At 40.7% G+C, this 103,214-nt stretch overlaps 7 protein-coding genes across 11 annotated transcripts; 4 read left to right on the top strand and 3 right to left on the bottom strand.

The window, feature by feature from the left end:
* Positions 1-567: 567 nt before the first annotated feature.
* Positions 568-11,148, bottom strand: ctdspl2a (CTD (carboxy-terminal domain, RNA polymerase II, polypeptide A) small phosphatase like 2a). 3 transcript variants are annotated; one of them, XM_034085259.2, is made up of 14 exons: positions 10,858-11,148; positions 8,671-8,882; positions 7,848-7,983; positions 7,594-7,740; positions 7,292-7,504; positions 7,060-7,101; positions 6,198-6,291; positions 5,423-5,534; positions 5,254-5,340; positions 5,095-5,157; positions 4,920-4,999; positions 3,351-3,477; positions 3,160-3,255; positions 568-1,768 (listed from the first exon to the last, which is right to left on the bottom strand). In XM_034085259.2, exons 2-14 carry the CDS (start codon positions 8,857-8,859, stop codon positions 1,703-1,705), a joined length of 1,452 nt encoding a protein of 483 aa, XP_033941150.1. In that variant the 5' UTR covers positions 8,860-8,882; positions 10,858-11,148; the 3' UTR covers positions 568-1,702. The 3 variants fall into 3 exon arrangements, with proteins under 3 accessions (XP_033941150.1, XP_033941149.1, XP_033941151.1); XM_034085258.2 differs by having other exon boundaries at positions 7,292-7,519; positions 10,858-11,147; XM_034085260.2 differs by lacking the exon at positions 7,060-7,101 and having other exon boundaries at positions 7,292-7,519.
* Positions 11,149-11,881: 733 nt separating this feature from the next.
* Positions 11,882-16,816, bottom strand: sqor (sulfide quinone oxidoreductase). Of its 2 annotated transcripts, XM_071203388.1 has the most exons (11): positions 16,647-16,816; positions 15,636-15,840; positions 15,297-15,467; positions 15,109-15,162; positions 14,722-14,916; positions 14,424-14,633; positions 14,139-14,322; positions 13,130-13,197; positions 12,846-13,024; positions 12,686-12,755; positions 11,882-12,447 (listed from the first exon to the last, which is right to left on the bottom strand). In XM_071203388.1, exons 2-10 carry the CDS (start codon positions 15,831-15,833, stop codon positions 12,698-12,700), a joined length of 1,317 nt encoding a protein of 438 aa, XP_071059489.1. In that variant the 5' UTR covers positions 15,834-15,840; positions 16,647-16,816; the 3' UTR covers positions 11,882-12,447; positions 12,686-12,697. The 2 variants fall into 2 exon arrangements, with proteins under 2 accessions (XP_071059489.1, XP_033941466.1); XM_034085575.2 differs by having other exon boundaries at positions 11,882-12,755.
* A 2,099-nt stretch (positions 16,817-18,915) lies between these two features.
* Positions 18,916-30,937, top strand: atp8b4 (ATPase phospholipid transporting 8B4). The gene is made up of 28 exons (XM_034085807.2): positions 18,916-18,991; positions 19,837-19,895; positions 21,855-21,913; positions 22,009-22,122; positions 22,226-22,324; positions 22,416-22,477; positions 22,611-22,683; positions 22,847-22,917; positions 23,129-23,208; positions 23,366-23,524; positions 23,607-23,695; positions 24,043-24,239; positions 24,424-24,632; positions 25,030-25,073; positions 25,160-25,325; positions 25,426-25,614; positions 25,861-25,976; positions 26,108-26,272; positions 26,356-26,467; positions 26,558-26,663; positions 26,817-26,958; positions 27,333-27,516; positions 27,963-28,186; positions 28,374-28,457; positions 28,766-29,011; positions 29,090-29,228; positions 29,311-29,441; positions 29,938-30,937. The coding sequence occupies exons 2-28, from the start codon at positions 19,865-19,867 to the stop codon at positions 30,223-30,225; spliced, it is 3,579 nt and encodes a 1,192-aa protein (XP_033941698.2). The 5' UTR covers positions 18,916-18,991; positions 19,837-19,864; the 3' UTR covers positions 30,226-30,937.
* A 566-nt stretch (positions 30,938-31,503) lies between these two features.
* On the bottom strand, positions 31,504-38,495 carry galk2 (galactokinase 2). The gene is made up of 10 exons (XM_034085875.2): positions 38,238-38,495; positions 38,049-38,137; positions 37,653-37,776; positions 37,470-37,563; positions 37,220-37,366; positions 36,658-36,756; positions 36,321-36,473; positions 35,378-35,588; positions 34,556-34,757; positions 31,504-31,952 (listed from the first exon to the last, which is right to left on the bottom strand). Exons 1-10 carry the CDS (start codon positions 38,285-38,287, stop codon positions 31,745-31,747), a joined length of 1,377 nt encoding a protein of 458 aa, XP_033941766.1. The 5' UTR covers positions 38,288-38,495; the 3' UTR covers positions 31,504-31,744.
* A 718-nt stretch (positions 38,496-39,213) lies between these two features.
* cep152 (centrosomal protein 152) lies at positions 39,214-66,222 on the top strand. The gene is given in 28 exon segments (XM_034085682.2): positions 39,214-39,633; positions 40,329-40,442; positions 41,995-42,098; positions 42,305-42,350; positions 42,516-42,827; positions 43,129-43,276; positions 43,420-43,560; positions 44,109-44,248; positions 44,465-44,665; positions 44,752-44,899; positions 44,996-45,087; positions 45,208-45,371; positions 45,502-45,703; positions 50,568-50,672; positions 50,762-50,892; positions 50,988-51,116; positions 51,202-51,316; positions 51,548-51,733; positions 51,822-52,079; positions 57,164-57,295; positions 57,386-57,991; positions 58,431-58,506; positions 58,604-58,771; positions 58,857-58,941; positions 59,818-59,897; positions 60,133-60,289; positions 60,376-60,479; positions 64,254-66,222. Coding segments are annotated over 27 exon segments (4,875 nt in total). The 5' UTR covers positions 39,214-39,633; positions 40,329-40,352; the 3' UTR covers positions 65,009-66,222.
* Positions 66,223-77,819: 11,597 nt separating this feature from the next.
* On the top strand, positions 77,820-85,131 carry LOC117448057 (long-chain fatty acid transport protein 2-like). Its single transcript, XM_034085145.2, has 10 exons — positions 77,820-78,341; positions 79,025-79,234; positions 79,699-79,854; positions 81,914-82,038; positions 82,123-82,317; positions 82,411-82,501; positions 82,923-83,121; positions 83,211-83,308; positions 84,285-84,415; positions 84,515-85,131. Exons 1-10 carry the CDS (start codon positions 77,888-77,890, stop codon positions 84,689-84,691), a joined length of 1,836 nt encoding a protein of 611 aa, XP_033941036.1. The 5' UTR covers positions 77,820-77,887; the 3' UTR covers positions 84,692-85,131.
* Positions 85,132-92,380: 7,249 nt separating this feature from the next.
* LOC117448056 (long-chain fatty acid transport protein 2-like) lies at positions 92,381-102,394 on the top strand. Of its 2 annotated transcripts, XM_034085144.2 has the most exons (10): positions 92,381-92,878; positions 93,562-93,771; positions 98,086-98,241; positions 99,280-99,404; positions 99,489-99,683; positions 99,777-99,867; positions 100,291-100,489; positions 100,579-100,676; positions 101,662-101,792; positions 101,892-102,394. In XM_034085144.2, exons 1-10 carry the CDS (start codon positions 92,419-92,421, stop codon positions 102,066-102,068), a joined length of 1,842 nt encoding a protein of 613 aa, XP_033941035.1. In that variant the 5' UTR covers positions 92,381-92,418; the 3' UTR covers positions 102,069-102,394. The 2 variants fall into 2 exon arrangements, with proteins under 2 accessions (XP_033941035.1, XP_071059645.1); XM_071203544.1 differs by lacking the exon at positions 98,086-98,241.
* The last annotated feature ends 820 nt before the right edge of the window (positions 102,395-103,214 follow it).

The raw sequence follows: 103,214 nt of genomic DNA, 5'->3' as shown, positions 1-103,214 counted from the left end.
TGTTTTTTAGTGGATGAGTAATGGAGATATCACTCGTAATCATTTGACAGTGTGGGGAATACTTCCGGTTTTATTATGAAAACTTCGAGACCGGAAATACTGTTTTCACCCACGCTAACTTTACATGGAAGCTGCCCCATATACACGTTCTCCTGGCGAGACCTCAAATCATCTTCGTATATCTATCAAACTGTAGATCCTACACATCCACTGGACGTAGATTATAAAAGTACAATATACACTTCTCGCTAGAAATCTAATAAAAAAGCATTTTAATGGCCAAACTATTCCACAATTTAGGATTTTCCAGAGAGGGTTATTTGTGAACAAACGACCCTCCGGAGCGTTTGCAATCGACAGGAGCATGTTGTTTCTTACACGACCACTAGAGGGGCTACACTTTAAAACGTGTCTCTGGGTCGTATTTAGCTGCTGAACAATCGACCTATATGGTCGTTTTTTGTAGGAGGACAGGCTGAAACTACAATAACATACCATCTACCTGGGGCAAAAATCCACATTGCCAAATTAAAACATGCATTTTAATAATTACTAGGAGGCTCTCAGTCGTATAAAAATGTATTTATTTTCAAGGAAACCATTGAGTAACACTGAATACAACAGGAGTGATCATTCAATAGTGAATAAAACTTGTGACTCCCACATCGTAAAGATCCCACATACAAGACGTCTTGGAAAACAAGATTTCAAAGCAAACATGTTGGCAATTTGCTGGTGCTACAATTTTATCTCTCACCCACATAACAAATTGAGGTGATACACACCTGTATAGAAAAGTGACAAGATTTTTACATCAACTTACAAAGGGCTGGATGTCAAAGTGCAAGATGCCTGAACCCCCCCCCCCCCCAGCCCTCGTTAAAGAGGACGATCGAGGTGTCGAAATCAGAAATGGACTGTCAAATACAAATCTCCAAAATTATCATTCTGCCATTATGGCTTTGTATTTAGTTGAGACCCAAGTCTAGCTTACATTAAAATATTGTTTCAGAAACACTTTCCTCCCAAAGAGACTTTTTTTTTTTTTTTAAACTGCACCTTATTACAGACAACTGCTTGTAATGGACTAAAGTATCACAGGAATAATGCAGGCATACAACAGAAATGCAGCCGTTTATCAACAACTTCAAACAAAACACACTAACCTTTTGTTTGTTTATAAAAGCAACCGAATCGTAGAATACATACTAAAATCCGAAGTGAAAATAAAAGGACTTAAAAACCTTGAAGAAAAAAAAAATATGTACATATATTACAGGTAAATAGAGTGAATATTTTACAGGTTTGACTGGCCGTTCAAGGTGAGGCCGAAGCCACCAGGGTCCATAAAATCCAACACTGCGTGACATTCAGTTTAGTCAATCCAAAATGGTTCTTAAAAGACAAAATACCTTCCAGGAAGCCGCCTCCCAGAAAGGTGCACTAAAAACAAGCGAGCGAAAAGGGAAAGTCTGCCGCTGCAAGCAGTTTGTTCTGAATCTGGTCTGATTGTGTTTGTATAAAAACATCCAGGGCTTTTTTTGACTCAACAAATCTTTCAATTTTTTGCATGATTTAAAAATGTATAACAATGGCAATGTTTGCAAAGAGAAATCCATTTAATATATTCTTCTAGGAGTCTATTTTTTTGTTTGTTTCCAATGTTGATACCATGTTCAACTGAGAGACGAACATGAGGTCATCAGTCTGGAGGAAGGAGGTTGTGCAAACGAAACTGCTCTCGGATGTGCGGCCTGACATCTTCATTCTGTGATAAAGAGGGAAACGGATACAAAAAATATCGTATGAGTTTTATGGTTCTCAACGGGAGAGGCAGACAAATAAAACCAGATGTCACAGAGATGCTGGTTTGCAGAGGACCTATATTATGACATGAACTCCGCCTGTGGTCTGAATTAGGTGCCAATCTGTCAAGTCTTTCATTTGTCGCGTAGAAATTCTAACTACAAATTACCTGCCAACCAGAAGTCTTGGAATAATATTTGTATGGCACCAACTCAGATCTCCAGGGAAGATTATTGGTTTTCTCTGGGCCTTTTTTTCCTTCTCCCCTTTACGGGTCATAATAATGGACATTGCATGGCCTTTATACACTAAAGTCTTGACAGCATTTTGGGTGCCAAGTCAGATGTTTTATCTCACAACACGGCATGGATACCAGTTTGCACTTATTTAATTAAGCGGCTAATAAGTAAATAGAATTAAGTTCCTGCGTAAAATTATATATTAAATACTATCGTGGGAATAACCACAAGGGGCTGATTCTGTGGAATATGACATATAACATAACACACGACCAAGGGCAGGGGTAGACATTAAGGGTAACATTATCACTGGCCCCACCATTGTAACCACTGGCCCAAGAGCATTCGTCCAAAAGAATCGACTAATAATGAAGAAAATTAACACATTTGTTGCAATAGTAATTTATGTACAAACTACATTACTACTTGTACTACAACATTTGAATCATCAGTTCTTCCTCATTTTCCTCAATTGTTCATATTTGGTTTATTAAAATATAAAAATATATAAAATATTATATTGTGGTCATTGTTATCATTATTGGGAGTATTATTATTTGTATAATGTGCTTTCTGCCTTCCTGTCATTAGGAGTTAGACATGTAATGGCTATGTAATAGCCTAGCTTAGAACCTTCTTCTCCTAAACTTCTGGGACATTTCCCTATAGCCAATATACCTTTATATATGTTCTACTCTTCACTTGGCCGGTTACCGGTGGTATTAAAAACATTTTGGTGAATGGTTAGGTGGCCCTAAAGTCTGTAGTGAAGGAGCGCGCTCCCACACAGAAGGCTGCTCGCGCTGCGCGAGCCGCGCAGCAAAAACAGACGTTTGCTTTTCACCCAACAACGACAACCACAAAACGCTATGTTGTCGCATTAATAAACTAAACAATTTAACAAAATTGCTTTTCAAAATACCTATACCACAGGACCATTTTTTGGTTTTAAGCAATATTTGTAGTGGCCCGAGCGGGCAAGTAGAAAGTACGTTATGCTGGCCCGGGGTGTCTAAATAGTGCTGACGGGCCAGCGGGCCATTTATAATGTCGAGCCCTGAAGGGGTTAATAGTGTTTTTGTCAGCTTATGGTGATAAAGGGCTAGATACATACCAGCTCCACCAGCTTCTCCAGGAAAGGGACCAGCTTCAGAAGCTCGTTGTCATTTCTATCCACAAACCAGCTCTCTATAGGGATACCATTGGAAAGCTGCAAAAGACACAATATCTGAGCTGTAGCATCACTGAGTCAAAAGTCAACTTATATTTCAAAAGGATTAATCAAAGTAAATAAAGACTTGTTACCTGATAGGCGAAGGCTTGGGGTGAGTTGTCGATTATTATCGTCTTGGAAAGATCCCGTCCCAGAATGTTTAGGTCTTTAATGTAGTTTCCTTGAACACACACACAGTGCTCACGAAATAGCCTATGTCTAAAAACAACAAAAACAAATAAACACAATTCTCAGTTAATACATTTTCAACAAGTTCTTTAGATCAAACAAAAAGGAAGTGATAGCATGATCTCCTTGGTGTCGAATATTTAAAAAGTCTATTCTGGATAAAAGCATTGCGTATTAAATGTGGTGATTATCCTCACTTGTTTTTAAAAACAGTATCATCATTTTGCCCTGTTGCTTTAAAGTTAAGTGACTAGAATGTACACTTCTACTTACAAGACTTCATAGAAAGTATAAAGCAGCTAAAGGATTAGCGCCTTATTTGAACAGTGATTGTTTGCTTTCCGTTGCGTAACCAGTTCTTCTCATTTGTTCATCGGACAAAAGAAGAGGAAGCTACTGCAGCCAGGCATTTTATATTCATGGCTAAAAATGAATTCAAGTCAGAGGTGTGGAGGAGCACATCAGAAAACACGGACGTCAACAAACTATTGATGCTTGTTTAAAATGTTGCTAGCCGTCTACAACAAGCAAACTCGATCAACTTGAAAACCAGCAACAGCAATATGCAGACATCTATTAAAAAGAACACCAATGAGGAAGTACTAGTGAATTTCTTGGTGTTACGCAGCATTACTCATTGTTGAGACTGTTAAAAACATTTGAATAGATAGCGATTTTTTTAAGCTGAATGTATATCCCAGGGTTCATACACTTTTTCACCAATGATTTTCAATGACTTCTCCATGACCTTTACCTAATTTTCCATGACCAAAAAAATTACTCTCTCAGCGTACCACTGAAAATGGTTTATTTGAACATGGAAGAGGAAAATAAGGTCTGCATATGAAACATGTTTCATTTAATCGTTTATTTGAACCAGGACAGTGCACATTAATGAACATTTTAAACAAAAATAATGCTTTTAAATGTAAATGAGCCGGATTTTTAGCTTTGATCTAATTTCTATCCGTAGTCCCGTCACATACAACATTTATGAACATAACATTTATATACATGGCAAACAGTTGTGCCTATCTAAAACAAATCAAATAGTAGGCTTACTAGCTTCTACAGGCTGAAGCAACCTCGTCAGTTAAATGCCATTTTACGTTTCATTACTATACAGTATTTATTTTCATTATAGTATTACTATTTTGGCGATTTGATCAAATATAAATTATATTTGATGCAACTTTAGTTACATTTCCATGACTTTTGCAAAACTTTAGGAAAAATATTGTTTTCCATAACTTTTCCAGGGCCTGGAATTAGCATTTTGAATTTCCATGACTTTTCCAGGTTTTTAATGACCGTAAGAACCCCGATGTCCTTATTAATTTTCAAGGTCGAGTTAAGATAAAGCTAGTTTACTTTCCTGGGTGAAACTTGGATAACATTTCCTCTAGATTTAATTCAGTAAAAGCTAATAATTTATTTTAAAAGCTGCGTCAGAGTCTTGTGTCGTCACTGACCTGACCAACTGTTTCTTCGGATCCAAGATGTTGAGCAACTTGTCGGCGTACACCTTCTTTGAAGCCGTGAAGAGAATAATCTGAAATTGTAATGGACGGCATCAATAATTGAATAAAACGTACATTTAGAGCAGGTATATGAACTGTTATTTTGGAAATAAAAGATGCAACTGACCTCATACATTTGAGACATGCGCTCAAGAAACTCACGGAAGAAGGGCCTCAACCGAACATACACCTTTACATAAAAGGACAGAGCAGAATAAATGTTAACAATGCAACCGATACATGAGGTAAATCATTTGATTAAAGAATGACAGTTAACAGTTGTTACCTGGTATATTACATCTTGAAAGAGCACAGGGAATGTCAGCGCTGCGTCTTCGAGCTCATTCAAACTACAGTGGACCAGAGTCTCGTCCTGACAACAGAAACAAAGAAATAATCAGTACAAAAAACATTATTTCTGATTTGAATATACACCACAAGGTGAGTCTGTTTACCAGATCCAAGACGAGAGAGAACTCTGGAGTGCTGCGTGTTTTCAAAGGTAGCGCTGGTTTGCGTGTTAACTGCTCTTCTGTCAGCGGAGGCACGTGTTTGATGAAGAAGTACCTTAAAGCAAATAAAAAGACCCTCAGTAACAAAACAAACACAGGATGTGTCAACAAAGAACTACATTTAAAAGAAACGTTTTAAATATTGGGTTGGGCATTGTGACGAAAAAAAGGAAGTCATTTAGTTTAGTTTATTTATTTATAGTGTCGTGGACAGTCCCCACTGATGAACTGTCACAAAAACAGTAAATGGTGCAGCTTTAGCCGACATGGCTAATTTCCAGCTGTTGTCCCGGCCAGATGGTAATAGACACCCTTAAAATTACAATATTTTGGCAACACATTTGTCTTTTCACCACTTAAAGAAAATGTCTACTTTAACTTCAATACTACAGGGGTCTGCAATGATTTAAAGATGAGGTTTATGTGAATCAACTGTTAGAAATAAATCTTTGCTCAAATGAAGCACAGCATTGGTCTTCAACATGGCATCATGCATCAACACAGTGGTCAGACAAAGGATAAAAGCCTTGTTTCTGCTGCCATCTAGAGGTTTGAAATGATACATGCAGCAGGCAATGTCACCTTGGGAGTGAGACTGTACATCTGAACACAGAATGTTTTTTAAAAAGTTCAAAATGAAGCCACAAAATAAGTGTCAATTTAAATCTCCTTATTTGTAAAGGCTGTTGTAAAGAAAAATCAATGTCAATCAACTTACGGATCAAAAACTTCCCATTCCTCTTCGTATGAGGTTTCGGGAGGAGCTGCAGGTAACGTGTGAGGGTAAACACCGCCCGGCATACAGCCAGGAGCTGATGGAGACAGAGAGAGAGAGAGACAGACAGACAGAGAGACAGATAGACAGAGAGAGAGAGAGAGACAGACAGAGAGAGAGACCGAGAATTAGAGAGACAGAGAATGAGAGACAGATAGAGAGAGACAGACAGACAGAGAGAGAGACAGAGAATGAGAGAGACAGAGAGAGAGACAGAGAATGAGAGAGACAGACAGAGAGAGACAGACAGAGAGACAGAGAATGAGAGAGACAGACAGACAGAGAATGAGAGAGAGACAGACAGACAGAGAATGAGAGAGACAGAGAATGAGAGAGAGACAGACAGACAGAGAATGAGAGAGACAGAGAATGAGAGAGACAGAGAGAGAGGTGGGAAAGCTGTTAAATTAAATGTTCTAGAAAAGAGAAGAGCCAAAGTCATGATATCTCTCTTCCTCTATCTTCTGTAAGTCAATCACTCATTTAACATTTATAATCTTAAACCTAAAGCTGTAATTGAGGTTTACTGTTTATATGCTTACGCAAATCCTCATCCACTACAGTGCATGATATCAGAACTTAAAACAAAAGATAAAAGAAAATGTTTTTACTTTTTTACCCATAATGTTCAAGGGCTTAGGAAATGTTGTTTGTTAAAAGGCTGGCAAACAACTTAAGCATGTTATCAATCTTTTAACCATTACCACCCTTATCTAAATGTATGCAGTGAAACAAATGACACATTGTTGACAAAAGCTTTTGTGTTTTTTGTTTGTCAATGTGATTTTGAATGAAGTTTTCTTACTTCTGACATAGAACCTGAAAGTTCCAGTTTCAGATCGGTTTTCTATCGTCCAATCATAAAGCAGAGGTTACAACCATGTTAACAGTTTGTTAAAGACACAGACATTGAGAACTGACGCGACGCAGCTTTTCAAAGAGCAGGGACATCTTTGGAAATCTATGTGGCCAAAAGTAGATCCTACTGTAAAGCCACCTGTCTAGCCATTCACAAACGATGAGAATGAAGTCTTTACCTGTTAAAGGTGGCATGTCCGTTTCTGTTACTATTTCTCCTTGTTCTATGGTTGTATCAGAGTTAATCTGAAGCCTCTGCGGTAACACGGGTGCAGGGTGACAGGGAGTGATGCCCTCTGTGGACGTGAGGGTGCTGCTGGGCATCTCTTCTGCCGGCTCAATGTCCAGCTGCTTCATGATCTCCTCAGCCTCTATCGCTTGGCCAGGAGAGTCTGAACCAGGAGTGGCTGAACATGAAATGAGCGGTCATAGTTTGGTAACACAAGTCATTTTTTTTACAGTGATGTCTAAGGATTCTTACCAGTTTTAGTTGCTGGTGAGAAAAAGTTAAAGACTGGAGAGAAGATGGTTCCCAGCAGGGTGGTGCGGGGCGGGCTGTTCACCACCTCCACGGGGACCTCTAGTTTACCGTTAGATTTCAGGGGTTTACTATTGCAGGTCATTGTATCTAAAAAAGACAAAAAGAAAATATTACTGCTTTTTTGTTGTTAAACTTGGAAGAGCTATATGCTCCGTTAGGCTGTAGTCAAAGTGAGACATTTCTTTTGTCTTTACCTTTATTTGGACTTTTGCGGCAAACTCTGGGGACTGCTTTATTGGAAAGGCCTCTTGTCTGTGGTGTTGAAGTAATGAGATCGCTCTCAGAATTACATTCAATGCGACTCCTCTTTGCGGGGATATCCTGCTCCACCTAAGAGAAAAAACAGGGATTCAGAACAGTTATTAATCGCTCACATTATTTCAGCTTTTTCTCTCTTGCAAATAAGAAAAACTTCAAATTATTATAATAAGAGACTCAATTAGTGATTATTATAGTTATTTTCAGAATGTATAGAGTGCATTTTATTTCACTGTGCATCTTTTAACTTGTGCTGCTTCACCTTTTACATTAAATGGGACTACACTAAATTGAGACTGTGTTGACTGTAGAGTTTCAGAAATATAGCTAGATCCTATCTTATATGAATCTAGTGTCTTTGATCCTTTCTCAAACTCCTAATAGTATGAAGCTGCATGTCTGAAAGGGGCTAAAGGTAAAGCAAAGCAAATTGTGTAGATGCTTTGTTGAAAAAATGCTCATGACCTACCCTGTTAACAAAACGTACGTGGTTTTACAGATGGCAATTAACTGATCATTTATAATTATAATATGAACTACCAGAACAAGCTTACAAAAGCCAGAAGTACGAAAGAATGTTGGGTGTGTTTAGAATCTATATCAAGCATCTAAAAACACTCCTAGCTATTAAGTGTGAGTCACCAGTTAAAATTATCATCACAAAATGCAGCCAAGGCACTGCGCCTCCTGCGTAACAAAACTGTGAATTGCTTGTTACAGAATGAAAAAACAAAACTGTGAATCCAGACGAAAGCTCACCTTGACAGCATTTCCACGGATGAATTTCTTTATAGTGGAGAACAGGCCAGTTTCATTCTTCTGCATTTTGCCTTGACCTCTCACGGGGGATGGCTCCACTTCACGGTGTTTCCGTTTAGCCGGGGACGGGTGGGTTCGACGGCCTAAGGGTGGCTGCTGAGGAGCTTTACGCACTCTCAGCTTCATCATGCTCCACCGTCACATAGAAAAATCTGACAACAGAAAAAAGGGTTTAAATATTGCTTTAAAAATGAGGATAATAACTTTCTCTTAAATATCAAAATGTTTTTTTTCCAAATGATCATAAGAACGAAGTTGTTCAACGTAACAGTTTGTCAAACCACACGCAGCTTTACAAGAACTTTGATAACAAATTTGGTAAATAACATGCATCTGACCATACACTTGCGTTCAAGCCTTGATATCCTGCCCTATACATTACATTAAAATAATTGTCAGCATAATAAACATTGTTTATGTCTATGCTTGTAAAGACATGATGTGACTTTTGTATTCTTGCTAAACTATTGATTATTGAAAAGGTTGTGTATTTATTAAAAAAGAAAAACTACATACAATTTCATGTAATTTATATAACAAAATATTTGTGTACAATTTAAAAATGACATACAAGAAATACACATAGGTGTGCTAGATGATACCAAATTATTCAAACTGTTACATAATAATAACTAATATATTACATATGTTACATAATAATAACTAATATATCTTATCAGCTGAAGATACTGATAAGATGTCAGATAATGCTTCATTAGTGCTACAGCGGGGGAGTTTGCAGTGTTAAGACAGGAGTACAAATGACAAAACCTAATAAATAAATCAACGGCAAATATTATTTAGTAGATAGACTGAACTGTTGATTTCAGAGGTTTACTATAGTCATATTACAACATCGGATGTTGTGGTGTAGTCATGTAACGGGATTATAAACTAAATTGAGCAGAGGTTGAATTTAGCGACAAATGTCAGTGGAGTGGGCGGTGTAACGCTACCCGATAAACACTGAATCATAAACGGATGCGAGGCCTTCATTGTGTTCATATCGAGCTGGGGGTGGTACAAACGCATATTTAGTGGACAGTATCTCAGCTTTGTAACCTACTTGTTGCTTTATCAGATAGCATAACTGCATCCCTCACTGTCGTTATGTAACATCAGGCTCTGTTAACGCCAACAACGTCAGTTAGCGCTAACGTTAGCTAGCTGCTGGTTTTTAGCATTACATTCCGGTTTGATTAATAAACCAAAATGCCTTCTATGGTAGGACAAGCCAATGGTTTATTTAGCCACTACTGCCACTTGTTAGCTGAATATATCTGCATCAATCAGAATGTATTTTAAAAATATGCTGTCGGTGGGTATAGGGCTAGTTAACACGGTGAATGTATAAAGAAAACTGAATACAGAGGCGGGACCCCGTTCATTCCTATGAGAGTTGCTCAGTGGCGCATGAAGCTCAAAACAGAGCGACTGAAGATTCAGAAAGTACCCGGATCATCCGGGGCCTTTTAATTATAGAGCATGCGCAATTCAGTTTTCCTTAAGCCCCGCCTCATGTCAAATGAATGGAGAGAGAACATTACTCTGGATACGGGGTTCAACGCCTATTACAACTGTTATCCCCTAGTGATTTAAATACGGGCTATACACGTGTTCGTGCTGGTTAGTTTATTGAGCTTATTCAAATATATATACGCTGAATTAGACACCTGTCTTTCCCAATGTAAATCAATGGGGGAAAGTATTTTTGGGCAAAATGACATCACGGAAGCTGTAGTGCTACCGTTTGGCCATTCCTAATTCAGCTTCAACGGCCGGCGCACTTCCTGAGTGCTTGGCTAACACAAGCAGCTAAAGTTAGCTTTCAGGCTAACAAAACGCCAATGGCAGCAAAGCAAGGCCGTGGCATTATTCACGACAGTTCCCACAGCACGTCTCACACTTGTCGCCGTAAACATGTGTGTCGTTCACATACAAAATGCCCTTTAATTCATCGGTTAAATAAAGTCATTTATCACATAGCTAAGCTCTAGCTAACGCGTCCATAATTATTATTTTCAGCCTTTAGACTACGCCCCCTTCGCGGGCTAACGCTAGCCGCTAGCAGTCAGGCTATCAGGGACAAACCTTTTTGTTTACATGTTGACGTTGTTGTTTACTTACAGATGATCGAGGAAGCTCTTCAAAACTTGCCGCAGTGTTGGTAGTTATCGGCCGCGACCGTGGCGGGCCACCGGTAGAGGTCGGGCCGTGTTGTTGCTGCCAGCGGTGCCTGTCGCTCGGTATTCACAGACCAAACATGTCTGCGGACGCCATTTCCCGCCTCATCACAAACATAACGCTGGTGGTGCGCAGCGGAATGCGATACACACGTAACGGGGAACCAACGTGGCGGAGAGTCAACAGAAGAAAAATGGTTGTTGTGTGTGCAGCTGGACCGAGGCTCACTACCAAACTTTATCCCTGCCGGTGCTTCTGTGCGACTACAAGTAGATGTGAAGAATGCGTTACATTGAGATTAAAAACGCTTTTCAAGAGTGACGCGGGCTGCCATGGTTGAAATAGACACATGTGAATTACATACAAATACAGATCCACACTACAGTTAAAGGATCTTAATATCCTGTTAATATGCAATACACAGTTATAATACATTAGCAGGTATCTTCTTTTTACGATTTCAGTGTATTTTTAAGAGTAACCACATTCTCACGATCCTTTCAAATTGACTAATTTCAGCCATGACAATTGTAGGTTATTCTGTACATTATTCCATGTAGGGGCCACATAGGACCAGAGTTATGTTTGTTCTTTTACCTTAAGGAGTTCCAAAAGTTTTCATTATTAAAATACCTTTTTTTTCATCGATTGTTTCAACAACATCTAATTGATGAGTAAATTGGCAAAACTTGAAAATCACTTAAGTAGCCTACTTCTGCTACAACACCTATCAGAATAAACATGGTCTGCATGTACAGCACATTTAGCACAGTCTACCTTACATTTGAATATGACAGAGATGATTGTTTCTTTACCTATAAAGTCTATGGTCTTAAGTGATAATATTAATCAGGGACTCAAGAATAGTAGACACAACTATCACACTAAAACTACTGTAAATCAAATAAAACATCCAATATTTCATGCACATTATTTGGATGAAAAATAACAAAGACAGCAGGGTAGGAATTTTTCTAACGAAATATTTACGGTTTTATTTTTATTTTTTCTGTTATAGCAATTAAAATGGGTTTATAAGTATACACATTCATTTGAATGATTATAGATGAACAAATCCTAATACAATAATGAAGTTAGCACTGACTGTATAACCACCAACTGGATTACAAGTTATTTAGGCACTCATTTGATAATCATTTACAATATTCTTCTGACATGTGTAAGAAAAGCACTAGTCATTTTCATGGCCATTCCCCAAGAAAAAAAATCTTTCATGTTAGAAGCACAAAAAACGAATACAAATATAGAACCGCACACACTGGCAACAAACCTGAAGACTGTATGAAATGGAAAAATGGCTACACTACAAACACAATAACAGACTTTAACATTTTTTTTCCAGCACACTTTGTTCAACAATCCATGATGTGAGATTTGATTGCTGTCAACACAACAGTCCTTATAACTGGTCAACAATGATTGCCGCTGTAGAGTTGAGTATACCTCCAATATCTTGCCATTGTTGGTTGGATAATTGGGGTTATCAATGCAGCCATCCTTACATTCAATGTGCTGCCAAATGAACCAAAAAAAAACCCAATTAGCAGCTAAAAGCTACATAGATTCAGATACAATTCTTATTACTGGGAGTGACTTGCTGCATGTTCAAAAATATGCAAACATTTATTATGATTAGTCATGAGGTAGAGGCCACCACTGTATTAGCCCGCAAGTGTCCACCCTTTCAGATAATGGAGATAATGTGCTACTTCTTTCCCTAAAAGAAGTGGAAATGTAAGTATCAACTTGCAAATGGATGGTATCATTTCATCCCGAGATGAAGGAGTTTCCTGTATGGTGCTGGTCCACCCCACAGGCCCCTGACATAAGAGAAATAAATACAAATAATAACATTTGGTATGATTCATACTAACAACTATTACAATTTTGTTAATCAACGTTATACATACCGTAGTAGCCCGTGCCAGTAGAGGTGAGGCATCACATCAGCTTTCATGTGGTACATGATTCTGCTCTCTTTGGCTTGGTTCACAGGGAATGTTTCCAGTGGTTGTCCGTTGTAATCAAACTCTGCCAGAATCACTGTGTTGTAGCTTGTGACCAATGGACACGAGGTGTAGCCATCATACTGTAAACAAGGAGACCAATGTTTATGTATTTGCAGATTTTTACAACAGAAGTACTTCAGAGAAGTTAGACCATGTTTCAAAATCAAAAAGAAAGGAGGTTTTACCGTTCTGTCTGGCTTCTCATTTTTCAGTACTCGGCTGATGGTTCTGTTCAAAATAGCAGACTGTGCAGCTGCATATTTGAAAACAAGGGTAAGATTTTATTTGTATGTATTCTCTTATTAGGAATTGAAAAGACTAACAAGTTTTCCAAATTCATCCTACACATACATTCTGTACCATCCATCTATGCATGCTAATAATCCACTTGCATGTGGGGTTAATTATAGTGGCCCCAGAATAAGGACATGGAAACTTAACATCAGCCTGGCATAGCACAAATATCTGGGCCTCCCACATGTTCTCTTTGTTGAGCCTTCATGAAGTGTCAGGTGTGTTCAAAACTTGCCATGTAATTGTGAGTTGCAATGTAAATATCTTATGTGAATTGGACCAGGTAGAATAGCAAGTGATGCACAATTTATGGCGCAATCAGTTGCTGCAATCGTTTCTTTGTGAATTCACCCTGGAATGTAAACATGGTGGGCATGATTAGACTAATTCTTTACTGTAGTCACGTTGAAGTTGTACAGGAAGTGATAAGGAATGTTTTACAACCCCTATGTCATCATCAGTGATCTACAGTTGCCAAGAACTTCCCATCATTTAATCCAGTTACCAGACAGGAACTGGCATAAACACAGACAGTTTCAGCTGGCAAGGATCCGAGGGTTAAACTTTACTATGCATTTGTATCATGTGCAAAACATTTATTTGGAAAATGTAATCGGAAAAGTGAGCTAAAGCACAGAGGTGAACTGATAATGATACAATCCAGCAGATACTGAGAAGTGTCCCTTCACTACAAGCTTTTTAGGGTGTGGTTTATGTTTTTATAGTCGCCAGTAAATACAATGGGCAATTGTGCAATACACTAACGGAAAGTCCCTCTCAAATTACAAAAAACACAAGCAGTTAAAAAGGGATATGACTGCATGAATTGTAAGCCGATATTGAGTGAATTCTAGAGTTGCGTTAATGCAATGTTGAACTAATGACACAATAATCACTCACCGACAGCAGCTCCTGTTTTGGCCGTGGGAAGGTTTGTACAGTCTCCAATCCCAAACACATTTGGATATCTATTATGTTGAAGGTTGTCTTTGCTGATGTCCAACCAGCCAACTTCATCTGCCAGCTGACTGCCTTTAACCACCAGATTGGGTCCCATTGGTGGTGTGACATGAAGCATTTCATACTAATACAGAGAATCAGTTTTAAGGGTTATTCACTGTAGTTTCTTTTCCCACTAAAATGAAGAGGAAGGAAAAGCTTCTGTTGAGGTACAGTGATAGTTACCTGAAACACTTTGGTTTCGCCTGGTTTGTCAAGATTTTCAAACACAGCTTCTTGCTTATCTGCCCTCACTTCGATCAGGTTTTGCCTCATATTAATTTGTAGGTCACGCTGTTTCACAATTTCCCACAATGAGTCAGCATATTTCTTGATCCCAAAGAGCACAGGGAGCGATGTGTTGTATATGATGTTGGCCTTTGCTCTTTTACCCGTCTTGGAAAGAAACAAAAACATTTCTTCATTTAATTTGGAGAACCAAACATGATAGTTTCAAAATGTACAACATTACATTCTGAAATACCTTTCTGAGATAGGCATCTGTTAGATACATTATCTTCTGTGGGGCTCCTGCACATTTCACAGGAGTGTTTGGGAAAGTGAACACAGCGTTTCCCTCTTTGAAGTCCTGCAGAGCTTTCCAAGTTTTCCCCACAGTTTCGACTGAGTAGTTTGATCCAATCTTTGGGTGATCAAATCCTTCTGGCAGTCCTTTGATCTAAATATAAGAAGAGAATGCTGAAATTGTTTTTTTAGATGAAAAAAAAATACCTCAATGATTAATACATTATCAAAAAACTGGCTGAGATTTTTCTGTCAGTCAACAAATCAATTAGGCGACTAATTAATGTTAATCTAATTTATATAAAAGGGCATACATTTACTATAAATGAACAAAGGGATACTTCACCTTCTCAAAATGGAGTTGTAAGCCAAGCGCCACAATCAAATACTCATAAGAGATCTGAAATGGGAAATAAAGTCTATGTAAGGTTAGATGCACATCAATAATCTTTATTTTGCACAGTATTAAGCAATTATATTTTTATATTACACTATTTTATTATATATAAATAAAAGTTTCCTAAGTAAACATACTTCAGTCCCATCGTCTGTGAGGACGGTATTTTTGTCTGGGTTTATTTCCTGAACTTTAGATTTCACCCACTTCACACCAGACGGCATAACACTCGCAGTGGACCGACCTGATGAGGTCAACGTTTTTGCACCAGCACCAACCAGGGTCCATATAGGCTGATAGTAGTGCATCTGGAAAAAGAGAAAGGTTCTTAGACAACCAGCTTTAAAAGTCAATAAAATAGTGATATCATGAGTTTACACCTGAATTAATGAAATTAATGATCTGTAGAATTGTCTTTTAGTGATACACAAAGAGAGGTGAGGCTAATACAAATCCTATTACTACAGGATCCTTGCCTCACTGGGCTCCACAACAGCCACATTTCCAGCTCCAAACATCCTCTTCATTCGTGCACTCATTGAAATGCCTCCACTTCCTCCTCCGAGCACAAGCATTTTGTAATGCTGTTTAGCAGAAGCATGGCTGCTCGTGTGAAATTGGGAGAGAGGAATGCCTGTGGGGTGGCACTGCCTCAGACCACGCAGTGCAGCCATTCTGTCTCTGAAAGAACAACAAGTCATTTTAGTTGGTAACAATTCAGTTATGCTATCTGTAACTCAAACAAACCGTCTCTTTTCACAACCTGCACTTCACAGTTGGGTGGTTCATGTTTACATGTTGACAAATAGAAGGGTAGAAATCAATAATAATAACTTGAATTTATATAGCGCCTTTCATAACCTCAAGGTCGCTTTATAAAGAAACATACAAGGACAAGACATACAAACATAAACATAAACGATACTTGTTATAAGAGTAATTAGAAGTACTGTTAATAATCCAATTGAGGTTGGTTGGGGAGCACATTTTACATATCTTTAATATTGAATGTTCTGAGTCTTACATACCTACAGTAATGACAAAAATGTGATTAGATAAGACTGGAACTGAACCACTCATAGACATACTGTAGCTAATCTTAAAAGGGACCATCCCATCCATTAGCATAGCTGGACAAAACACACAAAGACACACAACAGAAAATCAGCAGCAGCAAACTACGCAGCACATCTTTAAGATGATTCGACACATTTTAGTGTAAAAGTTATACAGCATAAATTGAACACCTGGTTTCATTAGATATTCTGACTTTGGCATAATACGTACTTTCCAGTCTATGCCTTGGTTTACCAGAAGGCAGAATCCCTTATAAAAGTAGAAAAAGTAACTGGTATTGGTTGCATTAATTTGGGGTGTTGACATCCTCTTTAGTGAAGCCTAACCTGAGTTTAAGCGTTGCTGCATGCTGCGTAATCATTGGGTCAGTACTGTAACGTCGAAAAATACAACTCTTTCAAGAGACTTGCCTTTAACAGCACCACTGTTCACCGACCGTTTAGTCCTCTGTCTGACTGTCAATTCTGGACAAAATCCGGGAGAATTAAATCCTTAGACCTTTCTCAGCTCTGCAAATAAGGCAGGATTTACTCAACCTGTATGAAGCAAGCCAGAAGCAAGCTACCCGACGTGAACTCTTCTTCTTCTTCTTTAGTGTTTATTGGCGGTTGGCAAACCAACTTTTAGGTGCATTACCGCCACCAACTGGACTGGAGTGTGGACAAGAGACTATGCAGAAAACAATAAACAAAAGAAACAAAACAAAGAACCAAAACTCTAGATTATTTTAAATGTATCAATTTCTCTTAGAAACGTAATAATCTCACAATATATATTGCCTGATGTCATGGAATTTTGCTTTCTTGAGTGTCTGGAAAAGCACATTTCTCTGAGTACTATATTTCCTGCAAAGCAGTAAAACATGCTCAACAGTTGCTGGCTGGCTACAGTGTATACACTTTCCGGTTGGATGCTTTCCTATTATACTTAATGTATGATTGAGACCTGTATGACCTATTCTCATCCGAGAAATGACATTTTCCTCCCTTCTTTTAAACCCTACCTTCCTTCCATCCCCCACATACCTTTGAATTTTATAAAGATGTCTTCCTGTATCACTAAGATCCCAATGTTCTTGCCATGTTGTTTGTGCATATTTCTGTATGAATGTTTTAACCTCCGCTTTGCTGAGTGGAACTTCTGTGTCTATGTTCATAATTCTGAGTGTTTGTTTGGCCAGAATATCCACCTGTTCATTACCCTCCACATCAACATGAGCAGGAACCCAGATGAAACGAGTTGCTATGCCTTTGTTTTGCATTTTATATAAAATTAGAAATATTTCATTTATTATGTCCATTCTAAATGAAGATCTGCCTGATTGTATACTTGATAATGCTGAAAAGTTGTCAGATGCAATTACACTATTATGTATTTCTTTCTCCTCTATCCATTTCAATGACAACACCAATGCCAACAACTCTGTGGTGTATACTGACACATGGTCTGTTACCCTTTTCTTTATATGTGTATTACTCACTGGGATATAAACTGCTGCCCCTGCACGCCCTGTCTCTGGATCTTTGGAACCATCTGTAAATATGATTGTTGAGTCTGAGTGATATCTTGCAAAAATAATTCTGGACTATGAGCCATACTGGTAGTTCTTTCTTTTCCTTTAACTCCTCTCGTATATTGAGGTCTACACTTGACATTGGGAACAACCAGGGTGGAATGGACGAGATTGGAACTGTGGGGCAATACTGTATTTATTTGTGATATGTATGTGATTATTATTTCACAATTTTGCTGTAATTTACAAGCAATTATCACATATAATACCAGGACATTGAGAGAGTGAATTTCAACATTTATATGAACTTACATTTGAAATATGTCATTCTGTAATAATGAGTAGTACTCTTTGCACTTCAAGTATATTTGATCCTATTACTTTAAATAAACATTTTGAAAGCAGAGGATATTGAAAAACAAAATATTTGGTACAAGGTCTGAGTACTTCTCCACCTCTGAGCTTTACTGAAGAGTCGCTTAATCATACTAAAGGTATTACATAGAGGTTAGATGTATGTGTACATACTTTCTAATTACTACAAAGGCTTTTATACTTTAATGATGTATGTATTATTGTTATGGGACTGAACATGGAGCATAAGGGCACATAGACACAAACACATAGGTCACCTGTTAATTATATTAAGTTACACAGCAGCACAACCTACCTCATCCAAAACGATTACTAAGGTTAATAAACATGTATTAGGCAACAATGGTTTTGGACCTAAAATAAACTAGATTGAGAAGTTTTCAAACAAAACAATAACTTATCATCAATAATCAAATGAAAAATATACTAATGCATTAACATGTAGGCTACTTTAATGAGTCTTGTCGTTATTATGAGCTACAGTACAACATCAGAAAGAGTAAGGAGTGGCAACCCCCCTCCCCCCTGAAGCAGAGACTCCAGTCTCAGCTTCATCTCATCTCTCTCGGGTTGTGATCATCAGTTGGGTGATGTTCCTCTTTGTCCACATTTCTCTCTGAATATTGTGACTGCTTGTTGCTTGCCTGCAGCCATTTTCCCATCAATACACCTTCAGCTGTTTTTTTCTTCTTCGCAGATGAACAGGCTTTGTTTGGTATTTACACGACTGCATCCATGTCTGGTGATGGTTTATTCAGGAGGAGGATACAAAGTGTTTACTGCGGATACATCTGCTAAATGTGGAGCTTGAAATAAACGGATACATGGAGACACAACAAGAATGCGCCTGTGACAAACTTGTGCGAGGTAAGAAACCATGTTTTATTTCACACACTAACACATTATTTTGAAAAACAAGTAACTGTACACCTTGTTGCTTTGTGTTTCCTCACCTGGGAGCTTTGCTAAGGCAACAGAGTTCACTGGGGAGTCACCTGCTGCTGCCCACACTGATAGTTTAATTAAAGTGGCTTATCTGAACAGAAAAGAGACAAGGCTGCAGTCTGCTTTGTGTGTTGCCTTAGATCTTATACCAATGTACAATAAAAAAATCCATAACAAATTAGACATGCCAATTAAGTGAATGAATGCATTATCTACAAAACCACAACATAAAAAAAGAATTTTGAGTATTATAGGATACTATTATGTTGGATTATTGGATTATCATTTCTGATGCATTCAGGTGTAAGTAGTATCAGTTTTATAGGCAGTTATATTAGTGACTAGTAACTAAAGCTGTCAAAAAAAATGTAGTGAAGTTAGAAGCTTAAAGGTTAAAATAGGTTTAGTTTAAAGAATCAAAAGTACTCAATACGTAGAATGAATATGCCGTTGGATAATAACCTATGCGAAAATGTAATTATCGCTTTATATTGCATCTGGGAAAGGTTTTAATTAAATGTTTCCTCAATAATGTCTTAGCTAACATATGATAATACAGTTACTTGATTAGATCTTGTATTTAACAATCTAAATACACATTTACTAGTGACTAAAGCAGTCAAATGAATATAGTGGCCAAAACAACATCTGCCTGTAAAGTGTAGCGGAGTAAAAGTATACAGAAAATGAAAATACTCAGGTGAAGTACTTGAGTAAATGTATTTATTAGTTACATCCCATTTCTGATTTCTTCACATGTCTTGTAGGGAAACCCCTAGAAGGGCCCCGGAGAAAATGGCCTTTTGGAGGAGAAAAACTCACATAGGTAACTATTTTACAATTTAATTATTTGTTTTTGTGTAAAGTGTGGTTGTGGTAAAGAATTATGGTATTTGTGATATATTTCAAAAGCTACAGTCATATGTCTCCTCTGTCTTCTCTCAGGTGGGTTTACAGTCTCTCTACATCCTGTCCTGGTGTAGTACACTGGTTTAGGAAAAAGTTAACATGAGCTAGTCTCTCTCTCTGAGCATTGTTGCTTTCTGTGTGCAGGTATTTGTTATTTGAAGCATGCTGTTATCAGTATCTGCATCAGACACAGATTGAGGTGGCCTGTTATGACATGCAGAGACAGGCTCCGAAATGTCCATTTTTGAATAGAATTCAAGCTAATTTAAATATATATTTTCCATTTCTTTACAATCAATAAAAGGGATCATAAAGAATGGTTATTTTGTTGTCATCTTCTGGAAAAAAAACCATAATTTTCCCACAGTGATTTATCATCTAAAAGTGTTATGTATGGATGTTACAAGACTCAGAGGAAAAGGGTATGGCATTATAAATGGCTTTCATCATTCATTTAATTGTTAACTTCTACACTTCAATTCTTGCAGACAGATGTAAAAAGCTCCCTCAGAAATCAATTCTTTTTACAAAAATGCTTTATAAGAAAAAAAATATATAGCATTTACATTTTTATTTTTAAGCAGACCAAAGCTTTTCTTACTCAATAATTGTCTTTGTAACTGATAGCAAGACGAGGCCAGCCTGTTGTGTGAGAAGGTGTTTCCTGTTGCAGGTCTGTGCACGGGCATTATGCATAATTCAATTCTCAGACATGTCTCTGTGTTCAAAGTTTAAGGTACTGTGAAAAATGTTTTTGTCATGTTGAAGATTATTTACTGTTTTGTTTCTCAGTGAATATATTTTCAGTTTAGACGTTAAAAAGCATGACTAAGAATGATAATGTGCCTTGTTACATTACCTTGACGTGTGAGCCATGAGATGAATGTCAGAGCGTGTAATTACAGATAACATCTTGAATTCATGTAGAAAAAGGCTCAGACAGAGTCCACATGTGACAGACACTCCTAGTTGTATTATCGAATCCTTGAATCGGACTCACACAAAAAGGGGCTCAAGTTTCATAATCACATTCAGGTCTAATGTTGGATTCATGGGCATAAAAAAGGCAAACCCATCATAATAATTCTATAAGATAGCGTATGGCGTATGATACTGTAAAAATAAAAGGTTATGGCCAGAAGGATTTGTGAGTCTTAGTGACAGACAAATAAACTAGGAATAGCTTTATGTATCCATAGTGAAGCTGGACCAAACTCTGAGACAATTGCCATTAAAAGTTATGGGTAATTATGTCATGTTAACAACTGCCAATAAATTGTATCAAATATGTTTTAAATTGATTGGTAATGTCTAAAACATACTTATGCATTTAAACAAAGTTAAAGCAATTATCTTTTGTAAGGAACCTATCTGATATCTTGCATAGAATAAACTGAAATCATTGACGCCAGTATTATGTCTGTCCGGTAAATGTTGGAAAACAGCCAGGAGACGTAAACATAAAGACTGGAAATGGAGGGGGAACAGCTAGCCTAGTTCTGTCCAACAAAACAAGTGTAATTTAAGATTCATCACTAACAGTCAAAAAGTCCTCAAAGGCAATACAATAGGTAATAACAAGGCAGATGGCATGAACAATCGAAAAAATCAAAGGCCTACTGAAAAGGAAATTGGAAATGTGTTTGCAGCATAGACTGTAGGCCGATGTACAGTTGGTGGGTGTGGAGGTCAGGTGATACATAGGAATACATTGAGCACTCACAAAGGACAGAAAAGGCATGGCAGGAGCTGAAATGACAAGATGCCGTTTACAAGGACAACCTTAAAACTGATTGTATTGATGAATTCAAAATGTCTCTGCCACTTTTACAGTATGTAGATGTATTTGTACTGACCATGCGTTCTCTCTATGTAGAGGAGGAACGCCACGTGAAAGCCAACGCGCGGGACTACAATGAAAACTTCTCTTATGCTGTAAGTAGACCTTAACACTACATCAGGTTTGCTTTATTCACAAGTGTAGGATGCAGTTATTTAACACTGTTGTTTCTGAATATTTGGTTGTTCAGGACAATCACATAAAAACCTCAAAGTACAACGTGCTCACCTTCCTGCCCATCAACCTGTTCGAGCAGTTTCAGAGAGTGGCGAACGCTTACTTCCTTCTGCTGCTGATACTGCAGGTAGGAGAAACGGTGCTTGTGGGCATATAGTCACTTATTTAAATGTAGTTTTTGGAGTGGAGATCACAAGAAAATTAGTTAGCTAACGTGCTTTTCTTCTCAGTTAATTCCAGGGATTTCCTCTTTGTCGTGGTTCACAACCATCGTGCCTTTGGTGTTGGTGCTGGTGATCACGGCTGTGAAGGACGCCACTGATGACTTCGTTAGTGTAACTATTTAGCCTTTACAGTTCTTCTTAATTCTCTTCTTTATCACAATATGGTAAAATGATTCCCCCTTTTTCAAAATGTCAGTTCAGATATAAAAGCGACCAGCAAGTCAACAACCGCCAGTCTCAGGTGCTCATCAGTGGAAGGTACTTTATCCTCCTTTCTCTTTTAGATGCTTTGTGTAACTGCTGAAAAGCCAAATCTCATGCACAACTTATGATATAGTGTTTGTTTAAGCACAAGTATGTTTTTTCATTATGTTGTCTTTTTTTATACAAGTTTACAGAATGAGAAATGGATGAAAATTCGAGTGGGGGATATCATCAAACTAGAGAATAATCAGTTTGTTGCTGTAAGTACAATTATCGTGTAAATTGGGGGACTTTGTGCCACTGATTTAAATTGTTGCAGATGTTCAAAATTCAAAGAAGCGGCTGACTTCTCTGACAGATTCAGTGCTGCAGAGATTGATTTATTGTCTTTTCTCACTTTTATATTTTTGGTTTGACACCCAGGCAGACATCCTCCTCCTCAGCAGTAGTGAGCCATATGGACTGTGTTATATTGAGACTGCAGAGCTAGATGGGTAAGTGCTGCATCTGTTATGTATAGTAAAACTGAAGAAACCTAAACTGCATTTGAATTCTATGTGCGACAATGATTATGATTTTTGATGGTTGATTGTTTTTGCAGATTCTTGAGTGTACGTGACTTTTCTTAACATTAAAGGGGTTTACTGAAACCTTTCTACGTCACCGCACAACACACATTTTCTTTTTTCGTTTTTCACCAAACAGAGAGACCAATCTGAAAGTTCGCCAGGCTTTGACCAAAACCTCAGACTTCGGAGATATTTCAAAACTGATGGACTTTGATGGTGAGATCCCGCTTAACACATGAGTTTATTTTTTATATTTGCGTAAATAAAACAATTGTAGAAAATGCAGGCTTTCTGTATGTGGCCATGTTGACTTTGATGTGTGAATAAATGTCTATGAAATCTTTCCTGCATTAAAGACTGGTTTGTTCATCAGGAGAAGTCATCTGCGAGCCACCAAACAACAAGCTGGATAAATTCACAGGAACGTTACACTTGAGAGACAGTAAACACCCTCTGGACAATGAGAACCTGCTGCTGCGAGGCTGTGTACTCAGAAACACTGAGTGGTGCTTTGGGATGGTTATCTTTGCTGGTATGAATGATCTTTTTTATTGATTTGATGCTTTTAATCCTATGTTCTTTCAACACTGATATTTGTTGTATCCCTCCAACAGGTTTGCAAACCAAACTCATGCAGAATTGCGGAAGGACTACATTTAAAAGGACAAGTATTGATAAGCTGATGAACACTTTGGTTTTGTGGGTAAGTTGTTGCTTTAAAACACAAGCTTTAGGGTTAAGGTTAGTTCATAGCCCATTTCAGACACAAAGGCAATTCAGATGCCTTTACATAAGGATTAACACAAGTATCATTAATAAATAACAAAATCGACATTGTGAATACAAAAGATTCTGCAAAAAGTGCAGACAAATAATAATACAATATAGTTAAATGACCTCTGGAAAAGCAGCAGTAAAAATAAAGGTTTTAGCCGAATTAAAGGAACCAAGCATTGGAGCAGACCTCAGATGTTCAGGCAGTTTATTCCAGATCTGCGGGCATAAAAGCTTAAAGCATTAAAGAACATCAATTGATTATCTATATTTCAGATCTTTGCTTTCCTCATCTGTATGGGAGTTGTGTTGGCCATTGGAAACACTCTCTGGGAGAGCTGGACAGGCAGAAACTTTCAGGTGTTTTTGCCGTGGGATGACTTTCAGAGCAGTGCTGTTTTCTCTGGCTTCCTCACCTTCTGGTCCTACATCATCATCCTCAACACTGTCATGCCCATCTCACTGTATGTCAGGTAAGGGTAACCAACGCTTTTCCAAAATGCTATGCCATAAACCTTTCTTAGAAACATATTGTTGCTTTGAGGAGATGCATAACAATGATCTTTTCCCTCTTTTTTTCAAACTTTCACTCTGAATTCAATCTTTCAGTTTAGAGCAAAATATTACAATACAATGTTTGTTTGCACCTTCCTTCAGTGTGGAGGTACTGCGACTTGGTCATAGTTACTTTATCAACTGGGACCAGAGGATGTACCACAGTCAGACGAACACCGCGGCAGAAGCTCGCACCACCACCCTGAACGAGGAGCTCGGCCAGGTGGAGTACGTCTTCTCCGACAAGACGGGCACCCTCACCCAGAACATCATGGTGTTCAAAAAGTGCTCCATAAATGGACAGACATACGGTATTGAACACACAAATATGAGAAAACTAACATCTGCATCATGCCACTGGCAGACCAGAACAGACTGGTTGATATCCAGTTAAATGTTTTTACTATGTCCTACAAAAAAGTAATAAATGACTTTACCTTGCGCCATATAACCAAAAAACATTTAAATGTGTTTTATCAACTTTGGTTCACTGGTTTATTATTACTCTGAAATACCATTGAATTGTATAATTATTCCAGTAGGATATGGAAATCTGGTCAAATGTATTCTATTAAATATCAGAATATTTCATAATCAGCTTTTTCACTCTAAAGTAAAAGGTGTCAGTTTGGACTTTAAAACATCTCATTTATGTCAATGGCAAACTTGTTATATTTAATTTTAATATACCTTTTTTGTTTTTCTTAGGTGATGTATATGATGAATTTAAGCAGAAGGGGGAAATTACAGAAGTAAGTGAGGCTAAACAAGCACACATTATTAACTCTGTACCAACTCTTGTATTGTTTTTACGATGTGGCGCTCCCTGTGCCCTCAGAAAACAGACTGTGTGGACTTTTCCTTCAACCCTCTCCATGACAGAGGGTTTAAGTTTTATGATGGCCGGCTGGTTGAAGCCATTAAGCTGGAGGATCCGGCAGAGCAGGATTTCTTCAGACTGCTGGCTTTGTGCCACACTGTCATGCCAGAGGAGAAGAATGAAGGTGAACTGGGCACACAATCCAGAAGTGAAGCATCAACAATTATAACATAAAAAACTCAAAATGTGTAATTGGTTCTGGTTTGTTTTCTGTAAACATGAAGGACATTTGGTGTACCAGGCCCAGTCCCCTGATGAAGGAGCCCTGGTCACTGCGGCGCGAAACTTTGGGTTTGTCTTCCGGACCCGGACCCCCGAGACCATCACACTGTGTGAGCTGGGAAGAGCTGTCACCTACCAGCTGCTGGCCATACTGGACTTCAACAACGTGCGCAAGAGAATGAGTGTCATTGGTTAGGTCTACTCTCTTTAGCCGACAAGTAGTCATCATGACAGTATGTGCACACAAAATCATTTAGAAAACAAGTGTACTGACTCATTTTTTAACATTTTTCAATATACCTGAAATAATTAGTCATAACTCTTCTTAAATAGCATAAAGTTATAGGCTCTATGTGTTTGCATTATGTTCAATGTATTTGAATGCAAATAGGATTTGCTCAGAAAAGTCATGCTGTCTTCTTTTTCTCGTATTACAGTGAGAAACCCACAGGGCCAGATTACACTCTACTCCAAAGGAGCTGACACTATCATCTTTGATCTTCTGGATCCCTCAAATGAAGATCTCATGTACACCACCTCAGAACATCTCAATGTAAGGGTTTCACAATTGGAACAAATGAATGACTTAATTTAAGAAATTGTGCACTTAAGTTCATCTGTAATTAAAGTACTGAAATCATCTGTGCGCTTTACAACTGTGTTTCTTTTTCGATCATGTTCAAGGGATTTGCTGGAGAAGGACTTCGCACACTGGCTCTGGCTTACAAAGATCTTGATGAAGATTATTTTGAAATCTGGATGAAGAAGTTCATTTCCGCCAGCACTGTGATTGAGAACCGCGAAGATCAGCTGGCTGTTCTCTACGAGGAAATTGAGCAGGGCTTGAAGGTACAATTGTTCTCCTTTTGTTAAACCCTTAAAATGATCACACTCATTAAGCCTCTGCTCCTCTGCCTCTGGCATGGCTGAAGCTTCTAGGAGCCACAGCTATCGAGGACAAACTTCAGGACGGAGTCCCAGAAACCATCGCCTCTCTAGCTCTGGCTGACATCAAGATCTGGGTCCTCACAGGAGATAAACTAGGTAGCATAATTCAACTGAAGTACCTTTTTGGACAAAAAAGCTGATACGGTAAATATTTAAAGAGATGTATATTGTATAAAAACATTTCAGAGACGGCGATGAACATCGGCTACTCCTGCCACATGCTGCGAGACGACATGAATGAGGTGTTTGTCATCTCAGGCCACACACTGCTGGAGGTGCAGCAGCAACTCAGGTGAGTTATGTGTGGGAAATATTGTTAATGTAGTACCTAAAAGTAATATTTTATCCAATGGACTATGATAATGCTGTTATTCAGTAGAGCCTTCATAAAGCTTTATTTAAACATTCTGTAAATGTTTGTTAACTTGCTTTCCTCTCTCCTCAGGAGTGCCAAAGAGCAGATTCTTGGCCTGAGTCGAGTTAGCAGTGCAGGAGATGTTGAGAAGGCAGACATGTTTGCAGATGGCTCTGTGTATGAAGATACCATCATTGCAGAGTACGCCTTAGTCATCAATGGACACAGTTTGGTAATATACCAACATTTCTTTAAATATATGGTATTTTCCTTTGTTCTAATGATAACCTCGGCTTGATTTTATTCTGGGGCCGACGCCTGCACGTTTGTTAAATGATTGTTGTGTTGCTGAGTTTGTCTTTGCTGATGCTGCTGCTGACGGAGCTGAGTCTGTAATGATCTACTGCGCTCCTGAGGGCCCTCGGCTCTATTCAAGGTTTTCATTAACATCCATTTCCTCAGAGGAGCTGCTCCCTCGCTGCGCCCAGAGCACGGTGCAACAACAGCTTGATGGAAATGTTTCATTGAGCTGTTTCTTCCTCTGCAGGGGTCACGCTAGCCTGGTAATGATAGCTCTAATAGGTGTGATGTATGTTCTCTCTGCAGGCTCACGCCATGGAGCCACAGCTGGAGCATGTCTTGCTGGACTTGGCCTGTTTGTGTAAAACTGTCATCTGCTGCCGGGTCACTCCCATGCAGAAAGCCCAGGTGGTGGAGCTGGTGAAGAGGCACAAGAGGGCCGTCACCCTGGCTATTGGAGATGGAGCCAACGATGTCAGCATGATCAAGAGTGAATCTCACTCAGGGACCCAAAGCTAAATATAGGAACATTTTTTACCGCATCATAACATTCAAGTAGCTAGATTTCGCTTTTTTCATGTCAGTCGTGTATCTGTCTACTAATTGTAACATGACATTTTGGGCACTGATAACGATGTCATAGTATCGTGGGAAGAAGCTTTATGTTTGATTCGTTAAAGAAACAGTTTGTGCCTCTGTTATATTTCAAAGCTAACATTTCCAAGGATGGATTAAACTCATATTAGCATTGACATTATGTAACTTTAACAAGGTGTATATGTGTTTGTACACTCTCAACATGTTATTGCTCCTGTTTTTAATGTTTATAGTATCTAGGAAGCCCTGGCCAGTCTTTTGGTGTATGACAATTGAACAAATAAATAGCTTGCCTTTAGTTTCAAAGGTCAGCGATACATTCTGCTGTTTCTTCCTCAGCTGCTCACATTGGTGTTGGCATCAGCGGTCAGGAGGGAATGCAGGCGGTTCTGGCTTCAGATTACTCCTTCGCTCAGTTTCGGTACCTGCGGTGCCTCCTGCTGGTTCACGGGCGCTGGTCCTACTTCCGCATGTGTAATTTCCTGTGGTACTTCTTCTACAAGAACTTTGCCTTCACACTGGTACACTTCTGGTACGGCTTCTTCTGTGGTTTCTCAGCTCAGGTAAGAATACTGACACTGATGAGCTAATTGTGGACATCATCATTTTTTTGTTACTCTGAAATGGGACTATTGATTTTGGCCACACACACCTGACCTGATCTTTCAAAGGGGCTTTGATTTAAAGGCACAAACCTTTCCACATTTGTTTTTAAATAATGTATAGTATATTGCTATCCTCTTTCCACAGACTGTGTATGACCAGTGGTTCATTACCCTCTTCAATATAGTCTACACATCTTTACCAGTCCTGGCGATGGGACTTTTTGATCAGGTAATAATTATATTGGCAATATTAAATTGCCTTATTATTTTTAAAATAAGCTAAACAAGTCAAAATATTATTACTTCAACCTCTTTTAATGTGTATTGATTGGTATCCAAATATCTAACACCACATGAAGTACTAAACTTAATATAACTTTGGCTAGAACCCCTAACTTGATAACAAATGTACATTTATGCCACTGGACTTAAAATCTACCAAAGAAAACTAGCATTGAGCCATCAATACTAACTGTATACCATATCCCTACCATTCTCTATTATAATACCACATAACTCTGGTGATATTTCCTACAGGATGTCAGTGACCAGAACAGCCTTCACTACCCGAGCCTCTACAAACCAGGCCAGCAAAACCTCTTCTTCAACAAACGCCAGTTCTTCCTGTGCACGCTGCAGGGGGTTAGCACATCATCCCTGCTCTTCTTCATTCCCTACGCTGCCTTCTCTGTCATGGTGAAAGAGGACGGCTCCTACATTTCTGACCAACATGTGTTTGCTGTTACCATAGCAACATCCTTGGTCATTGTCGTGACTGTTCAGGTAAGAGCATAAACAGACAAAATCAGTGTTGATGAGATAATTAAACGCCCTGTTTATGGTGCATGTATCTGTTCCTAGATTGGACTCGACACACACTACTGGACAGTCGTCAATCACTTCTTTGTATGGGGGAGCCTGATAGTCTACTTTTCCATATTGTTTGCCATGCAAAGTGATGGCATGTTTGGCATCTTTACAAGTAGTTTCCCATTCGTAGGTAAGTTTGGCTCATTTGGATAAATGTGAAGAATGAATACTGATGCACTGAAATTCACTTTAAGATAAATGTGTGTCCTCAGGCACAGCTCGAAACTGTCTATCAGAGAAGAGTGTGTGGTTGGTCATTCTGCTCACCTCTGTGGTGTGTGTGGTGCCCGGCATGGCAGTCAGCTTCCTGAGAGTAGAGCTCTTCCCAACTCTAACAGATAAGGTACAGTAACTTTGATGTTAACAACGTTTTTTTAAACTTCACAACATTTCATGTTGAATATATTTAGTACTCCTATACTTTGACAGCTTAAGTTACTAGTTGCAGATAAAGAGTTTACAAGAAGAAATTATCTGCTAAGATAGTACAATTTATAAAAAATTGAACCAGATGTTCCCAGCCTTTTTAACTCTAATTGAGTTGGGGATCCTTGTCTAATTAAGATATCTGTGAATTGTTAGCTACTTAAACATTGATATATCAGTATACACAGTCGACAAATGTCATATATCTGCCAGTCACATTGAACACTTTATGCAGAACTATACTTTTACTTTGAATACTTGTGCAATTTGCTATTAATACTTTTAAATAGAAAATATTATACATTTAAATATCTAAATATATACTATATAGATATTGCATATTTTCATTGTGGTATTACTACTTTTATTTAAGTAAAGGATCAAAGTACCTCCTCCACCTTGTATTTGGACAGGTTCGTCATGTCCAACAGTTCAGAAGGAGGCAGGGCCCTCAGGAGCAGAGCCTGAGGAGAGTTCGCAGGACGAGCTCCCACCGCTCTGCGTATGCCTTCTCCCACCAGCAGGGCTACGGAGAGCTCATTACCTCAGGAAAAAACATGAAGATGAGCACAGCGTCTTCTACTGGCTCGCCTGGAAGGACACCACAAAGCTCCACCTGGATAGAAAACATGTTGAAGAGAAAGAACGCAGTCTCGTGCGTTTCTGACGAAAGCACAGGAGCACCAGCAAAAACAGACTGAAAACTGAACATTAGCTCTGACCTACAGATACTGGTTACACTTCAGGTCACCAAATGCATGGTTCACACAGACTAAGCACAACGTATGAGTGTCCTTCATTTGGGTGAATCTATGCTCAAATCTTCACATGCCTACCTCATTTTTTTTTACTTTAGTGTGAATGTGGATTATATTAAATATTAAAGGCCAGTCAAATAAGATTATCTAGGGGAACAATTTTGCCCCCCAAAAAACCATCTGATTAAAAACTGATAATGGACAACTTTAAAACCTTTATTATGCAAGGAATTTGGTTAATGGGCAAACTCAGATGATATATTTTAAGACATTATGTATGAGTTGCCAAAAAGAAGGACATCCTTGTTCTGCCTTAACTGAGTGGTTGGTGGATTTATTCAATTTTATTTGAATGATTTAATTTTCTGATTGTCACAAACAGAATACATGGAACACGAGTTAAGAAATCCAAAATCACGAGTACTAAAAGTGTAGAAGACTCTTATGTAAGTCAATGCACTGAAAAACTCCCCTCAAACAGACTCCATCATGCTAAAATGTGTTTCTTAAATACTGACATAAAACTGCTGAAGGTGATGATATGAAATTATTTATTGATTTTAATGCATTTTACTGACTACGCATCTTCCAATATATGTGTGCGTTCTCCCCATGCCTCGCCTTGAATCCTTCCTATTAAAGATAATCAATCTTTTTTATTTGATATTCAACAATTATTTGGCCTGCTTTCGTTCCAACAAATGTGTTAAAAACTCATATTTTGTCTTAAAACATTTATCCTTCACTTTGAACATTGTTCAGTTGCTGCACAACATTTAAATGATCAAACTCCAAACTTTTTCAATTTGGTTCTCAACATAAGATGAGATGAATACAGTGGAGATTAGCTTGAAAAACTATTTTATCTATAAAAAATGTTTAGTGGACATATATGACCAGAAAGTAAAAGAGGAATCGGCCTGGACGCGGTACAATGTGATAAAATCATAGACAGATGTTAATGCAGATGCTGCAGTTACAGTCAGTGCAGTACAGTGCGCCTACCTGACCACTGAGCCTCTAACATCACTGCTACAATTAAGTGATATTGATATGTGATCAAATCAGAACTCTTCTACCCTTATTATTTTCCAGTGGCTCTCACACCTTTAACAAAATACAATCTGAGAGTTAGTAGTTACTTATTGTATTGTGTTGTTATATATAAAATGTAAACAGAAAATTGAAATTATGAATGGATTTCATACAGCAGCACAAATGTAACTTCATTATTATTTTATTTGTCATCTCTTCTTCTCTAAGCTGAACAATGATACATTACATTGTAAAAAATCAATTACAAAAATCTGATTCCCTTTGAAACAAATTATTCACCATTGTTGTCACTTTAAACAAGAGTAAAGTTTACATATTGGATTATTTCATTAAAGTTAAGAGCGATCTGAATAAGGTAAACAAAAGATGTGATTGAAGGATTGCTGTAAATACTGGAGGATGTATTTTACTCCTCAATGAAAATGGCAGCCCCCCCGCCCGGCTTTGACACAAACAAACTCTGTTTTTCCATCCCTGCCCTGCGTGGATAGGGGTGGTAGTAAGCCTCGCTCACTGCTTTTAAGAAAGACTCCACCTTCTCATCGGGAACCATTGAGACAGCACAGCCGCCCCAACCTGCTCCTGTCAGCCGGGAGCCCACTGACCCCGACTTCCTGCGAAGGGAAACAAGAAGAAGCTTTTTAGTCAGTTTATCAATAAAGACAATATTTCTGAACCCACTGCCTACAGTACACAGGGCTACATTTACAGCTGACCAACCAGCACGAAATATACAAACAAAGAGAAGAAGTCCGTTTACGTTGCTTTGAGCTAAATGCTAACACCAACATGTTCAGATGCTATTGTAGGCAGGTATTATATTGACCATGGTCACCAATTTACCATGATTTATGTATGTTTGATGAACATACTTCATCATGTTCTGTTACTATATAATGGTTTAGTATTTTGTTGATTTGGTGCATCAAAACAGTAAAAGTTAAGTTGGTATGAAAAGTATTGAAGTGGAAGCAAACCTGCAGAACACCAGGGGCCTATACTACGAACCTGGTTCAACCTAACCTGGATATGTTTGAGTTAGCCGGTTGGCTTAATCCAAAACACACGCGCTCTCGCTAAACTGTACTACGACGCTGGTTATCAAGTGGATCGCTCAAGCCAGCCGTGTCCTATCTAGTTAGGTGCGCGTTCACATGAAAGGGGTGGTATCTGGAGAATTCGACCAATCACAAACATGGAGAAGCGCACTGACAGCGCAGCGTCATACTTCCTGAATGAAAAGTGAACTTTAATACTAGTCAAAAATGAAGAACTTAAACTTTAAACATCCATGACTTAAACACTTTATCCAGGATAAAAGCCACATAGCTGCACCTGCAAGGTGAATACAGCTGGCAAAAGAAAAAGTGTTTGAATGCGTACATTAACAGGTTTATGATATCACTGCCCCGTCTAAAACACGATCTGACTTCAATTACATTTGTCTCGAGTGTTTCGTCAACTTATGTGTTGCTTAAAATAATACTTCTGCATACAGTATGTGACACTGTGAGTGTTGCACGGCCAGATACGGCTAAGCTGACTCAGATAAGGAGAGATATGATACATTATGAAGTGATATGCCGCGGACTGTACTTAATGTACTCTGATCCGGTTACTTATGTTGTGGCCGATATTTAAGTAAGCTTTCTTAACGCTAATGTTATACTAGTCAGATTGCTCTGAAGATGGGAGGTGATATTCTATTAATGTTCACGTTCACACAGTCGGTGATTTTTGCCGGCCGTCTTTCCTGCGACGGCAGCTTTTCTGTATTTCCTTTCTCCTGTAATTTGACTTGATCGCTTTAAACTCCGCACACTGAGCTCTGATTGGTCAGCAGGCAGTGCTTTCACTGAGTTGAGCTCTTAGCCTGCAACCTAACCTGGGGCCTATACTACGAAGCTGGTTCAACCTAACCTGGATATGTTTGAGTTAGCCGGTTGGCTTAATCCAAAACACACGCGCTCTCGCTAAACTGTACTACAACGCTGGTTATCAAGTGGATCGCTCAAGCCAGCCGTGTCCTATCTAGTTAGGTGCGCGTTCACATGAAAGAGGTGGTATTTGGAGCATTCGACCAATCACAAACATGGAGAAGCGTACTGACAGCGCAGCGTCATACTTCCTGAATGAAAAGTGAACTTTAATACTAGTCAAAAATGAAGAAGTTAAACTTTAAACATCCATGACTTAAACACTTTATCCAGGATAAAAGCCACAGAGCTGCACCTGCAAGGTGAATACAGCTGGAAAAAGAAAAAGTGTTTGAATGCGTACATGAACAGGTTTATGATATCACTGCCCCGTCTAAAACACAATCTGACTTCAATTACATTTGTCTCGAGTGTTTCGTCAACTTATGTGTTGCTTAAAATAATACTTCTGCATACAGTATGTGACACAGTGAGTGTTGCATGGCCAGATACGGCTCAGCTGACTCAGATAAGGAGATATATGATACATTATGAAGTGATATGCCGCGGACTGTACTTAATGTACTCTGATCCGGTTACTTATGTTGTGGCCGATATTTAAGTAAGCTTTCTTAACGCTAATGTTATACTAGTCAGATTGCTCTGAAGATGGAGGTGATATTCTATTCATGTTCACGTTCACACAGTCGGTGATTTTTGCCGGCCGTCTTTCCTGCGACGGCAGTTTTTCTGTATTTCCTTTCTCCTGTAATATGACTTGATCGCTTTAAACTCCGCACACTGAGCTCTGATTGGTCAGCAGGCGGTGCTTTCACTGAGTTGAGCTCTTAGCCTGCAACCTAACCTGGTCCCGACCAGGTTAGCTGCTTAGCATATATTACCATGGAGATCTAGCTTGCTAAAAAGAGAACCAGCTTCGGATGACCGGAAAGCCGGAGTTTTCCCTGAATTTAGCCGGCTAAGCGAAAATCCTGCTTCGCAGTATACCCCCCTGGTCCCGACCAGGTTAGCTGCTTAGCATATATTACCATGGAGATCTAGCCTGCTAAAAAGAGAACCAGCTTCGGATGACCGGAAAGCCGGAGTTTTCCCTGAATTTAGCCGGCTAAGCGAAAATCCTGCTTCGCAGTATACCCCCCTGGACCCTGACACTGAAACAGCTAAAAATGAAAATTCAGCCACACAACTTGTCAAATCCCTAAAACTGCAATGGTCAATATTTAATTTGATCCCATACTATCTGTCCTGAGAGTTAGTCTGTATTAGTAGGCTGTACTCACAGACAGATGCCCACCAGTTGATCCAGTTCAGGGCAACTGCACTCATACAGGTCTCTGCAGCTCGCATGGCTCTGGTTCATCAGATCTCCCAGTCGCTGGACGGATTCAGCAGGTTCAGAGTCACACACACTCTTAAACTGCAGCACGCGCGCAGCTTCACCGTACACATGCCGGGCTCGCTGGTGCAGCTTGAAGTGTGTCTCTGAGAGAGAGGAGAAAAGGTTGTCAGGTCATTCATCTGGTTGGTGTTATTGGAGTTTCTGAACACAAGCTTTAATATCAGTAAAATGTAATGATGCTTTTAGAGTAATTTGTTTGTCTTTTGAGGATATTTAGGCACAAGAATGTTAATAACTTAATAGAATAAAACCTCAGAATTGGTGGCTACTTATCAGCAGATAGTTGAAAATGAGTGTGAATTAATCGTATGTACCGTGACACATGGATATAGTACCGTGACGGTCTCATACCGTTACACCCCTACTTGAAAATAACTTTAATTCTAGATGCCATTTAGTGTTACATCACAAAACTGTATTAATATTTTAAATCGTTATATCCTAGATCAACGTTAAAATTATTATTGCTACAAATACAAAAACATTTGAATAATTGAAAATGTAACCAGAACCTAAACCGCTTTTTAACATTTCCGTCTAGTAGTCCGAAAAAACGATGTCTTTAGATTACAAAAGTCCCTATTTCACCAGCATTTGATGAATATTAAGCAAGATCACCTTTTAATTAGTAAGTCATTATCTAACCTGTCAATCCACTCATTAAACTACAAACATGACTCATATATGTGTTTGTGTTTCTCACCCTGCTGAGTGTTGGCGCTCAGCAGCTCTGTGGAGAACTGCTTGTGGGTGATGCCCAGCGCCTTGCAGATCTCCTCACGGCTGTACGGCTCAGGATGCAGCGCCTCGTCCACCAGAGCCAGCATCTCCTGCAGGGAGGCCTTCAGCTCCGTCTGAACCTGCACCAGCTTCAGCATCCTGCCCGAGTCCAGACCTCGAGCCTGGGCCAGCATCTGAGTTCACAGATCACACACCACACACAGAAAGACATTAAAATGTGGAACTTTTTACCCGTCTCTCCACTTGAAATTGATAATCACACACATTTGCTACAGAATTGAATTAATAAGAATTGTTAGGAAACAACAAACTCTCTCACAGTTATCGTATTGAAAATATGATTAAATGTTTTCAGGCAAGTGTGACACAACACAGATGCAGGTTATTTACTTAATTAAAATCAACTGCTTCAACAAAGGGGGCATAATGAAAACAAGTCTATCAGAAAATGTGATTTTCATTCATGCCAGATGATGCTAAAGTTAAAAGGATCATCCATCTCCTAATATTTCTGTGTTCTTATGGTTGCTTTGAATTGAGATTTGCACTAAACCTTATTGCTTAAAAAAGAAACCCCATTTGGAGATATTGCATCACGTTTATGGACGAAATATTTATGTTGACAGGTTTCTTTATAAACATTAAATCAATCAATATTTGTTTTCTTTAAAGTTCAGATTCACCATGCAGCATTGTCCAATCACATTGCTGGTTCTAAACCTGTTTAAAGACTCTTATCATAGGATGTATATTCACAATAAAGTATAAAGAAAGGTACAAGCAAATTGTGATTTAACAGCAAGCACGTCTAAAGACAGAGGCATGGTCATAAACTTGATTTCTATAAAAATCACCCTTTGCCCATGAAGGATCAGGTTGAGAACCACTGGACAGCATCACTGTACCTTCGTGGCGATTCGACACTCCACCACTCGAATGTTGAAGTGAGCAGAAGCAGCTTTGTTCATCTCCACGCAGCAGTTAGAGATCACAAATACGGCTCCATCTGGGAGCTTTACGTCCGTGGCTCGCAGAGGCTGAAACTCTATCAGCTTGGCCTGACAAAGATTTAAAACATTTTTTGTAACAAACCATAATTCATGTCACTACTTATAAAGGACAATAAAACAGACATTTATTCTTGCATTTTTCAATTAACTTCTATTATTGTATTAAAAGTTTTGATAAAGAAATTATCCTGATAATTTTTTTCCCAAATGTACTGAAAGTAAAGCGACGTACAGTTCCTCTCTCTGCCAGGAATGAGATGGACTGGTCCATGCCGCCTCCCTCTGTGCCAATGTAGCGTTCACTTTTGGCACATATCTCAGCCAGTGCCACCTGGAAATAAAAAATGATATGAATAAAACTTTTGAAATTGACAATATACCCTCTCATATTGACTAAGGGCATTAAAGACAAGCACATAATAGGTTTATTTTGAAGTTAGGAATGACAATTCCTTGTTTCATAAAATCTTGTAGTGGTCATTGACTCAGACCTGAATTTCAATAGCCACATTTTGACCATTACAGATATACAGTATGAGTATGACATATTAAAATATTCTTACACTGCACTGTAAGTTTTATTCTTGCTTCTTATAAATGTCTTGTTTTTGTATTACTTGAATGTCTTTTTGTGGTGTGTTTCTTTGGTACTTTGTCTCAATGCTTTTGTTGTTCAATTGCTTTCTAGTTTTTAACCGCCCCTTTGTTGAAATGTGCTATAAATAAACTAAAAATGAACATACAGTATATATATAGCTCTTTGAATTTAAATGTTTTTTTCCCCATGCATTTACCTTGGAGAGGGACTTTTGATTTGCCTCCATTGTTACGAGCCCAGCACAACAAACTAAGGCACTGGAACTGGAGAGGCCGGAGCTCGGAGGAATAGTTCCTTCTACGACACACGACATCCCCGCTAAATTAGCAATCCCAAAATTCTCCTGTAAAAAACCAAACAGGTAGATTAATTCCATTAATTTGTGGAAAGCAACACTTTACCACAGTATACTTAATTTTCCTGGATGAGGAATAATTGTATTTTACCTTTATACCTTTTACTCCACAGAGAAAGTAGTAATACCACTTTGGATTATCTCTGTCAATGGCAATGTCCTCTGAACACGACAGAGTGAAATCCCTGCAAGCAGATGATGGATGCTGTAAAGGTATTATAAACTCCTTAACTTCACAGGCTCAGTCAATGTAAATGTGAATGATCAAGCTTACGTGTACAGAGGATTTGCGTTGGCCAGTGTGATTTTCCCTGAGTTGTTTAAAGAGACAGCCGCGAGAATACTGGGTTCAATGGCCATGGGAAGAACAGAATAGCCACAGTAATCAATATGCTCTCCTGTGAAATATGAGATATATGAACAAAGATAGTGTCATTAGCAGAAGCTATTCATGTAGTAATTCATACAAACATTTTAACACTGCATCTTAGTCAATTGTAAACATTGTTTTAGGAAAAAATAGTTTATTTTCATTTTGTGTAATTAACTTACTTAACTGGCAAAAACAGCAACATGAGATAAGTGTGACTGTCTTAAAAGGGACAGTTCTTACCTATAAGGCACACCTACAGTATAGTCAACTAAAGCATACTTTATACAATAACATTACCTATTAGATTGACCCTTCCAGGAGCACATGCATAGAAAAGAGGAGGTTCTCCATACTTTGTCTCAAAAGTATTCTTCAAGTTTTGCAGCCTGTGTAAAGAAATACACATAAAGAAATGAAGAGTAGTATCACATGTGTTATCTGAATCCCCTGTCTTACTGAAAATTAGCACATCTTTCTGTTACTTACCTTTCATTGGCAGCAATCACTGTCTTTAACTTCGGTGGGTCTGCAGCCATTTCTAACTTCTTTTTAAAATAACTATGAACGTACCTCTTGTAGTCAGACAGGATCTGTTTGCAGAGCCTGCCGCGATCAGCTGACTGTCACAAGAGGATCCCGGATGTCGAAACTGAACTGCAGTCAGTTCTTAAAATTGAGTTCAGCTCAGTTAATAGAAGGCAAGTTCCTGTTTGTAACAGAGGAGCTGATCGAGAAGCAGTTTATGCTGCAGCTGCAAAAACACGGAAGTGTCGGGAGGAGAGGAGACGTTTTTTTTTTAAAATCTTTATTTAAAAACATTGAAATTTACAAACATTCAGACATGTACTCAACATAATTAATTCATTTTAATACATGGAAGTGATAATGGTGATTACGAATATATAATACATCTACAGTAAATAAACTTGCACCGTCCTTATAGGTTGGCAAAAAAAAACACAAAATAATTTCAATAACTCACTGTTTTACAAAAAGATGGGAATACAATGTTAAAAAAAACGATATTGTTTCCATGAAAAGAGTTCTATACAACAGCACATCCTTTCACTTAGAAGAAAACCAAAGCAATATATCTTTGATTAACATTATGGATTATGTGCATTGTAATTCTAAATGTAGAATGTAATCATAGATCCCATTTTCAGCGTTATTATCATTCACATAGTAACAGCTGTTATACAATATATTTAATATGAGTTTCCAGCTTTGTTATTAAGGATCAAGGTGACTACACTTCCCATAAGCCTAGACGCGCTGTTGCCATGGAGTCCCGGATAGCGTCTCAATTCCGAAGCAGTTCGAAGCGGCAACAATAATGATTATGAAATAGTTTATATCCTGCAAGTCATTCTACCGACAATGAAAATTAAACTAGTATGCGTATGTCGGTGTTATAATCGTTATAATGCATGTATAGTCTTGGAGTTCTGCCTTTAAGACCCAGTGGTTTGGCGCTGCTAGTGCGCGGGAGTTTTCAAAGTGGGCGAGTCTCTAAAAGAGGACGTCCGACCGGCTAACCGGAGTTAGCCAACAGCTAGTTTAAAGTAACCCCAACAAGATAGTGCTCAGACAGATTCACCACAAAACGGATGATTAACTTTTTTATTGACATACGATTACACGTATTTACTCAAACGTGTTCTGCGTAAGTTTTCCAAAGCATGGTCAGTTCGGTTTTAGGTGTTTATCGGGCTCGTTGTTTTCTAAGGCAAGCTAATATGAACGCAAGTTAGTTAGCTAAAGTTAGCGTCGCTGCTTTGTATGTAAACAGTAATGTGGCTAGTGGTTAGCTAAAAACGTCCCTGAAATAAGAGGATAAGCGACTCATCAAAGGAAACTGCTGTCCCATTTATACCAACAGGTAAGTGGATGCGATGTGTTAATAACTTACGTTCACTTTACATGATAGCCTATTTAGCCATCCTTTATCGGTAACACTAACCTTTACTAATATTCTCCCTGGCTGTTAGTGGTTTCCCTCTTTTAGTTTTCTTTACCTCTTTTCCAGTGATGTAAAGTAACTAAGTAGATTTACTCAAGTACTGCACTTAAGTATAATTTTGAGGGCCTTGTACTTTACTTGAGTATTTCAATGTTTTGATACTACAATTCAGAGGTAAAGAGTGTACTTTTACTCCAATACATTTATTCAATAGCTTTAGTTGCTTTGCAGATTTGGATCTACGATGTGAAATATAATCAATACTTAAATAAGACTTGAGTTACACCTGGATTAACATTCGCAAGCTACCCTGTAGCATACAAAGTCATTAAAACTAGCTGCACCGTTACTAGCTTTGATAACACTTTAATGCATCAATAATTATAATCAAAACATGGAATAGTGTATATATTATTCTGAAAGGCCAATCTGCAAAATTAGTACTTCTACTTTTGGAACTTTAAGTATAATTTGATGCTAATGATTTTGTACTTTTACGTGAGTAACATTTTAATTGCAGGACTTTTACTTGTAACAGAGTATTCACTCTGGTACTTCTACGTTTACTCAAGCACAAGTTCTGAGTACTTCTTCCACCTCTGCTCTTCTCCCAGGGAACCCTCTGCAGGCTTTGCATCATGTCTATTGATTTTGACAGTGCTGCCCTGCAAATCCAGCATGATGAGGAAGAAGAGTATGACCAGGAGGACTATGCAAGAGAGCAAGAGGTAGGATTCAAAGCTACAGCGTTTTAAAGTTGTCTGGATAACGTTTGTTTTACAGTTGTGTATGTGCCAAGTTGTTGGATATGTTGGTGTCACTTGCCGCTGTGTTTTTGTTGCTGTTAACTTAGTGTGATTTCTTGAGCTCGTGCTGGTTAAGTCAAACAAGTATTTATCAAGCACATCAGACGACAGGAGATATCCAGGGCATGCTTGTATTATAAAATACAATCACATGTGGTATAGGCAGTGTGTAAGCATGACCTATCTCTGTGATATTATGTTCCTCTCCTTGTTGATATATTTAAAATATAGTTGTACTCCTTTGTTGAGCATTGCATTTGTCAGGTCATCCTTTGTTGTTCTTCTGAGTTCATGCACTTGAATAAGAATTTCACAAGCACCGCAGCTTCCCAGCTAGACAGGCATGTTGTCTTAGTACTCATGCCTACAATCTGTTGCACCATGAGCCTGAGCTATTATTGGCTCCTTCCAGGTGTGTCACACAGAAACTAGCTCAGCCCTGTGGATTCCCTGCTTTCTCTACTTTGTTTCTGTGCATGGCTTTATTTGTACTTGAGTTACTTAAGAAAGCCAAATGTCTTACTTGTGCGCTTCAGTAATCAGAAGAATGGGACTTTAAATAGATTTTTTTTTTTTGGGATAGCCTATTTCCTATACAGAACATGATCAAGTGGAAAATGTTTGCCACCAGTAATTGGAATGTTTCATGCTCCAGTTAACCTTGCTATATGTTTTGTCTAAACAATGGAGTCCTTTGGGAGCAAAATGCAGCAATACCGCAGCGAGCCAAACAACATGCCAGGCACGTTTTGGATATTTCACACAGAACGTCTTCTCTTCAGAACGATTAGGCTAGGAGGTTTTGCGGCTTGGCTCCTCAATCTTTGTTAAATTTCCAAGCGGGACAATATGGGTCCTTTGGTTGTGGACACAGTGGAGGATTTGAGGACTATTCAGCAGTTATTGTTAGAAGTAAGTTCAGCTGGCTCCGCTAACACATGGCCTGTTATAAAAAGCAAGCCTGGTCAGTTGGTGCTGACGCAGAGGTGGATCTAACCTGTTGTTTTTGTGTTATTAAGAGCTAAGATGTTTTACTAAAATTCGTTGTCTGTGTTTTGTATCTCAATTGTTGATTGTATGAACCAAGAGAATAATTAGCAAATGTAATAAACAGTTCAACTAACCATTACCTCTTTATAACTGATTTATCTAAAAGCACCACATTTAAACCAGATAATATTTGAGACTTTTCCTTGATAAATTCCATAAACAATACCTGATTTAAAAACAACACATGGAATAACTAAATGACTGTGAACTGTAAAAACTGCACACTGTGTTTTCAATGCCAACATTCAGCCTTATTCCAGTTAAGACAAACACATTTTTTGGTTGATGTTTTCTCTGGCACCTTCTGTCTCTCAGGCTGTCAGTGATTTATTTTCTGTGCTGATTTTTTTTCTATTTGCATTACTTTATAACTCAGTTGCTGAGCAACCTTGGTGACTGATTTCCATGTGCTATTTTTCTGCAGCTGCACAAATTGCTCACCGACCTGCCCGATGACATGCTAGAGGACAGCATTGACGACCCAGAGCTGGAGTACACTACCTGCACCAATAAAAACACTGGCAACAGGTAACACACACACACACGCACGCACGCACGCACGCACACACAAAACTGGAATGGACATTCTTTCAATTTTCCAATTAATCAAAGAAAAAATAATTAGCTAATAACTTAAGAATGAAAATATTAATTTGTTGCTGTGGTCCAAAACTATCAACATACTTAAGTTTGTTGAGTGTATAAATATGCTTTATTTGCCTTCATCCTCTCAGTCCACATTCCACTCGGACCCAACAAAGGCCAACTTCTCATGAACAGGTAATAATAATAATTTCAATTTATATAGCGTAGGTAGGTTGTTATTTCTGTTTCACCCATAGATATTTTATCTTGTGAAGCTGAAAACATGACTCTTAATAATAATAATAATAATAAGTTATGTTGTGAAGCTGAAAACCTCACTCTGTCACTGTCTCTCTGAAGAACTGTGAACCTGACTATGATCAACGCTCCCAGGACGAGTACACCTATCAGGATGGAGCTGTTCAGATCAATGGACATCACCCTCAAACTCAGCCTCAACCTCAAACCTGGAACCAGGACCATCAGTTCACCCAGGGGGATTATACGTACACCAGCATCGGCACCGAGAAATCTACCAATGATTTCTCTGCAGATGAGTATGAGTCCAAACCATATCCTCCAGGCACTGATAACCCTGTGGTGTTTAATGGAGAGGCGGGACGCAGGGACGATCAACATTACGGAGTTCACAACGACATCAACCATTTTCCTGTGAGTATGTTTGTTTTATTTTGTTATTGCACCATTTTTTTAATATTATTTCATACATCTGGTTTTAAAATGTAATTAATTGTGTATGAAATATACATACACTTTCATTCTAATAATTTAAAATGAACATCTTAATACCCGTACGTCCAACAGTCGTTGACATGCTTTACAATTTCATTATGTGTTGGAAAAACAGAAAGTAGTATATCCTTGAATTGGTTTATTTTTGAGTTATCAAACGGGTAATACTTTTTATTTCAAACATACTGCATTCCTCTTTTTTGATATTCTGAATTTAAAGTCGGGGGCGTTGGACAGAGTGGATCATCACACGGCCAGCTACAATCCTCACCATCCTGCTCATCAGCCAAAGATGTTCAACACACAGGCCGTCCACCAAGAAGGTCAATTTGAACATCTGCAAAGAGAATTCCTCGACTCTGCCCAGCGTGAGTCTCACAGGCGTGTTTTAGTTGCTCTTACTTATGTACAACCTACTCTGACTTAAATGCCATTGCTGAAAAATCATTACTGTGTTTTAATTGAGGGTAAGAGAGTGATGTGTAAACATAAATGTTGTGCTGTGTTTCAGAAACTGCTGATAGGGAGCAGCTTGCCCAGGTGCAGATTTTGAACAAAGCTCAGCAGAGGCAAATTGAAGACTTGGAGCGAAAACTGGAGGATTCAAGGCGTAACATGAGATATATCGAGCATCAGTTTGCAATTGCCAAAGGTATGTTTCACACAATGGAGGATGCAAAATGTTTCACTTTACTACTGTACATTGCCCATGTAACGTCATGTCATTTTTAGTTATTTTGTGATACTTGCAGGATTTAAATATAATGTTGTTGAAAGTTATTATTATATTATATTATATATTATATTGTTCCAATTTCTTACATGTATTATTTTGGAAATTAAACAAATCACTTCAACTGTGAATAAATACTTATCACTCTATGCTGCCTGTAGGATAATGAGGGACTTTCACGTTTTTCTTTCCTATTTTTGACCATCGTGTTTGACACTTTCCATATTAGATTGTTTTTTAAATCCAAGTTTAAAAAAACAGTGGCTGGTTATCTACCAATATATGAACTTGATTAAGATTAAAAAAAGGTAAATACAATAGGATTTATTCTCACTTGCATATTATATCTGCCCTCTTGTGGCTGTTAGGAGGGTTGGCAGTATCCACAGACACAGTCTGTGTTTCGAGCTCTAGCTGGATGTGCTTCTTGTGGAAACATGATTTTTTTTTTTTTATATCATCAATAGATGAAAAGGATGGCCTAGCAGTAAGCCTGACGGAATCGGGTCAACTGGTTGAAGAGGCCAAGGAGAGAGAGGTTCAAATGCTGAATACATTTAGGGCAATGGAGCAGCAAGTAAAGGTCCTCACTGAGAGAGACCAGGAGGTACGTTCTGAGCACCACTGTTTTCCCCTTTTCATCGTCTTAAATGTTTAAAGCTAAATACAAAGCACCAGGTCATCTTCTATTAAGGATGAAAGAAAAAATAATCCAATTTGCTGCTAGTGTCGTTTTCTGAAACATGGAAACATTTGTATTATCTTCATTTTAACCCTATGACTGAAATGGATTTGGTATACAGTAGCTTAATTTTGTCTGCAGACAACGCGGAAGCAGAGAGTAGCAGAGGCTGCGTTGGACAGCATGAAGCAGCAGATGTTGGAGCTTTGTCGCTCTGACACTTTGTCCAAGACGCGGCAGCAGCACGACAGAGACCTCACCGTCATGAAGGAGCAGCACGAGGCAGCGCTGCTGACACTACAGCAGAAACTAGAGTCTACCGCTCAGGTTCTGAACAAACAGGTCTCTACTGCTGCTGTCACAGGAGATTTAGTCCAAGTGGCCTGCAGACATAGTCAACACCTGTTTTCTTGTGTTGTTGATTCCAGATTGATGTTGATCAGAGGTTACGGGAGCATGTGAAGCAGCTGGAGCGCCAGAGAGAAGAGGAGCAGCTGGAGAGAGCCAGAGTGGTCAACGCGCTGACTCAACGCCTGGAGGAGAGTCAGCAACAATGTGCCAAGCTGCTGCAGACAGGTGATAGAATCTGGACTGCATGTACTCAAAAGAGCATCTTCTGTTTTCTTATTTGCAAATCATTATTTCCTCTTTGTTGTGGTTCTATTTCTTTAGGCTCAGTGCAGGAGATGAGTCAGATACAAATCAAACTACAACAGGCTCAATCAACCAAAGCGCTGAGTGAAAACATGAACACAGTCCTCCAGGTTTGCCCTCACTCTTTTCTGCACCTGAATGGAACCACCATCAGAAAAAGGATTATTGAAATGATGCTGTGCTTGAACTAAGTTGATTACATTTTTTCTTATTTAATTTTTATCCTACAGGAGGATCTGGCGGAGTTAAAGGAGCAGATCATGATTTATGAATCTGCTGTGAAGCACGGTGTTATTGTGTTAGAGCAGAGCAGCGACTGGGACAACCAGCTGTCTGACTCCTGTGTAGATTTAGGACTAAAGAAAGCAAACAGGAAGAATGGCTTGCTTCACAGGTACACCATGATAATAAAGCCAAATCACTGACATCATTATAATGTCTTTGTCATTTTGTCTTTTCTCTAATGAGTGCTAGTATATACCACCTCTCCTATCAATCTAAATCTACCCATTTTGTTTGTTCAGCACCGCCCTGGCTCACCTGTCGGACTCCAAGCTGCCCAAAGATGAAGCTGTGCGGCTGCTGCGGGGGGAGATGCAGCGTTGCCTGGGGAGCCTGAAGGGGAAGCGGCAGAAGATCAGTCAGCTGCAGGAGGAGCTACACCTCTGTCAGGGCAGAGTGGGCGAGCTGCAGAACCAGCTAGAGGAAGCCAAACTCTGCTCTTCGGTGAGGCCTTCTTCTTGACCAGAGACTTTATGATGCATTGCTGAGAAAGGCCATTTAAAACTGTTAAGCCTGGTATACACCGATAGCCATTAGTTACATTTAGGTAGAAAGGGTAATTGTATTTCTTTCTGATTAAAACAGAAGTGAAAAATATAATATAATCACGATACTTAAGTGACAATAAGATACTTGCGATAACATACAGTATGTTGCAATTTACCATACTGACCTCATAAAAGAAAAATCAGCAACATTAAGGGGATGGAAAGATCTGTTTTTACTAGTGCTGTCAAAATTATCGCGTTAACGGCGGTAATTAATTTTTTGAATTAATTGCGTTAAAAATATTTAACGCATTTAGCGCATGTGCAGAATGGCCCGCCCCATACGTGCCACCAGTGGCAGCGCCAGGGTATGGCTGGGGTAGGCTACACCCATACCAAGAAATGGCTTAGCCCCACCATGAAAAATGATGTTAAAGTAAGCAAAATAAAGTCTGCCAACTCGCGCGGAGTAAATTGCACAGACAGCAGTTAGTAAGATTGATTTCAGTCGCCACGGTTTTGAAAACTTTTGTCACGTAGTGATCGTCTTCTCAATAGAACATCTTTGATAACGGCGTGGTGTTGTTGCAGGAAGTCCCTACGGAGAATACCTTTGCTGTAGTACAGGGGTGCACATAACTGGTACACAGATTATGTGCGTAATCTGAAATGCGTACCGTCACTTGTGTCACACAGCACATTTGCGTACCGAAGTACTTGTGAAGCTTTTCCAGAAGGCGGTTAGATCACCGGACGACAGAGTGTGCACCGACTCTGTGCACAAGGAGTGCACAGACAGGGAGCTGTTAACGTCGGTCTGTACAACGGACTTGTGCCAAAACTACCCCCCCCCCCTTCACTGGAGAACTGCGCTAAAACAGCTGATCACAACGTTCACACTCTGTGGTCACGAAGTACTCCACTAGCCACCGCCGCCCCCTCCCTCTGTCGAATTTCCTGAAGTACTCCCCCGTTGATAGAAATCAACACGTAATGAATTAAGACCCCACGGTTTGATGATTGATAGGTGTGGGTTGTCTTTCATTTTGACACGCAGAAAAATGTTATAATAAACATAGATACTGTATGTTAAATGGATATATCCACCTTCTTTCATTTATCTTTCCATTCCCACAACAATATACATAAAGAAATGGCATATTTTGGACATAGGTCGAATGGTGATTAATCATGATTAATTAATTTTTAAACTGTGATTAATCTGATTCAAATTTGTAATAGTTTGACAGCCCTAGTTTTTACCTAAAGGATTTTATTTGTATTTTCATTATTAATCATTATAAATATTGCCACACTATCAATTCTACTTGCAGCCATTAATTTAGACCTGGAAGCATAACGAGGGGTTACGTATTGTAACCCTAGTTGTATAAGCAAAGGCGGAGCCCTCTACTGGACTCTATGGGTACTACCTCTCAACCATACCATGCAAGCATTCACCTACTGAGATATCTATACAGGGTTCTTACGGTCATTAAAAACCTGGAAAAGTTATGGAAATTCAAAATGCTAATTCCAGACCCTGGAAAAGTTATGGAAAACAATATTTTCCCCAAAGTTTTGGAAAAGTCATGGAAATGTAACTAAATTTGCATCAAATATAATTTATATTTTAGCTAATTGCCGAAATAGTAATAAAAAAACTATAATGATAATAAATACTGTATCGTATAGTAATGAAACGTAAAATGGCATTTAACTGACAAGGTATTTTGCTGGTGAGATATTTGAGTTGCTTTAGCGTGTAGAAGCTAGTAAGCCAACTATTTGATTTGTTTTAGATAGGCACAACATGTTTCATATGCAGACCTTATTTTCCTGTTCCATGTTAAAATAAACCATCTTCAGTGGTACCGCTGAGAAAGAGTAATTTTTTTGGTCATGGAAAATTAGGTAACGGTCATCAATCAATCAATCAATCAATAGGATACGGCTGTAATAGGCCTAAGGCCTTTTAGTCACTCATAAATAAATGAGTAGATCACTGATTCTTTATTTACTATGGATGCTGGCAACAGTCACATAGTCCAAAGTGAAGGTGATGTTTGACCAGTAGTGGTCGAGGCGGGATTTGAGACAGTTAACCGTCTTGGATGTGACAACGCTTTCTGGCAGATCATTCCACAAGTCAACCACACGCAGGCTGAAAAAGTTGTGGCGGATAGCCAGTCTTGAGTACTGTTTCTTCAACTTGAGTCAGTGTCCACGAGTCCTGGTGTTATAATCCCGTTGTAGTGGGCATGATGTTTTGTAGATGTTGTGGAGATATTTGAAAACTTCGATCATATCTCATGGAAAAGTCATTGAAAATCATTGGTGAAAAAGTGTATGACTATGAACCCTGTCTATAAACGTAGCCGGCCCCCGGGCGGGCCTACCTGAATGCGCGCGCAAGCTCACCGTATAAAAGGCGGCCTCGCCTCCTGACTGCCATCCTACACCCTCTTCAGCGAGCGGCATAGGACAGACAGGGCCCCGAGTAGAGGGCTCCGCCTGTGCTTATATTACAAGGGTTACAATACGTAACCCTAGTCATATAAACGCGCTGTCGTCCAACAACATCGGCCCATCACACTGCCCCTGACCGGCTTTTGGTTAACAGCCACTGCACCGCAACTCCTTCTCCTCCGGTTGTGACCGTGGAGAAGACGGGGCCGCAGTTTACACGCTTACCTCTTGAAGAGTGTGCATGAAAAATAGTGAGAAAGGGGGTCCCTAAGGAGCATGGGAAAACACAAGTGCATTATGTCCAGGCGGGACATAATGCCAGTATGTCACCAGTCCTGTGTTGCCCCAGCAAGCACAGACAATGAGAAGGCGCCAGACATGTCCAAGAGATAAAACGTTATGAAGTGGCCTGGTGTGGACCAAGACGCCGCCGTGCATATGTCCTCCACACTCACGCCGTTGAATAAGGCTGTTGACACAGCCATACCCCGTGTAGAGTGTGCACGGACCCCCACAGGGAAGGCTCTCCCCGCCTGTCCGTAGGCATGTGAAATGCACTCGCAGGGCCATCCTGCCAGGCGTTTCTTGGACAGCGCTTTACCGGCCACATCCCCTGTAAGGCAAAACGCAAATACTTTCTGTGCTCTGGAGCAATTTCGACATGAAACTAAGCGTCCCTCAGGTCGATGGATGTGAACCAATCGCCCGGCTGCACTAGGTCCAATAACTGTTTCACAGTTAACATGTGGAATTTTTTGCAGGCAATGTGCTGATTCAGGCTGCGGAGATCTAGAATGGGTCTGAATTCTCCTGTCTTCTTGGGAACCAGGAAGTGCGTGGAATAAAGACCCTTTTCTCTCCCGAGGGTGCACAACAGATACCGCCTGTTTTTGCACCAGGGCCTGAATCTCTGCCGAGAGGAAACCTATCCCCTCCTGGGAAGATAGTTTTGCCTCTCTTATGCCATTGAATGGAGGAGGGACAGCGCGGTGAGTCCCAACCACATGTGACGTGACGCCACTGTGGCCAGGGACATCACACGTCCAGCTGCGGCGGCCACACCGTGGATCAGATTGTTCATCTGACCAATGCAGCGGTCCAAATAATTGCTCCTGTCCTGAGGCGGGAGGGCGGGGGTGTCCTGCTGAGGGGTGATTAGCGAGACACCCAACACACCGAGATTATTGGCCGCCGCCGCCATCTGCGTTCCGAGCCGGAATATTTTGTCCAAAATATTCCAGGATATCTTGGTCCCGAGGCAGCGGGGGCAGATGTTTTTTCCCCTTCGCCCATCCGGCTGCCTGTGGAAGCAAATGGGCCGCCAGGCTCTCATCAATGGGGGGCACGCCGGGACACTCAGCCTTCGTTTTGAGTGGCTGCCGCCACGTTGCCTCCACACATTGCCAGATATCTGTCAACGGGGGCGAAATGAAGGCCGGCTGTGCCGGACGCACCGGGCCGTAGAACACCTGACGAAGGCGGCTTACCGGCCTCGGTGGCAGTGGCGGGGGGAGCAGTACGCCTACATGCTCTGCCGCCATGGTCATCACCGCAGGGAAGTCCTGACGCGCCGACCTGTGTGGCGGCCCCTCCTAGAAGCTGGACTCTTCTGGACCAGACAACGGGTCGTCGTCGTCCTCGTCGTCTTCCTCCTCGACGAACTGGGCCGCCCGACCCGCCGGAATGGCGAACACGAATGGCACCTCTCCCGCGACATCCTATTCCTCCATTTCCACCACCTCGAGATCCTGGTCCTCCGGCGAGACATAATGTGCCTGAAAATGCTCCAGACGATGCCGGCGGCTGAGCCGTAGGAGCATGCGGCAGGCATTGCAGGCCGGAGACTGGGTCAGTCCGTCTGCGGTGTGGTCAGGCCCCAGACACTCAAAGCAGAGGCGGTGGGGATCAGCACCCACGATTAAGCCATGGCATGAAGGACAAGGAGTGGTGAGTCCATCTTGATTCAAATTCTTTCTTTATTTTCTCCGTTTACGTCTCAGTTGTTATCCTGCTCGCCGAAGAGAAAATGATGGCAGTCAGGAGGTGAGGCCGCCTTTTATACGGTGAGCTTGCGCTGGGGCCGGTACGTTTATAGATATCTCAGTAGGTGAATGCTTGCGTGGTATGGTTGAGGTAGTACCCATAGAGTCCAGTAGAGGGCAGAGCCTGTGCAAGATATAACATTATTTTCCTGTTCTAGTTGTTTCTGCATAAAAAGAAACCAATGACGTGAAAGTTACAGTTCAAACATTGTATGGTACAACCATTAGACAATGCAAAAATAAAAGTTATGAGATTATGTGGCTCCAATGCAAAAGAAGACTCACCAAAAACTGCATCTGTGTTCCCAGGTCAGAGAGAACAGTCAGATGAAACATCTAGACCTAACAGGAGAGTCTCAGAAAGAGTTTGTGAGACTACAAGAAGACAAACTACACCTGAAGCAACAAGTGGAGGTCAGTTGTTGTTTTTAAACATAATAATAATTGTATATATTTAGTTAATTATTTGACGGAAGTCTGACGGTGTTCTATCAAACCTCTAGGTGTTAGAAATTAAGAATACGGAGCTGAAACAGAGTGAGGAGAAGGTGAGGACGGCCAACTTGGAGCTTTGCACCAAGATGAGGGAAATGATCAAGGAGCTGGACCAGGAGAAGCAGGAGGCTGCTCAGAGGTCAGGCACAGAGGAACGGTATAAGATAATATGCAATGTTTTAATATGAATGATCATTAATATAAATGTATATGTTTCTATGTGTCTTCCTGCAGAGATGAGCGCGTTCATCAGCAGTACAGGGACGACGTGGTGGACCGGGTCAGAACCGAGCTCCTGCTGGAACATGACGCTCAGGTGGAGCAGCTGGCGGCTCAGCACCAGCAGCAGCTCCAACAGCTACAGTGAGTCCACTCACTCAACAGTGGTTATATAATGGTATCTGAAAACCCTTGAAACTGATTTACAGTACTGATCACTCGTTCACAGGACACAGCTGTCTGAGGCCAATGACAAGATGTTGGCCGTGCAAGAGTGTTACATATCTGTCTGCAAGGAGAAGAACATGCTGGAGAAAGAGGAGGCTTTGATCAGAGAAAATGAGGTATGTCAAATCCTAAAATGTGTTTATCAGAAGCAGTTGGTTCCTTCACTTAATTGGTTTGTTTTTGTGTTGATCAACATTGTATATGTCGAGTCAGCTGGTACACAAAATTGTTACTATTATTGCCAAATCGTTTAATGTATTGCTACTTGCAATTTGTTAAAGATGTCTGTTTCCAACACAGATGACCCCTGTACTGAGAGTCATTTTTGATTTGGTTCTCGTTCATAGCTCAAGATGCAAGAAACGAGTGGCCCAGCTGTGGAGAAGCTAAGGACCGAGCTTCAGGCTCAGCATGAGGCCTCAATAAAACAGCTCAAAGCTCTCTGGTCCAAAGAAAAGGAGACGAAGATCCAGGAGCAGGTGGACTCTCAAGTTGCCTTAGCCAAGGCTGCCTGGGAGGAGGAACTGCAAAAGGTAGGATTTCCTGTAATGACTGTTCAGCACTCAACTCCCTTTCAGTGAATTTGCATCAGAAATTGAAGTTTGTACTGCTACTGTGCAGATGGAGAAGGCCTGGGTGGAGAGGCCCGAGGAGGCTAGGAGAGAGGAACATAAGGAGACGGCTGAGGCTTCCTGTCAGGCAGAGACGGAGGCCAGCGGTGTGAGAGTCACTGCAGAGGAGCTGGACTCCAGGCTCAGTGCCCAGAGACAGCAGCTGCTCCTGGAGGCTGAGAGAGGCAATCGCAAAGCTGTGGAGGAAGCCAGGAAACAAGCCCAGAGAGAGCTGCACGAGAAACATCTGGACGACATGGCCAACCAGGTCAGTGAGCTCTTTAACTATCAGGGTTCGTACGGTCATTGAAAACCTGGAAAAGTCATGGAAATTGAAAATGCAAATTCCAGGCCCTGGAAAAGTTTTGGAAAAGTCATGGAAATGTAACTAAAGTTGCGTCAAATATAATTTACATTTAATCTAATCGCTGAAATAATCTGCAGTCGCGAGCTGTTATGTGCCATCATGACGCGCATGGTGTTATTTTTTAATATAAATGTGAGCAGTGTGCTCGAGTCTTCCTGCCTGTCGGCTGAACTCTGCTGCTCCGGGATGAGGGTCAGCTACATTATCTACGGTGCGTTCGTTAACTGTGCGGAGTCACGGCCCGTCTACACTACAGCGTCGACAGCGTTGAAAGCTCCAATCTGCCCATTCACTTTCAATGGGGTGACGTCACGTAGCCTCACTTTTTTGCCGAACTGAATTGTGGGTAGCAGAGCGGTCCGTCTCAGGCGTCTCCGGCGACAGAAGTTGAACAATGTTCAACTTCTGACGCCGGAGTAGCCAGCGCCAGCCAATCAAATCCCGTTTCCCAAAATCTGACAGCTGAAGCCGTAGCCAATCAAACCGCGTCTAAGCTGGGAGAGATATCCCGCCGTTCATTTCTATATTTCAAAAAAAGTCGGAGGAGAAACTAACTATCGCCGTAGCAAATCACCCGGTTTTGTATGACCAGACCCTCTTCACCTACCGGGATACAAACCGGAGGAACCAGGCATGAAGGGAGGTGGCAGAGACAGTGGGGGAAACTGGTAGGTTTTCGCCTGTTTGGGGAGTTTATATATATATATATATTGCTCCCATACAATCCCCGGGGTTTTTTGTTTTGTATGTCGGGGGCGGGAGATTCATGTGATTGGTTGTTGGCCGTGTTGCTTGAATAAAATCCCCAAGCTCCAGACACGCCCAGCTCCAAGCTATTTTTGAAGCTGTAGTGTGGACGCTCCGTCACTGTGGCACAGACTGCACCGCTGGTGAACAGCTGTTAGAACGGGCCGTTCAGGTGTTCAGAGCAGAGCGGCAGAGCGTGATGTGAACCGAAACGTTTTTCTGTCGCAATATAATTTAAGGAATCGTTGAGCTAGCTAGCTAGCTAGCATACATTGTCACTATCTGCTAACGTTGGCTTTAGCCTTCGTTTTCTAATAGTTTTTTTCATAGGCTATACACAGAGGTGGTATAAGTATAGATCTTGTACTTGATTAAAAGTAGAAGTACTCAGATCTTATACTTTAGTAAAAGTAGGCTACTCATATCTTGTACTTAATAAAAGTAGAAGTACTCAGATCTTGTACTTTAGTAAAAGTAGAAGTACTCAGATCTTGTACTTGAGTAAAAGTAGAAGTACTCAGATCTTGTACTTGATTAAAAGCAGATTAGAAGTACCAGAGTGTAGGAATACTCTGTTTCAGTAAAAGTCCTGCATTCAAAATGTTCCTCAAGTAAAAGTAGAAAAGTATTCTCATCAAAATATAGTGAAAGTAGCGACAGTAAAAGTAGTCATTGTGCAGATTGGTCCATTTCAGAATAATATATGATATGTTTTATAAAGATTGATCATGAAAGTGTTCTCAAAGGTGAAGGTGCAGCTAATTTGAATGACTTTGTATACTGCAGGGTAGCTTGTGGATTTACTCCAGGTGGAACTAAAGTCTGATTTAACACTTGGTTATATTTCACATCATTCATCCAGATCTGTGAAGTAACTAAAGGTATTAAATACATGTAGTGGAGGAGAAGTACACCATGTACCTCTGAACTGTAGTGGAGTCGAGGAGGCTCTCTGGAGGAGCTATAACCGAGGATACACTGATGGGTCCTCCACGGTCCTCCACGGCTCCTTCATGGATGCATTTCCGGCAACAGAGATGTTTCAAAGAGTCGTGACGCACGGCCGGACTTATCTCAGCCAATGACAGCTCTGCATACATCCCCTGGATATTATTTTATTAACTGCTTTCATCGCGACGCGATGTTTACAGTGAGAACAGCTGTGAGGTCCGTGCAGAAAGCAGAGCAGTGTGTATAATATATATCACTCAGTATAACAGGCCTACATTACTCTCTGTATTTGCTGTAGTTTAGTAGATATCTACAAACAAAGAGTCGATATTTTCTAAAACCATTTAGTGCTTCACAATAAAATACACAACGGCTGTAGCCTGTTTTAGGAGCTGTTTGTGCATGTGTGTGGTACAGTGTGTGCATAGATGCAGCGGACAGACAGGTCTCAGTTGGTTTGGTGTCCTCTGCATACTTTTAATACTTGTAAATACAACTTTTGGCCCGTAATTTATTTCCCTCATTGTAGCGACCAGAGGGGAGAGGGGGGGGATAGTCTCTGATAGTGTTACGTTATTATGAGTGCTCTGTTTGATTCTGAAATTGTATATATTTATATAAATATATACTGTTATGGAAATCTAGGACCCAAACACGGCTGGAGAGTACAAGTCAAGTGATCAAAACAAATAAATGGTGAATCGAGAAAAGCTGTCTTTTGGTTATTTATTTGAAGCTTCAAATACACGATACAATAATATAATTATGTCACAAGTCGGACAGAGTATAAGATAGTCTGCGCGAGAGTGCGTAGAACAATGAAGAAGCAGAGATTATATAAGAAAATGAGTGGGAACGTGAGAAATCTGGATTCACACAGTCAGATTGTTTATGAGACACCCAGTGGCCTTGCAGATAGCATAACGGTTCTTGTGTGACTCCCAGTCGGCTAAAACAGCTGTGGCCTTGCAGAGCCTGGGAATAATCCATAAGAGAATATAATAATAATAAAAGAAAGCACATCAGGAAATAAGAAGCATTTGGTTTAAGCATATGAAAGATATAATAAGGATGATATATATTAGAAAAATGTCCACTACAATACATATATATGTGTGTGTGCGTGTGCGTGTCCGCATCTGTAGCCTGTTATTGTCTCATTATACCGCACTGTAAATGAATCAAAGTAAATATATAAGTCGTCATGAACACATCTGTCCATCAGAGAGAGGGCTGCTGTGCCTTCTGTCATCATTAATGGACGTCTCTTTAAAATGACCGCTCAGAGGAGAGGAGTTCTCATTTCTCTATCCGCCTGCTGCTTCCGCTCCTCTCTCCTCGGTTCCCCTCCTCGGCTCCTCCGCTCGCATCTCCTGTGGGCGGGACTAAGTATCGAGGATAGGAGTCGAGGAGGGGAGTTCGAGAAATGAGAAAGGGCCCATGTACCTTCAGGTTATTTATTTGTACCCGTAGGTAGTTTCTGTTTGCAGACAAAAAGACAAGGGTTCCATCCTGACACTAAAAACAAATACAAACAACAGACACATCTCTAATAAAGGACTAGTAAAAGTACAAGTATACCCTGCTCAACCAAATCTCAAAATATTTAAAAACATTTTAAGAAGGAAAACACTAGTACAAACATGGACATTCAAAATTCACAATTAAATAAATTAATAAAAATAGTCATCTGTGTGACGCTCCATGATGTGTTAATTTGTGCAATAGCTGCTGGGATAACACTATTTTTATACCGCTTCGTTCTACTCCTTGGGACAAGTAACCTCCGGCCCGAAGGAAGAAGCTTGAATTCTGAGTGCAGAGGGTGGGAGTCATCGTCTAATATGGAGCTGGATAACCGCTGTAACTGCCTGAGGTACAAGGTCTCCAGGTTTAGCTGTGGCTCACCAATCAGTCTGCTGTACCACTTTATGATCTGACTCAGAGAGTTTCTGCTCTTTAATGTCAGGTTACCAAACCATGACATTAGTGAAAAAGACAGAATTGACTCGATAAAAGCACGATAAAACAATTAACTGTAGTGGAGTCGAAGTACACCATGTACCTCTGAACTGTAGTGAGTAGAAGTACACCATGTACCTCTGAACTGTAGTGGAGTCGAAGTACACCATGTACCTCTGAACTGTAGCGGAGTCGAAGTACACCATCTACCTCTCTGTACATGGTGTACTTCTACCCCGCCGCACGCTGTAGTGGAGTAGAAGTACAAAGTAGCAAAACATTGAAATACTTAATAAAGTACAAGTATCTCAAAACTGTACCTCCGTATAGTACTTGTTGAGTTTATGAACTTAGTTACACCAGTGGCTATACAGATAGAAAGACTAAGCCTTGCACAGAGGCATGAAAACAGTGCTGCCAGAATTATAAACTGACTGCTACACAATTAAAATAAATGCTTTTATATATTTCTATTAGATGTGACTCTTTGGCGTTTCTGTTATTAACTGCTGCTTTAGTTGTTCTGACTGCTAAAATCTTCTGTTATTCCTCATTTTATAGCCGATATTCCGTGGGGTCGGGGGCTCGGATCCTTGTCACCTTTTTCATACCTGATGAGTTTGCATCCCTGACTACAGTTGCTTTAGCCTGTAGAAGCTAGTAAGCCAACTATTTGATTTGTTTTAGATAGGCACAACATGTGTCATATGCAAACCTTATTTTCCTGCTCCATGTTAAAATAAACCATTTTCAGTGGTAATTTTTTTTTGGTCAGGGAAAATTAGGTAAAGGTCATTGAGAAGTCATTGGAAGTCATTGGTGAAAAAGTGTATGAACCCTGAACTATATGTGTGCTAGTCAGCCGCATAGCTTTACTGTACATTTAGAATGTGTGGGAACAATTAGAATCAATCCAATGCAGCAAGACTTGCTAGCTCTTGTTTACTCTTTGTTAGATTTCTAAACTATGTGATTTAGCTGATTCATCCCACTATTTATGAGGTTTATCATTTATTAAGATTTCCAGTACTGTATGTTGCATGTTTTTATTTGATTGCACTTAATTGTTTAAAATGAAATGTGTCCTTAGGGTGACTTACAAAATCTGCCCAGGGACTACAGATAAAAAATAGCCTCTTGGCTAATAACTCTGTCACATTTACAGAAATGTTGATTAATGTGCATTGTCCGTTAAATAAAATGATGATGATGAAATAAGCAAACTAAATAGTTATAAAATTAAATAAAACACAATGCTGTATTCCCCAAATGTTTTGAGATATCTTGCTTTCATCAGGGATTAACACTTAGTGGTGGTGTTTCAGGTTGAAGGTGCAGTAACCAGGGCCTACAATCGCTGGATTGAAGATTTGACGTCATTACCAGAATATCGAGCCGCTCTCCAAACAGAAAGGGAGAAATGGGAAGTACTGCAAGAGAAACGCACAGGACAACAGGTAGGAACCGTTTCTGTCTTTGAGGTAAAAACTGACAATGCTGTGAAATGGCTTTTCTTTTCTGATCATGTGTTATTCTTAATGGGCCAGGTTTCCCAGGCAGAGGAGAAGTGGAATAAGAAGCACAAGAACCAGCTGGAGGAGCAGAGACTGGAGGAGCTACAAGAGGAGTTGGCAGCGCTGCAGAGTCAGGTGGAGCAGGGGAGGAGAGAGCATGCGGCGCTGCTGAAGGCTGAGCTGGCTGCAGCCCGAGCAGCCTGGAGCCGAGACAAACAACAGGAGATCTCTGTGATCCTGGCCCGCAGTGAGCAGGCGTACCAGAGAAAGCTGGAGCAGGCTGTGCAGCAGGCCAGAGGGGAGGCGGCGCTGCACAGAGAGGAGCTGCTCCTGCAGGTGGAGGCCAACCTACAGCAGACTGTGAGGGCCCGGGAGGAGGAGTGGAAATGTCGGCATGCAGAGGAGGAGCAGGTCCAGAGGCAGCAGACAAGAGATGAATTAATGACAGAACTTCAGATGGCTCTGTCAGAGGTCCAGGCACAACTTCTCAGGGATCCCAAAACAAATCAGCCCCACACTGAAGACCCCAGGAGGAGCAGCGGGGACACATCAGAGCTCACAGTCACACACATCATCCAAACCGCCTGCAGAGACGTAGTCAACAGAGCAGTGTCTCAAGCCAAGAAGCAATGGACCAAAGTGAGGTTTTTTGAAAATATCTGTTATCTGAAGATAAAACATATGTTATCAGTTAATGATTTAGATTAAGATGACTTGCTCTGCTCAATGATCACTTTGCTGAGTCTGCAGAGGGCGAAGGTTGTTGGAACACAATGCAAGACAAAGAAATAAATGCAGAATTGCACTGAAATGAATGTTTTGGTAATTAGTATAGTGTTAGTAAAGTATTTGGGAGCTTGCAAATCACAAACATTACAATCAGCGTATTATTCCTTTATCAAATCATGCACAGCCCTGTTTAAATCCTCAGCAAGGCAAGTTCATTCATATAGCCCCTTTCATCAGAAGGCAATTCAAAGTGCAGTAAGTTATGATTTCTATGAATGTGCTATGTTTTTATTTTTGTTTCTCTGTGGTACAATGCTTATGAGTTGCACTTTCCTTTATTCCCCTACAGATAAGTGAGGAGAGACTGAGCCTTGTGTTAAAAGAAACACAGGAGCATCATGAGAGAGAAATAGACCAAATGCAGAGTATGTATTGGCCTCTGATCGTCCGTATGACATACAATATTCATTATTTGATCACTACAGTGCCCATCAGCAAGCTTATATTCTCCACTGTTTCCAGGCTCCGTGTCCCAGAGGAAGGAGCCGGCCCGCTGCAGGAAGGAGTGCGCTGAGACTTTAGCAAAGCTGCAGAAGAAGAACCAGGAGCTGCAGAGACACTTAGAGAAAGCCTGTCGTCAGCTGCAGCACAGCGTCCGGGAGCACAACTCTGCCATGCAGCATCTGAAAGGTATTAAAGGCATTTCATTTCTCTCTTTAAATGTCAAACTAATGGATATACTCAACTCAACATACAACATGTCTGTGTGTTGCAGATGAGCATGAAAGCAGCTTGAAAACCATGAAGGAGGAACATCTGCAGCAGCTGGAGGAGGTGAAGAGAGCCAAAGAATCCTGAGGGTTAGTGTTTTTATTGTTTCTTATCTTCAGTTCAAAGTGAAATGAAGCTAAATAAAATATTGTTGCTCCAGTTTATTGTTTTGTTCTGTTGTGATATGCCATGTTAGTTAAAAGTTAAACCAATGTATATCAAATGTTGTCCCTTATCTTAAGTGCTTTTGCTCATGCATTTTGCATTTGAGATTAAGATCTTCAAGGTTCAAGTTTCTTTATTGTCAAACTAACATAGCTACAGAGTAATTATGTCGTTGAAAATCTTAGGTCACAGGCTTCTCCAACACAATAATACAGATAAGCAGACAATATTAAAATATACTATATTAAAAGTAATACAAAAAGTAAAATAGTTTTAAAAAAGTGGAATAGTGCAATACGAGTCTATATACAAGTTATTGGAATGATATATTAGATAATGGATAAATAATTACTAAGTAGCAGATGAATGTTATGAAATTGTTTCAGCAGTTCAGTTGTTTAACAGTCTTATTGCCTGCGGGATGAAGCTATCTCTGAATCTGGTTGTTTTTGTCCGGATGCTGCGGTAACGCCTGCCAGACGGCAGCAGACTGAACTGTTTGTGGCTGGGGTGACGGGGGTCTTTTATAATCCATCTTAATGATGCCAAGCATAAACTGGACTTTGTACTCCAGTAATAGTCAAATCAAGTCCCTCCAGACATTTAACCCATCCCAAATAGTAATTAACCCTTAGACTGTTGAAAGTAAGGTCAAATTGCTAGAAAGCAGCAAAGTCTTTAGGGTTTCTTGTCTTTGTTCTTGGGGCAAAAATCTTAGAAATAGCTGAAAATACACCGAAGATCAGTTTGACATTTAATTTCAATAAAATCATGGAAGAATGTTTTTTTCTTGCTTGCAGGAGTTCTGATCACCAACAAAATACACAAGGCCTGGAAGAGATGAAGCAGCAATACGTGACGACTGTAGAAAAGATCAGAGGTTTGTAATGGATGTGTTTATTGTGTGCACATTTAAAATATTCTGTATTCAGGCGCACCAGATTTCAATATAAAACTGCCCTGGAGCGTTTAAGGAAGAAGACTCAACTAGAAACTATGATGTCCTGTACCATAATATTCATTTATGTCCTCACTTGTGAATCTGATCGAACCTCAGTAATTTTCATGTAAATGTACTAGTGAAAAGGACGGATCATAACTGTGTTTTACCGCAGGAGACATGCTGCGTTACCTCCAGGAGAGTCGAGAGCGAGCTGCAGAGATGATCCGCGTGGAGGTGCAGAGGGAGAGGCAGGATACCGCCAGGAAGATGCGGCGCTATTATCTGACCTGTCTGCAGGAGTTACTGGAGGACGGGGGAAAGAATACAGGGCAAGAGACCGTAATGTCCTAAACTTGTTTGCTTGCTTCCTCAGGACTCCTCTGGCTAATTGTATTGATCTTCCTGTCCTCTGCAGGGCTGAGAAGAAAATAATGAATGCTGCTAGCAAGCTGGCAGCCATGGCTAAAGTACTGGAGACGCCTGTCAGAATGAAATCTTCAAAGAACTACAGCTTACAAAGTGAGTCCTGTCGAGTAGAACTGCTTGATTCAAGGTGTCTCCTTACATTACATTGCATTTAGCTGACGCTTTTATCCAAAGCGACTTACAATAAGTGCGTTCGACCAACAAAATACAAACTTGAAGAAAACAGAATCATATAAGTACATCAGGCTTCATAGAGCAAAAACATTTCAAGTGCTACTCAACTGGCTTTAGATAAGCCAGCCCTTTATTAGTATATAAGTGCTTTGTTAATAGTTCTATCGCTCGAAGTGGAGTCGAAAGAGATGAGTTTTCAGTCTGCGCCGGAAGGTGTGTAAGCTATCTGCTTAAACCCACGTGTTTTTGCTGATGGGAACTTGGGTCTCCTTCGCAGCGATGGTGCAGCGAGCCGTTTGGTTGATGCGGAGTGCACGTGCTGGGGTGTACGGTTTAACCATGTCCTGGATGTAGGAAGGGCCAGATCCATTCGCAGCATGGTACGCAAGTACCATTGTCTTGAAGTGGATTCTAGCAGTTATCGGAAGCCAGTGGAGGGAGCAGAGCAGAGGAGAGGCGTGGTGTGGGAGAATTTAGGAAGGTTGAAGACCAGGCGAGCAGCTGCATTCTGCATGAGCTGCAGAGGTCGGATGGCACATGCAGGTAGACCAGCCAGGAGGGAGTTGCAGTAGTTTAGGCGTGAGATGACGAGAGCCTGGACCAGAACCTGCGTGGCTTTCTGGGTCAGCTGGGGACGCATCCTCCTGATGTTGTAAAGCGTGTATCTGCAGCAGCGGGTTGTAGCAGCGATGTTTGCAGTGAAGGACAGGTTGTTATCTAGGGTGACACCCAGATTCCTTGCAGTCTAAGTCGGGGAAACAACAGAGGTGCCAATGTTGGTTGTTAAGTCAAGAGTGGGACAATCTTTTCCCAGAAGGAAAAACAGTTCAGTCTTGTCAAGGTTGAGCTTGAGGTGATGATCAGACATCCACTGAGAGATGTCAGCTAGACAAGCAGAGATGTGTGCGACGACCTGGGTCTCTGAGCGGGGAAAGGACAGAATTAATTGGGTGTCGTCAGCGTAGCAGTGGTATGAAAAACCATGCGGGAGAAGAGGAGGGGACCAAGAACAGAGCCCTGAGGGACCCCGGTAGTTAATTGACAAGGGTCGGACTCGGACCCTCTCCAAGTAACCCTGTAGGTGCGGTCTTTGAGGTATGAGGTGATGAGGGAAAGTGCAGAGCCTGAAACTCCAAGTTCTTGGAGAGTGTGAAGGAGGATCTGATGATTCACCGTGTCGAATGCAGCAGACAGGTCCAAAAGGATGAGGAGAGGGAGGCTGCTTTAGCAGTGTGCAGTTACTCAGTGACAGCAAGGAGGGCAGTTTCTGTGGAGTGACCTGCCTTGAAACCAGACTGGTGCGGATCCAGAAGGTTGTTCTGATGGAGATAACAGGAGAGTTGTTTAAAGACAGCGCGTTCAAGTGTTTTAGACAGGAACGGGAGGAGAGAGACAGGCCTGTAGTTTATAACATCTGACGGGTTGAGAGTGGGTTTCTTTAGGAGAGGGTTTACTCTTGCCTCCTTGAGACTGTTTGGAAAGTGACCAGAAGTTAGAGAAGTGTTGATGAAATGGGTGAGAAACGGTAGAATATCAGGAGCGATAGTCTGAAGGAGGTTTGAAGGGATAGGGTCCAGAGCACAGGTGGTAGGGCGGGCAGAGGTAATGAGTAAGAACCTCACTTGGAGAGAGAGGGGAAAAGGAGGTCAGTGTGTGGGTGAAAGGAGGGTCTGGTGAGTCAGAAAAAGAAGAGCGAATATCATCAACCATTTTTCAAAGTGGTTAACAAAGTCGCTTGACAGAAGGGAGGAGGGGGAAGGGGCTTTGGGGGGTCCAGGAGGGAGGAGAAGATGGATAATAGTTTTTTGGAATAGGAAGATTGGATCTTATCTTGAAAGAAAGTGCTTTTTGCCTGAGAGATCGAAGCAGAGAAAGAGGAGAGGAGAGCCTGATAGGTTAGGAGGTCGTCACGGTGTTTGGATTTCCACCATTTCCGCTCTGCTGCCCAAAGGACGGTTCTATTAGCATGCAGTGCGTCATTTAGCCAGGGAGCAGGAGGAGACTGACGAGCCTGCCGAGATGTGAGAGGACAGTGAGAGTCCAGAGAGGAGTAGAGAGGAGAGTTTCTGTAGCAGAGTTTGGAGGCAGCAATTGGAACGAGTCAGAGGAAGGGAGGGCTGAGAGCACCGATGAGGCAAAGGTAGAGGGGGAGAGGGAGCGAAGGTTACGGCGGACAGGTGCAGGATGAGAAGAGATTAGTTTGTTATGTTTGGAAAGGGGTAGAGAGAATGAAATGAAGAAGTGATCGGATGTGTGGAGCGGGTTTACAGAGAGGTTAGAAGTAGCGCAGTTCCTTGAGAATATGAGATCAAGGACATTGCCAGCTTTATGAGTTGGTGGGGATGGAGACAGTGAGAAAGCAAAGGCGGTTAACAGAGATGTAGTTCGTCGATGGTCCCTGTCTGGAGGTTGAAGTCTCCGAGAAGTACAGCGGGAGGACCAGTTTCAGGGATGTGTGAGAGGAGATGATCTAATTCCTCCAAGAAGTCTCCCAAGGCGCCTGGTGGACAACAACAATGGTTAATTGTATAGGATGGGTCACTGTGACGGCATGGAATTCAAAGGTGGAAGGAGTGAAGTTATGTAGCTTGAAGAGGGAAAAGCTCCATTTGGGAGAGAGCAGAAGACCAGTGCCACCTCCTCTGCCAGTGGGTCTGGGTGTATGGGAGAAGGAATATGCTGTGGAGAGAGCTGCTGGGGTGGATGTGTTGGATGGAGTAATCCACGTCTCAGTGAGAGCAAGGAAATCCAGAGACTGCAGGGAAGCGTAGCCAGAGATGAAGTCAGCCTTAGGAACAGCTGACTGGCAGTTCCACAGGCCGCCTGAAACTAGATGTTGGATCTCAGTGGAGCATGTGGGATAGACGAGAGCAGGCCGGTTATATCGATTACGAGATACACGGGGCCAGTGATAATTGCGAGAAGACACATAAACAGGAATGGAGAAAATACACATGATTATAGCATGAGGGGCTAAACAACCAAATAAAATAAAACACCAGCGATACTTCGCTCAATCAAAGTAGGATTTGCCTCCTCTTTGCCTCCCTCGTGACTCCCGCAGGACTCTAATGTCTTTGCCAGTCTTACTCTCGCAGGACTCTAATGTCTTTGTCAGTCTTTGCCTGTCTGACGCTCCAGGAAAGTGCTACCTAAAATGGACACCTGATTGCTGAGTTCTCACAGCTGTGGGGCCACGTCCCTTTAATTAGTTAACTCTCTGCAGCTGGTGGCCCTCAAAAGGAAATCGAGACTGGCTTCCTCCTGACTTGTTATTGTCTTTTAAGTCAATTACATTAAACCCTAAGTTATAAAGTTATGAGTTTAACCCTTAATACAGTTACACCTACTCAATAAAGCTCTTAGTATTCTACAAATGTTTAAATCAAAGTTAACCCTAGCAGTCAGTTAGTTCAGTTTTAAGGTTTTCAGTCAAATTACTTGTCCCAAGTTTCTGCCTGACAGATACTGTAGCGGTTTTGAGATTTAAAATCACAATTTCAGTCAGATCAACTACAGAGCATTGATACAGAGTACACACACTGAAACAGAGAAGTCTAAAAACAGAATGTTACTCACACAATTCTAGAAGTCTCCAGTTGCTTTCCTGTCAAAATCGAGTTGCCCACTTTTAGGTTTTAAATTGTCAATGTGCTGGGAATATGTGGTTTGTATTGACTGGTTGTTTGACAGCTGTGTTCACAGGTATAAATGCAGGTTTCAGTAAGAACCCTTTGACTCTCACTGAGCTCCCTGACATCAGGCCAGAGGGGAGATCGCACAGGGAAAAGACTTCAGAGCAGAAACAAGTTGCCACAGCGAGGACGAAACCTTCGAGTCACAAAGACCTTCCTGCCACTGAGAAGGAGGCAGCGGCTGTAGATGCAAGACTGAAAACTGCTGGTAACGCACATCTCCGCACTTACAAACCTTCACATCAGACGAATTCATGCCAGGGGGATTTTGTCGATGCGTCTGTGAGGAGTAAAAACAGGGAGCTATGCCTGCAGGGAGTCAACCGCCTTGACTCAGAGCGACAGAGCCAACCGCTCCTCATCCAGGAGGTTCCTGTCAGAGACGAGAGGAGGACGGACTGGAGCATGAGCAGCAGTGACTCGGACGCAGGCTTCCAGGCCTCCATACTCTCTTACTCAGGGAGGAAAGTGGAGCAGGTGAAGCCTTTTTCTGTCTCTGCTGCGTCAGCCAGTCACCTGGGAGAGTTTGGAGGACTCACCCCGAACGTTTCTGACCTGACTGTCTATAACGAAATTGCCAAAAAGACACCTCACACCCAGACTTTGAGCGTTCAGCATGCAAAGCTCAGCTCACACCGGGAGCCCACGCCTGGCGAGGAGCAGAGGGGGGGCCATCCCCGTCCTCAGTTCTCTGAGCTGAGACAACGGCAGCAGGACAGCGGCTTCGACAGTCCGTTCTACCAGCAGAAATGACAAAGTGAGGGCAGGTATGAAGTGAAGTAGGCAGATAAACTTTGAACTAAGTTCTAACAATTTCAGTAAACTTACATTAACGTGCCTTTTTTTAATTAAGTGTTTAAAGTTTACTCGATGTAGAACCGTTGCCTTCATGGATGTTTGCAGTGTGTTTCTTTATGTTGCTTTAACATTGTTAACAGAATAGTTTGACATTTAGGAAATTGGCTTATTTGCTTTCTTGGCAAGAGACATTGATGGAGATTGATACTCTCAGACACTCAGTCTTGAGTTCGCAAAATATAAACCTGCAGCCAGTAACCTAAGTTTAGCGTACAAACTGGAAATGAGGTGGAAAATCAAATCCAATTGGGATTTCCAAAGTTCGCTAAAACAACCCACCACAACAGAATGTTTGTTTACAAAACAATGTAGAATATAATTGAGTAGAATAACAAATTGTAATGTTATGGGGGCTTATGTGATGATATAGTTCCAGTAATACTGTGAGTTAACCAAACAAGAAATAGTTAACAAATGAAATATAATTTTACACAAGAAATAAGGTTCAGAGAGACACAGGCTAGTTTTCTCCACATGTTTTCAGCTTTTGTGCTACGCTAAGCTAACTTTACAGACATGATAGTGGTTTCAATCTTAATTTGCCTCTCGACAAGAAAGCAAGTTAGTGTTCAAAAATGAACTTTTTCTTTAATGCAGAAATTGTTCCAGTGTCTCCAAAGAAACAACTTCTATGTCCTGGTCCAGATCATCTCAGAAAAGGCATAACACTCCTTTAAACAAAACAAAATATTTGTTTTGTGATTTGTTTATTAGATCTCTCATACGCCTGTTGAACCTTTCAGTGTAGCTTTAAAGCTGCAGGTGTTTGATCGCAATGTCAGTGAGGCACTCTGCAGTAGTTACTTAGAAGTGATCCTTTCATAAAGTATACGTGTATTTTTAGAAAAACATTATAGGTCAAACGCTGTCCACACTGTAATATTTAACTTGTGATACCTTGAAGACTGATACTGGCAGGTCACTGCACCCTGTACTGTAGACTGCCACAGAGAACTAGATTAAGTGTTCTGTTCTGCCCCTCCGTCGTTATGTCTGTTTTTATATTTTCATATATTTTATATAACATTAATGAGATATGCTGTGCGTAGATCATAAATGTTTTTTTTTTTTTTTAAATGTATTTAATTTGTTTTAATAAATATTATCATATGCTTGCAAATTAAGTGAGAATACATTATTTGTCGTGAGTGTGGAGCGCCTCTTCAGCAATAAGAGTTGCATTTGATATAAACCAATTATAATATAAACCAATAGATTCAAAAAACTGGACCTGTTAAACTGGAGTCCTCTAAGGCTCGGCTACAAAGATGTGTTTGTAGATACATTTATTATTGGTTTGGGCTTTTCATTTATATGTTAAGCAGAAAAACCTCAGATATAATCGATCTTATCCTTTCAGATTGTGTTTCGTATTGTTGTTGTGTGCAGGCATCACAGTGGCTTTGAGGAGGAAGTTCTCCGCATCTCAATTTTGGGACGACTGCAGGAGATATGATGTCACTGTCATACCCAATGTAGGGGTAATCATGCGTTACTTGTGCAACACACCAAATGTATCACAGAGCTAACATTGGTGATACTACAAACCTCACCAAAAACACAACTATTTCAGACCTCTTTTATCCCCGACACAAACCTAATGTTTTCAAATGGGTCAGGTTGACACACAGAACATACAGGTCAAAGTTGCAGCTCTGCCCAAACACTGTAATCATTACCTAGATCAAGCATGTTTTTCCATCTAGACAAGCATTCAAATAATCATTTGAAATGTTTGACAGCTTGTCATAGGCGGCGCGTGAGGCTCAGGTTTGGGAAGGCTAAATAACTTTTTGTTTACCTGACGCTGCCCGCCCCCGGCGTAAAGAGCGGAAAAAAAGAGATCAACTCAGTGAAAGCAACGCCTGCATGCTGACCAATCAGAGCTCAGTGTGCGGAGTTTAAATCTATGAAGTCATATTACAGGATAAAGAATATACAGTTTGCTGACCAATCAGAGCTCAGTATGCGGAGTTTAAATATGTCAAGCATCAAGTCATTTTACAGGATAAAGGAAATACAGTTTAAACTGCCGTTGCAGAGAAGACGCCGACGTGTCGCACTTATCATTCATATCACACTGATATCACATCATCAATCAGATCATCGATCATATAATATCACAATATTTCCTTCTCTGAGTCAGCTTCTCTGGCCGTATCTGGCCGTGCAACACTTACATTGTCACATACTGTATGCAGAAGTATTATTTTAAGCAACACATTAAAGGTGGGGTAGGTAAGTTTCAGAAACCGGCTCGAGATACACTTTTTGTTATATTCCATGGAATGCTCTTAACATCCCGATAGCAATGAATATCTTAAGTGCTTTGACAAAAAATCCATAAAAAAATGTCATCTGTAGAAGCCGTAATACTGTAAAAAGTACAACCTACCTGCCTGTCAGCCTTCCATCGGGGCACAAACTTATCTCGTGCCCTCATTGGTCATGTGCGCGTTCGTGTGTGTTGGAGGAGGGGCTCTATAAGGAAGTGGCAGATTTTCTCCGGTTGTGTATTTTCAAATTCTAGCGATCTCGAGCCGGTTTCTCAAACTTACCTACCCCACCTTTAAGTTGACGAAACACTCAACTCAAATGTAATTAAAGTCAGATCCACTCGTGTCTTAGATGGGGCAGTATCATACAACTGTAGTTTATTTATTTTTTAACCAGTTCTATGTGGTTTATATCCTGGATTATATGTTTAAGTCATCATGGATGTTTAAATTTCATATTTGTCTAATATTAGTTTACTTTTCATTAATGAAGTATGACGCTGCGCTGTCAGAGGAGACAGAGACACTGCGCTGTCAGTACACTTGTCCCTGTTTGTGATTGGTCAAATGTAGCTAACCCCGCCCCTTTCACGTGAACGCGCTCTCAGCTGGAGAGAGAAACCCTGGCGTGATTTACCGAGTTGATAACTAGCGTCGTAGGACCGTTTAGCGAGATCTCGTTTGTTACACAGGCCTTATTAAAGGTGGGGTAGGTTATTATATGGCTCTGGGGTAGGTCATTTAGGAGAAACCAGCTCGAGTGCGCTATAATTTGAAAATACACAACCGGAAGAAATCTGCTACTTCCTTACAGAGCCCCTCCTCCAACACACACGAACATGACCAATGAGGGCACAAGATACATTTGTGCACAGTTATTTTAGCCGGGGTTAAGGTATAGTGGATAGGAGAATTCAAAAGGGTTTAGGAGAAGAGACTGCGGTGCTTTAGAGAATCCGAATGCACTTTCACTATCCGACGTGTTTATGATGCGCCAGCGGACGTCATTTTGTGCGTCTGCTGCTGTGGGGAAACTATGGAAACCACAGTTTTCTATACAGCGGACTACAACATGGATGTTTAATAAGAACGAGGGACTACTGTAAACTAATCTAGAGACTGCACCGTGCTCTGATGCTGCGGTTTTGCTTTATGAACGTAGACAACAGAGAAACATATTCTTCATGACCAAAGTTGGAATTGAAATACAAAAGGAAAGTGAAACTTATGCTCGTCACCCTCTCCCTCCGGTCCACATTAATACTAATGATCCCAAAGATTGTATGAACTATGAAAAGATCTTAAAAATCAATACAAATGTATTTATTATAAACGTTAGTCCTTAACATCTATCACTGTGTATATCACCATTCAAACATCTTTTAAAAGTTGAACAAACCCCACACAGCTCAGTAAAGACTGTGAAATGTTGACACTGCTAGCTCCGTTAGCTCCATTGGCTCTGTGATGCTACAGCGGCTCAGCTCATGAGGAGAACACTACTTGAACTCGGCCGTGTTTGTTGTGTTGGTTCCTGGTGGACTATTCGTCATGAAAATATAGGATTTATCTGCGGTTAAAACAGACCGTCCATGAATGCAGTTTCTTCGGTAAGTCAACCCTGCGTACTTTATGTTATGTTACTGGTGTTTTTATTAAGCTAACGTTAATAAATGTTTAGAGTTGGGTTAGCATTTGAGCAATCGTAGCTCCATCTGTGCTAACAATGCTATGCGTAGCATCCAAGAGTGTAAAACATTAAGTGGGATGCTACTGTATACCTGTGCGAGGTTGCTAAAATAAGGTCATCCTTGTACGTTAGATAGTTAGTTTGCTAGTTAGGTTACTGTATGCATTATTAAGGTTCGTTTAAATTCGCTATGCTCTACTATAGCATAAAATAACTAGCTAACGTCAACGTATTGTTGAAGAGAGGCTTAGTGTATATTAATTCAACATCACAGTGAAATGTGTGTATCTTTAAAATATGAACGTCACATTTCAAGATGGCCCAGAAATAACGCTCCCTTAGATATTGTAATATGGTTTGTTGAAATGAAGCTTAGCGCAAGTTCAGACAGGAAGACCTATCACTCCGTATTGCACGTCATGGCAATACTCGCTCCCTTCACTAGATGACAGGGAGCGCCACTCCTTAGCCAACCTATCACTTCCCTCCATTCACAAGCCTAATTATCGCACCTGTTAATCCCTCTATATATGCTCTCCCCTTTTCTATCAGCTGTCTTTCAGGTGTCAACGCGCAACGGTAGTGCAAACAAACTTCCGCGTACGATAACTCTAACCTCAAAGATGTCCAATTTGGACGATTCCGAGGACGAACTCTTCCAGGAGGATCTCAATCCCAGCCCTGACGCTCCGCCCGATGCAGCTTCCCCCCTCCTCAAGCTAATCTAAGATCACAGGCACGTTTACACTACAGGTCCTGTCGTGTTACATGGTTATTTCAAGTCACGTTCCACGTGTTCTGACCGAAGGGTCTCCGGCTCGAGTGAGCCAGGACCTGACATCCACGCATTTTCATGTTCATGTTTGACCGGAAGGGTCCCAGGCTCGTGAGCCAGGATGTGACATCCACGCATTTTATTTTCACGTTTGACCGGAAGGGTCCCAGGCTTGTGAGCCAGGATGTGACATCCACGCATTTTTATTTCATGTTTGGCCGGAAGGGCTTTTACTTTTCATGTTTGACCGGAAGGGTCTCAGGCTTGTGAGCCAGGATGTGACATCCACCCATTTTTTTTTCATGTTTGGCCGGAAGGGCTTTTACTTTTCATGTTTGACCGGAAGGGTCTCAGGCTTGTCAGCCAGGATGTGACATCCACGCATTTTATTTCATGTTTGACCGGAAGGGTCTGAGGCTCGCGTGAGCCAGGACGAGTCCATCCATGCATTATCCCACTCTTATTCCTACGCTAGTCAATAACATGTTTTCTCTGTCCCCGTATAATTCTCTAATTATATCCATAAACCACCGCAGCTAGCTCGTAAGGTAAGAAACCCAGTACATCTCATTTCTATATATTTCATTCTGTTGGGGATTCATCGGATCGGTTCTCCCTTCCCGAATGATATTCCTGCACAACGGGGAACCCCGTACGTCCGGGATGCCCTGTACGTCCAGGAAGCCCTGTACGTCCAGGAAGGATGCCTGGGAGGCATCAGTACGTCTAAATCCCCACATGTATTAACCTCTCATTTCATCCATAGATTTCCACTGCATCCCACAAGGTAAGATTTCTTCACGTTCAGTACTTCATACTTCACTTCTTTTGGGGGTTCATCGGAAACGGTTATTTCCCTTCCCAAATGATATCCTACAAAACCTGGGCCTAATCGCCAAACACCATTTCGTTCTCTTGTTATAAACTGTCATCATTATGTTTCCTTTATATAATGTGACCGATAATAAACATGTATTCCATACATTACGTCTCTCCTGATTGAAATTAAGCTTAGCGCAAGTTCAGACAGGAAGACCTATCACTCCGTATTGCACGTCATGGCAATACTCGCTCCCTTCACTAGATGACAGGGAGCGCCACTCCTTAGCCAACCTATCACTTCCCTCCATTCACAAGCCTAATTATCGCACCTGTTAATCCCTCTATATATGCTCTCCCCTTTTCTATCAGCTGTCTTTCAGGTGTCAACGCGCAACCTTCCTCCACCCCTTCGCCTCCTGCTTCCAACTCAGGGCCAAGCTTAACCTCCTCCCTTCCAACCGGACCTAACCACTTATCACCATCATCAGTGTCTAGATCCGGGGGGGGTTAATCGGAAACGGTTCTTTCCCTTCCCGAATTATATCCTACAAAACCTGGGCCTAATCGCCAAACACCATTTCGTTCTCTTGTTATAAACTGTCATCATTATGTTTCATTTATATAATGTGACCGATAATAAACATGTATTCCATAATTACGTCTCTCCTAATTGAACTGGAGTTATTTATTGCAGCTAACTGCCTATCCGACTCAAACATTGTTGTTTTTAATATTATTACCAATGCCTCTTTTCATTTTATTATCATCACACTTGAGAAACAGCCTCATCGTGGCTGTAGAACGGAACATGTAACTTAATGCCTGCATTTAAGGACGATGAATAGCGTAATGCCTTAGTGACAAGGAAATTATTTGTTTAAATATTAGATATGACGTTATCTGTGACTTCAGTGAAAATTAAGCTTATCCATTGCATTGCATTTGTTAAATAGGTTTGTGTCTTACCCTTACGTGTGAGATACATATGAATATGGAATATGAAAACAAATTAATTTGACTGACTCATGAAAAACTCATCCAAAGTAACAGTAACATAAAAAGGACCTACACAATAATACTCAATCAAACTGATACAGTATAAGGACTGTGATATCCAGCAATTTCTTAAATATAACAATAAGATTATGACCTGTTTTTAAAAGAAGATAAAATGTTGTTTGCATGTAAAGAAGTCTGTAACCCACGCATGTAACTTTACATCTGTTTGTTCAAAGTCTCCTTAAGGTGATCCAGACAGGCTGGACCAGAGGAGGAGAGACAGATCTGGACTCCTAACAGCAGAGAACTTCAGCACGGATTCCAAGGTACACCTTTGTCATGCTTTACAAAGAATGCATAAAGTAATGACTCTAATATACTGATATACATGCCATTAAACATGACTGAATACTAGATACATTTAAATGTATTTAAGGCAAATATGATTGAACATAGTGAGAACTACGACCCTTTGTCGATACGATACGATATTACTTTATTGTCAGATCAAGTCTGAAATTTGACTTGCGTCACAGCAGCGCCATGTCCAACATCAACAGACAAATATGCATACACAAATACATGAAACACAAACATTTAACATAGCAGCACAATCAGTGAGAGAAAAACATGCTCAAAGAGCCTTCAGCGTGCATTTGGTCTGGGATTTAGCTTTGTATTTACTGAGAGGATTGACTGATGCACAAAGGAGTGCTTCAGTCTGACTTTATTGAATCGTGGGAACCTGTATCTCCGATTAGATGGTAGCAGTTCATATTCACTGTTCAGAGCATGGTTTGGGTCAGAGATGATGTTGTTGGACAGCCTCACTAGGTTGTTATGATAGGCTGAGTCATAGAGTCTCTGACAGGGTTGACCAACAATCTTTGAGCAGATCTCTAACAGGTGGAGCAGTTTTGATTTTAACGCTGCCGACAGACATTTGTACCAGGTAGTATTGCAGTACTGTAGAATGGACATGATCACAGATGTAAAGAACAACAGAAGAATTTCTCTGCTCGCCCCAAAAGACCTAAGACGGCGGAGAAAATAAATTCTTTGTTTTGTCCTTTTGCACAGATAATCAATGTGATCCTTCCATGACAGCAGATGGTCAATAATTACACCCAGGTATTTGTATGAAACTCCCTGCTTGATCTCATCTGTATAGATGACAATGGGGACTTTATGGGAGTCAGATGGTGAGCCAAAAATGATTTCCTCAGTTTTCTTGGTGTTGATCTCAAGAGCATTGCTATCAGTCCACTCGACCACCTGATTTACAGCCTGTTGGTGCAGCTCAGGGTCGTCTGTGTTACTGAGCAGAGATATTATTGCAGTATCATCAGAGTACTTAATGATGACTTGATTTGGTGTGTTGGTACGACAATCATCAGTGTAGAGAGTAAAGAGCACAGCGGAACTCACGCAGCCCTGGGGGGGGGGGGGGCACCTACATTGGTTATGATGGCAGATGACAGGGTTTTGTTAACATTCACAAGTTGCTCTCTACTGGTGAGGAAAGCAGCATACCAGTAAATCAGGTATGGATTTACTTCCATTTTGGCCATTTTTGACACCAAGATGTCTGCTTGTATTGTGTTGAATGCTGATGAGAAGTCTAGGAAGAGGGCTCTTGCATAAGTGTTACGTTTGTCTAAATGTTTAGTGATGATGTGAACCAAAGTGGCCACAGCATCTTCCGTACCGCACCCTTGTTTATAGGCAAATTGGTATGGATCAAGTTTGTCTTGTGTTGTACTGATAAGGAATCGGAGCAGAATTCTTTCTAGTGATTTCATAATCACTGATGTGAGGGCTATTGGTCTGTAGTCCTTATGTTCTTTTGGGCATGGAATTTTGGGCAGCGGTTTGATGTGGGAAGTTTTCCATGACAGAAGGATGGTGTGCGTGTCAATGGAAGCCTGAAAGATGAGTTGCCACACAGGAGCCAGCTCAGTAGCAAAGTTTTTCAGCAGAAAACCGCTGCACCCATCTGGCCCAGCCACTTTCTTGGTGTTAGTGCACTGAAATGTTTTTCTGACCTCTTCGACACTGATGGTAATTGTGTCAGAGGAAGTAGGTATTATGGTTTCGAGCATTTCAGTGCACTTTTCAGAATTATCCAGTGACTCGAAACGGGTAAAGAACGTGTTTAGTTCGTTAGCAAAACAAAATTCATTTTCTGTCACAATGGGTTTAGCTGAGGGTGACATTCCTGTCATGGTTTTCATGGTGTCCCATACTTTATTGGGGTTTTTGGCTTTAAAAGCATTTTCCAAAAACTCTCTGTGTGCCAGTTTTGATTCCCTCAATTTGACTTTCAGTTCTTGCTCTGTCTGTTTAAGTGCTCCATAGTCTTTGTTTTTGAAAGCTATTTTCCTGGTATTTATAACGGTTTTAATGGCCTTGGTCACATAAGATTTATTATTTGGATAGATTTGTATTTCTTTAGTGGGAACAACTAGTTCTACACAGAAGTTGATATAGTCATTGGTAACAGTAGTTATTTAATCTATTGAACCTTCCTGAAAAATGTCCCAATCTGTTAAATCAAAACAGGCTTTCAACTGTTCCCTACTTTCATTTGTCCATGTCCTTATTACTTTCTTTTCCGGTTTACTTCTCTTCAGTTTGGTCTTATACACTGGTATCATATTGACAACATTATGATCAGAGTTCAGTATTGGTGGTCTACATTTAGTCACATAGGCTCCTTTAACATTAACAAAACATTTGTCCAGGATATTGTCTTTTCTGGTGTGATCCTTAACATACTGTTCGAACCCAGGTAACAGTCTCCAGGCGACATTGGTTCATGTCCCCGAGCACTATTGCCGGTGCATCGGGGTGGCTGAGTTGCAGCTCATGGACACAGTCAGCGATGGAGCCTGCCGCCAGTGACGCTCTGCCGCTAGGAAGCACGTAAACAACAAACAGTAAAATACACCCGAATTCTCTAGGCAGATAGAAGGGTCTTAACGTCATACCGAGAATTTCTATGTTGGGATCACAGGTTTTACATTTTACTGAGTATGATCGGCACCACAGATCATTAATATACACACAAATACCGCCTCCTCTGGTTTTCCCCGAGTTCGCATCCCTGTCTGCTCGAACAAGGGTGAATCCAGGTACTTCAAAGAGAGATTCAGGCATCGTAGATTGTAGCCAACTTTCCGTGAAACATAGTAAAGAGGCCTCACGAAATTCATGACAGTACCTTGTGTATATCCTTAGTGTGTCCACTTTGTTGCTCAATGAGCGCAGATTTGTCAGAATGATGGATGGAAGTGGTGGTCGGCTGAATCTCCGCCGTAGGCGATTCTGAACGCCTCCCCTCCTTCCTCGTCTCTTTTTCCTGATGTTTCTAAGAAGCTCCCGCGGGATGTCATCCAGTAACGAAGAACACGGGTGGCTTGGTGTGTTCGTAGCAGGCCGATTGCATTGTAGCTCCAGCATAGCCTCGCGGCTGTAGCAGCGTATAGGCCGGGGCTCCTCGCCATACCTGTTCGTGTTGTGGCTCAGGTGTGTTTTAAAAAGTTGTATGGCCAGACAAGGTCCGCAGAAACTCTCTGCATGTTGACTGTAAAAAACATGTTAAAAGTGATTATTTCAGTGAGACAACCGAACAGAGCAAGCTTCTACAGTTGCACTAAGTTTTGATAACAGTTAAATATTATTTTAATAATACATTTATTTCAATGTTGATGAATTTAGAACGGTTTATTCATAATCTGATTATCTTTGTAGTACACTGTTGGATTTAAAAAACACATTCAAATAAAAAAAATCATTATATTTATAGCCCCTGAACAAACAAACACACCTCTTTCTTAAATAACACACTTGCTCTGCAATAATGTTTTTTGATATTTCTGTTAGGAAAGGACATGCCTGAGAGACAGGACTGCTTCACCATTTTCTCTTTCTCAGAGGGTCCAGAAGAACATCCAAGAGGGAAAGGAAAAGCTGATGTGATGAGATTTAAGAGCAGTACAGGACATTCACTAAGAGACACTTGTATTGTAACACAAAGACCTGCACACTGACTAGTTTTGTAGTCTAACAGGAACTTCATTTGTGTGTTGTTTGTTTGTGTTTTACGTTGCACCTCATAGACAGTGTGATTATTGTCAGGCCTATAAAGTTTGGCAAAAAAAAAAAGTTAGCTGATCAAATGCATTTGCCTCACTTTATGAGCTTCACATCACTTGTGCCTTGTACCGCAGAGTTTGCAACGTCACAAATAAATGGGGCCAATCTTCAGTCAGATGTGAATGTGTAATCTAACATTTTCAGTAAGAATAACGGACAAAAGGAGTGCAAATACAATTGATTGAAATGTGAACTAAAAGTTATCAAGCATGAACCATCATCTTTTTTTTTAAATAAATAAAAACGAAATATTATACATAAGTTACACTAAATGTTAATCTGTTAATTGACAGGCTAGGCCTGTGCAGGTGGTAACAGCTATGCCCAGCATGGGCTAGGTTCTGTAGGTGCAGCTGGTGCAGGTCCTCCTCCCTCAGGCCTGGTCCTCCTCGCAGGGAAAGACCCTCAGCCCTCTCTGGCCAAACCAACAGACAGGACGTTCATAAAGCTGAGGTCTCCCCCAAAGTCTCTAATCATCCATCCTGTGAATATGAGAGGGGAACAAATAGTGTAATAGATGCTTTGGACGATAAGAAATATAAAGTTAACTGTTGAGTTGCTCAGTTTTTTTAGATTGACAGGGTTTAATAATACAAACAAAAGGAGAGGCACCGTAAAATAAAGATTGGTCTTTCAATAAATTGTGTTGATTTTGTCTTTTGAATTGTTTGTCTAAAGTCAAGTAGCTAGAACTGGTACTTATAGTTTGAATGATAATGGTTATAATGTTTGGAGGAGGCATCACAGGTAAGAGCACCATTTGTTGTGTTCCATTACACAGATTGATGTGTGTATTTATTGATCTACTATTTCTTGAATCATTACTGTCAGTCTAAAACAAGAGATTTTGTTTTAGTAACATGTTTTTAAAACATTATCTCTTTTCCACTACACTATCTTGAATATTTTAGATTACATCACTACATTTATCTAACAGCTTTAACATTGTAAAGGTGTCACTTCCCCCCCCCCCCCCCCCCCCGCACACACACACAAAAGGGCACGGTAACGTTGTGATTCACTTCAATTAATGATAACTACGGAGCTTGCTAACAGCAAGGCACAAGGCTACTTCACTCATTTAGCTAGCTAATGTAAGTTTCCTTAAGGGTTATGAACCCCGCCCCCACGTATTTCTTCGCTCTCTGTTTCTCATTTATTTTAATGCTTTGAATGAATCATCTTTTAAGTGAACGACGGGAGCCGGTTCTCGCCCGCGAACGAGCCGTTTTTTGTTTTGTTTTTGCGGAGGGATCTAGATCGGCATGAAGGCACATTGTGCAATGTGGACATTATCCCGGAGATCTCTTTTTGTCCCCCTCTTCTCCCCGCTGCAGCCTAGCAGCTGATCTCAAAGCACGCTCCCCTCTCCTGCAGGGAGAAAAACTATATTTATATACTTTATATAGGTTGATACAGTAGCCCCTTTTTTTTAAAATACTTTTTATAGGTGTTGCCATCTGTTTTGTGTAGCATGGTTCTACAAGCAAGTCAATGCATTCATTGGGTGGTATCAGAGAGTTACACGGGTCTGTAAATGCAATGAAAACAATTGGCCACAGCAAATAATTTATATTAAACATGTAATTTTTACTTTTGAATACTTCAGTACAAAGGATGTATTGAATAATTTAAGTGATATATGTGTACACATATAAATCATTAGTCAAAACAGGGCTACATTTGATTTAATTAAAAGGTATAATATGTGGTAAACTGAAGAGCCCTTTGGGAGCCGAAAGAGCCGGCTCTTCTTGGTGAGCCAAATGATCCGGCTCACCAAGAAGAGCCGGAATTCCCATCACTAGAACGAATGACTTCTTCTGCGAGGATTTATAAAAGCAGCTGGAATCCCTTAAGTTGCATTACTGCCACCTACAGTATGTATTTCTGCTGAGTGTCATTCTATTGGATAAAAAAAGTTAGGAAACGCCCCTATAGGATCCGCCCCTATAGGATGCGCCTCCTTGCTGCGGTCTGCAGCCAGACCCATCTCTTACTGGTCTTACACTGGTCAGACTTCCACAGGCAGCTGGAGTTGATCACACATCACCATGCTTGTCTGGATAGTGTTTGCCGCGGTGGGTCTTCTCGCCTTATTTTTCCGCAATCCGCACTTTTTCCAGGATGTCCAATTCGTGCGTAAAAAGTTGAAAACGAGGAGCCGCATCCTGAAATACATGCAGACCAACTACTCAATACTGGATCGGTTCATAGACGCAGAGAAGGAGCATCTACACAAGCCGTTCATCCTGTTTGGAGATGAGACCTTTACCTATCGGGACGCGGAGGAGCTCAGTAACAAGGCGGCCCGGGTGTTCCTGCAGAGCGGCCTGCTGAACCAAGGAGACACGGTCGCGCTGTTCCTCGGAAATGAGCCGGTGTTTCTGTGGCTGGGTTTGGTGAAGATCGGATGTTCCGCTGCTTTCCTCAACTGCAACATCAGATCCAAGTCCCTGTTACACTGCTTCAAGTGCAGCGGAGCCAGGACTCTGGTCGCTGCGGAAGGTAATCAGGTTTACTTGAGATGGGCGTCTTGAAAACAAGTGCTGGATCTATGTGATGTGCCCTAACTTCAGTGTAGGTTTTTAGGGAGATCAGTCTTTCTTTTAATCAATTAATTGAGTAAACTAATTAAAATCATTGTTTTAATAATAAGAAATGTTTTCGGAGTAGAACTGTCACTGTTTTAAGTCAGTTTTTTATTTTTATTTTGTAAAGGCTCTGGGAGATGCAATTTGCTTTCGACTAGGCCTAATTCATTTCTTTAGAGTAAGAAGTAACTAAAAGTAAACTTGTGTCACGTGGAACTATCTTTTTTTTCAAGTAAATGTCCTTTTAGTGTCAGAAAGGAATGCACAGAGGATAGGCAAACTCATAATGTGGACATCATAACGTGAACCATACGTACATGACAATTTGCTGCAGGGGAAATGATCTAAATACAGCAGTGCCTTGTCACAATTTCCACTTCCACTAAATAATGGTTTCCCCCTTGAACTCTCAGATGGTTTTTTTCAGGAGGTAAAAGTATCCACATTTAAAAAAACAAGTAGATTAAATAAGATCAAAAATAATTGGTTTTTTTCGACTTTACTTCTGAACACTGGTGCATGTGCAGTTAACCACTGCCTCAGCTGCAGGGAAGCACACAGGTGCAGAGGAGATGCTCATTTTTATTTTCTTGTCAGAGTTACAGGATTCTGTGGACGAGGTCTTGCCCGCTCTGTTGGAGCAGCAGGTCACTGTGTTCATCCTGACTGACAGATGCCAGACTGCAGATGTGAAGAGCTTCAAAGATAAAATGAGCCAGGCCTCCTCTGAGCCGCTGTCCAAGGATTTAAGGTCACATTTAACCCTGCGGAGTCCAGCAGCCTACATTTACACATCCGGGACAACAGGTGAGTTTCCTCAGGTGCAGAAATCCCCTTTTGAATGAGCAATAACTGACCTGAGTTACCTGGACTTCTTGTTAAAAAAAGTCTCGAGGAATTAAAGTTGAATTCAGTAAGGACACTTTGTTTCTCTTGAATTTCTTTAAGGTGAATACAAAAAACATAAACAGAAGAAAGTCTTGATGAATTAAAGTCATTGAGGACAAGTGAAAATGCACATATTTCGGAAAGTAGAGAGCATATAAATGATGTTTTTCATATTGTTTTGCTGTTTTAATACACGTCCAACATTTACTTAAGTTCATCAAAACATCTTTGTCCCCAGTGGATATTTATCAAGTTGTTTTCAAGAATTTAAAGTAACATGAGTTGATACAAATGGTACAATGGTTATTCTGAGGGTGAAATAGGCCTATTTCTTAAAATGTTCAGTGTACAACACAACATGCCTCTGGCTTCTCTTTCAACAGGTTTCCCTAAAGCAGCTATGGTCTCTCATGCCAAACTGTGGCAAGTAGCCTGCTTCCTGTCTCTAGCAGGAATTAACTCTGATGATGTGATTTATATCAGCCTCCCACTTTATCACACCACCGGCTTCCTTGGATTTGCTTCAGCTATTGAGAGAGGTAAACACTTGGGTATATATCTAATGATCTGGTAAGGAAATGTTTTAACAGCATCAGTAGTCAGGGTTGGGTTGTAACGGAATACATGTAACGGCGTTACGTAATCAGAATACAAAAATCAAGTAACTGTATTCAGCTCGCGTTACATTTGAAAAACGAGTAATCTGATTACAGTTACTTTCGTAAACCTGAAGTGAATACATTTTGGATTACTTATTGGAATTATTGGTGGAAAGATTTCCTCACAACATTTAATATTCATTACTAAAGGTACAGCGGAATCATCACAGCGCACAAAACCTATTACCGCCGCAGATGGGCCAAAAAAGCGTTTGAAAAAAAATCGCGGGTCCGCTCGCTCTGAAACAATAACAACGAAACATGGAGGAACAAGCCTTAGCCTTTAGCCTTACTAATGACTAATTACTAGCGAAAGGCGGTGCGAGCTCGTCTTCTCAGAGGCTGAGTTAACCCTCCCGCTGCCTCCTGGCGCTGCAGAGATGTCATGAAGTGAAGCAGGTTTTCCTTCTATAAAACAGCTGCGGGCAGCAGATACTGTGAGAGTCACGGACATGAATACATAGATCAAGGCAGACTGGTGCACACACTCTCCTCTCCTGTTTTGCCGATCAGGTGCTTAAACAAATATAGCTCTACACCCCTGGCCGAAATGTCCTTAAAATGAAGTCCGAGTTCGACATTTTAATTCATGTCCTGCCAACACTGGCAGGACAGAAGGCGACACGCCCTTTCTAAGCCGTGTCCCTCCCTCACTCCTCACATCCCAAGCTGCATCCCCAACAAGTATTATGTTGTTAAATCGTTTCAGATGTGATGTTTCAGTTGTGCTCTTGATAAGCCATTAAAACAGTAAAAACACGTTCAGTTTCCTTTTGCTTTTTGTGTCTCCTGTTCACCAAAACATACCCATTTTAGATGGTAAAAGAAAGTAATCTAAAAGTAATCTGATTACGTTACTTTTTAAAGACACGTAACTGTAACTGTATTCGGATTACTTTCAGAGCCATGTAATCAGTAACTGATTACATTTACAAAGTAACCCTCCCAACCCTGTCAGTAGTTTTGTTAGGCAATATAGACGTGTTATATTGTATTGTTCTCACTAATTCAACAAATGAATACATAGTTGGTTATTTTCAATCAGGGATAGCTCAGATAATAAAATATAAAGATTAAAGCACAGAGGGGTCGAGGAGAAACCCAGTCAGACTGACCCAATGGCATCGAACCCTAGCAATGAACAAACAAGCGAGCAGTGTATATGTGGAAGAATCTGAAAGACTGATCTCGGTTTGAAGATCCACTAAGTGAGGAGGAAGTGTCTGTTGTAGCAGGAGCAGCACAAGGCTCCCCATACTGCCCTGAACTCCAAGTATGCCAACTATTCCTTCCAGCACAAAGTCCGAGAGGAGTCAGAAATAGCCAGCCGCAAACATGACTTCACCGTGGGACCAGTTTGACGGAGATGTGGATGATATTCAGGAGGCAGCAAGGGGAGGGGGAAGCCAATCAAAAGCTGAAAGCCATGATGGCAAAACAAGTGTTATTGCCAGCATAAAAAACAATGAGGAGGTGAGGATTGACAACATCATGATGAAGATGAAAGCACTGAAGTTCGAGGAGGCAGAAGAACAGGATGCGTATCAGCCTGGCTCAGCTGATTTGCATCCTTCCAAAGAAGATCCAAATCCTCCTGTGGGCATTTGAGACATTGTGAAAGGCTCACAACTTGCTGCCTCTTTTTTTTCAACCCCATCAAGTTCAACACGGAGTCTCTGGAACATAATAACTGGAAAACTGTCCACCTCGCAGCCGCATCCTTCCTTGAGTCTGACTCCATCTTTGTCCAGATGGATCAGCGTAACTCTCTCTCTTATCATAGTTTTAGTAAACATTGGAGTTTTGTGGCACAGAGGAACAAGTCCTATAAATCTTTGCTGCACAGACATGTGTTTGTGGGTCGATCATAGATTTGTTGAGAGGCCAAAATTACCAATCCTATCCTCTCAGCTGTTTTTTTGTCTGTTGCTGTGTGTAGGTATCACAGTGGCTTTGAGGAGTAAGTTCTCTGTGTCGCAGTTCTGGAACGACTGCAGGAAATATGACGTCACCGTCATACAGTACATAGGGGAAATCATGCGTTACTTGTGCAACACACCAAAGGTATCACAGAACTAACATTGATGATACTCTAGTGCTCACCAGATATAAAGATAACAGTTTGTTTTAATGTTTTTTCCCCGACAGAAACCTAATGATCGAAGCCACAAAGTGAGACTTGCAATAGGCAACGGGATCAGAGCCGATGTTTGGAGGGACTTCATCAGCAGGTTTGGAAACGTTAAAATCAGAGAGTTTTATGGAGCGACTGAAGGGAATTTTGGTCTGATCAATTACAGCGGCAAGATCGGGGCTGTGGGCCGAGACTCCTTCCTCCATAGGGTAAATACCCAGATTTCATTTCACATTATGAAGTTAAAGCTTTTAATCAATGAGCAATGTTTTGACTTTACTTTTCTTTCTTTTATCTTGCAGAGATACTTTCCACACGCTGTGATCAAATTCGACGTTGAAACAGAAACACCTCTGAGGGACTCCTCTGGTTTATGCATAGAGGCTGCCAAAGGTACATTATTACCGGGGCTGTGGGGAACAGAAGTAGAAGTCACATTTTAAAATATAAAGAAATGTAGACTCAATGTACAAATATTGTACCATTTGGGAGCCCCCCCCCCCCAAGAAAGAAATACAGGAATAAATAAAAATGTTTGACATATTTTATACCTGACGGAGTAAAGAATGATTTTTAGAAACAATCTTTATATTATTATTTTGGTGAACTTTTGGACATGCAACTGTTTTTAACTATTATAACGTTTTACTCAAGTTGTTACTTGTAAGCAGCTCTTTTATTGAGCAAAATACTTATGTATCAGGTCAACACACCAGTATGTGTGTCTATATATTACAAACACGTACATATGTGTATCTATTTCACCTTGTGCTATAGTGAGTACGGGGTCATGATTGTGATGAACTAACTGCAGGTGAGCCTGGACTCTTGGTTTCTGAAATATCCTTGATGGCTCCGTTCTCGGGGTATATGGGAGACATGCAGCAGTCTGAGAAGAAGAGGCTGCATGACGTCCTGAGGAAAGGAGACTTGTACTTCAACACTGGTGACCTGCTGCGCATTGAGGAGGATAACTTCATCTACTTTCAGGATCGAGTGGGAGACACTTTCAGGTGAGTGCATCTTGGAGTTTCAGCCACCTGATGTTTGACATTCAATGACCTTGAACACAGCGTTAATGTGTGTTTGTTTCTAATGCTAGATGGAAAGGGGAGAACGTGGCTACAACTGAGGTGGCTGACGTGATCACGATGGTTGACTGCATTAAAGAAGCCAACGTTTATGGAGTGGAAGTGCCAGGTAACCTCACTGTATTATCTTCTCTTTGTTCTTTCTGTCACAGCAGAAAAGTGATGAGCAGAAACAGTGAAGTTACCGACAGCCGCAATTTACCAACTGTTGTTTTTGTCATTAAATAATCTGCATCAACGGGTTTTGTTGAGTAATGGCCTGTCTAATTTAGAGAATGTCTTTGATCACACAAGTTTATAATTTAATACCTCAGTGTTGTATTTTATATTGCGCCAGGTCTGCCAGGTTTTTATTGGAGTGTACAGGTGTTTTTCAGTAAACAGTCAGTAACATTTTATTACCCCTTTTTGTATAGCAGGTATTCACACTTGCTTAAATAGGACCCTGGTTATGTAAAGCAGTCAGGGCAAAGTACAAATAGGTGAGCTGAAAAGCTTTCCAGAAAACATGGGGGAAGTCGTTATTTTAATTTTACCCTATGATTTGTTCTGCTCACTAACATGTTCGACAATTGCAGTTGGCATCAACTTGGACATTAGTTGAAAAACCTCCGATATAAAAAGTATTTAATAAATTGTGCAGTGGAAAAACCGACTTTCGGACATTTAAAACAAAAATGTACCTGTTCTTACCTATTAAAATATCTGTTTATGATCCATTATAGCATTACAACATGCATTATATTGTAACAGGCTTACAATCTAGAGCCCTTGCTTCACAATTGTAGTTTGTACTGTTTTCAACTAGATCGAGACATGTTCTGCCTATAAGTTAAATGCATGCTATTTTTCTGGTTTCCACAAGGGGCATGCATTGCTGCTCAATATAATATCAAGTGATATTTCAATTTTGTCATTTTATTTTTACACACACCTCCTGTGAAGGACATCAAAGCTATTTTTACTCCTTCACATGCAACCTGATAACATTCATTCCCTGCTCACAATTTGTAATTGTTTCGAAGCTCAAGCTGAAATGACCTCTGCAGAATATGTTTATTTCACTTCTGTTTAACTTATTCCAGGTCATGAGGGGAGAGCAGGAATGGCTGCCATTAACTTAACTGAAGGACTCAGATTTGACTCGGCAGCTGTTTTCAAACATGTTGAAAACTTCCTGCCGGCCTACGCAAGGCCACGATTCCTGAGGATTCAGGTACTTCAACTCCAGTATTTTCTATACTTTACTAAATTGCTTTGGTTTACACATTTTATTCTTTCCTTCCCTTAATAACTCATTGTTCTGTGATTACAGAGCTCCTTTGATGTTACAGGCACATTTAAGAATTTGAAGATGAAGCTGGTGGCGGAGGGTTTCAACCCAAATCAAATCACCGACACGCTCTACTTTCTGGATGAAAAAGACAAGAGTTATGTCCCACTTACCGTGGACAAATTTAACTTGATCACCTCAGGCCAGATCAAAATGTAAAGTCTTCACCTGATGCATTGTCACATATCAGCCACCTCTGATGTCCAGTGGAGTCTTGCGATTTTATCATATTGGTTCAAATGTGTACTTCTACTTTTTCAGTAATTTCATGTTTATTACTATTTGACTTAAATCCTCCTGTAAAAAGGAGCTGAGATGAAATGTTAGTTTTTTTTTTTTTGTGTGAAACAGAGCTGATTCAAACGGTGACGTCTCGCTGTGGACCATTCTGGTCAATTGAGGCCATTGTATGTGTAGGAGCTGGACACTCAGCATGTAAACAACACATTTCTTCTTGTGTCATTGTTGACTTCTTGTTGTCCCCCTCTTTGGGGATCCATTTGAGGAACATTTATTTATATTTCTGATAATTTTATGAATTAAATTGTACTTATATTCTATAATTAAACTCTGGGCTTTTATTGTAGCACTCAAAATCACACATTCATCTTATTTCTACTAGAACAACATAGTAATGCAGTTGCTTGTTAGTTAGGCCCTGTCCACACAGAGGAAACGGGTTGTATCCGCTACAGTTCTCTATGGTATAGAAGGTTCGTCCACATGAGGCCGACACGTATACGCGGATAATGATAACGTCTCCCAAGGTGGGTAGATCTGCGGACGAAACACTTGCGGTTCCGTGTGTACGCACTATACGATCATTTTCTGATAACGATGACGCCATACCACCCGCCTATCCCCTCCTCTGCTGCTCACCCCCGCGTCATTGCTGATGTGTTTCGCCAACAACAACAATGGCGGATCACAGGGTTGCTTTCGTGCTCCATACGCTACTGACCATGTTAGTGCAAAATCTACAGCTCCTCTACCACAACCATTAGATCATTAAAGAAAAGAAAACCAAGTTTAATATTTCAAAATTAGTGATCTGTACATAGACTAGGCCTCCCATATAACCTGGCTGAGCCAATATAAAACAATCAGCCTAATAACTTTTCAATACATTATTGATTACTATTTTTGAGGTACTTTTAGGTTGGCAGTGAACACAAGTCAGAGGTAAATGGTGTACTTCTACTCCACTACATGTATTTAATACCTTTAGTTACTTCACAGATGTGGATGAATGGTGTGAAATATAACCAAGTGTTAAATCAGACTTTAGTCTGGAGTAAATCCACAAGCTACCCTGCAGTATACAAAGTCATTCAAACTAGCTGCACCTTCACCAGCTTTGAGAACACTTTCATGATCAACCATTATAAAACATATCATAGATATTATTCTGAAATGGACCAATCTGCACAATGACTACTTTTACTGTCGCTACTTTCACTATATTCTGATGATAATACTTTTCTACTTTCACTTGAGGAACATTTTGAATGCAGGACTTTTACTATAACAGAGTATTCCTACACTCTGGTACTTCTACTTTTACTCAAGTTCAAGATCTGAGTACAAACTACTTTTACTCAAGTACAAGATCTGAGTACTTATAATTTCACTACAAGATCTGAGTACTTTTACTCAAGTACAATATCTGAGTACTTATTCCACCTCTGGTTTAGTCTGAATTGTAGCCACAAAATCACGCAGAGCTGCATAAAAATAGACTCACAATGGTAACAAGTGGAAAATAATATTTACAAATGTATACAATGATTTGTAGGTCATTTTGACTACTCAAGACACCTGACTTATACATCTTCAAAGGAAGACTGTGTTCATTCTACAATTACATGGGATTAAAGCAAAATGTAGTTTTACTTGTATAATACCTTTTTTTACAATTTTATATAAAAGACAGTTTGTTTTCATCTGTTTTCAAATAAACAAAGTCTTGGCTTTCAGAATATTAAACTTGTTTCGGCAAATACAGATGATAAATACAACTTTGAAGCTTGTAACGGCATAATTACAAGCGGAGAACGGAGTAATGTAACATCACAGCAAGCATAACAACAGTCGGTGTTTCTTGTGAGTGTTTCCCCGGTACACAAACGCAAAAATAAAACGCACACACACTCGCGAGCTTCCCCCAGACCAGTAATACAAACGAAAATGTGTCTTCGGGTCAATGTGACTGATTTCGATAGAGCAAGTCACATTTGGTTTAGGCACGAAACATACTACCAGTAGAAATACATTGCTTTCAAAATCGCTCTGTCGAATCAATAGATTATATTTCGTGACTATAACACGAAATGCCGTGAGAGCTTCATCCTCTGAACACCACAGGATGGCGACTGTAACGCTCCTCTGAAATGATTGTCCCCTGCAATTATTATTATCCCTCAATCGAGTTCGCTATTCAGCTAGCTAACGTTAGCTTAAACAAACGTAACATGCAACGTTAGCCTAATCTAAAATGCTCTCTACGGCGTACCTTTCATGTGGCTCGTCAGCGCAGACTCTCGCATCGTTATTTTTGCAAACTTTGCAGGAGGCTACTCGTGGGCTTGACCATGGCTTGTATTTGTCTTCTGCTAGCCAACGCTCGTTGAAACTGCAACCTCCTGGCACACAGTCATCTATCTCTCATCAGAATGCCCAGGTCACACGTAACACAAACACTTGCAGGTCGTGCGCATAGCGCGGGAAGGTGCAGCGGAGCTGTTTTATGTAGAAGCGAAGCAATTCTTTTCTTTTAATCTAAAAAGCGAACTATTCAGTCACAGCAATTTATTGTAAAAGTAAAGCATTTACATTTTCAAGCACTTTATCTCAATTTCAAGCACCATTCCCAAAATGCAAGCACTTTCCCAACCTTGAAAACACCACGTCAAATTTCAAGCATTTTCAAGGATTTCAAGCACCCGTACGAACCCTGCATATTGTAACCTTAGTTCTATAAGCACAGGGGGAGCACTCTACTGGACTCTATGAGTACTACTCTCATCAATGATACGCGAGCGTTCACACACTGAAGTTGTAAACGTAGCCGGCCAATCAGGGCGAGCCTACCTGAATGTGTGCGCATATAAGGCAGCTACACCTCCAGACTGTCATCCTCCACCCTCTTCAGCGAGCGGCATAGGAGCACCGCCTGTGCTTATAGGAATAGGGTTACAATACGTAACCCCCGTTCTATCTCACACAGGCTCCGCCCTCTATTGGACTCTATGGGTACAGTGGGTGGAGCCCCGATGGATAAACGCTCTGTCGTCCTACATCATCGACCCACCACACTGCCCCTGACCGGCCTTTGGTCAGGGGCCGCACCCCAACTCCAACAGCCACCGCACCCCAACTTCCTATCATCCGGTTGTGGCCGTGGAGAAGTCGGGGCCGCAGCTTACTTGGCTGGGTAGAGCCTAATTGGTCTGAATAAGCCCATAGCTCCACCATGCAGGTGCCAGCACAAGTGACTATACACTGCATAATATATTTCCCAGGTCCCTAAGGAGCATGGGGAGAACGTAAGTGCACCATATCCCCCACACTCACACACGCTTACCTCGTGTAGAGTGTGCATGGACCGTAGTGGGGAAGGCTCTCCCCACCTTCCAGCCCTGTATATGGGGCTTACTGTGCACCACGTTTCCCAGGTCCCTAAGGAGCATGGGACAACGTAAGTGCATTATGTCCCTGGGGGTCAGATACAGCTAACTGACCCACAGCCCTCCTCCTTTCACCAGTCCTGTGTTGCCCCAGCAAGCACCGACGATGAAAAAGGAGACAGACATGTCTTACGGCCCGTCTACACTACAGCGTCGACAGCGTCGAAAACTCCAATCTGCCCATTCACTTTCAATGGGGTGACGTCACGTTGCCTCGCTTTTTCGCCGAACTGAATTGTGGGTAGCAGAGCGGTCCGTCTCCGGCGTCAGAAGTTGAACAATGTTCAACTTCTGACGCCGGAGTAGCCAGCGCCAGCCAATCAAATCCCGTTTCTGAAAATCTGACAGCTGAAGCCGTAGCCAATCAAACCGCGTCTAAGCTGGGAGAGATATCCCGCCGTTCATTTCTATATTTCAAAAGAAGTTGGAGGAGAAACTAACTATCGCCGTAGCAATCACCCGGTTTTGTATGACCAGACCCTCTTCACCGGGATACAAACCGGAGGAACCAGGCATGGAGGGAGGTGGCAGAGACAGTGGGTGAAACTGGTAGGTTTTCGCCTGTTTGGGGAGTTTATATATATATTGCTCGCATAAAATCCCCGGGGTTTTTTGCTTTGTATGTCGGGGGTGGGAGATTCATGTGATTGGTTGTTGGTCGTGTTGCTTGAATAAAATCCCCAAGCTCCAGACACGCCCAGCTCCAAGCTTTTTTTGAAGCTGTAGTGTGGACGCTCCGTTAGAGATACTTACCTTATGAACGGGCCTGGCGTAGACCAAGACATCGCCGTGCATAGGTGGACGACTAAAGCCATCTAGCTGTATAACCCTTGACCTGGAAAAACTCCTAGGGTTCTTGGGAACAGAGGAGGGGTTCGGTCTGAGTGTCGGTCTGAGTGTCGCCCAGCTACGGTCACCACGAACCAGAAGGCAACTCGGGTGCACCGATAGAGCGGTCAGTTTGCATATGTTACCGGTCTCAGGATTGGGATCTGAGACGGCTGAGAACAATGACAAGAAGTCACACACGTTAGCGTATGGAATGTTCTGCTTTATTCAAAATCATAAAATATATTTATATCTCTCAAAATAACATAGTTCTTTATGTTTCTCAAGCACATATAGAATTAATTAAAACAATAAACTTTGAATTGAAATAAATCAACTTAAATACATTTGTAATATTCCCTTTTCTTTACACAATAATTGAATTATCTGTATATTGTGCATATATACTGTTGTGTATTATTAGAAAGACATTAATGAAGCACGGGACAGAGGATATGGGTACTAAGCTCTTTACTGTTGTTCATGCATCAACTCGCGGGCATACCCTTCTTCTCTCTACATTGTAGGTTACTCTGGTTACAGGGCGCCCCCTATTGGCAGGTGTATATCAGAACACAACATTTCCCCCCTTCTTAAAATTGTTACTTCTCCACTTGAACAGTACACATAACATTAGCATTTTAAACAGACACTTCTGTAGTAACCATCTGTAATAATAATAACTTCACATATCACAATTGCATGATGATGCAGAACATTTTCAAACATTAATTCAACCACAGTTTAAGTGACATAGTCCTCAATCCAAGCAGGCTGCTTTCTGCTTTCGCTGGTTCCTGCTCTGAGCACCATGCACTGTAGCTGGCTCAGCAGGCCTCACTTCTTCTGATGGAGGAGTGAATGTTTCTGGAAGCACCGACAGGTGTGAAGCATCCCAGGTTTTTCCATTATCAAGAGTGTAACTGTGAGGTCCTTTCTGCTGGGTCACTTTCAGAGGCTCACTGAACTTTGGCCTTCCCTTTTTGACATGCAGCGGGTTTCTCACACGCACCAGGCTTCCCGGATGTATTTTGGGAATCTTGGCATTTCTTTTGGCATCAGTGTATGTTTTCATGTGCCACTGTTTCTTTTCCACTCTGTCTCTCAGTTCCTGATCCTGAGTATCAGTAACTTATTAATTGTGTACTCATAGCTTCTCTTTTTTGACTTCATTTTCAAATAAGCTAGACATTAATCCTGGCTTTACTTTAATCATTAACAATGTTAGAGCCCTGCTAGCAACATTTTACACTCTAAAGGATTTATTTGTTAACTAATTTACTTTCTTGCAGATAAAGATTTGTGGCAGGATTGAGAGTTTGGTTCGCATTTTTCTTCCATACATGAGCTGGAAAGGAGATGTCCCTGTAGTGGCGTGAGGTGTAGCTCTGTAGACCTGAAGAAACTCAGCAACGTGAGCTTTCCACGGAGCGTTCTCTCTCTGTGCAGTGAGAATGCTTTCCTTCAGCACTCTATTTAGCCTCTCCACAGCTCCATTTCCTTCTGGATGGTAGATTGTAGTCCTGATGTGTTGGATGTCTCTTTCTTCTAGGAAAAAGGCAAGTTCTGAGGATGTGAATTGTGGACCGTTATCTGTCACCACAGAGACGGGGTTCCCTTTTTGGCTGAACACTGATCTCATGAAGGTGATCACTGTTGCAGTAGTGCATCTTGGGGCAAAACACACTTCTGGCCATTTTGAATAGTAGTCAGTCATAGTAATAGCAAACTTACAGTCCACCGGACCAGTCTCAAATGGGCCCACGATGTCGAGTGCAAGCTTTTGCCATGGCCCCTGAGGCAGAGGGACTGGTGTCATAGGTAGGGTTGGGTATCGTTTGAATTTCCACGATTCCGATTCTACTTTTCGATTCCGGTTCTTAACGGTTCTCAATTCCGATTCTTTGAGGGGCAGGGTAAAAAAAATGATTAAGTTCTTGTTGAGAAAAACAAGCATATCTGCCTTCTCAGGCATACCAGGAAGAAATGTTTGAACATTTTAAAGCAAAATGCTTCAATCTGGTGTACTTTAAGCAGAATTACTAGAGACTAGATATAGGGGGTACATAAACACCCATATGAAAAAGATCGGTTTACATTTGAATAATTAAATAAGTATGTGAGCATAACCAATAACCTACCATAGCCAATAACAAATACATGTAACGTATTTTATGTTTGTTGTTCATTCCTATCTTATTTTACTATTTTATTTATGCATATTTTTTTATCTCTCCAGTTTAAAACGATATGTCTGGTTTACTGTCCTATAGTTTACATTGGAATGATTTCAAACCTGTGTTATCCCAATAATTATAAAGGAGTGCCTTGGAAATATGTGTTTACATAAATTGTGATCAAAACGTTTGAGACCCACTGAGATAACTTAGACTAAAGTGAACTATCTAAACACTCAAGAGTCCTTTACCCAGGCCCAGTTCTACGGGGGTGCATAAGCCTCAGTTGAGTCGTTATGCACCCTCATTTGAAAAATGAAAAGTCAAAAATATTACATATATAATAGTAGTAATAATAATAAGAAGAAGAACAATATAGTTGAAATAAAATAAATTGTAATTGTGGTTAAATAACATTGTCTGCTGCATTTATTTGGTCAATTTAAACGGTAAGTAACGTTATTATGTCAGGTGTGCGTGACCTATGCCGCTGCGCGTTCGTCATCTGCAAGGTGCTTACAGAGCAGTCAATGATGGACAGTAATTATTATTATTATTAAAGTAATTATTTTCAATGCTATAAATTCGGTGTCTAATAAAATTCAAATACTTCTGTCTCTTGTTTGCCTCCATATCCTTGCTCCTACAACATCCATGTTTTTACAGCGCCACGGCTTCCACAGATGACATTTTTTTATGGATTTTTTGTCAAAGCACTTATTCATTGCTATCGGGATGTTAAAAGCATTCCATGGAATATAACAAAAAGTGTATCTCGAGTCGGTTTCTCAAACTTACCTACCCCACCTTTAAGATAACTCAAACATATCCAGGATATGTTTAACTGGCTTCGTAGTACAGGGCACTGGTGGCTCCAAGATAGTTTTTTGCTGTATTATTCAGTTTCTAACATAAATACACAACGTTTTGGGGTTTCCGACTTGGGGTGTGTGAGGGGGCGTTTTTCATTTGCTGACATTGGAGACAATCGTGAAAATATTGCAACTTTACTCTCAGTTTATCTTCATGTTGTTCCATTTTAATGTTTATCTTTTGTTAATCAGTGATCTGACGACATGATCGATTAGTAACCCTTATGCTGGCTGTGCTCCTCCTTTATGCTCCCACCTTCGTTTTATCTCCGTTATAAACTGATCAGACTTCCACAGGCAGCTGGAGTTGATCACACATCACCATGCTTGTCTGGATAGTGTTTGCCGCGGTGGGTCTTCTCGCCCTATTTTTCCGCAATCCGCACTTTTTCCAGGATGTCCAATTCGTGCGTAAAAGGTTGAAAACGAGGAGCCGCATCCTGAAATACATGCAGACCAACTACTCCATACTGGATCGGTTCATAGACGCAGAGAAGGAGCATCCACACAAGCCGTTCATCCTGTTTGGAGATGAGACCTTTACCTATCGGGACGCGGAGGAGCTCAGTAACAAGGCGGCCCGGGTGTTCCTGCAGAGCGGCCTGCTGAACCAAGGAGACACGGTCGCGCTGTTCCTCGGAAATGAGCCGGTGTTTCTGTGGCTGTGGCTGGGTTTGGTGAAGATCGGATGTTCCGCTGCTTTCCTCAACTGCAACATCAGATCCAAGTCCCTGTTACACTGCTTCAAGTGCAGCGGAGCCAGGACTCTGGTCGCTGCGGAAGGTAATCAGGTTTACTTGAGATGGGCGTCTTGAAAACAAGTGCTGGATCTATGTGATGTGCCCTAACTTCAGTGTAGGTTTTTAGGGAGATCAGTCTTTCTTTTAATAAATTAATTGAGTAAACTAATTAAAATCATTGTTTTAATAATAAGAAATGTTTTCGGAGTAGAACTGTCACTGTTTTAAGTCAGTTTTTTATTTTTATTTTGTAAAGGCTCTGGGAGATGCAATTTGCTTTCGACTAGGCCTAATTCATTTCTTTAGAGTAAGAAGTAACTAAAAGTAAACTTGTGTCACGTGGAACTATCTTTTTTTTCAAGTAAATGTCCTTTTAGTGTCAGAAAGGAATGCACAGAGGATAGGCAAACTCATAATATCGACATCATAATGTGAACCATACGTACATGACAATTTTCTGCAGGGGAAATGATCTAAATACAGCAGTGCCTTGTCACAATTTCCACTTCCACTAAATAATGGTTTCCCCCTTGAACTCTCAGATGGTTTTTTTCAGGAGGTAAAAGTATCCACATTTCAAAAAACAAGTAGATTAAATAAGATCAAAAATAATTGTTTTTTTTCGACTTTACTTCTGAACACTGGTGCATGTGCAGTTAACCACTGCCTCAGCTGCAGGGAAGCACACAGGTGCAGAGGAGATGCTCATTTTTATTTTCTTGTCAGAGTTACAGGATGCTGTGGACGAGGTCTTGCCCGCTCTGTTGGAGCAGCAGGTCACTGTGTTCATCCTGACTGACAGATGCCAGACTGCAGATGTGAAGAGCTTCAAAGATAAAATGAGCCAGGCCTCCTCTGAGCCGCTGTCCAAGGATTTAAGGTCACATTTAACCCTGCGGAGTCCAGCAGCCTACATTTACACATCCGGGACAACAGGTGAGTTTCCTCAGGTGCAGATATCCCCTTTTTGAATGAGCAATAACTGACCTGAGTTACCTGGACTTCTTGTTAAAAAAAAGTCTCGAGGAATTAAAGTTGAATTCAGTAAGGACACTTTGTTTCTCTTGCATTTATTTAAGGTGAATACAAAAAACATAAACAGAAGAAAGTCTCGAGGGGTGAGAACCAGAGGGGCGTAAGTGACATTTGACCAACTTTACAGGAGAGCCAAAACAAAAAACTACCATACTTTGTCTTGACTTTGTTTATTAAATTCAATCTTTAATATGAAAACTTCATAAACATGTGGATGACAATATACTTACTGAACAATATTTTGACTTTCATTGAAAAAAATATTCTTCTATCTTTTTTTTATTCGGAAGAAAGTCACATGCGCCTTTTTGGAACTAAGATTTTATCTCATATAAACTAAGAAAAAGGGCGTATCTGATCAAAATAGGAAAAAGGCTTTACATTTAGGAGTTCAAAAGTAACAGTAATCAATTGTTATAATAACAATATTATCCTTATATCATATTAGATCATTGAATGTAATTATTTAAAAAAAAAAAACATTAATAACCATTTTGCCAAATAGTTAATTGTTTAGCCAGTTCCCCAAATAACCAATTGAAAATAGGCTACAGAGTCCATTGTGATCATATCAAATATCAATATCACATTAGTTCACTGAATAACAATACATTCCATTAAACCTGGCCTAATAACTGTTTGGCAAATCAAAAACTACTTTAGAACATTGTATAGCAATATAATTATATACAACAACAGCATATTTTATGCAGATCATGTACGTTTCCGATTGATTTGAAAGGACATTTTGCCTACTCTGCCTGAATGACTTGCAAAGACTGGTAGAAGTCCACATAGGAGTGAGGGATACTCCCATTTGTGTGAGTACGTCTTTCTTTTTCACAGCAGTGATCCCAGGTGGACCTGTGTGCATCTTCTTTGGTTCAATTGCATGAGCACCTCTGGTCTCCTGCTTTCCAACTTGCAGCTTGGTCGGACAGCTCATATTTGAACTGAGTCCTTTTCGGATCCTCTTTTGTGTAGCACAGCCATTTCATTTTCTGCCAACTAACTGTTTGTCCCTCTGTGTCTTTGGTTCTGTTTCGGACCGTGTGTTGTAGGGCTGTGCAATTAATCGTATTTTAATCTCGATTACGATTTTGGCTTGCAACGAGGTCCACCATTTCCCTGCAGCGAGGCCCCCCCCGCCCCCCTGTTGACAGTTCACGAGCGTGCCCCCGCGACTTCATCCACCATATCACAGTCATCAATTAAGGACGCGCTTTACAGTGCCACGGCCTACTCAACCAGCTCGCAAGGACACAAAGATATAACACATGCCATCACATTCTACATAGCTAAAGACAATGTGCCCAGTTAGCACGGTTAGCAACCAGGGGTTTAAGCAACTGGCTAGTGGCTAACACTATGGACAAGCGTTACGCCATGCCATCTCGGCATCATTTCACCAGATCTGCACTGCCTGCCCTATATGACAAATGCCGTGGGGAATTTAAAAAAGATGTGGCTTCAGCTGAATACTTTGCAGTTGAGTTATACTTAAAGTTCAGGGTAATCAACTGTTAAAAAGATACTGTTCAAATTATTATTATTTTTTTTTTAAGTTCAATATGTTTTCAAAGTCAATGAATAATCGTATTTAATAATCGTGATATCATTATTGACCAAAAATAATCGTGATTATGATTTTTGCCATAATCGAGCAGCGTGTTGTGAGAAGGACTTGAAATCCAGAAAGTCACTGTGCCCAAGCTCAATCATCTTCTATGGCATGTTGGCACCTCCTTGCCATCCTCACAACAGTATAGTACCCCTCCGAACTGTACAAAGGCCCTTTTTTTCTGTCGGTCTCAATGGCTGCATGAATACTGTCACATTCCATCTTGCTGTGTCCAGACTCAATGAATGGAGATGGGCAAGTTGTTGACTGCATGGAGACACATGGCACTAAAACCAGCATTCCTGTTCTGCCCACCACATGTGTCAGAGTACAGCACCACATGCTCAGTACCTGAAAGAGTTGACAGATACTGGAACATGCGTGCTGATCTCTGATGAGTTTAATTCTCTGTTGAAGATGGATCTGTAGAAACTAAGTTTCCTTTGTCATTCAGCATTGACTTTGAATCCTGGATTATTTCATTCTCTTCATCAAGCTCTTCTGCATCTTGAAATAAGCTTAGTAACACTCAGGGGCGGCGGGTGCTGTAGGCTAGGGAAGGCTATGCCTTCCCAAATATTTGTGTCACTGCATCCTGGTAAAATAAAAATATAATTTATAATGTTTGTGTCTTTGACATTAGCACTGCTATGCAGCCACCTGTGCCCTGGACTACGAAGCCAGTTCAAACCCTGGATATGTTTGAGTTATCTAAACTAACCCTAACAAACGAGATCTCGACGCTGGTTAATATCAAGTCGGTAAATCAAGTAGCCAGGGCTTCTCTCTCCAGCTGAGTGCGCGTTCACGTGAAAGGGGTGGGGTTAGCAACATTTGACCAATCCCAAACAGGGACAAGTGTACTGACAGCGCAACGTCATACTTCATTAATGAAAAGTAAACTAATATTAGACAAATATGAACTTTAAAGTTCATATTTGTCTAATATTAGTCATCCATGACTTAAACATAATAATCCAGGATACAAGCCACCTGCAAGGTGAATACAGAACTGGTTACAAAATAAATAAACGACAGAGTGTTTGAAAGCGTAACAGTTTTATGATATCACTGCCCCATCTAAGACACGAGTGGATCTGACTTTAATTACATTTGAGTTGAGTGTTTCGTCAACCTAATGTGTTGCTTAAAATAATACTTCTGCATACAGTATGTGACACTGTGAGTGTTGCACGGCCAGATACGGCTCAGCTGACTCAGATAAGGAGATAATATAGGCTATGATATTATATGATCGATGATCTGATTGAATGTGATATGAACGATAAGTGCGACACGTCGGCGTCTTCTCTGCATACAGCATGTTGGAGCTATATATCTCTTTATATTATTTAATAGTTTAAACATTTATTTTCTTGCTGTTTATAGTGTTTATTATTATCATTTATATGTATTCTTAATTAGCGTCATAAGTTAAAGTAGTTTCTATGCTTTTATTTTGAAGGCATGTTTTGGGCACGGGGTGATTAGAGCACCTGGTGTAATTGTATATATTGGAGACAGGTGGGTTGTGGGAGCCAGAGCACTAGTAGGCAAACGTTTTTTTATCAGGGTTTTTCCAACCACAAGAAAGGAAAGCCATAGGAAAGGTTCAAAGGAACCAACCATAGGAAACCTGTTCATTGTCAATGATATTGGATCATAATAAATGCACAACGGAGAATCTTGTCTGGACCTGGATCATTGCCCTGCGTAATATCCGCTAACTAGTGCCTCAGCGGCTGTTAAGTTATCTGTTTTAGTTCTATATGATTTTGGCCGCTATACAGCAGTTTAAACTGTATTTCCTTTATCCTGTAATAGCTTCGTACACTGAGCTCTGATTGGTCAGCAGGCGGTGCTTTCACTGAGTTGATCTCTTTTCTATAGACGCCGGAGGCGGGCAGCGTCAGGTAAAAAAAGTGATTTAGCCTTCCCAAACCTGAGCCTCACGCGCCGCCTATGGTAACACTTCTTCAGCAGTGAAAAGCTTTCTTCTCATGGTTGACCTGGCTTGCTTACATATGGTGTCAGCCATTTTGACTCAAGTGCTATCCAAAGGCTTTACCCATAATACATTTCTCAGGGCCAAAAGGGTGTAAGTGCACTTACGTCCTTTTGGCCCCAAATAGTTCAGTGTGTTCTGTGTTAGGTCTTTTGGTTTTTGATGAATAACTCTGGATTAGTTTTGAATTCACATGCACCCTTTTGGCAGTAGAAAGAGCTCATCGAGAGCTTTCATTTGATATATATAACTCATTTTTGACCAAAATGTCACTTACGCCCCTCTGACACCCCTTGTCTTGATGAATTAAAGTCATTGAGGACAAGTGAAAATGCACATATTTCGGAAAGTAGAGAGCATATAAATGATGTTTTTCATATTGTTTTGCTGTTTTAATACACGTCCAACATTTACTTAAGTTCATCAAAACATCTTTGTCCCCAGTGGATATTTATCAAGTTGTTTTCAAGAATTTAAAGTAACATGAGTTGATACAAATGGTACAATGGTTATTCTGAGGGTGAAATAGGCCTATTTCTTAAAATGTTCAGTGTACAACACAACATGCCTCTGGCTTCTCTTTCAACAGGTTTCCCTAAAGCAGCTATGGTCTCTCATGCCAAACTGTGGCAAGTAGCCTGCTTCCTGTCTCTAGCAGGAATTAACTCTGATGATGTGATTTATATCAGCCTCCCACTTTATCACACCACCGGCTTCCTTGCATTTGCTTCAGCTATTGAGAGAGGTAAACACTTGGGTATATATCTAATGATCTGGTAAGGAAATGTTTGAACAGAATCAGTAGTTTTATTAGGCAATATAGACGTGTTGTATTGTATTGTTCTCACTAATTCAACAAATGAATACATAGTTGGTTATTTTCAATCAGGGATAGCTCAGATAATAAAATATAAAGATTAAAGCACAGAGGGGTCGAGGAGAAACCCAGTCAGACTGACCCAATGGCATCGAACCCTAGCAATGAACAAACAAGCGAGCAGTGTATATGTGGAAGAATCTGAAAGACTGATCTCGGTTTGAAGATCCACTAAGTGAGGAGGAAGTGTCTGTTGTAGCAGGAGCAGCACAAGGCTCCCCATACTGCCCTGAACTCCAAGTATGCCAACTATTCCTTCCAGCACAAAGTCCGAGAGGAGTCAGAAATAGCCAGCCGCAAACATGACTTCACCGTGGGACCAGTTTGACGGAGATGTTGATGATATTCAGGAGGCAGCAAGGGGAGGGGGAAGCCAATCAAAAGCTGAAAGCCATGATGGCAAAACAAGTGTTATTGCCAGCATAAAAAACAATGAGGAGGTGAGGATTGACAACATCATGATGAAGATGAAAGCACTGAAGTTCGAGGAGGCAGAAGAACAGGATGCGTATCAGCCTGGCTCAGCTGATTTGCATCCTTCCAAAGAAGATCCAAATCCTCCTGTGGGCATTTGAGACATTGTGAAAGGCTCACAACTTGCTGCCTCTTTTTTTTCAACCCCATCAAGTTCAACACGGAGTCTCTGGAACATAATAACTGGAAAACTGTCCACCTCGCAGCCGCATCCTTCCTTGAGTCTGACTCCATCTTTGTCCAGATGGATCAGCGTAACTCTCTCTCTTATCATAGTTTTAGTAAACATTGGAGTTTTGTGGCACAGAGGAACAAGTCCTATAAATCTTTGCTGCACAGACATGTGTTTGTGGGTCGATCATAGATTTGTTGAGAGGCCAAAATTACCAATCCTATCCTCTCAGCTGTTTTTTTGTCTGTTGCTGTGTGTAGGTATCACAGTGGCTTTGAGGAGTAAGTTCTCTGTGTCGCAGTTCTGGAACGACTGCAGGAAATATGACGTCACCGTCATACAGTACATAGGGGAAATCATGCGTTACTTGTGCAACACACCAAAGGTATCACAGAACTAACATTGATGATACTCTAGTGCTCACCAGATATAAAGATAACAGTTTGTTTTAATGTTTTTTCCCCGACAGAAACCTAATGATCGAAGCCACAAAGTGAGACTTGCAATAGGCAACGGGATCAGAGCCGATGTTTGGAGGGACTTCATCAGCAGGTTTGGAAACGTTAAAATCAGAGAGTTTTATGGAGCGACTGAAGGGAATTTTGGTCTGATCAATTACAGCGGCAAGATCGGGGCTGTGGGCCGAGACTCCTTCCTCCATAGGGTAAATACCCAGATTTCATTTCACATTATGAAGTTAAAGCTTTTAATCAATGAGCAATGTTTTGACTTTACTTTTCTTTCTTTTATCTTGCAGAGATACTTTCCACACGCTGTGATCAAATTCGACGTTGAAACAGAAACACCTCTGAGGGACTCCTCTGGTTTATGCATAGAGGCTGCCAAAGGTACATTATTACCGGGGCTGTGGGGAACAGAAGTAGAAGTCACATTTTAAAATATAAAGAAATGTAGACTCAATGTACAAATATTGTACCATTTGGGAGCCCCCCCCCCCCCCAAGAAAGAAATACAGGAATAAATAAAAATGTTTGACATATTTTATACCTGACGGAGTAAAGAATGATTTTTAGAAACAATCTTTATATTATTATTTTGGTGAACTTTTGGACATGCAACTGTTTTTAACTATTATAACGTTTTACTCAAGTTGTTACTTGTAAGCAGCTCTTTTATTGAGCAAAATACTTATGTATCAGGTCAACACACCAGTATGTGTGTCTATATATTACAAACACGTACATATGTGTATCCATTTCACCTTGTGCTATAGTGAGTACGGGGTCATGATTGTGATGAACTAACTGCAGGTGAGCCTGGACTCTTGGTTTCTGAAATATCCTTGATGGCTCCGTTCTCGGGGTATATGGGAGACATGCAGCAGTCTGAGAAGAAGAGGCTGCATGACGTCCTGAGGAAAGGAGACTTGTACTTCAACACTGGTGACCTGCTGTGCATTGAGGAGGATAACTTCATCTACTTTCAGGATCGAGTGGGAGACACTTTCAGGTGAGTGCATCTTGGAGTTTCAGCCACCTGATGTTTGACGTTCAATGACCTTGAACACAGCGTTAATGTGTGTTTGTTTCTAATGCTAGATGGAAAGGGGAGAACGTGGCTACAACTGAGGTGGCTGACGTGATCACGATGGTTGACTGCATTAAAGAAGCCAACATTTATGGAGTGGAAGTGCCAGGTAACCTCACTGTATATCTTCTCTTTGTTCTTTCTGTCACAGCAGAAAAGTGATGAGCAGAAACAGTGAAGTTACCGACAGCCGCAATTTACCAACTGTTGTTTTCGTCATTAAATAATCTGCATCAACGGGTTTTGTTGAGTAATGGCCTGTCTAATTTAGAGAATGTCTTTGATCACACAAGTTTATAATTTAATACCTCAGTGTTGTATTTTATATTGCGCCAGGTCTGCCAGGTTTTTATTGGAGTGTACAGGTGTTTTTCAGTAAACAGTCAGTAACATTTTATTACCCCTTTTTGTATAGCAGGTATTCACACTTGCTTAAATAGGACCCTGGTTATGTAAAGCAGTCAGGGCAAAGTACAAATAGGTGAGCTGAAAAGCTTTCCAGAAAACATGGGGGAAGTCGTTATTTTAATTTTACCCTATGATTTGTTCTGCTCACTAACATGTTCGACAATTGCAGTTGGCATCAACTTGGACATTAGTTGAAAAACCTCCGATATAAAAAGTATTTAATAAATTGTGCAGTGGAAAAACTGACTTTCGGACATTTAAAACAAAAATGTACCTGTTCTTACCTATTAAAATATCTGTTTATGATCCATTATAGCATTACAACATGCATTATATTGTAACAGGCTTACAATCTAGAGCCCTTGCTTCACAATTGTAGTTTGTACTGTTTTTAACTAGATCGAGACATGTTCTGCCTATAAGTTAAATGCATGCTATTTCTCTGGTTTCCACAAGGGGCATTGCTGCTCAATATAATATCAAGTGATATTTCAATTTTGTCATTTTATTTTTACACACACCTCCTGTGAAGGACATCAAAGCAATTTTTGTAACGTCACTTTACTCCTTCACATGCAACCTGATAACATTCATTCCCTGCTCACAATTTGTAATTTTTTTCGAAGCTCAAGCTGAAATGACCTCTGCAGAATATGTTTATTTCACTTCTGTTTAACTTATTCCAGGTCATGAGGGGAGAGCAGGAATGGCTGCCATTAACTTAACTGAAGGACTCAGATTTGACTCGGCAGCTGTTTTCAAACATGTTGAAAACTTCCTGCCGGCCTACGCAAGGCCACGATTCCTGAGGATTCAGGTACTTCAACTCCAGTATTTTTTATACTTTACTAAATTGCTTTGGTTTACACATTTTATTCTTTCGTTCCCTTAATAACTCATTGTTCTGTGATTACAGAGCTCCTTTGATGTTACAGGCACATTTAAGAATTTGAAGATGAAGCTGGTGGCGGAGGGTTTCAACCCAAATCAAATCACCGACACGCTCTACTTTCTGGATGAAAAAGACAAGAGTTATGTCCCACTTACCGTGGACAAATTTAACTTGATCACCTCAGGCCAGATCAAAATGTAAAGTCTTCACCTGATGCATTGTCACATATCAGCCACCTCTGATGTCCAGTGGAGTCTTGCGATTTTATAATATTGGTTCAAATGTGTACTTCTACTTTTTCAGTAATTTCATGTTTATTACTATTTGACTTAAATCCTTTTTTTTGTGTGAAACAGAGCTGATTCAAATGGTGACGTCTCGCTGTGGACCATTCTGGTCAATTGAGGCCATTGTATGTGTAGGAGCTGGACACTCAGCATGTAAACAACACATTTCTTCTTGTGTCATTGTTGACTTCTTGTTGTCCCCCTCTTTGGGGATCCATTTGAGGAACATTTATTTATGTTTCTGATAATTTTATGAATTAAATTGTACTTATATTCTATAATTAAACTCTGGGCTTTTATTGTAGCATTCAAAATCACACATTCATCTTATTTCTACTAGAACAACATAGTAATGCAGTTGCTTGTTAGTTAGGCCCTGTCCACACAGACGAAACGGGTTGTATCCGCTACAGTTCTCTATGGTATAGAAGGTTCGTCCACATGAGGCCGACACGGATACGCGGATAACGATAACGTCTTCCAAGGTGGGTAGATCTGCGGATGAAACGCTTGCGGTTCCATGTGTACGCTATACGATAATTTTCTGATAACGATTACGCCATACCCCCGCCTATCCCCTCCTCTGCTGCTCACCCCCGCGTCATTGCTGATGTATTTCGCCAACAATAACAATGGCGGATCACAGGGTTGCTTTCGTGCTCCATACGCTACTGACCATGTTAGTGCAAGATCAAGGCAGACTGGTGCACACACTCTCCTCTCCTGTTTTGCCGATCAGGTGCTTAAACAAATATAGCCAATATAGTGCAAAAAGCGCGGCGTGCGTTGCCGCTTCAACGCTTCTGCCCATTCACTTTGAATGGGGTGACGTCACGATTTGCCGAACTGCATTATGGGAGCAAAGCGTAGCTTCTCTCGCGGTGTTTGCTGCAAAAGTAGAGCAATGTATAAAATAGCAACTTTTGCCACCTCGACGGAGGCGTCAGCCAATCAAATCCCGCGTATGCAAATCTGACAGTACAAGCGTTAGCCAATCAAACCGCGTGTATGTTGGGAGAGCCAGACCGCAGTTATTTCCCATATGTCAAAAAATGGAGGA

The sequence above is a fragment of the Pseudochaenichthys georgianus genome, chromosome 6, assembly GCF_902827115.2.
Source record: "Pseudochaenichthys georgianus chromosome 6, fPseGeo1.2, whole genome shotgun sequence".
In the NCBI taxonomy this organism is placed as follows: domain Eukaryota; kingdom Metazoa; phylum Chordata; class Actinopteri; order Perciformes; family Channichthyidae; genus Pseudochaenichthys; species Pseudochaenichthys georgianus.
This window is presented reverse-complemented; position numbering and strand designations above follow the sequence as displayed.

What these genes read in the sequence shown, in the direction of transcription:
- LOC117448057 (XM_034085145.2), top strand. Translation starts at nt 77,888, where the DNA reads ATGCTTGTCTGGATAGTGTTTGCCGCGGTGGGTCTTCTCGCCTTATTT. An exon ending in TTACACATCCGGGACAACAG is followed by an intron (nt 79,235 to 79,698) that starts GTGAGTTTCCTC and finishes CTCTTTCAACAG; the next exon opens with GTTTCCCTAAAGCAGCTATG. An exon ending in ATGCATAGAGGCTGCCAAAG is followed by an intron (nt 82,502 to 82,922) that starts GTACATTATTAC and finishes AACTAACTGCAG; the next exon opens with GTGAGCCTGGACTCTTGGTT.
- LOC117448056 (XM_034085144.2), top strand. Translation starts at nt 92,419, where the DNA reads ATGCTTGTCTGGATAGTGTTTGCCGCGGTGGGTCTTCTCGCCCTATTT. An exon ending in GACTCTGGTCGCTGCGGAAG is followed by an intron (nt 92,879 to 93,561) that starts GTAATCAGGTTT and finishes TTTTCTTGTCAG; the next exon opens with AGTTACAGGATGCTGTGGAC. An exon ending in ATGCATAGAGGCTGCCAAAG is followed by an intron (nt 99,868 to 100,290) that starts GTACATTATTAC and finishes AACTAACTGCAG; the next exon opens with GTGAGCCTGGACTCTTGGTT.
- galk2 (XM_034085875.2), bottom strand. Translation starts at nt 38,287, where the DNA reads ATGGCTGCAGACCCACCGAAGTTAAAGACAGTGATTGCTGCCAATGAA. An exon ending in ATCAAAAGTCCCTCTCCAAG is followed by an intron (nt 36,757 to 37,219) that starts GTAAATGCATGG and finishes TTTTATTTCCAG; the next exon opens with GTGGCACTGGCTGAGATATG. An exon ending in TCCTGGCAGAGAGAGGAACT is followed by an intron (nt 36,474 to 36,657) that starts GTACGTCGCTTT and finishes AATCTTTGTCAG; the next exon opens with GCCAAGCTGATAGAGTTTCA.
- sqor (XM_034085575.2), bottom strand. Translation starts at nt 15,833, where the DNA reads ATGGCTGCACTGCGTGGTCTGAGGCAGTGCCACCCCACAGGCATTCCT. An exon ending in CTGTTGTGGAGCCCAGTGAG is followed by an intron (nt 15,468 to 15,635) that starts GCAAGGATCCTG and finishes CTCTTTTTCCAG; the next exon opens with ATGCACTACTATCAGCCTAT. An exon ending in CAAAACAGGAGCTGCTGTCG is followed by an intron (nt 13,198 to 14,138) that starts GTGAGTGATTAT and finishes TCAAATATGCAG; the next exon opens with CTGCACAGTCTGCTATTTTG.
- atp8b4 (XM_034085807.2), top strand. Translation starts at nt 19,865, where the DNA reads ATGGCCTTTTGGAGGAGAAAAACTCACATAG. An exon ending in TTCTGCTGCTGATACTGCAG is followed by an intron (nt 22,123 to 22,225) that starts GTAGGAGAAACG and finishes TTTTCTTCTCAG; the next exon opens with TTAATTCCAGGGATTTCCTC. An exon ending in AAGTAGTTTCCCATTCGTAG is followed by an intron (nt 29,229 to 29,310) that starts GTAAGTTTGGCT and finishes GTGTGTCCTCAG; the next exon opens with GCACAGCTCGAAACTGTCTA.
- ctdspl2a (XM_034085258.2), bottom strand. Translation starts at nt 8,859, where the DNA reads ATGATGAAGCTGAGAGTGCGTAAAGCTCCTCAGCAGCCACCCTTAGGC. An exon ending in CCGCAAAAGTCCAAATAAAG is followed by an intron (nt 7,741 to 7,847) that starts GTAAAGACAAAA and finishes TGTCTTTTTTAG; the next exon opens with ATACAATGACCTGCAATAGT. An exon ending in TCTCTCTCGTCTTGGATCTG is followed by an intron (nt 5,341 to 5,422) that starts GTAAACAGACTC and finishes TTCTGTTGTCAG; the next exon opens with GACGAGACTCTGGTCCACTG.